General features: G+C 42.6%; 1 protein-coding gene across 5 annotated transcripts; it reads right to left on the bottom strand.

Annotated features, from left to right (window-relative positions):
* Positions 1–16,385: 16,385 nt before the first annotated feature.
* ST6GAL2 (ST6 beta-galactoside alpha-2,6-sialyltransferase 2) lies at positions 16,386–90,138 on the bottom strand. Of its 5 annotated transcripts, XM_084751920.1 has the most exons (7): positions 89,565–89,908; positions 50,148–51,140; positions 42,127–42,224; positions 38,679–38,780; positions 36,286–36,460; positions 20,907–21,210; positions 16,386–16,480 (listed from the first exon to the last, which is right to left on the bottom strand). In XM_084751920.1, exons 2-6 carry the CDS (start codon positions 51,070–51,072, stop codon positions 20,939–20,941), a joined length of 1,572 nt encoding a protein of 523 aa, XP_084608046.1. In that variant the 5' UTR covers positions 51,073–51,140; positions 89,565–89,908; the 3' UTR covers positions 16,386–16,480; positions 20,907–20,938. The 5 variants fall into 5 exon arrangements, with proteins under 5 accessions (XP_084608046.1, XP_084608043.1, XP_084608042.1 ...); XM_084751917.1 differs by lacking the exons at positions 16,386–16,480; positions 89,565–89,908 and adding an exon at positions 89,964–90,138 and having other exon boundaries at positions 16,486–21,210; XM_084751916.1 differs by lacking the exon at positions 16,386–16,480 and having other exon boundaries at positions 16,486–21,210.
* Between the last annotated feature and the right edge of the window lie 40,576 nt (positions 90,139–130,714).

The following is a 130,714-nucleotide window of genomic DNA, read 5'->3' as shown; positions in this document are numbered from 1 at the left end:
ATTTGATAACCTTAGCTTAATTCCAGGAATTCTTTTTTTTTTTCTTTTTTCCCAAGACAGGGTTTCTCTGGTAGCCTTGGCTGTCCTAGACTCCCTTTGTAGACGCCAGGTTGGCGTCGAACTCACAGGGATCTATCTACTTTGCCTCCCAAGGAGAACTCACTCCCATGCTGTCCTTGGGACACACATACATACATACACAAATATGAGAAACAAAGAAGTCTAGCACAATTACTAATTGCTTGAGGTTTTCTTCTCTTTCGGGTCATTAACCTGCAACTTATGAAAATTTCACCAGAAGACGCAGACTACAGCTTAACACAAAACTCTAGTGTCTTCTATTTTCATCTTATCAGAGCACAGATCTCAGGAAGTAGGTCATTTAATAAGAAAGATGGATGAGGTGTTTAATGAGATATATTATTCAATAAGCTGAAATCATAACGAGGAGAGTATGCAACAAAATCACAATAGAATCTGCATATTCGCTTTGGACTCTAAAACAAACATTTTAGACCATTTTCCTTGGCTCATGTACCATTTGAAATATTCTAATCTTCCATGAGCCATTAGCTTGCCTCCAGACAACCCCAGAAAATTCCCCCATTCACAACCAAGAGAAGCACATTAAAAACCAAAAAAGTACCAGAAAAGTCTTCCTTTACAAACCTTGATTCTGAGCCGGGCATGGTGGCGCACGCCTTTAATCCCAGCACTGGGGAGGCAGAGGCAAGCGGATGGCTGTGAGTTTGAGACCAGCCTGGTCTACAAAGTGAGTCCAGGACAGCCAAGGCTACACAGAAAACCCCTGTCTTGAAAAAACAACCAACCAACCAACCAACCGACCAACCAACCAACCAAAAAACCGAACCTTGATTCTGAGGGGACTGTGTTAGGGTTTCAGCAGAGATCCAGTGCGGACCAGTCGTCTTCAGGGGCCCACTTGTGGCACATGGTACCCAGCTGTCTTCGCTTAGGTCACATGATTATCTGCATTCACTAACCTGTATACTAATCTGGGAAAAGGATGGGGAGCTTTTGCTTTTTGGAATTCAACCATAAGAAGGGTGAGTGGATATGTTTTCCCAAATTACTACCGCAAAAGTGGAGGCACATGCGGCTGGAGTGTCCCTTCCTACATAAAACCCGCTCAGGTGTAGTAAGGGTTCACACTTTGTTTTCCAAACACCAAGTATATTGGTCGGCCTGTATTTGTTTGCCTCCTCAGTATAATCCACATCCCTAAGAGTCAGGCACGGTGCTCTCAGGGTCCTTTAGAGACAGGGGCTATCATGTTGCAAAGGACATGTTGCTGCACTATTTATGGTGGAAAGTAGAAGGGCAAAGTGGGAGAAGTCGGGGTCAGCCTCTCCTCCCATAAATGAATGCCCCCCACGTCCCCATCCATGGTGGCATAAATCTCTTCCCTCTGCCTACATGGCCTGGCCATTGCCCATATTATTGCATTGGAAATTTTGTTTCTAGCACATGCTTTTATGCCACACATTCAAACCACCAAAAATGTGTGTTCTTGAGAAACTAGCTCATATACGAAAATCATTGAGAAAGTGATGCGAGTATGGGATGTCTCCAGGTTCCTTATAAAGGCTCTTAGTGCTATTAACTTTACTCTTGGCACTGCTTTCGCTGTTGTTTTTGAATTATCAGTATGGCCTAACAATTGTTTATTATCAGTATTATCATTATGCCTGGCTGGGAATCAATCAAGACACAGACACTTGTTATACTTTAAAATAGCCTGGGGCAGGACAGATACCAATCCTGTAAACTCCTTCCATAGTGGTATCCCATACCTGTCCCAATCCCATGCCATCTGCTTCTAATGATGTCTATCAAGCTACCTCCTATCCATAATTCCAAATACTTGCTAATATTCTTCATCTTGGGCCAGATCTTCCATCCATGCTGGCCATGTGCTTTTCTTCCACCTAACCTGTTGGCTCTGTTTATTAACAATTAAACTTTATTATACAACCCAACTAGCACACACAAGAAGGAAAAAAAAGGTTAAAGGGACAGAAGAGTGAACCTCCGGTATCCGTTCCACAGGACGGGTCCTTAGGTGTTTCTCCGTCCAGCGTGCTGGTCCGGCAGCTCGCTCCTCTCCACGCACTCTCCTCCTCTCAACCTGTTGTTTTTCTTCTCACCACCTTCCCAGTCACATGCAAAGGGCGGTCTCCTTCTCCCTTCGAGGGTCAATTAGGAAAACAATAGCCACGGTGGGGTTCCCAGGTAGGCTTCCTGAATTCCAAGCCCAGGAAGGCTCCAGTCTCTCACAAGGTATTCATGGTGTGCCCCAAGGGTAAAGCCCGCCAAGATTGCTTTCACCTGTGACAAAGCTTAATCTTTCCCACATAACCCATGGCAGCTTTCTTCTCTTCCCCTCTTCGGGTCTCCCTCCTTCTCCTTCCCAGGATTCTCTCTGTCTAAACTTGGGAACCTTAGCCACACCTATCTCCTCTGCTCTGCCCAGGTGTGTGGCCTTTTATTGGTCAAAAGGTGGGTAAACAGAGGCAGCAAGCAGTAATTAGCATCAAAATACATCAGAACATCCTCCAAAAGTTCACCTCAGAGACATGCAGAATATGGCATTTAAAAATGTTTTTTATTATTTTAAAGATTCACTGACAATGAGACAGGTAAACTCCTGGAATCAAAGAGGATGATGAGCATCGTAGAACCTCCTCATAGAGATAGCTTCCTATGTGGCAAACCAGCCACTGGACAAAATGTCCTTGTTTCACAACAAGAATTAAATGTTTACTAAGTTTCGATGCTTTACTTGAACACATACTATTTTTAAATCTTGTAAATTGGCTCCTGGGCTGTTGGCAAATGATTTATTTTTCCTTTGTGTATTTATATAGAGTGGCTATGCTTTATTTCTATAAACTATAAATGGTGAAATCAAATTTACATATTTACAATTTAACTTCTAATTCTCAATAGCACTCAAACTCCTTAAGACAATCCTTTCTTCAGTATAAGGTAAAAGAAACAATTAAAAACTCACCTTGCAGCTCCATCAGGACTCTGGAATCTGTTTAGACAGAAAGGAGAGGTATTGGGGGGTTTAGAGAAAAAAGGAAGAAAAGAATGGAACTATATCTTAAGTAAATAAAAATTTGAAAAACCTTCACTCATGATTTGGATTCAAAATAAAATTAATACCAATATAATAATAATAATAATAATAATAATAATAATAATAATAATAAAATAGATTTTGCCAGAACTTAAAGCTACGAAACTAGATTCTGGATGTTATCATACAGTTATACCATTGTTTAATTCACAGCTATACTTGCAACGCCACTATTTAGAACACTTAAGTAGAATTGTTAAGTGAATGTCCAACATCTGTACTTGTTAAGTAGACTCGGAGTAAATGGAAACAGAAAGTTAACTTAAAAGATCATTAAAAGATATAGTAAAGGTGTAAGTTATAACTGGACTCAAGACAGAGGTGGGTTGATGTGGAGAAGGTTGTATCTGGGTGTGACACAGCTAACTAGCTTTGAAACTGTCTACTTTGTGCCAGAGGCCCAAAGTGTGCACAGGGCCAGCTGAACTCGAGAGAACCAAGAGTGATGGGCTCGTAACAAATGAGAGCGTGGTGTAGGTCAGTAAGGTTTGCTAGCATAGTGTAGGGATGGCTCATGGATCCAAACTTGCTGTAGGTGGGTGTGGCAGGTACAGTCAGTGCTTCATGATCTTTATGTCCATTCGTTCTGATACAGCTCTGGTTTTCTTCTGGTATGAAAAGGAGCCTGACTCTCCAGTCTTCCTCTTACAATAGAGATTGGGGCTGAGTAGCTATGGGGAAGGGATAAGTATGTCAACGTTTGCCTCAGGAGTGCCCAGGGCAAGGGTAGCAGTGTAGTGACTTTCCCCTCAGATTAATCTTCTTTTCTGCAGTGGGAAATCCTGCTGAGGAATTCTGACAGGCCGAGCCAATCTACCGATTTGCCAGTTGCGCAGGTCTTCTGGGAGAAAAGCACAACAGAATTCCTAGTACCTTCACGATTGGGAAAATGTGAATGGCTTCTCTAAACTGTCTTGTCTCTTCATTTAGCTGATCACCAAGGCAGACTTTATTTTCTCTTTACAATAAGCTCTAAGATGCCTTGAATGCGGCTAGGCTGCTAGTCAAGTGTGCGTTTCCATGGGAAGGAATTGGGAGTCTCTGTGCCACACAAAACAAAGTGTGCGCCATGTCAGTGAGGAGGTCACTGTAAGTTAACCAGCATGCGAAGCAGCAGTGCAGTATTTGAAGGTCAACTCAGGTTGCTTAAGAATATATAGAGTAAATTCTAGACCAACTAAAAATAAAAATATAAAAATAACAGTTAAAATCAACTGAAAGAACACAGTGAGGATCCTTTATAAGAAAAAAAAAAGATAAATGGTCCAATGTTCTTAGTTGGTATACATTTCATAACTGCAAACAAGATCCCAATGATTTTTAGTAATTTTTTCCTATTTTTTTATTACAAAATTTATTATAAATATACACATAGGCACTAAGTCCTCATTTGAATACAAAACTTGTCTTTGTAACGATCAGTTAGCAAATCATAGTGAGGCCAGGCTGGCCTTAAACTCACAGAGATCCACCTGCCTCTGCCTCCCTGAGTGCTGGGGTTACAGGTGCCTGGCTAGTGCCTACATCTTAATAACAAAGCATAATCTCTTTGTGTCAATCATTGGAGATCCATCTGATTAAAGAAAACTGCTGCTGTAATATTTTCCTGTATTAATTTAGAAAGAATAGTGTTTTCTCTCTACAAATACACCCAACTAATTTCATGTATCCACAACCTTAGAAATTCTATTTTATCATAGTTTGGCAAGAGGAGGAAAGACATATGGTCTGAATAACTCCAGGCTTCCCCTGTCCACAAGGGCTAGCAGCAAAACCACGGAGGGTTGGAGAGGCAGAGCTGGGAGTCCCACAGCCTTCTAGACAGATCTAGGGAATGGAGCTAATTGCCTAGATTAAAAATGAAGGTTGCTATGGTGTCTCTTGGACCAAAGTCTAAATACACAGCTACAGGGTTAAAAGCACGCTAAAAAGAATGAGGCCTAGAGCTGTGGCTGAAAGGAAACCCGCCATGGCAGTGGGCTCTTGAAACTCTCCTGGCTTTGTTTTATTTGTTGTCATGGAACTGTTTGCAATGTGTCCAGTTGTCATCATGGTTTTTTTTGTTCTCTCTAGGAAAGTTCAAGTAGAAATGGCATGTGCTGCCATCTACTGCCTGTATCCTTACCTCCTTATACACTTCCATCATGCCCTTCTCAAATTGCAGGGCGTGAGAAGGCTTCACTGCCACGTAATCCCGTAACCATGGTGCTTCAACATAGGCCTAAAAGCAGTGGGCCTCACTCACCAGAAACTGAGACCTCTGAAACCACAGACTCAACACAACCCTTAGTCCTTTTAAGTTGTGTCTCAGGCATGCTGCCCCAGTGGCAACAGCACATTCACTGGTGCAGGCCTGTTTCCTCACTCACAGGTAGAACCTTAATTTTGTGTCTTCACATGATGGAAGCCACGAGTTATCTTTCCTGTTTCTCTTTTGTGTCTTGTTCTTGTCTTTCTTGGGTCAGTTCCACCCATCAGTGTGGCGCCCGCGCCACCGCAGTACCGAATCGAGGGCAAGGGACTGTGGATTTAACTCATGCATGCACACGCACACGCACACAAGAACCCAGTGGGTCCTTCGTGCTAAGACAGCAGCAGCCGCAGCAGCGGTTTATTCTTCTTCTCTCCAGAGTTCCAAAGAGCCTTCTTATAGGCAGCAAAACAGGAATCCTCCTCCCAGGTGAAATCCCTCAAGAGGTGATCGCACACAGGAGGAAAAGTCTCGAGGAAGGGAGGGGCGTGTTCTCAGAGCAGTAAACACGACTAGCTAACCAAGATAAACACAGACGTGGAAGCTGCCAGAAACAGGACATGAAACAGCAAGACAGGCAGGCAGCCCAGTCCGGCCTGGGTCCTACACATCAGGCCTTCTCCTCCATGGACTAGTTACTCCAAAGGCCCTCCCTTCTAATATAGCTAGAGGAAGAACTGAAATTTCAATTTATAAATTGAGAGAGTGACAAAAAATTAAAACCACAACAGGCATTTAATAGATCTCTTTGTAGGGGCTGAGTGTTAACTTTCCTGGGACAAAGATCTTTTAAAATGTGATTTAAAGTACAGAGAAAGAAAATTCATAATTACTGAGTATACAACTGTTCGGATAAGTCTCTTAAAATGGGAGTGCTAAGGGTCACAAGCAATACAGATTTTGGGATTCTGTCACTAGAGGCTCAATTCGTGTGGTCTACAAATGGCAAATTAGTAGTTCTCTCAAGAGTTCTGTACCTGTCAATATTGTGAGAAGGGCCAAGTGTCTGGAAGGCCACAGTACACAATGCTGGTGAGTACTAGTCAAAATCTACCTTGTGTGTGTGTGTGTGTGCCCTGTGTATGGACTGTCAAAATCTCCTCTGTGTTGGATCAGGTCAGTGAAATTTCCAACTGGATCACTGCTCCCAGGTGTTTCTTATTTAGACATCCTATTTATAGTTTCAGAGACTCTGAAGCTGTGTATGGTGTGATGCTCAGCGTATGTGAAGACTTACTTGGCTCATCTTAGGTCATACTTATGAATCTCCTCTCCCTACCATGTGGAACTTGCTTTGGCTTCATTCAGACATCCAGCCAAGAATATTAGTCTGGACAGCTTTACTCCCAATCACTAACTTCTTATTTCCAGGTTCACCCAGCTTTCTCCAAATTTATTCCTCCTTTGGAAAATTAATTATTTCTAGATCTTGCTTCCTTAGGCCCTCACTAAGTAGCTAGATTGTATCATGTTTTCTTCTGTAGGTGGAGCTTCCAAGCATTTTCATTACTGTGTGCTACGTGGCCTGGTCTCCTACAGCGTCCCAACCCAGGTGCTTGAGAGCTATAGGTATAATCACGTACTTTTGTTTTCCAGCCCCAAACTCACCTACGCAGCCTCTGTTGTTTTAATTGAAAATTCCAGGTCGTTCTGTTTTACTGATAAAGACCATAGAAGCCAGATGTGGTGGTGGAAAACCTGCTAGCTCAGAGAGGCAGAGAAAGCACCCAGCTGACTGTCCTACTCAGCTCACATCCCAAAGGAAAAGGTGTTGGTCTGATGTATTTTGATGCTAATTAATAAAAGGCCCTCATGCCTGGGCAGGGCAAGTGAGATGGGAGTGGCTAAGGTTCCGGGGGTGGGGTGGGGGTGGGGGTGGGGGGGTGGGGGGGGTGGGGGGGTGGTGGAGTGGGGGGAGTCAGAGAGAATCTTGGGAAGAAGAGAGAACCCAGGAGAGGAGAGGAGAAGATGGTTGCACCATCATGGGTTAGATGGAAAAGAAGCACATGGCCCGTGTGGATGCAGATTTGGACCAGATGAAGAATATTAGCAAGTATATGGGATTATGGATGGGAGGTAGCTTGATAGAAATTATTAGAAGCAGATGGCATGGGATTGGGGCAGGGATCCCATACCTTCCCCATTATGGGAAGTAGTTTAGAGGATTAATATTGGTCATAGACCTAGGGGAGGGAAATAGGGTGAAAGTGGGAGGGAGGGAGGAAAGGGATGATACAAGTGATGGGATAACAATTGAGGTGTAATCTGAATAAATTAATAAGATTAAAAAAAAATCTGCCCTGCCCCAGGTTAACTAAGGCTATTTTAAAATATAACAGATGTCTGTGTCTTGATTGATTGCTAGTGGGTTAGAAAATACTGAGGTAATAATAATTATAGGCCTGATGATAAACATTATTAGGCCTTATTGGTAATTTAACCACAACAAAAAGGCCCAAAGGGCTCACTAGCTCAGCTGACAGCCCAGGAGGAAAAGGCCAAAAAACTCAAGGACAAAGGCTTGCTAGCTCAAAGCCCCCAAAACCAAAGGCCAAGGAGCTAAGGAGCTCCAGCTAAAAATCCCAAGACCCTAAGAGATAAAGCATCTAAACCCCTTCTACTTCTACATCGTGTCTTAAATACACCTCAACTCAAAGTCCCTCCTACTCTTTACTCCCTTTGAGGTGGTTTGTTGCTCAGCCTCTTGAACTAGGGTTAACTTTACTAAATCCTGTGTGAGCCCTGGACCCTAGCTTAGGTCAGATTAGAGCTCTGTCTAGACATCACTTGTGAGGAAGCTGCCCACCCCATAGAAGCCCAGACAGCTCCACAGAGAAGTGAGAGGAGTCACCCAATAGGTAGCACTGTCTGCTAAAAGTGTGAATGAGACTGGCTTAAACCTGCTGTCCCAGTGCCTCCCAGCAGTTAGGATGCCCAAGAGAAACAAAGCATGTAGATTTCCTAAACAAGCAGCAACACTGTGAGAAAAAGTGCATCACTCCTGTCTTCACCCATGACAGTTTGCTTTGAAACAATAAACAGCCAATAGAGTTGGGAAGTGTAAAGAGAGTGAAAAGCAAATGGCAACACACTGCTCACACCACTTGTTTTGGGCTATATTTTCCTTGGGGTGTTTGTACACATTTTGACAAGGATCACTGAAATATTCTTTTTTTTTTTTTTTAAATGTTCCTTTTTTGGTTTTTTGAGACAGGGTTTCTCTGTGTAGCCTTGACTGTCCTGGACTCGCTTTGTAGACCAGGCTGGCCTTGAACTTGTAATGATTCCACTGCCTCTGCCTCCCTAGTGCTGGGATTAAAGGCATGTACCACCATGCCCAGCACTGAAATGTTCTTAACTCCTTCATTGGAGGCAGTTTAGTCACAGATCTTTTGGAAGTAGGTGTTAAAAATGTAAGGCAGAAGAAAAGAAGAAGTGGTGTTGGGAATATACTGACCGTTGGTGTTTTTGTTTTTCATCTTATGAAAGAGGATTCGTCGGCTTTGTTAGGGAGCCTAGGAAACAAACCATCATCAGACAGCTTCAGTTGCTTTTAAGCGTTAATGAGATGAATGTTCCTGAAGATATGACCAACTAGCATTTGTTAGAATCCCTTTCTATTAATTAATTAGATGTATTAGACTGAAGAGATCAAAACAAAATAGTGACAAGACTGATAATTCATATTCACCAGGTGTCACCCAGTGTTAAATAATTCATCAGCACTGTGTAAATTCATAATAGTAATAACACACTTGGTGGGAATTGTTATTATGCCTCTGTCACCCACAAGGAAAATAAACCTCAGATCTGATCATGCTCAAAGCCATGGACTCTGGCTTTCTACTCAACAGCGTGGTTCCAAGGGCTAACCATGATTGTTTGGCCACTGATGTAGTGATGCTGCTGGCCACAGAATGGGTTGCTGGGGCTATTTTGGCCTCTGACAAAAGCAGCCTAATCTGACAAACAGCAAAAGCGCGCTGTGGATTTTCACCATTGTGCTCCATCACGAGAACATGGAGCTTTCCAGATACCTTTAAATTTTTTGCTTTCTGTGGTCATATTTATTAATTCATCCTTTAGAGATGTGTAGTATAAAGAAGGACCATTCTGATAACTATTATTATTATTTTTTAAAGACTTTAAGTCCCACAGTCATGAGTAATTCAATACGTACATTCATTCAGTCATCTTCGAAGTTGACAAATGATGGGGTTCAGGACCCCTGAGGTCAGAATTATGTGATGTTCAGGTCTTCTATAAGAGGACGTAGCATGTAACCTGGCACAATCTTCCTGTGTGCTTTAAGTTATGTCTCAATTGCTTATAAGATGCCAAGTAATAATTTCCCATAGGATAGTATTTAGGAAATAAGAAAAAAAGTTGGCAAGTTTTTCAATATAGACCCCAATTTTAAAATATACTTTTGATCTGTGATTGTCTCATGCATAGTGAACTCATAAACATGGTGGGGTAAATGCACACACACACACACACACACACACACACACACACACACACACACACACACACTTTCCATTTTCCCTTTCATTGAACCTTGTGTCTGACTCTATCCCCCCTTTAGAGCTCCCAGCTTGTCCACCCTTTACTTCTCTGGTTTCTGTGCTTACTCCAGGTTGTATACTCACTTCTAAAGACTTCAAGCGAGGACCCACAAATAAGAGACAGCGTGGAGTCTTTGACCTTCTGGGCTTGGGTTACTTCACTCAGTATAATATTTTCCAGCTCCATGTATTTACCTGCAAATTTTGTGATTTCATTTTACAGGTGAATATGTACCATAGTTTCATTACCCATTCATTAGGTAAAAGACATTTAAGGTTTTTCCACCCCACTTCACACCTTAACAGTAATATATGAGAATTCCAGTTTTTCCCCAACCTTATCAATATCTGGTATGTTTTTCCCCCCCAGTATCTGACTGGGTGTGCTGGCTGGTTTTATGGCAACTCGACACAAGATAGATTTAGCTGAAAGCAGGGAAATTCAACTAAGAAAATATCTCCATTTGATACCAACCACTGTAGGGTCTTTCCTTAATTAGTTATTAGTGTAGAAGGGTTCAAACCATTGTGGGTGGTGGCATCCCTGGGATGGTGGTCCTGGGTTCTGGAAAAGCAGGGTGAGTAAGCCATGGTAAGCAACCCAGTAGGCCACACCCTGCATGGCTTCTGCATTGGCTCCTGCCTGCAGCTTTCTTCCCTGTTTGAGTTCCTCTCCTAATTTCCTTGGATGATGAACAGAGATGTGGAAGCAATCCAAATAAATCCTTTCTTCCCCAACTTGCTTTTCATCCATGGTGTTTCACTCTAGAGAATGAAACCCACACTAAGATAGTAGGTGTAAGGTGGTAGGCATCACACTGTGGTTTTGGTGTCCTACACTAAGTGGTTTAAGGTGGTAGGTATCACACTGTGGTTTTGGTGTCCTACACTAAGTGGTATAAGGTGGTAGGTATCACACTGTGGTTTTGGTGTCCTACACTAAGTGGTGTAAGGTGGTAGGTATCACACTGTGGTTTTGGTGTTCTACAATAAGTGGTGTAAAGTGGTAGGCATCACACTGTGGTTTTGGTGTCCTACACTAAGTGGTGTAAGGTGGTAGGTATCACACTGTGGTTTTGGTGTTCTACACTAAGTGGTGTAAGGTGGTAGGTATCACACTGTGGTTCTGGTGTTCTAAACTAAGTGGTGAAAGGTGGTAGGTATCACACTGTGGTTTTGATGTCCCACACTAAGATAGTGGGTGTAAGGTGTTAGGTATCACACTGTGGTTTTGATGTCTAGTCCCCTGATGATTAAATAATGCTGTGATTTCCCCCATTCATGTTAGTGCATGTTAATTTTATAAAGGATGCTCATCATGACATCTTTACATGCATAAAGTGTGGTTTGGTCATATCCATCTCCTCTCTCTTTCATGCTTCCTTTCCCCCTCCATATCTCTAGTCACCTTTTTACTATGAAGTCCTCTGCCCTAGGTTCCAGTATTCAGGAAAGCATGTGATTCTTCCCTTTGTGGGGTTGATTTATTTTACTTAATATAATGATCTCAGGTTGAAGTTTAGTATTTTTATGGCTAAGTAAATCTCTCCCCCTCTCCTCTCTCTCTTCCTTTCTCCTTCTTCCTCTCCCCTCCACTTTATCTCCTCCCTCTTCCCTTGTCTCTATCCAGTCATCTCTGATGTGCACCTTTGCCAATTCCATAAACTTTCTGTCATGCAAAGCATAGTAATAAAAATTGAAAACGCATGTATCTCTATCATAAGAAGACTTTGATTTTGAGGGTGTTTTCTGAGAGCTGGAAAGTCTGGATCACATGGAACTTTTAATTTTTTGAGGAAGCTCCACAGTAGCTGACTAATATTTACGTAAGAAATCTAATAGTAATGCCCTTTAAAAAATTTATTAAAGAAGTTTATTCAGATTACATCTCAATTGTTATCCTCTCACTTGTATCTTCCCATTTCCCCTCCCTCCCTCCTCCATCCTATTCCCCTACCTAGGTCTGTGACAGAAGGGGACCTTGTCCCCCACTATAAGATAACAGCCTATCAGGCCAATGCCCGGTTTTTACATCTTACATGTAGAATACCTATCTGAAACCTTTTTCCATTTAAATTAGGCTTCTTAACTGTTTATCATTGAGGTGTAAGAGTTCTTTACTTCTACCAAGTGTGTGATCTGTGAATAATTTCCACTTGGTGTCTGTTATTTCACTTTGACGATATCCTTAAAAGCATCTTTTTAATTTTGATAATGATCAGTCTATTCTCTTGCTGTTTTGCTTATGTGATATACATATATATATACATATATACATATATGCACATATATACACATATATATGCACATATATACATATGTGTGTGTGTATGTATATGTATTATTGCAAATAATGAAGATTTCATCCTGTATTTTAAAAAACAAAGTGTTTCATTACTGGTCTACAATCTGTTTTAATAAGTTTTGTGTATAGTGTGAGGAAATAGACACATTTTGGCTTTCTCTTGATTCATTTCTTTTCATCAATGGTAATAAAAACAGAATGTGTGTATACAAATTGAGCAGGTTGTAAACAAATAAAACACACATAAACATACACACATATCTATAAATATACATACACACATATATAATTAAAAGAAGAGCCTATGAATTTGAGAGAGAAAGTGGAAACAGTGCATGGCAGGGACTGGAGGGAGGAAAGGGAATATGTTAAATGATGTAATTATATTATAATCTCAAAATTATTAAAAATGTTTGGGCCAAGGAACCCTAAAAAGAATAAAACTTAAAAATAAAAGGTTCAAGAATACAAAAACACTATGTTTGTGCAGGAGACTGCCTGTGTGTGTTGGAGTGTGTCTATTGCATCCAGCTCCATATGAGACATTCATATAGGAACACACATGGCTGTGAGGTTCATAGTAATGCATGTGAGCAATTTCGTGATGACTGTGGGTATCTCATTTCCCTGCATCCCTTATAAATTTGTATCTTGTTGAACCAAGGGGTGTTATTCTCAGTAGCTTTAGAGTTGTGCAATTGCTGCTACTTGGTTTCATCAAATGCCCACTGGATGGAGCTGCTTCCCAAGAGCTGAGTCAGGTGTAGAAACTGCAGAAAATGGGGCTTTTCAGTGAGCTGCAAGAAGCACAGACATTGTTTTCTGGACCTTTCCAGTGGCTTCATAGCTGTTCGGACCTTTTTGGTGGCTTCTGGTCTTCTTGTTTCTCAGTTTCTGCATTGTGAGGCTGTCCGAATGAGTTCCTAAAATAATTAAACGTCATGCCAAAGACAATCATGGCACTGGAGAGTAAGGAAGGGGACAGGGTGAGACAAAATGGCACAGAGTGTCCTGTTCTTACTGAGAGGGGGCAGTTTTTCTTAAATTGAAAGCCCTTAGTTAATTTTCAAAGATACACGATTTTTGTTTTGGGAAATAGTTACCTGTTTCCCTTCATGCAGGGGATGGAGTTTTATAGGATCTCATGCTTCTATGCCAGAAGTACTTCTGCAGCCTGGAATTCAAATAAAATCATTTGGAGAATGAGACTAAACCCACAGTACATTAGAGATGGAGCCTATATAGCTTAGGTGGATTTTGGTCTAGTGTATGAAGTTGTTTCACCTCCTTGCTCACATCCATCCAGTTTCTTAACAAGCTTCCTTCCAAGGCGGAAGGTTTTCATCCGGGAGGAAACAGTACTACAAATATAATTGGGATGTCTTATGGTTTTAGCTATGTTGTTCCACATGGTTGGGCTTTTAATGGCTGAATGGTAATTACAGTGTGTGTGTGTGTGTGTATACACACATATAGATACCATAATTTCTTCTTCCATATATTTGTTGAACATTTAGATTATTTCCTGGCTATTGTGAATAGTGCTATAGGAGACATACTGGTTTTATGCCCTTTGTCTATAAATCTGACCATATGGCATTCTGGGTTTAATTATTTTAGGAGCTCACATATTGTTTTCCACAATGGCTGCATTAACTTGCCTTTCTGGCAACAGTGTACAGGGCTATTTTTTTTTCCTCACCCTTGCCAGAAGTGATTTCCTTTTCCTAATAGCCTTTGCACATTGATGAGGCTTCATCTCCCTGTACTTTGTATGTGTGTGGTCTCATTCTTACAGAGCTGGGCTGAGTTTCACATGCCTATTGGCCACTGGAATGTCTTTCCTTCCCTTCTAGAATATGCCTATATGTCTATTTCCAATTAAAAAAATTTAACTATTTTTTTTAATTTGTTTTTTTTTTCAGTTTATTCACTTTACATGATGATTGTAGCCCCCTCGCTCATTTCGTCCTGATTCCACACTACACCCTCCTCTAGTCCTCAGAAAGGGGGATCTTCCTCCCTAACATCTGGCCCCAGACTATCAAGTCTCATTAGGACTGCCTGCATCCTCAGTAGCCTGGCAAGGCTGCCGCAGCAGCAGGGGGAAGTAATCAATGCGTGGGCCACAAAGTGCGTGTCAGAGACAGCCTCTGCTCCCTATATAAGGGCACCCACATGGAGACTGAGCTGCCTATTGCTCGCCTACATCTGAGCAGGGGCTCCAGGTCATCTCCACACGGGGACTCAAAGCTCAGACCAAGAATGAGACAAAGAAGTGGATCACCAAAGAAAAAAAGGGAATGTCCTATACAACATGGAACGCCCTGCTGACAGTTCCCATTTAGAGACTTCCAATCCTTATTGGCAAATGTGTGTGCTCAAGTGTACGCAACTGTAGGTCAGATTTGGCTATCAGGTAAAGCCTATATCCAGGAGGCTCGCCTCACCCCTCTCTAGGTGAATAGGGCTGTTGTTTTATCACCAGGGACAATGAACATTCTGGGTCTACATATGGGTTTGTTCTGGAAAGCAAAGCAGGTATGATACTGCCAGGACCATCATCAGTGGCAGTTCTGCTTCATAGTGGTGATCGAATACTTCGTCACCTACTGCTGGCTCTCCCTGTACTGAGCTCAGGTGTGCCGTGGACTCCACCAGCCTGGAATCTTCAGGTTGCTCCAGAGCCCCATGGCTCTCCCTTCCAGGCTTTACTCTCTTCACAAGCATGTGACTGGAAAGTGGGTTAGTTTAATCCCTTGGTTACTGTGTTTTCCTCTATCTTTGGGGTAATAAGTTCTGTGAGGGCAGAGGTACTGCATTTTCCATTGTCACTGATTTCTGCCATGCGTTGTCTTTTCTGGTCTGGGAAAGTTTCTAAACTGGAACCTCAACTTTCAAGTTACCTGACTTTGTTTCCTGAGTGCATTAGAGGATGTTCAGTTAGAACAGAGGGAAAGAGCCTTGGTGTGTCATCCAGTGGTGGCCTCCTGTCAGCTGCATATGGAGTTATTTTTTTTCACTGGGCTATGGCAGCGAGAGGCCAGCTGCTTATAATCAGAGTAAGATGTGCACTTTCCTGGTACATGTACTTCAGTTCCACGACAGAGCTCTGGGGATTCAGTAGACTGGAAAAGTCTGATTACCCATACGTTTCACAGCACAGCTTCTCCCGATATACAAAGTATATTGGCAGAATGCTAGGGATATGTTCTCAGAAACACATCATTAGGCAGTTTCCTCATTGTCTGAACACCAGTATTTACTTAAACAAACCTGGGAAGTACAGCCCTCTACCCAGTGTCTAAATGGCATATAGGATTGAACACCTGGTCTTTCCATTGGTTGAAAGGTCGTTGTGTAGAATTAGTAGAGTCCCTTTTAAAACATATTATATCTTTGGTTTGCTGGGCAGCGGGACTATCAAGGATTAGGACAGCAGCTCAGGGAGGGGCTGCTTTAAAAGATTGGTACCACAGTTCTCAGCACACACTTTAGGCATGTAGCAGCAGCTTTCTGGCCCAGTCCTACTCTTCCCAGCACAGAGGCCAGTTTTAAATATCTGGAAGAAAACCATCATTTTATCATTTTGCACCATGACCAGGGGTGCAAAGAGAAGGGTCTTCACTGAGTCATCACAATGGCCCCAAGTGACCTAGGCTTCCTCAGCTCCTCAGCTCTCCACATGTGCCTTTACAAACCCTGATACCTGCTCTGATTGGAGGATTCTCTCACATTCTAGTCAAAAAGCTACAAATGACCCAGAATGACCTTTCAGGATGTAATCAGTGGATTTCCCCCTTTTCTATGGCAGGTGTAAAGACCAAGGCTACTTTGACATTATGGTAGGTGTTACTTAAAGCCCCATAGGTAAGAAGAATAATAAAATTAATCAAAAGACAATATCATGACACATTAGTCTAAAACACTTGCTTTCTACTTGATTTTTTTCACCCCTGCCATTTTTCTGCTTGTGACAATTAACCAGGAAGAAACTGTGATCTAAATGTGAGCTGCCTCTGATTTCTGGCCAACCTGCATTCTTGGGCACTCTCTGCAGGCCTGTGGTCACTGACGTTTCTCCTCCCGCTGCAGGGTCTGTGCCCCAGTGTTTTCACTGTCTCCAGAAGGACAGCATGGCTGCTCAGTCATGTGCATGTGCAATGTTTCAGATTAAAGCAGAGACACTTCTAGATAAATGAAAACATGTTTATTTACAATTCTGTACACTGTGTACACATAAAAATATACAAAACCAAAATACAAAATATCCAAGTGTTAAAATGTGTACAAATACTTTTAAAATGTGCTTCTTGGAAAACCTCAAGTCATTAACTAGTTTAAAGAGAACACATTTTGCTGTAAAAATTATCATACCAAAAAATTCCCAAAGCCTTTAAAAAAGTTCACTGGCTTCCAGCGCAGAGACTCCACAAGTATTTGTCTAGAGCAAAACAGGGTGTGTGTTGTAAACTTAGGTTTTAATGCTACCGTTGCACTTGTTTTATTGAAGTCTGTTTTCCAGGGAATCAACAAATGCTCCTTCTCTTAATCTTGAAAAGACCGTGGACGATCAACAAACTCTTCAGAACTGAGAGCTCTATTGGGCTTTTGACTGATTATGGCACCAGGGTAATGGTTCTGAGAATGGTGGCTTTCAACGTGTAAGTCATTTGTTCATGTGGCCAAGACATGTAGGTTATGAGTGTGGGTGCTGGGGGAAGAACACTGGTTGATTATTAGCAGAAGGATATAAAATATTTGCTTCCTTCTCTTAAAACATCATTATTAGTGTTTTAATAACCAAAATAAAATTTATTGTAAAGCTTTCATCATAAAGATGAATGAAAAAGATAATACAAAAATCAACCATGTACGTAGATAAGTATATATACATATACACATACACAATTATATAACTATCTACAGTCATACTTTTATGCTAAGAATAAGAACTCTATCAGCAGCCTTAATTCGTTAAAGTCACTACCCTAATCCTGTAGAGAATATGATAAGTTTCTTTGCTTATGGAAGGTTTCATTCATTTAACAAACAAGAACTAGAAATTGCATTTTTATTTTCTTGAGCCGCTAGAGAAATGTTGCTCACTCACCAAGTATCTAAACAGAGCCCTAGTGACAGAAGTGTGGAAAAAAAATCTCACAATGGAAACATCCAGATATAAAAAGCGTGCTGAAATGCAGGCATACTTTACCTAACTTACTCATGTCTAAACAGAGCTGCCTTGGTCAGTCATGTAGCCACGGGGTAGCATTCGACTACCAGAAAGTCAAACCGAAATGAACAGTGTGATGTAACAGGTAACAGCTTGTAAAATGTAACCAAGTCACTGATGCACACCAAAGTCTTTTTTTTTTTTTAAATTATATCGTAACTCATGGGAGTCTGATTTCACTTGATGCACCCTAACAGTCTCCTATTAAGCCAAAAGATATGAGTATGGTCAGCTGGCAACATAGGCTGAACTCTATTCCAGCAGATATACTAGCTCATAAACATGGCAGAGTAAACCAGGCCCTTTGACATCCATTTCTGAAAACACGAATGAGCACCATAGCACTGCTTTTATTCAGAAAGTCCAGGTTGACTGGCTGAGGGACCAAGAGGTTAAGATACAAGCAAAGAGCCATTCCTAAAGCAAAGCACCATGAACTCAGAGACCAGGTAGACAAACAGAGACACAGCAAATCACATGTACTCTAGCCATTTAACTTGCCCATTAAGGCAAATCTTAGATGCTTGCATGCGACTTTTATTTGATCACCACTTGTCCTTTCAGAGTCTGACATAGAAATAGCTCCGTGAGGATGTAGGCGTGGCCAGCCACATGGGCCCAGCCCTGTTATTCCATAGAGGTATCTGTGGTTGAGCATTTTCATTATACATACATTATCTCTTGCCTCATATGAGCAATTAGAGACACAGAGAGAATCTGGAAGTGGCTGAATTTTCATTCGTGGCCTACACTACTATCTTTGTAATGGGGAAACCACCACTACCACCACCACCACCACCAACAACAACAACAAGAAACAGTGATTTTTCTTACAACACAAAGGAATTTGACATCTCTCAGTCCTACGGGTGGAGCAAGCAGCACTTGGTGGCTTTGGGTGGCACTATGAGGTTCTAACCAGAGTCCCTTCACAGAAGAAGCCAGAGAGTTCTAGAAGAGTTCTGGACAGAGAGAAAGGAGGTGTGGGGAGGTGGATGGCTAATGTTGCTATTTCACAGATTCATTAGTGTTAATAAATATGGTGTGGAAGCGTTTAATCAATGTCTGGCAAAATCCTGCCATTTGGGACTCATTTAACAAACACAAGAAGCGGCCATCATTTTAGCCACCACCGTGTGACATTTGCAAGAGGCTGAGCTATTTAAACTTTTTAAATACACGAGTGCCTAGTATTAATATGTTCACCACATTTTCTGAATGCTTAACAGACTCTGATTCCTAAGAATCTTTAGGGCCATAATGAATTCAAAGAATTAATTAAGTTTCCTTTCTGTTCTGCAGTCTCCTTTTAACCTCTGTAAAACTGAGAGCAGCCTTTTAAAAGGACATGTGGGACAACAGAACCTTTGAAGTGTTTTGTGGCCTTCTGAACTTGAATATTTACACTGATCTCAATAAGCTATTCTACACACCAAATTCTCATGCCACCGAAGAGGATTGTCTAGGATAGTAAGTGTGCCTGTAAATACTCCTGTAAGTGAGTCCCCTTCAAGACTATAAAAGGAAACTAGATGGCTGTGAGCACTTACAACGGCAAAGCCTAGGGGATCTAGAACCCTCCAAGGACTCCTGGAGACAATACTCCCACATCAGCGCTGTGTCCTCTAGAGGAACAGAGGTGATTAGACATGTCAATGTGGTGGACAAGGCCAGGCTTTCATGAGATGACATGGTTGGATCAGGCTGAGCGGAAGGACCATACTCAGTCGTGGAGGCCCAGAATGGGCTCTCAGCAGATGCTGTCATCTACTTAAACTATAACCTTTTACATCTGTTTCAGTGTTTAAAATCTAAAGGCTGACTCTTCTCCCTTTACTGCAGTTTCTCTCACTGGGGGCATCTGCAGTCCCGCTTCGGCCCTGCCAGGGGGAACAGCTAAACAGACGCTGGTGAGCTCAGAGATCCATGCTTTCTCAGGAAGTAACCTTTAGAGCATTCTGGAACAAACTCGTCATGAAACATGTCTTTCCCCACAAAATTTTGATAGTCACACATTTTGCGGTGTGTGTGTGTGTGTGTGTCTGTGTGTGCAATTAAATAAGCTGTTATTGTCAATTTCAAACAGCCTTAACTGTACCACTGAGAGCTGCTTTGATTTGATATTGAAATAACAGCCTAGCCTGTTTAATTACACAGTGTTCACTGTGTTCACAGAAAACAACCAAACAACAACAACAACAACAACAACAACACACACACACACACACACACACACACGTATTAGTGACAAAAGCCTCATTTCAAAATGTGAATACAGCCATACACTGGGAAGAACACTTTTTCCTGCCTGTGCATCTGTCACACATATATTCACTTTGTTAAACAAAACAAAACAAAACAAAAAACACCATTCTGTGGCTGTGTCACATTCTTGACATAAAATATATCAGCAAAAACAAGGGCGGATTCCTACATGTTTGTGAACAGATCTGGGGAACACTCAGAGGACACGAGGGTCAAGCTTCTAAGAGTTGAGAAAAGCCCACAGGAATTTCATATAGAACTGACAGGGAGGGGTACATCCCATGCACCTCACAGTGGGGGCTTCAAAGCCATTCTTCGTACTTTAGAAGGAGCAAGGGCGCAGACCTGCAAGAATACAGTAACTACTCTGCATGTGAGAGCTATGTGAGAGCTCCAGGTGGAAGAGCCAGGGCAGTGACACCTGACAATCATAACCCTGTGGGCGCCACCTGTACTGCCACCTGTGTCATGCCACCTGCTGCTGGCCGGGTACAGGGTGCTGCAGGGAGACAAAGGAGGTGTTCTTGGCTGCCAGCAGATGTTTGGTTTGGCTTCTTGGATTGCTCTGTATTGATGAGTTGTAGTTTGCTACGTGTGGCCTGGTTCTCCGTCATGATACACAGAAAGCACCGGGAAGCAAAGCTGCAAAGCGGTGGTTGAAAATCACGTGCCATATACGGAGACATTTTAAATGCATCTGAGTGAGAATTCAGACGTTCATCCTAGAATCCAAGCTTCCTAGTGATGAATGCATGAACTTGCTAGCTACAGGACTTCAACTTGGCTATTTCTAGATAGAAACCGTATCATCAGTAGTATCTTCCAAACTTGTGGTCGGAACCAACCGTGGTAAAACAGTGTCCCTGTTGTAGAGGTTAACATGTTTAGAGGTATCGTGCCCACGAGTACACATCTGTTTTCTTTCTATGTGTCCTGTTTTTGCTTCTTTCGCGGGTGGTTTGAAAGTTCCATTTCCATATTCATAGCAGTAATAGTTACCCAATGGCTTAGACTAGGAAGAATTCTCATGGCCACTAAGTTGCAATTGAAGACAACACACTGTCTAAATCTATATTCAAGTATTCTTGTGTGACTTTGAGGACAACAGTAGTTACCTTATTGCACATCAGTTCCCAAGAGTTCCGTTTCATGCGTGCGTGTTGTTGGGGCTGATCACTGGGCACCGCAGGGCCCGGAAGCCTGGCAGGACCACTTTGCCCTTATGATGCAAATCTGCCTGGGTGCCTGTGTTGAGGCGTTGCACCAGGAGCTTTTCATAGAGCAGCGGGTGGTAGGCCCCCAGGGTGCAGGCTGCATCGTAGTACAGCTCGTGGTAGTGGCAGAGCTCGGTCTGCCTGACAGATGGGATGTATTCATACACGTGCACTTCCCTGCACATGGACATCATGATGAGGATTCCTGACAAGGAAGGAAATGAAAATACAGTGAGCAACTCCAAGAAGGAGGGAAAAGGAGGAAGCTTTCTTTCTTTTTTTTTCTTTCTTTCTTTTTTTTTTTTTTGGTCCTAGAATTGTGGCGAGATGACTGTGTTGAGGTAGACATACTTTACATTTATAGTGTTTCAACTTCCATTATGCAGAGTGGCTAATGGGGGAATGAATATATAAATATATAATACTGCACATATCCATTCACTTGCTCAGTTATGACTGTGGACTTCAAACTGCCATAGAAAGAGAAAAGTGAGTGTAAAGGGAATCTTGCTCCAGTGTTTGACTTATAATGGCCACTGTACTCTCTTGTGCTACAGTTAACAAATGTATCCCCTAGGGACTGTTATGTCCTGAAGGAATAAATGTTATAAAAATGTAAAGATGAAAGCTTATTGTAAGTTGAATACAAATCATCCTTCAGACAGTTCTAAAATGGAATCTATAGGAATTAGATGCATATTTAAAGATTATAATACAAATTGTGTTTTACAGTCATACGTGATGGGATACACTTAGAGCCAGGGCTACTTGTGAGCAGGGGGATAGCTTGAGCCCTGGATTTCAAGACAAATTCATACAATACAGGAGTACAGTGAAGAAGAACCCAGGCTGGGTTACAACAATGATGAATAAGTTATAAATCTCACGAGGGGTATCAGTATTGAAATTCTTTTCAATTTTAAGTGTTTCCAGTGGGCAGCTACAAAAATCATTAAGCGATAATGCTCTTCATTCAGGCTAGTTTTTCTTTTCTTTCCTTAATTTTTTTTTTTAAATTTCTGTACTATTATCATTAAGTTTTTGAGGCAGGGCCTCAGTATGTAGCCCAAGTTGACTTTGAACTTGAGATCCTCCTGCCTCAGCTGATGAAATGCTGGGATTAAAAGTATGTGGATCTAAGTCTCGTTAACTTGAAACTGAAAGTGATACCCTTACTTACTATGAACAAAATATAAAGTCATGTTGTTTCTCTCATATCTAACTTGTTCTTCAGAGGACTATCATATTTTCCAAAAAAAATTAATCAAACTTCGATCACAGAAATAGAAAGCCAAGGCTAGAAGTATGGAATGTTCACCTAGCATATGGAAAGCTTGAATTTGACACCAGCACCGGAAAATAAACCTCATCCCAAATTCTGTATGTGTGCTGCTGAGGAGAGGAGTGAAGGCATCTCCTTTTCCCAAGAGGGATCTAGAAGATGAAGCAGAACTAGTTTCCTGGTAGGCAAGATGCAGAGGGGGAAGGAAAAGGGTGCTGCTCCAGAGACTCCCGTGACACTCTGTGCCGAGAATGCTATGGCATGGCAGGGTACTGTGGTACCTAACCCAGAGAATCCATGAAGAGAAGTTGCTCTCTAGAGTGATGCCAAATCTCCGCAACCACCACTGCACACACACCAGCCAGATGTCATCCCTGCCCTAGGCCATCCTCAAGTAACTGGTGCGCCAATGTAAGGCCAATGGAGAATGAGGAGTTGGCACTTGGTACATGACCTTTGGGCACCTACATGACCTTTGGGCACCTATCCACCAGAGCACGCAACAAACATCACACTAGTCTCTCCCTTTTTGTGGCAGTCACGGTTCTGGGAACCTGTGTTCTCCTTGGGTAAAATCACCAATAAAGGGTTATCTTCTTTGAATCTGAAGTGCCTCTTCCGGGACCATGCCTTGAATGCCTGTTCCACTGCCCGTGCTGCTCCTTTGGGAGTCCGTGGAATCTGTATGATGTGGAGCTTCCCTGGCAGAGGGAGGTCAGTAGGGACAGGTCTTTATTATAATCAGTCCCTGGTTGGGTGCCGGCTCTGTTTCAGAGTCTATGGCCACATGAAGAGCCAACAACACATCTGTGTCACCACAAACGTCATGATGCCCACTATGCCTTTTCCACTGTGATGGATGGAACCCCCGATGAGACGGTGAGGCAGAATAAATTCTTCTTCCCTCGTTTCTGTCCATTGCTACAGTGGCACAGTAGGAACCACTGCAGGCACTGGTACAGTGGGTGAGAAAGCTGTCCACCCACAGAGAATTAAATTCTTTGTTCCTCGTCAAATGGGCACCTCTCTGGTCTGTCTGACCTGTGCAGGTGAATTCTTCCTGGCTCCCAAGTCTACGGAGCTGGCATGGTGTCAGCTTTCTAGTACAGCTGTGATTTTTACCTCTGCATCACTTACTTTCCACTTGCTACCCGTGCATGCAGATGCTGTGCTAGAATTGTCTTCTCATCAGTGATTAACCCCCAACCAGCACCTCATATGCTAAGGTTCCCTATTTATGGATTTAACTAGAAATATTCAGAAACAAAAAACCAAGTCTATGTTGAACATAGACAGACCTATTGTCTTATCATTTCTACAGGAAACAGCATAAGGGTCATTTATATAGCATTTCTACTATGTTAGTAGTTATAAGATACTATATACGATGAAAAAAATATGTGGAGAAGTACAGATTTTGTGCACATAATATACCATTTTATATCCAGGACTGGAGTTCCTATGTTTCGGTGTCGGTGGTACCCTGTAAACTCTTCCACAGATATAAGGGACACTCTTATTGTGGCTTCAAAAAGTTTCACTCATAGGAAGGCACCTTATAAACCATCCTAGAGGGCTGGAGAGATGGCTCAGAGGTTAAGAGCACTGCATGTTCTTCCAAGAGGTCCTGAGTTTGGTTCCACCACATGGTGGCTCATAACCATCTATAATGAGATCTGGTGCCCTCTTTTGGTCTGCAGGAGTTACATGCAGGCAAGACACTATATACATAATAAATAAATCAATCTTAAAAAAGAACCATCATAGAGTTGCCACTCTATGGATAGTTTAAATTTGAGAGAGAGAGAGAGAGAGAGAGAGAGAGAGAGAGAGAGAGAGAGAGAGAGCCTCTCTCTCTCTCTCTCTCTCTCTCTCTCTCTCTCTCTCTCTCTCTGTGTGTGTGTAGGTTTGCACACATGAGTCCAGGTGCTTGCAGAGGCTAGAGGTATTGACTTCTCTGGAGCTGGAGTTATAGATAGTTGTGAGCCTCCAGATGTGAGAGATAGGAATCAAAGTTGGGTCCTCTGGATGAGCAGTAGATGTTCTTAACCACAGTGCCATCTCTTCAGCCCCGTATCTTTTGTTCTTAAACGGGATAGCTTCTTTTCCAAAATACAATGAGGATAGATTAATACAGATGTGATGCTGAGCCTGTGTCAGATTGTACACTAATCTAGCTGGAGTAGCAGATACTTCTGGCACAGTGGCCTGCTGATGCTTTAAGGTTCAAACTAGTCTAAGATATCAATCTTTGAAAAAAAAAATGGTCATGAAGGGTATCTGAGCTCTCCTGGTTAAAGAAAGGGAGACACTCTGTGTGTTGGCAGCTAGGCTAGAATCAAACAGATATCCCACCCAAGTAGGATTTTCTGTAGGCATTCCTGCTGTTGTTTCGGTCAGGAGGCAATTAGACTACTTTTGCTAGAGAATATTCTGGAGAAAACTTGATTCTTATTGCAAGTTGGCTGCTACATTTTAATTCCTACCTATATTAAACACGGAGTATATATTTTGTTCTAAACATAAGTAAAAATTATGCTTTCAATACAGTAAGTTGTACAGTTTTAGCATTTTCTTACATAAATTCTTCATATCTTAAGAATCTTAAATTAGATTTATTTATTTATTTAGTTTTTTAAAGACAAGTTTCTCTGTGTGTGTAGCCCTGGCTGTCCTGACCCTCTTTGTAGACCAGGCTGTCTTCAGACTCACACCAATAATACATAAGACATTTGATCACGTGAGGGTGTTGGGGAACATGTTTTTTTTTCTACATATGCTCACTGTATACAGAAATATAGAATGTAACCACATTATGATTATTTTGTACTGCTCAAAAGATTTTACTTGGATATATAAGCAGTGGGAGAAAACATAAAATTGTTGGCACTCACTTTGGCGTTAGCTCCATCCACCAAATGTACATATGTATATGTGTGTATATGTACATATGTATATGTGTGTATATGTTCAGTTGTTGGAGCTTATTGGAACTTTCTCGTTGGATCTTGACTTGCTTCATCCATCCAGTCTGTGTACGTGGATGTATGATTCTTTTACCCCTTCTTTCTTTCTTTCTTTTCTTTTCTTTTACAGCCTGGAGCCCCACCCCCAGCCCCTGCCCAGTACAATCAGTTCCAGCCTAGAGAATCCATCTTTGTACCCTTAGAAAAAGTAATACTTAATGGCAAAAAAAAAATCAGCTTAAGTCACTTTTAATTAACACTTGTCCATGTGACTCATTAGGAGTTTTTGAGTACGCCCAGCAGAACAAGGGAGGGTCTGAATGGGTGGTGAAGGTGAAAAGGCATGGAGTGTCACACTGAGACGTGCCAGGCTAGTGGAAACTGTGCATCTGTTTTGTGAGTCTTTCCATTCATTTGATCATGAAAGGGACCACTTAATAGGTATATTTCTGGTTTCCTCAAGAGATCAAGTGACTTTTAAAGTGAATTTATAGAATATATCTGTAATTAAAAGGTGTTGGAATCATGAACTTATGTAATAAGAGAATAATTTAAGATGTATCTACCACATCAAAGAATATAACAAATGCAATAATACTTGAAAGCCAACTTTTAAAGCTCATTTATATGATGTCATTTGATTAATTATTTATAGACAAATGCAAAAACTTATGATACAGTTTATGCCATCATAAATATGGACTTAATTGGCTTGTTTTTTCCATCAACGTTCTCGGTTTAAACACTCTATTGGAAAATTGGATCCTAAAGTGCAAAATAAAATGAAAAGAGGAAGTTATAACTTATTGTGAAGCATGTAATTCTTGTTTATATAATAAAAGCCTGAAATTTTAGTGTTTGCTTTTGTGAATTTTAGAAGTACTACAATATTATCAGTAGACGTTGCCTTTGGAAAAAATGGATGGAGTGTCAGTGATTTATATATTTAAAAAACTGGCAGTAGGACTTTACAATCCAGTTCAGTGTCTGGTGTGTTAGACTGCTGGTTATAAGTTACCTCCTAAGATCAAGGAGGCTGGCCTTTCCTGCATTGCCTGGGCACTTATGTACACCATCAGCAGTGAGCCAGGCTTTATGACTCTCACTGAGTTCATCTACTCTCTATAGAACTAGGTAACCTCATGTGGGCAAAATAGATGCTGTAGGAGCCCAAGAAAAGCGTTCTCTATTCAGATAGACAGCCTGCAGCAGAATTAATGACTTCACTGCATCAGGTTTTAAGATGCACTCACTAGTATCTAACTAGGGACGAAAGCGAGAAATGCTAACACATTAAAAAACTGTCCAAAGGAATGGGTCATCCTTTTGGGTCATCTAAATGGTCCTGCTGCACCTGCTTAATAATGTTGTGTAGCCAAACAGATGTTAAAGGCTCCTTATTGCTTCTATGGGGAGTCAGCACTCACACTATCTCTCCAGAGTACCCTCTAGTGTATCCTGTGGATAGATGCAGACTTTGATCAAAAACGCAACTAGGTGACTGCTGAAAAGGCATATGTATGCTCACCACGGTGACCTAACCATAAGTCTTGTGACATATGGAAATAGCTTACAGGAAAAAAAATGTATGCCACACATAGAATAAATTTGTAATATGCATTAGTGCATGATTAGAGCAATGGCTCATTGACATAATTGCTCCATGGTATCAAGCACTCTGAAAGGATAAAAATATTCAACAATAAAAAACAGATATAAAAAGTAGGGATATACTCTCATATAGAAGAAAAGGGTCCCATGGGCAGGCAAATGAGTCAGAGCAGGCAACCCTTGCTCCCACTGTTAGGAGTTCAACCAGAACCCCAAGCCAAAGAACCACAGCATGTGTACAGAGGGCCTGGACCAGACCAAGGTAGGCTCCGTGGTTGCTGCTTCAGTCTCTGTGAGCCCTTCTGAGCGCTGCTCAGCTGGTACTCCGGGCCACGGTTTCCTGGTGTCCGCAACACCTCTGGTTCCTATGATCCTTCCTCTGCCTTGCCTGGTCTCATTGCATCTCCTTATGCTGACTTTGGTTTGTATCGCTGGAAGCCCTGCTCTTTTCTGGAGTTCCAGAAACAGGAACAGTACATTGGGGTTGGAGGGGCCAGGCTTGGAAGAGGGAAGAGATGGGAGGCTGCAGTCAGGACGTGTTGTTTGAGATAACAACAACAACAACAACGACAACAACAACAAAAATGACAACAACAACAACAACAACAACAGCATGTAACTAACTCTATGGCTTTTGGGACATCAAAGGAAATGAAAGGCTGCTTCTATCTTGACTAGGCCTTTAACCAGGGAGCAGCCTGATTCTGGTTGGGAGTATGGTGTTACTTCACTTTGAATAAATTGTTAGATGAGGCACAGCAGAATTATAGCTTAGAATTAACTACTATTAAGTGGTTACAGTTCTTAGGCACATAAAACCTTTAAAAAGACTTCGTTTTGTGAATACAAAAAAAAAAAAAAAAAAAAAAGGGGTTTAGAGATAGTAAGTTAGATCCCTGATTTTATTCTGGCCTCGGCAGAACTCAAGATATTAAGCACAAAGTGACCCAGGAGGAGGGGAGCAGCCTGCGAGAGATGTACATTACACTGGAGGATGAAGAGTCCAGAAGCTGAGAGATCTATGTCCCACCCACTCATCCTCCCAGCACGTGTTGAATGTGTGCTGGGCCCATGGGAGCCCACTTCACTTCGGGGAGCATCTGTCACACTACAGCCTGGGTGTTGCAGAGACATAGATTTAAAACCAGGAAAGTGGTGCAAGGAAAGGTGAAGAACATCATTTGGTACTCTTTAAATGTTTAAACATTTAGCTAATACTGTTATTTACACTGTTTTATAGACTCTAAAAGGTTATAGGAGATCCTTTAAGATAAGAAAAGAGCTGCTTACACCCGTAACTTCAGCATTCAGGATTCTGAATCAGGAGAATCTCCATGTTTGAGGTCATCCTGGACCAAATATCAAGTCCTTGACCCCAAACTGTTGCCAAGCAAAGCTAAGGAAGCTAGTAAGCACTATTTTATTAAAGGTGTGGTGAAAGTGTTGGGATTATATCTATTCGAGAACAAATAATATCTTGAGGCTTCTTTTGACTTACATACTCATAAAACGGGTTTTTGAAAGAAAGTGTTTTGAGATCGGTGAGATGATTTAGCGGATATAGCACCTGGCATGAAGGTCAATTAGATTAATTTCTAGGACAGGCATGCTGGAAGGACAGAACCAACGCAGCAAACTGTCCTTTGACCTGCACATGTGTGGTGTGAAATATGCATGTGCACACACACACACACACACACACACACACACACACATACACACACACACACACACTTTTTAAAAAGTTAAATTTTTTTTGCTTGTTTTTAAGTAATGACCATGTATGTCATCAACTCAAAATAGATCCAGAATTATTTATAAATGTTTTGAAATGTAATTTTCAGCTATTAATATGTAATTCAAGTTAATTTTACTGTTTAAATGCAATAAATATTCATATTTTAAATAATGACCCTTTAAAATATTTTGACATGCAGGCTTCCTAATTTGTAACATGGATCTGATGTTTAAAATGCAGAAAACACGATCTTAAAGTATGCATGCAGAATTTTAGAGAACTAACATAGATATAAAAAGTTTAATAAGTATCTTACTAATATTAGTGAGTGTTATAAAAGTATAATTTAACACATTTAATATGAATATGTGTTTACACTAATCATTATAATTCTTTACACATGTCCTCTAGTTCATTTATTATTATTTAAATATTTATTATTTTTATTTATATGTAGGTTTGTTTGCCTGTGTGAATTTATTTGCACTGCATGCATGCAGGAACCTATGGAGGCCAGAAAAGAGCATTAGATAGCCTGGAAGTGGATTACAGATGGTTGTGTGCTGTCATGAGGGTTGTGAGAATGGAGCCCAGTTCCTCTGAGTAACAGGCACTCCCAGCTGTTGAGCCATCTCTCCAGTTCCCTAATTATTATTTTAAAAGAATAATAAGTCATCAGCTTGAATACATTCTATGTACATTAACTAAGAGAGACAGTTTCCCAACACTGAGGTGTAGAGGAGAGACTGTCGAGTGCTTCCTTAAGTAATTAAAGAAGCCCCGTTTCTTTCCGACAATACTCCATGTGCTCCAACGTGATTCTACTGGAGAAGCTGATTATGCTATGATGTAGATTCTAAAGCACGGAGGAAAATGCTTAATCCCTTGCTGGGATCTAGTCCCAGTGTTGTCACGGCTCTGGGCCCACGAGGCAGCCTACACCTGAGCACATCTTCCAGACATCCCTTCCCTCCAGCACTTTGCTGCTGTTGAATTACCTGGCTCCTGCTGTGTAAACCAACCTGATAGACTCCCGTCTGTAATGTACATACATTATACTGCATCTCTGTTCTTCTTGTGGATCCTGATTATACACGTTATACACATATTTTAGAGACACATAAGACAACATGTAGGGAAGCAAATGAGAGATTAGGGGAAAGAAGGAGACAAGACATAGACAAGAACCGGGGGACGAATTGGTGGGGGATGGGGCGTGGAGCAAGAGGTAGGACTGTGATCAAAACACAACAGACTTCAAGGAAACCCTTTGTACGAGGAACGTGTACCAAAGCAAACTTAGTCAAATATGAGGCTGTTCGTGTTTCAATGTTCTTTTTTCATTTATGAGTTAAAGAAAGAGAACACCTGGCCACAAATGCAGTCAACATCTTGTATGGCCAGAGTGTAAGATTTAACGCTACACCACTTCAAAAGGTAAAGTACACGTTATATTTTGTAAAATCTTGTATTATTTAAAGTAAACGTGGGCGGATCAGAGCCCAGGGGGGTCTGCTCAAATTATTGCACTGACCAAGAACATCAAACCCCTACTCTGATCTGGTCAGGACATTCTCCACAGTTATGTGGAGAGCGGGGACTGACTCTGACATGAACTCTGGTGCCCCATATTTGACTACCACCTCTGGGAGGGGAGGCCTGAGGGCACTCAAAGAAAGAATAAGCAGGATACCAAGATGAGACTTGATAGCCTATGACCATATAGTGGGGGAGGAGGTCCCCCTTGGTCATAGACCTAGGGGAGGGGAATAGGGTAGAAGTGGGAGGGAGGGAGGAATGGGCAGATACAAGTGATGGGATAACAATTGAGTTGTAATCTGAATAAATTAATAAAATAAAATAAAAAATAAAGTAAACGTAGATAAAGCAATTACTCCACCTGTGTCTAAACACAGCCATAATTAAGTGATAATTGGGAGGGCAAGTGTCAATCCTGCTTTCTCTCAAAGTAGCTAAGCATCATCTTGTTGATACACCTATCAATATGGAACCTACCGAATGGGTTTTTCTTTTTTTACATATACATTTATATTATTACACATATATACAATAAACTACCTACAGCAAGAAGAACTATGAAACAATCAGGAATTATATAAATGTTACATTCATAGTGTTTTGGCTATTTGCATTTGGCAGCCTTGTAGAAAACATCTTTCCTATCTTGGTGTGTCTAAAATTCTGAATGTAAATCGATATCGATCATATCTCATCTTTACCAACTTAAAACATCTATCTAGACCTAAAAACATCTTAACCCCTAAACAACTAAGATTAATTGTAAAACTAAACCATCTGGTCTTCAACCACATCAGGGATGGAATAAATTAATTACCTGAGTAGACAGGAAGTGCAGGTTAGCAGCTTCCAAAATGAGAAAACGACAGAGAGTTTTCTGCCTGAACAGTCACCCAAAACTCAAGTTGGAGCATCATCTTCAGCCCCCGACTAGGTTTTTACAGTTCCCTGTAACTTCGATTCCTTCTATGAGGCTGAGAATTGGGATCTGAATACCCCAGAACCAGCAAACCAGCGCCCTTTGAGACTATAAGAAATAGAGATTCCAACCTCCTCAACAATCTTTGGCTTGAAAGGCTGCACAGCTAGCCTCCAAACTGGCTCTTACTGGTTCTTGCCTCCCAGTCATGCCTCTGCCCCCCCCCCCCTCACAGCAAGGATGCTGGACTTTTGTAGCAGAAAGAATGCAGCCAGTCTGACAGCCTGTTAGAGATAGGTGATTGCAAGATCTGGGGAATCATCCAGCCAATGTCTCCGTATTACCGACTTCCACAAGGTCTGATTGTTCTTTTCAGTTGCTGAGCTTTGCTTTTGCAGAAATGTATTACTAATACAGGGAAGTGACGTGACACGCACTAAACTTTGAGAGCCTGTGAGCAAAAATTTGTTCGTTCTCCACATACTCTAATTTCTCAGTATCTGGGGGGAACTGGACCCAGGGTCCAGTGCAGATATCCAAAATTGAAGGTGTTTAAGCCACTTGTAAGATGCTATAATATCCCACATTCCTTTGCAAGACTTCCAGTGCACTTAACGTATCTCTAGATGGCTTTTAACACCTAAAACAATATATATGTTTTATAAATAGTTGTTTGGGGGAATAATGGCAAGGGAAAAAGGACTGTACATATTCAGAAAAAAGTTTAATTAAAAAATACTTTCTGTTAGTGGCTATGTGAATCATGGATGTGGAACCTAGATGCATGGAGGACATCCCCATTGTGTAACATAAGTACCAGCCCACGGATAAGAACATGATCATGAACAAGAGGCGCTCCATAGTTCTGGAAGCAACCTGCTCCTTCCCTTCATTTCCTCCTCAGGTTGTAGTTATGGTCTTCTCTGCACACTGACCTAAGCAACAGTGTTCCCTACCTCACTGTACTGCACGTGCCAGGAAGATAGTCTCCTTGGTTTTCTCACCACCATAGATCTCGGACTTGTGCTCAGAGCACAGGAAGTGCTCAGTATCAGATGCTATCACTGATTAATATGGCTTCCTCCCATGTGATGGATTCAAATCCCAGAACAGGCCTCTCAATGGGACCAGCAGCACTTTATTTTGGGGTTCAGAGGAATCTCCTTGAGAAGCTAACCCTCACTGTATTCATTTCTGTACAAAGAGCTTTTGATGCCCCCCCCCCCACTTCGTGTGTGTGCAAACTCCTGAGCATGTATAAGAAAATGCATGCTGTTTGTTTAATGAGCAATTACTCGTGAAACTACTCTGCACATATGGAAGGTGGGGATTCCCACTGCTTCACCCAGCAGAGTAACGGACAAGAGTGTAGTGCAAGGTGACGAAGGCCCTGCTTTAGGCTCCCTCTGGATGAGGAACCTCCTTGCTGACCAGCTCCCAGGCACAGTGATGAGTGCATCCTGAAACATTCTAACCCACTTTCCCTTTCTGAAATGGGTTTCTGCAGGAGCTAATGTTAGGGATTAGAGCACTTAAAGCTAAACGATGCTGATTAACCGAATCAACACTTCAGCAGGACTTTAGAACGGGGAAAGGGCATTTGGAGCATAGTTTGTTGTTGTTTTGGTTTGGTTTGGCTTTTCGAGACAGGGTTTTTCTGTGTAGCCTTGGCTGTCCTGAACTTGCTTTGTAGACCAGGCTGGCCTTGAACTCACAGGGATCCACCTGCCTCTCCCTCTCCAAGTGCTGGGATTACAGGTGTCTGTCAGTCACTACACCTGACTTGGAGCACACTTTTGATCACAGCAACAAAACAATGATAATGAGAACAACAACAACAACAACAACAACAACAGAAAACTCCACCTTGCTGATTTTACAGAGAGTCCTCATGGGAGACTGAGATGTGGGTGACGTCATCCTACAGCTAGTTGAGAACACTGAATAACTGAACAGATCAACTCCTGTCTCTCCAGGTCAAAGAGGAAGTAAGAAGACTACAGCAGTTTGGAGGTGCCCAGAGGGCACTACTAAAGGTTACCAAGGTGCTGCCACTGCTCATAGTGGTGAGGGTCTCCCAACCTTCAATGTGATGGGGCTCAGAGGCAGAAAGTGGGTCCAATGAAGCAGATGTCTTCTATTTCAGCTTGACCTCTACCCACACGGCACAGAGCACCTCAGGGAACCTAGTGTTTTCTTACCAACTTGCTGCATTTCACCTTCTTTTCACTGGTGGAACTTAGCAGTGCTCTGTGACAATAAATACACTCCCTATGAGTGATGTCTGATTTGGCAGTCACTAAGAGGATGCCACAACTGAGCATGAGAAATAGTAAGCCTCAGGAACATGTAATTTGCTATATAATTATAATTAGTTGAAATTTAGTCATCTGGCTGACAGGTGCTACACCAGACAAGAAAGTGCTAAAAAAAAAAAAAGTTGCAGGCTGCCCAGCTACTTCACCTACTTTACCTTTAAAAAGGCTTTATTACTGTCTCATTTGGGGATACTAAGGACCAAGGAATTAAGCAACTTTTAGTCAAATGCCTACAAGTTGCAGAGAAGAACAAAAACCTAGGCACTGCCAGGCTACTTTGTTGCAATAGCAATGAACTGTAGTTCATTTCCTGCACAAGGAGATGCAAAAGACAGCACTGAGCCTTTGAGAACTCCACATCCACAGTGAAAAGCCCTGGAGAGCTGGCCCATACGCCTGAGCGCCTCTTCAACGCTCTGGGAATTACCTTCACTGGCTATAACCATTTGTCTGAAGCTCCACAAGTGGGAACCCCTCTCATTTTGCTTTAAAAATTCTTGCCTTGATAAAATACGGTGATGAGATAAAAAATAGACTTTATTAAACTTGAGCCATGTCCTCTCATGCTGTCTAATCACTATTCTAAACATTTACTTTTTGCTGAAAACTGAACTACATTTTCTTTTCTAAATCAACAGGACTTTAGGAAACTGCAAAAGATGAAGAACTGGGTATTTTAAGGAGGATCCAAGATGGCGGCACTGATCACACACTGTGACTCATCAGCCAGACAGTAGTGACTGCTCAGTGACTGAAGGAACAGACTGACAGCTCCAAAACACAAGTGCTTGTGTTTCCCAGGTGAGAGGGAGCACACAGTGTGGAACACAAGTGGGTCCGGCCTCAGGCCACCTGGCTAATCCACAGAAAAGTCCACAGTCTGGAACACAAGGAAATCTTGAAATTTGTAGGCAAATGGATGGAACTAGAAATGATCATCCTGAGTGAGGTAACTCAGAAAACATGCATGGCACATACTCACTTATAAGTAGATATTATCTCAACATAGATGTCCTCTGTCAGACTCCACCCAGTGGGGGACTCAGACAGATGCTGGGACTTGTAACTAGATTCTTGGTAGCGCGCTTAGAGAGTTGTATGGAAGAGTGTGGGGATGGAAGGACCCTGAGGGGTCAAGAGTCCCACAGGGAGACAATCAAGGCTGGCAGATGTGGACCCAAGGGGCCCTGCATAAACTGATGTACCCGTCAAGGACAATGCATGCAGAGAACCTGGATCCCTGTTCTGACATAGCCGATGGACAGCTTATTCTCCATGTTTTTTTGGGGGGGGGGGGCGGTGCTGGAGAGCAGGGACTGCCTCTGATATGAACTCTGGTGCCCAAGATTTGATCACTTCCCCTTGGTGGGGAGGCCCTGCAGGCATACAGAGGAAATGGATTCAGGCTATCTTGATGAGACCTGTGGTCAGACAGTGGGGGAAGAGGGTCCCCCTTGTTGGAGGTCTAGGGGAGGGAAGAGGGCAGAAGAAGAAAGGGGGATGGGATCCAGAGATGTGAGCCAGGGGATAACAATTGGGATGTAATGTGAATAAAAGAGAATAAATAAAAATGAAAAAAGAAAAAAAGAGAATTGGGTATTTCAAATGAAACTTTAAAAAAAAAAAAAATTTATTTATTATGTATACAGTGCTCTGCCTGCATGTACACGTACAGGCCAGAAGAGGGCATCAGATCCTATCACAGATGGTTGTGAGCCACCATGTGGTTGCTGGGAATTGAACTCATGACCTTTGGAAGAGCAGCCAGTGCTCTAAACCTCTGAGCCATCTCTGTAGCCCCTCAAATGAAACTTTCAAAGGCATTGCTTTAAAAGTAGCCACACTAAGATTGTCTTGGGAGATTATGTAAAATAGTTCATACCATTATGATGTAAGCCTTTTAAAAGCTGCAGGCTTCACTTGAGGCTACTGTGTCCTTAATTCAAATGAAGCCAGTGTTGTCTCTACAAATCTCCCTTCTATTGGTGGAGACCCTCCGTGCAGCCCAAGGAATACTGGAAACTTACTGAACATAGGGTGGCAAAAAATTCAATACCTTTGGTCAGTTACAGCCTCTCATATTCCCCCAGGGGACTGAAGATATGCCTTCCTGTGCTGTATATGGGTAATATCAAAGATGGGGAATGAAAAGCCTCAACATATATTAAGAAATGGGGGAAAAAAATCACAAACTTTGAGTTCAAAGTCTGGCTGAAAAATCACGATGCAAGCCACATAAGATGGATTATCAACTATAACAAGCCACTGCTGGCCTGGAGCTAGCACACCCTCTCATAGAGGCAGTGCAGTGAAACGCTACAGCTAGCCTCACCACTGTCCTGTTGTGCATGAGCAACCACGTAACGTCATGTACCCCTTCGGTTTGCTGCCCGGGTCACTAGCAGTGGCGCTGGCACAAACACTTCCATGTGCCTCCCATCAAGGGCTGAGCAGCACATGTGCAGGTCCTCATGTCTAGGCCTAAAGGCTCCTGTCTTTTGAGACAGGCTCTCCCCAGCCTGTTTGGGCTGCTGCTTGAGGACTCTATCTTGGTGCCACCTGTGAGAGGGAGCGTCCAGGTGCTGCATGGTTTGTAATCCCAGCAGGCTCTGCCCTTAGCCATCTCATCCAAAGGACTAGACATGAAAGTGCAGTTATGCCACCAGTGCCTCGTGGGACACGATAACTGCCCAGGTTGGGCCAGTTCTGACCCCACCAGTCATAAATGAAAAGAGGAGGATCCTGTATAAGGGTTGGAAATTTTTGGAATGCTTTGTCCTATAACTGAACAGTGTCCCTTTTATTGGTTTTAATATCTCAAAACTACCTGCTAATGGTTCTTTCCGCATGCAATGAGTCCCCACCCTGCTTGCCCACCCTCCCGTTCCAACTGTTAGATACACCTACCAATGAAACCAGAAGATGGTGGGTTGGGCTGAATCTTCTCCCTCGTGTTTTCCTGGATAATATCCCAAAGCTGCCATATGAATTTGGGGTGAAGGATATAAAATGGCTGAGTTGGGTATCTCCGGCGATGCTGGATATATGGAGTGAAGAGGTTGTAATCTGGCTTCTTATACCACTAGAACAAAACAAAAACAACCCAGATTGAGTACAGAAGGAGACAGTGCTGCATGAATTCAGGGGGGAGGGGAACTTAGAGGAATGGGGCCAGCCGGCATGGAGCTGGAGGGAGCAGATCCACTCACCTGGGGAAGTACAAAGAGAGATCACAGTTCCGGTCCTCAGAGGAACGATGCTTAATTCTGATAGTATAATTATGTAATTTCACATGCCCTTTCCTCCCTCCCACTGATGATTTATTTATGGTAAAGTGAGCCCTGGGGCTTGATAAGAAGTGGCAGGCATTTTCTGCAAAGGTCAGAAAGTAAGCACCTGAGAGGTCTGGGAAGGGGTCTGCCATGAACACAGCATGGCAGCATGGAAAGAGCGGCGGCAGTGAATGCCAGCGGGCTCACTGATCTACCACAGCTTATGAAGAGAACTGTGGTCAGATCTGGCTCATACTGCAGTAAGCTGCTCTCCTGGTACTCAAGCAGTGTTTTGGAAGCAGATTTTCCTGAGGTTTACACAACAGTGGCGGAAAGTACACCGTCATCATGTAGTCTAAGAGGAGGGAGGGATGCACAACTTACAGGGTGGATTGACATGAGGTGGTGAAAACGTCTCCTTCTTCATAGAATGGTAGATATAAATGTATTAATAAGCACCAGAATGTGGCGATGCATTTATTGAACACAGTACATATGTGTATTGTATAAAATATATGTGTCTTGTATAAAAAGCCCATAACACTGGTTTGAAACAAGAGTCCTCAAAAAATGTAGCCATGGCCATGATGATGTGAGATTTGCACAGGATGTAGGAAGAGCCTTAGCTCACTAGGCTCTGTGTCTTTAAATAGACAGCACAGGAATACAACAGGTACGAATTAAGATGCCAAGCAACACTGGCTGATGAATGTGGTCTGTTGCTTTAAAAAGGCAGAGAATGTCTAGATTGGTTCCTTCTTAATAAGCTAAGTCTTAGAGATACATGGCAAAGAAGCAAGAAAAATGAAATCCAAGAAAAAAAAATTCAAGTATCTTCTAGCCTCTTGCCTATCATTATAAAAGCCACCAAAAGGCCACAAGGTAGGACAACTCTGACCTAGGCTTGGATGCTTCCAACAGATGAAGAAACAAGATGAACAACCTCAGTGCTCAGTCAGTTAAAACCATGTGAGGAAGATGGCAGAATTGAAATCTGGGCACTTCAAGTTGAGAAGAAAGCTAGAAATATCCAGCCTTCATTGATGTTTGATGCTTAGTCTAGGGGTCGTAAGAGAATTGGGTTTGGCATTTAAACTTGGTGAGGCTGTGTTCTCCCATTCTGGAAATGGAGATTTGACAGGCAGATTAAAAAAAAAAATAATGGGCAAGTGATTCTAATTTACACCACTGATCAACAACAACAACAACAACAACAACAACAACAACAACACACACACACACACACACACACACACACACACACACACCCTCCAAATCAACCAACAAAAAGAAAACACTAATATTAATGTCAAGCAAATGTCCAGCCTGAAGTTCAAGATTGACAGTGACATGTGTGCTCCTCTTCAGAGCCAGGTCTGTCTTGAGGAACTGTAAAAATGGTTGACCCCTGGAGGAACAAAGACCTGTCACTTATATTATCTTAAGAAGTCTGTATGCTCCCTGGTTTTGGTAAACAAAATCAGGGACACTCTCAGTCAAACAACAGCATCTGAAAGTAGGGTGATCATAATCCACTTTCCCAAGCCCTGTTTAAGAGGAGCTTTTCAAAGGAAGTTGTATCCAACATGGCTAGTTTCTTGCTTAAGAAGGTAACAATTTCCCATGAAGTTAAAAAGAAACAGAACTTGCTTGTATATGATGGTTATTCCAAAAAATTTAACACATTCAGAAATGTCTGATTGGAATTATCATCAAGAAAATCAGAGACACGTCATTTCTGTTTATATATCTGTTGCCAACCACACCTAGTTTGTTTCCAGAGGCTTTATTGTCATCCTATCATTTTGGGCCAACTTCCAGTTTGGTCATTCTGACTTTTTGTGTAACAAAAACTTTCTGAGCTTTTACATAGAGTACTTTCTCTTTTCCTCAGAGAAAAAGCATCTTATCAGAAGGTGGCTATGTTACTATACGTTGTATCAGAAAGGTGCAAAATACACATGTGATTTGGTGCCTGTCACTGACCTGTTCTTGTGGGTAATTACAGCGCATCCAGAAAACACTTACCAGGTTAAGATTAGCAGAATAAGGAGCTGGGTCCCAGGCCACCAGGATAACATCTTTATATAAAGAACTGTCAATGAAGTGATGGCTGGGGTTGGCCAGAATCTGTAAGCACACCAGAAAAAAGGAAGTTCTTTATGACTAGTGTTTGCTTCTTCAATGTATGTTTTTAGAGCAAGTCACAGTTAAAAACAGAAACAATAGCAAGGCCCATGTTTTATATTTTCCTTTGTGAGAGGGAGAAAGGCTGTTATCACATGACGAAGCACTTAAAGTATGTCTAAAGAAATTGAAAAACAAACAAACAAACAAACAAACAAAAGGAACCTCACAAAGTCGCCCATTTAGTAATGCATCAAATCTAGACTTCCGGACATCTTCCCTTGAAAGATGAATCTCCCCCAGCTAATTCAGACTCCTGGCCTTCTCGTTACCTTGGTGACGTGAGATGGCTACAAGTGAGGAACGGCTAGAATTGAATTAGGGGTCCTTCTGCCCAAGTCCTATCTGATTCCAGATGGAACCATGAATTTCACCTGCCATCCATCCATCTTAAAAAAAAAAACTATCAAGCATAGACATTAAAAGACCAAATATTGACAAATGGGATCTCACGAAACTGTAAAGCTCTGTACAACAAGCGACACCGTCACTTGAGTGAAGCGGCAGCCCCAAAGAATGGAAAAATCTTTACCAGTTATACATCGGACAGAGGGTTGGTGTCTAGACCATACAAAGAACTCAACAAACTAAACACCATGAAAATGAACCATCCAATCAAAACTCAGGGCACAGACCTAAACAGAGGTCCCAAAAGAAGAAACACAAACGGCTGAGAACATTTCTAAAAATGTTCAACATCCTTAGCTATAAGAGAAAATGCAAGTTAAAATTATCTTGAGATTTCATCTTATCCTGGTCAAGATTGCTAAAATGGAATTTTTCAAAGACATCAAATGTGGGTACGGGTGTGGGCAGATGGAAATTCTTACCAGGTGTTGAAGACATTGCAAATGGGTACAGCCACTATGAATATCAGTGTGGAGATTCCACAGCAGGATAGATACAGATCTACAAGATTAGCCATGGTCATTGCTGCTATATTCACAAAAGCCAGGAGAAGGAAACAACCTACATGCCCATCAAATGATAAATGAATAATGAAAATAAACTACACACATACAGTGGTTTATTATTCAGTTTAGCTCTGCAGACCCTAAAACATTAGAAATAATAGCCACTGCACTTGGTTGCCCTCTAGAACCTGGCGGTAAGACTCTGCTGCTGAAGACATTGTATACCTCAGTCCTAAGTCATGGAGAACTCAACCTAGACCTGATTGGAGGTTTCATCCACACCGAGTAGCCTTCATAGTGTTCTATGGTGCTATGCATGCTACTGAAGGTAAAAAGCTACCATCTAGATGTTAACCCTGAAAGCGATAGTAATGGCTGATCTAGCAGGATGTGCCTACTAGTGCAATACTGGCGTGGAAGTTATGGGAATAACAAACCACTTTCTCCCTGGATTTTAGGTCTCTCCATCAAATGGAATTCCTGCCTGGGACAATTAACAGGGTCATGGCCTTACGGTAGGTAGGCTTTAGGGGAGAGCCTGCCGCTCTTCTGCTAAATAGCATCAGTCTGACTTCTAATGATTTGCTGTTACACCCACAGATTCGTAGATCTCCTAATCCTGATCAGAGAAGCTGCTTTCTGCAATAGATGGTGATTAGCACAGTGAACTACAGCTGGCCAACAGGCATAGACTACAAGACCTCAGAATGCCCATCACTAAGTGGGATATATATCACATCACACCTCATCTCCCCTGTGTTCAGGGACCACTGTGGAAGAAGGGGTGGAAAAGAGTGTAAGAGCCAGACGCAGCGGACGGCTGCATCCAAGCAGTGTTTTCCAGGTATAACAGCACAAGACCTGCACAAGATGAAGCCAGGCAACATTCCGGCTTAGGGAAGGGTGGTAGACAGGAGGTCCCACCCGTAGCTAACGAGCTAGTACAAATTGATGGTTTTTGGAGAGAGAGCCAGTTTTTTTTTTTTCAAGGATGTAGCTTCCAAGAGGCTACCATGTCCTTGTGCATAGAGGTCGCACTAAGTGGACATTGAGGTTTATAAAACAAGCAAACAAACAGAAAAAACAAAAGATAATGCGTGAAATTGAGAAGAAATAGTGGCGCAGGTGATCAAAGTGAAGATCAAACGGGCACTCATATTAATCACAAACAATGATTTTTATTTATGTGTATAGCTTTTCATTATCACAGGTCAGTGGATCTCAGCCTTCCTACTGTGGTGATCCTCTAATGCAGATCTTTAGTGCACTTCACCACAAGGAAAGAATTGGAGGGGGAGGAATAAGAGGGTGGATATGATCTAAACACGTTTCATGCACGTATAAAATTCCCAATCAATTAAAAAATTTCAGCATTATGAGGATGCATTTTTTCCCATCCTGTTTCTGAAATAAGGATGAATCTTACAGGGCACATGTATTTTAAATTTGGCAGGGTTTGTTACTTTCTGAGAAATTACTAAATGAAATATGGGTCTTACTGCCAGTGACATCTATGAATTAAGAAAATATGGTTGTTGTTTTGACTTTGCTGCGGGCTGCCTGGTGCAGTGAACAGTGCCGAGTGTTAATAGCTTGGTCTGCAAGCTGCTCACCAGAAATCACTTATCTCACTTTTCTACATATTTTTTGGAAATTAGAAATTGTGGCTTCTTCTGAGAACATTTTTTTTCATAAATTTGAAAGTAGTTCTTATTAAGAACAGGGAAAGAGGAGGTATTTCCGTTTCCCAGTAAAGCAACTTCTTTTCATTCTCCAAGTGTCCAGTCCACGAGCTGGCGTTTTAAAGCTATCCCTGCAAGCTCGCGTGCTTCCTGCGCTGCTCCTCCTCAGCACCGCCTTCCTTATCGCTGTGATTTCTCCTGTAACAGATAGCACTTCTGCAGTGCATAACCTGAACCATGATAATCCATGACAGCAGCTCTCAACCTCTGCCTCTAAAAAGATGTTCACGTTATGATTCCTGACAATAGCAAAATTGCAGTTTATGAAGCAGCAGTGAAAATGACTTTATGGTTGTGTATGTGTGTGTGTGGGGGGGTCACCCCTACATGAGGAACTGTATTAACAGATTGCTGCATTAGCAAGGTTGAGAATCACTACTTTATGATAATGAAAAGATATACAAATTATCATTTCTTTATGCTAAGTCTAAGTTCCCACTTGATCTCATTCATCTCTTCCTATTCAAATTACATCTAAGTCCACTCTCCTTGCATTGTTCATTAATTCTTCATAATTACAAACTCCGTAGAAATAACAGGGTACCATGGTTATGGTAACCATGCTTCTGTTCACTTATCCGTTCAATGATTTTCCTACAAAATGTGCCAGTGAAAACACTCCATCCATCTTACCTGAGAGTTAATGATGCGCACTGTGGTTTTATTTCCGACATCTTTCTCATAGCCACGTGTAGGGGCAGAGTTAAATCTCAAAACTGCATCATGAGAATCTAAGGGCACACAAGTGACATTTTTTTTCTCTGTGAAATCACATAATCTAGGAAAAAAAGCATTAAAACAAATCTTGCAATATCTGAAACTTAGAAACCACTAGTAAAGTTAATATACATATTCTTAGATTTCTACATAATTTGATGTCGATTTAGGATGACAGCTTGGCTAGGGAGACTAATATGGAAACTTGAGAGTCCCATAGCACTAGGGCACACCAGTCAATACCAGCTTTCAGATCCAGGTGGCCCCAAGTTATAACGCTTAGTTATAATTTTCTTTTTCTATGTACATTCTATGATGCTCACCACTGGCAATGTCACCTATTGATACATTTTTTTGGGATGAGTCCCCCTTTTCCTTGATGAAGAACTAAGTGTGTGTGTAGACCTATCCACACACATACACAAAATCAATTTATCATAGGAGACTCTATATTGCCTAACATATTTCCTACATGGCTCTTAAGCAAAAATGTTGGAAAATTCCTAGACTTCCAGGAATCTAAGCTTTGTGGAAATAATGCAAAACCCTTGGGGACTTTCAGGCAACTTTACCACATGGGTGAAGCATTGCTTTGTATTTTTTGCAGTGACTATCTTTATATTTTAGTGTATGTCTAAAATTTTGATCTATAAAAATTATACTATACAGAGCAGTAATTTTATATTTTATATAAAATTTACGTCTTGCTACTAGAGCTTGTTAAACCACACACATGCAGATACCTACATGCATATGCATGCATGCGTGCACACACACATACACACAGAAAGAAACAGAGAGAGAGAGAGAGAGAGAGAGAGAGAGAGAGAGAGAGAGACAGAGAGATTTTTTTTAAAAAAATAGGACTTTATAAGATCTTCCAGAAAACCATGAATATTACTTGATAGTTTACCCATACTTGGTATGTTCTAGTTTGTTAAGAACTGGTTGCATTGTGGCATCTGAAAAGCATATCAGTGAGAGTTTTTGTTTGTTTTGTTTTGTTTTACAGTACTCTTGGTTCAAATAAACTGCTGACAACCCATCTTTAGTGTAAAGAGAGAAGCAGAGTTCTTTTGGCAGTCTAGTGTCTGTGCCCCTCATTCAGGCTATCTTCCTGATAGAAAGCAACATATTTGTGGCTGAAATTTTAAGCCTTCCAAAATCATTTTTCTTATAATTTTTTTCAGATTACATCTCAATTGTTATCCCCTCACTTGTGTCTTCCTGTTCTACACTCTCTCCCTTTTCCCCTCCATGAGACCTCTGACTGAAGGGGACCTCCTCCCCCACCATATGACCACTGCCTACCAGGTCTATCAGGTCTCATCTGAGCAGCCTGCATCCCCTTCCTCTGTGTGCCACTGGGCCTCCCCTCCAAGGGGAAGTGATCAAACCGGGGGCACCAGAGTTCACGTCAGAGGCAGTCTCTGCTCTCCCCACAACCGCAGAGAACGAGCTGTCCATTGGCTACCTCTGAACAGGGGTCTAGGTTTACTGCACGCACTGCCCTTGGTTGGTACAACAGTCTGTGCAGGCCCTCAAAGGCCCAGAAAGACATGCATGGTATATATGGTCTTTTAAGTGGATATTAGCCCAACATAAATGTCCTCTGAGGAACTCCGCCCAACAGGGGACCGGGACAGATGCTGGGACTTCCTGCTGGCTTCCAGGTGAGAGTAGTGTGGAAGAGTAGGGGGCATGGAAGGACCCAGAGGGCTCAGGTGCCCTACAAGGAGACCACCAAGGCCATCAGATCTGGATCCAAAATCATTTTTCTAAGAAGTTAAAATGAATGGGCATAAATCCCAAAATCCAACTAGCTTGCCATTTATTTATGTTTATGAATGTTCTGTCTGCACGTATGCCTGCAGGCCAGAAGAGGGCATCAAGTCCCATTGTATATGGCTGTGAGCCACCATGTGGTTGCTGGGAATTCAACTCAGGGCCTCAGGAAGAGACGCCAGGACTGGTATCTGCTGAGCCATCTCTCCAGCCCCTGTAGCTTGCCACTTTAAAATGTATTCTGTCTCCCTCTTAAAATGGGTCTTTTCCCATGCAACATTTTGCAATATTTTTCCATGTTGATTTGAAAACTCTCAGGACACAGGTTGGGCAATGATTTAAATACTGTGGGCAATGATTCTAAATATTTCACTATAAATTATCCACAAACCACACTGGTTAATATACCATGGATCTCATCAGTTTTTAAGTGTGGGAAGCTTACCCCTTCATGGTTGGAAGCTTTTTTTTTTTTTTTTTAAATCATCACAACAAGTACTGTCAGTTATCTTTCTAAGAGTGACAGTCTCATTTAATTCTTTTCTCAGAAGCAATCTGCCAAGCATCCAGGTCTGAATAATTAAAGTCGGTCTATCAGTCACTTTATTTTTCAAATAAAAACTGTATTTTATGGCCTGAGTGGTTAGTTCATCCTCCCAACTCCATCCCACAGGGTTTTCCCATTGTTCAGCGGTAAGCGCAGTGTCTTCTGCTTCTTCTTGTCACACAGGACAGGCCAAACACCTGCGCTCAAAAGGCCGAGACTTCCTGAAACAACTCATTTTGACCACAGCATCACAGGCCCTCCCAACAAACATGGCACTCTTCCATTTTCGTCACACTTAGTGGTAAAAAAACAGTGGTGACTAGTGTTACGGGCACACCCCTCTCCACGTGAGTGATGAGAAGCCAGCAGTTTTATCTTGCACTGCTTTTTTTTTTTTTAACCACCAATATAAATGTCAAAATTGAAAAGGAAAAGATTCTGGGATATAAAGAAGAGCTGATTTTTTTTTTCCTTCTAGAACCTGGAAAGAGTCGTAGAAACTAAATGAATCACAGACTTGAAGTGGTGATACAGGCCAATGCACACTCAAGACATCAAGAGGGAAGAGGAGACGCCAAGCAGTCGACCGCCTACTAGTGGCTCAGAAGGATTTGGGAACAAGTGTGATACCAACTTCCTAACCACAGTTCTCCTGGGAAGCCACGCTGCCCAAAGCCATGGTGTCACGGTCTGATGAACACAGCCAGTGTATTAAGCAATGGATATATTTCAAGTAAATGGGTTGTAACTCCAAATTAATCAAATCACCCTCGTAATCCTCCAGGCACTTAAATGCCTATGGCTCTAGCTCAGCGGCTCTCACCTTCCCTGGTGCTGTGGTCCTTTAATACAGTTCCTCTTGTTGTGATGACCCCCGACCCCAACCATAAAATGATTTTCATTGCTACTTCATATCTATAATTTTGCTACAGTTATGAATTGTAATGTAAATATCTGTATTTTCTGATGGCCTTAAGTGACCCCGTGACAGGTTGATAACTGCTGAGTTAGATGGGCTGGCACTCAGCTCCTTACGATGTCACAGGGGCAGAAGACAATGAATTCCTTGGAGAGAGGGTTGGTCTCAAGAGTCATGAGGTCACTTGTGCAGATGAGGCAGTGCGCTAGAGTCTGCTGAAGGGTGGAAGCTGTCAAGGAACACAAGCAGAGGACAACGAGCTGAAACCGTCTGTCCTGGCCATACACACTCGGTAAACACACACCTGACTGCGTGGTAATGCGTCTTCAGGAGCTAAGCCATTCATTCACATGGGGAGGAAACACACGGTGAATGAAGCCAAGCGTCCCTCCCCAAGAAGGCATTTCTGAATCAGAGTACAGCTGTGCTAACTTTACACAAAAGCACATCAAAGAGCAGCGGGGCATGTCAGGAGTCCTGGCACCAAGTCTCCAGCTGGCCTTGACTCAGGCCTCGCATCCCCTACTTGCCCTCCTGACTCATGCTGATCAGAAAATAAACAGTAAACAGTCACAGCACGCAGTCTCCAGACAGCAGCCAAAGGCCTGCAAGCACAGGACAAAGCCGTGAGTTATCTCTGTCAATTCCCATTGTATCTCCCTCTCCTCGCTGGCTTGTCCATGGCTATTGACTTCTCTCTTGCCCCCAAACCCTGGCTCCCACGTCATTTCTCCAAAATAAAACATCCACCGTTACGTTTTCGTGCCTCAGACATCACTGCTGTCAGTTCTTAGAGAACCAAACTACAGAATCCACGCTCTGCCCATGGGACTCAAGATGCCTGTATCCTGTCTTTAAAAAATATATGGAAATATATGTACCATTTTTGTGATGCTGACTTTATAACAGTTAAAACACACTAAAATAAGACTTTATCTACAGTAAACAATCTCGGCTGGCAACACTACTGCAATTGGTAAAGGAAGTCTGATTTTGTAAGCGACAGACTGTCCACGCACTGCTCTTCTCTCTTCCTAGCCAGCTCCTTTCCTGCCCCTGAGCTCAAGAAAGCATTGCTAACCTCATGCCCTGTGCTGGACCTTTGGCTTGGACCAGCTTCTGCAGAGCAATCTATGCCGACCCCCCCTCTCTGCCCACCCATAAGAAGTGCATAGGTCAGGGCTCTGCCGTCGCTTCTATCCTGTGTGTCTACACATCTTTCTGCATTTCTCCTATTCACAATATAACCGAGCTGTCTATTCATGGTCTGGACTCTCCCCCAGGATGGCCTAGAATGTGAACTTGGTGTCTGTCGCTTACTCTTCTTTGTGCTTAGCATGGGATATGATGAAGAAGTTATGATCGGCAAGTATCTAATCGTGGTTGAGTGGCCATATATGAACTGCCTTCTTGGCTTTTTAAATGTAATGATACTGAACTTGCCTGATCCAGAAATTGCTTTGCATTCCACCCACTTATCCCCCCTGCCTCCTACCTCTATTCCCCACCTACGTGACAATATTCAGTTGTCTGATAACACAAACCCTGGTCTTCCCCGTCAGGACCGTGGTGTCTTTTCACAGCAGGTTTTCATTTTTGTGGTGTGCTTCCTTCACAGCCCCGCCAAGAATGACCAGCACGCTGTTGCCATTTGTTGTAGGGTGACAAGAGACTGTCTCATAACTCCAGGAAAGAATGTTCCACATTTCCAAAATGGCTCAGGTTACACACTCAAAGTAAAGGTGTTTACAATCACTATACTTTTCTAACCCCAAGCAATTGTTCCATAGGACTTAGTCTAATGGAATGGAGCCGCAACAAAAAGGACTTAGTGCCCGTAAAACAAACACCTTAGGGAGCCAAAAAGGCAGCCAGAAAACACTTAGCTGGGCCTCCCTCTGGAAAAATGAAGCAGGTGACCTTCCCTACCTGGGAAGCTCTTTCTGGCAGAGCTAAGGGTGGGCTATGCCGTAGGACTGCCTTGGGAACACTTTAAAGTTTTTGCCATGGCAACTTTTGGCAACTCTTTTGATCTTTACTTGGCCAATCCAGAGGGAGCAATCTGAGGTTCACTGAAGTATGCCCCAACACTCCAAGACTCCGAGGGGCATGAAGAAACCTACTGCATGAGACTTTTTCCCCCCTCTGAGAGCCATTAACAACCATGCGGGTTTATGATGGCAACTTCAGGTAAGCAGGAAGGAGAGAGGCAAGCCGTAGCCACGTACAGCACTGGTTCTACCATCTCGGCTCACAAAAGTGGACAGCTCTTTGTTTATACAAACTGAGCAATACTGTGGCTCTGAGACTTAAAAACACTAGGTATAAAATCTGAACGTAGATAAAATAAGACAGAACAAGCCACCCAAAGTAACAAATAAACCGCCAAATCCTAAATTAAGCCTGTTCTTCATTTGTAACTTTACAGTTTTAGTCATTAAGCCTGGCAGCTGAAATTAAACTTGGATACTAGAAACTAACAAATATTTAACAGTGGCCTTTCATGTTCCCCAGACACATGGCTCTCAGTGACTTTCACATCCTCTTCCGACTTTGGATTGAGGTTAAAAGGCTTTAGTCATGATCACTTATGAATGAATAAAGGACAAGAGAATCCTGTTTGGTATGCCAGAGCCATTCAAACATTATATATTTACGACACAGAGGTGTTTAAACCTAAACAAAACCAGAAGTTACTGCCTGCTTCAAAGCCTAATACTTAAATCCCCCTCCTGCATTTTAACATTGGTCCTGAGAATGGGAAAGAGCTGTGGTGTTCATTCACCCTGGGGCCCTCTAAACCACTGCTCTTTCTTAATAAATTGCAAGCCGCTCTGCTCTGGGTTTTGCTACAAGCTTATGTGACACATGGACAGCGTTATTATGAGCCTGATATAATGTTAGCATGGAGACACAGGGACCTCACACGAGAAGCACAGATTTGTAGCCTTGGATTCTTAACTTAAAAAACAACCCCCCCCCCAAAAAAAAACCCCAAAAAACCATTCAGCCTCATTCCCTAGAAACAGAAGAACTGAGGTTTGGGTTTCTGAGTGTGACTTTCCAAATTGTCTGCAGGACACCATCACTCTTCAAGGACAAAGAACTAAAGGATTCGCTTAGAAGAACACAAAAACATACATTGCTTCTCTGTTATGGGGAAGTAATGCCCCCCTCCCCACCCCCCACCCCCCCACCCCCCCCCCGAATGTCACTTCCAGACTAGTGACTTAGGACCTACAACCATCTGTTTTGCATTCGGACTTGAAGCTGAGGCTATGCTTTAGCCACATTTGCAGTCTATGCTCAATTTTTTTTTTTAAAAACCAGTTGGGAGAGAAATACACGCTTGTGAAATGAATGAGTAAGGATGAGGGCCAAACTGCTCGCTTATGGACAGAGGGGTCCTAGAGCAAGGGGTCTAAAGTTTCCAGTCAGAGAAGAGATAGGGAAGGGGCAGGGCAGAACAGTAGATACCTTCTCTGACAAGGAAGGGCGAGGAGAGGAACGCTGTCCACCAAACCCTGAGACTTCCCTCAGTGAGCCATGTCAGCCCCTCTGTAGCACACTATAGACTGCGGGGTGGCAAATATACTTTATTCTATGCCCTTCAACCAAGAGACACTGGACCTGATAACCTACTTAAAGACAGCAGAAAGCTGTGGCCATTTACACTGTGTGTCCAACTCGGCTCTGCTATGAGGCCTGGGTGTGTCACTGGGAAGGACTTTTTTTTTCAAAGCAGATGACTCTCCATGTTGTTCTGGGCCTCGTCCAGTCAGCTGAAGGCCATAAGAATATACAGAGAGGTATACCAAGGAGCTCTGCGTCAATAATGCAGCATAGATGGGCAGAGGAGAAGAACAGAGGACCAAAGCTTAGTTCCCAGAACCCATAAGGCCGCTCACAACCTCAACTAATCCAAGGTCAAGGAGATCTAGTCTCCTCTTCTGGCTCCTACTGACTCCAGGCATACACACCACACACTCACACATACACAGGCAAGATGTTCATTTGCATAATATAATAATAAACCTTTAGAGAAAAAAAATTTTTTTAAAGAATGCATTAAAACTGTCTATGTTCCCAACCTGTTAGTTTGTCCTACAGATTTGAGATTTGCAAGCTCAGCCAAGTCCTTTAAAAATCTTTCCCTCCTTCTCCGTACACTCTTGACCCACAGAGATAGTAAAATACCAATGCTCTCCAAATACATGAGGGTTTGAGGACAGCACGTCAGGGTAGACAGCAATCTCAGTATGGTCATGTTGCTCACTCTCTTGGAAAAGGTCCCTACAGTGCACACGGGCTATGACCCAAACAAAGGTTGGGTTGAGGGAACAGTCCAGGACTAGAGCTAACCTTTGACTGGAACCCGTTTTCAGCAGCAGCCTAGCTGGCCTCAGAGCCCCTAGATGTGGGTTTAGTCCGTGAGACTTTCAATACATCACTGTCGTTCTCTGTATGGGTGGCACTCCTGAAATCAACCTCCAGCATCCCTGACCTTCTCTTCCTCCTCCACATTGCTACCAGATGCCCCTGCTATCTGTTCCTGTCCGCTTACTCGCATAGACCATGGTTCCTATGACGGAAGAAGTTTGCCCAGCATCCAGGGCAGACACCCAGCCTCGAACTAAAAACTCGTACAAAGAATTCAGAAAGAGGCGCCAGCCCCACCAGACCCACCGATTTCCTCCCCCAAGGAGGAGTTCAGGATGGCACCGGCGGACATGACTACTGCACAGCTGCGCAGGCCACGTGGGTGCAGCTGGCTCAGAGGCACCCCAGGTACTAGAGGCCGCCAGCCCAGGGCCGAGAAGGGCGCCTCTTTGCCGTCCAGCGTGCGCACGCGCACCCGCCTACGCAGCTCGCACAACAGCTCCGGTCCAGAACGCCGCGCCTCCCGCCGTCCACGGAAGCGCACGCCATGCTTGTTGAAGGACATGTAGTAGCGCATGGCCTTCTGCAGGCGCGGATTCAGCATCTTAGAGGACACGGCCCCTTTCCAGAGCCGATATAGGAAGGCTCTGGACATGGAGGCTGACAGCATGTCGCTATCATAGGCCTCCTCTGGCATGTTGCTTAGCCTTGCGTGGCGCAGCTTCTCCCGTTTGTGCTGGGCGGGTCCTGCCCGCCGCGATGTCTCCCCAGCAGAGGAAAGCCCCAGTGTGCCCTGTGGGTGGTGGTGCCATCCCGGTTGACCCGCAACAAAAAAGTAGCCGTCGTCCTCTGGGTAGAAAGCACTTTGCGATTTCCTCCGGACCTGGGAGGAAAAAAACTCTTCCCCATTGTCAAAGCCATCTTGGGTCTGGTCCCATTTCTGTGGATCCCCAGGCCCGCTGTGGAAGGAGCTGGCACGGTGACCGCCCAGCAGCACGTTGCTTGCCTCCAAACTTCTGGACAAGGAGGGCTCCTGCAAAGCGCCCATGATGGCCCGCTGCTTGCCTTGCACAGGCAGGAGCCCACGGCTCTCCAGGAACGAAAAGGAGCTGGGCACAGGTGCGGCAGGATTGCTGTTGGTGAAGTAGATAAAAATCGCCAAAAAGAGGAGCCCCCAAACAAAGATTCCAAAGAGCATTCGTTGTCGCCATTGCTTCAAGTGTGGTTTCATTGCAGCCCTCTGGGGCCGGCCAGCACTTCACCTTGGGGTTCGAAAGCACTTGGGAAGGTGCGCAGAACCTGAAAAAGACGGGAGGCCCAGTTAGCATGGGGAAAATCTGCTTAGACACTGTCGGGTCAGCATTTAATAAAAAAGTGAAGGGTTGAAAGGGGCATCAGAAAAACAGAATAGACAGCACCGCTGGATTCTCTTCTCTACCTTTCACTCTTGACTTCTGAAAGAAAAAGGGTCATGCCATCTCCGTAGAATCTTGAGAGAGAGAGAGAGAGAGAGAGAGAGAGAGAGAGAGAGAGAGAGAGAGAGAGAGAGAGAGAGAGAGAGAGAGAGAGAGATCTTTCCCAAGGGATTCTCGACACGTTTGCTGCTCTAGCCAGAGTACTCTCGCACGGGTCTCTCACTGTACCTTCCCTCTGACTCTAACAGAATTCTAGTTGGGCGAGGCAAAGTTGTGGAATAAAGCATAGTTTGCTTGCTCCCATTTGCTGACAGTGCATCTAAGTCTCGTCTCATATATTTTACGGGCATCAGTGGTAGGCGTTTCTATATTCTTCATGAACTACCTGGACCAGCCAGAAGCCTCCCACCGTTAGTACAGAGTCAAGCAATGCTCGGTGACTGTGGCTGCAGGTAAGCACTGCAGGGCTCAGGCTGACTTCAACGCCCTCAAGACTGCCTTCCCCTTCTGCAGCCAAGACTGAACCACCATGGCCCCACAGTAAACCTGGAGGGAATACGAGCAGTTAGCTGGCTGTGTTCCAGGCCCTGGGCACTCGTCCTGAGTTATCCCTTTTGGTATTTTGAGCTCTGAGTAAGAAGACAGAAAGCACTATTATATCCATTTCCAAACGGAGAAGCAGGCCAGAGAGGCAAACCAACCTGCTCAAAACCAGGAAGAGCAAGCAGTGTTAGGTACAAACCTATCCTGATTCTAGGGCTCACTGAGCTTTGAGACCATCTGCTCATACCAAGAAAAGTTGTATTTTCTAGATTTAGCTTATTTAGCTGTCTATGGCAAAAGATCATTTTCACCCAGACTGCCACTCAGAGTGATACTTCTCTGTTTCCCTCTGTACCAGAATGTCACGACCAAGCCAATTACTGTCAAACGTCTAAGTGCTTACTCTTTCTGTGTCCACACATCCTACCTACTGGCAAGTGATAACGGACAGTTTCCTACAGTGCAGTCTGGGGCCATGAGTTGAGTGTCATGTTCTACGTTACTTTACTAACCTGTCCACTAAGGACACAGTCCATCACTGTTTCACGTTATAATGTCCAACAAAAAGGTCTAGGAGCCCTTCCTAGTATTTTGAGCATCCAGTGGAAATCATAATGTTACCCTTAGTAACAATTATCCCATTTCCAGTAAAACTGTGGGCATTGCGATATCATCCCATCACTTACTACCTAGAGTTGGTGCTGACTGTACAGTTGGGGTCCATATCCATAAGCATTTCCTCACTTTGGATGCCTGCTTCAGGTGGGGTCACCAGGCCATGCTTTTCTGATGGTTCAGCTATCAAGCAGAGATTCCCCACAACACCCCTTAGGCTTGATAATTTGCTAGAATGACTAACAAAACCAAGCATAGTGGTATAGTTAATTATTTTAATTTTATGTACACATTACCCACAAGGTGATAAATGGAAGGATATCGCCTCTGGGGTATGAAAGCCTCACAAGTCAGAGAGTCTGACTGAGCCTCTGCACCAGCGTTTGATTGATGTGTTATGTGGGTATGCCCGAGTTGATTGCGGCCACTAGAGTAAACTCGATCCACAGCTCTCCTTTCCTTCTTAGAGCCTATCCCCAAGGTCCAAATGGGAAATTTCACATTGTCAGCCTGCCTGAAGCCCCCGACCTAAAGCTGTGCCGGGGCCTGTAATAACGAGCAGAGTGCTATCACAAGGAATGTGAGTATTTAAAAAGGCTCCTTCACTGTTCACCTCACCTCACTGCTGAAGGGGCGAATTTGAAAGCCTGCCTGCCTGCCTCTGACTAGGAATGGTTTCACTGCTCTGAGCAGCAGTTTGGGTGGGTAACAAAAAGGAAGATAATAAGCTCATTTTACCATTAGCCTGTGAGAACATTTTTTATAACCTAAAGATAAAGGTGAGGTGTGTAAAGAGCCAAGGGAATAAAATTAAAAAAAAAAAAAAAAAGCAAAAAAATAACCCAAGCCAGGTTTGAGCTGCTAGGAAGAAACCAGACACGTCTGTCCCCAAGGGTCATGCCTCCCATGACGCGTGAACTCACATTGCCTTTTACTTTAGTGGCTGCAGGAAGCTGAAGAAAGCCAAGTCTGAACGTGAACCTGCTGAGCTACACAGAATGATTCCCAAGATCAGAACCTGGCTTCATTACATTAAAAAAAAATCCCCTCCTTCCTTGAAAAGGAGAAGAAAGACTTTTCTGTCAAAGGAAATAACAGTTGGCATAGTAGGGAGGTAAAATAATGAGAAGATGACTGGGGACACTTGGAAGAGAAGACCCTGCCTGGTAGCCAGGGCCCTGTGGCCCTTTGTTCTTTCCTGCCTCATGTGCTAAGCAGTAGAACACTGAAGAATTCCCACCGACTTCAGAGCTCCACAAGAGGATTAAGAATCCTAAGGCAAAGACCAGCAGTTCCCCATGAGGTAAGATGCACAAACCTCCTGACACACAGCAATTATGACAAGGTTTTCTGCCTCCACTCCTGACGAGGCTTCAAATGTTAATAAGTCAAGCAGTCTCTGCTGCAACTGTGGTGGCTGCAAACTTTCTGTTACTAATTAAGAGGCCATTCTCCAAAATGACTCATCTGAAAGCACTGGCAGATCCTCCACTAGCAAAACACACAGAATTCCTTCAGTTTCGCCCTGGTTTTCGTCAGACACACTTTATAACAGATCTAGGTCATGAAGGTAAGTCCACGCATGCATCCCTCTTCTGTGTGGAAGGGAAGCTTTTGTTATGCCACAGAAAGCCTCCTTTCCCTCTACCAGCACATCTGACATATTATAATGACATCACTTAAGCAGAGTCATCTGTTACACTCACTGTTGTATGTCATCATTAGCTGGTGTTAACATAAATGGCATCACAAGTGGACGAGAGGCCCCTCAGGCAAATCATCTGTCCCCAGATGCCAGTGGAAGGAAACCACTCCCTAATCAGACCTTCACATGTATATTGTCAATGAGGGTCCAATGACTGGACTGTCAGGTCCCTGCCACGTTCCTCCTGGGAACGGCTGTGGCAAGATTAACAGCATCCTGGACCAGTGTGGCTTTCTCTCCCTATGACAGCAGCTCTCAGTTGTTACCTAACAGCAGGAAGGTTTGATTCCCAGCAGACTTTCTCTGTTACTGGCATTATCTCTGTTCTCTTTCCACCCTTTCTTCCACTTCTGTTTCTTGTCTAAGCAAACCTCCAGGAAAATTCTATTTTTGCATGGAGAACCTATCCATAACCCCTAGGAATTATTCTGATTGCTTTGCCCATCTAGAAAGCTCGTTGGGTTTCCTTAGCAAAGATATGGACCCCACCCCCACCCCCCAAAAGAGTCCAGTTGTCTGAGGATGGTTATACGGAGGAGTGCTTACGTTATCCTTCAAAGTGTTCTGAAAGAAACCACAGTTTCTCAAAGTCGCAACTCATCACATGTTGCTAGATGAAATAACAAAGATTTAACATGTGAGCTGTGGAGAGACACCTGTAGCTTAATGGCCTTCAGGATCCTTTTCCTTAAAATGATCTCTTGTTATAGCTGAGAGGGCACCCTGCACACAGCAGAGAGATACAGTGTTCCAGCTAGAAGGCCCCCACAGCCTCACAGGGCCCTTTACAAATGACATTTTTCCCTTCCTTCACTTTTGTAAACTGAAGAATTTCTTCACTTCTATAAGCATAAGAAAGTCTCTAGACTGCCAAGTACAGAAGCCTAAGAGTCCCAGATTTTTTTTAAAGCCATATTCAGAATAACAGAAAGTAAAAGTCAGCCAGGTCACGAGAGTATTTTGATGATAGGCCAGTGGCCCCTTTCTAAGGAGCACATCAGATCTTTTTCTTAGGAAGGGAAGTGTCCCCCCCCCCCCCCCCCCCCCGATAGATAGACCTCTTCTCTGTGACAGGGTGGGGGTAAGGGTGAGTCCAGATGCATGTGGAAATACAGGCTTCCTATGTCAGGAAGAAATGATAGTCTCCAAGGACCTCATTCTAAAAGGTGTGAGCTTTCATAGTGGATGCCAGGGCAATCATTAGTGGTCAACTACTGGGACAAGCTACAGTGGAGATGACAGTGAGCCTCCTGTAGGTGGCAGCAACATCTTACTCAGTCTTGAAAACTCAAGAAACGTGGGATGGCCTAAGGGGCATTCTTAATCTGTATCTCTCAAACGCTTGGTTGGAACTAGCAAAATACACCAAACGGAGGAAATCCTGTGCTTTGGAATTGCGTCCGCAGGCTCGTAGCTGTGCGTCTCAGCCCATGATGAAAGTCTGGGCAGCTCCAGGGATATAGAAAGTTAGGTTGTCAGATGATTAGGCCATTTGCATGTCTAGGCTGCTACGTGGTTACATCATATAGGCTAAGCTGGACCTATAAGGCCATACTGTGCAGTTATTGAGTGGCTACGTCATGGTATACAGTAGGTTTCTGTGTGGTTAGGTTGTCGAATGGTTGGGCTGTGGTATGTGGAAGCTGCTATGCAGTTAAGATGCTGGCTGCCTAGATTTTGGCCTGTGTAGGCTACTGCATGGCACTGTGAGCGCGTACCTACAACATCTCATTTAAATTCCTCATGTTAATATGATACACAACAAAATATTCAGTAAACATCCTCTCATCCCATATGAACCTGAATCTCCAGAGAGCTCTCTGTTAATATGTTATCACAAAACTCTTCTCCAATTTACCTGGAAGCCTTGAAAAAAAAAATTCCTGTGTGTTATGCAGGTACCAACTTTATCTTTTTTGGTTTTGTTTTTTGTTTTTGTTTTGGTTGGTCTGGTTTTTCCAGACAGAGTTTCTCTGTGAAGGCTTGGCTGTCTTGGACTCAAACTCACAGCAATCTGCCTGCCTTTGCCTTCCTTAGTGCTGAGTTTTGTGTGTGTGGGTTTGTTTGTTTTTTTATTTTTTGTTTTGTTTTTGCCCCTGTTATAAACTACTGTTCCTGCCTTCTGATCATCTCCTTAAATTTACCAGCCCTATGTGATCTCTAAACATTCCATCTCAAAAGTACAGTTTTATTTGCTGCAGCTAACTTGTTCCTAGTGAGGTTACAGAAACTATGCCTCTGCATGAGTCGTCTTCAGTGGAGATGGTTCAGTGTTGGGATCTCACCCCTACAGGGACTTCACCATGGCATAGTGTGCTGCTGGACAGCATTTCCAGAGAGTTCCACACATTGAGGCTGGTGACCCCAAACAGTGACTGAAGCAAGACAACACAGCTCACTGCTTTACCACACAGTTCCACGGCGCTCTCTCTCTCTCTCTCTCTCTCTCTCTCTCTCTCTCTTTCTCTCTCTCTCTCTTTCTCTCTCTCTCTCTCTCTCTCCCTTTCCTTCCCCACTTCTCCCTCTTTACTATCGCCCCCCTTCTCTCTGCACTAAGACAAACCTGGAGTTCTTCAGAGGAGAGAAGGCCTAGAGTTGGACACTGATGATCGGTGTGGAAGAAGGGTGATGGCTCCAAGCCTTCAAACACCTTGGCTTGTTTCTGCATGAGGATGTGTACAGAGGACAGACAGCACAAGGATAGTAAAAGCGAGAGGGGATAACCATTGAGATGTAATATAAATAAATTAATAAAATAAAATTAAAAAAGGATAGTAAAAGCTTTGGATTAGCAGGGGTGGGGTGAGGAGGGGTGGGAGTGGGTGAGGGGTAAGGGGGAGAGGGTGGGAACTCTTACGAGATGGTGGCAGATAGTTTTAGGTCAGTTAATTTCTACAGTACAGTGTTTGTACTGAAAAGTGCGGGAAGATGGGAAGTGGCCCTAAAGGCAGATTTACATATGTGAGTCTCCCAGCTTTTGGTGGGGCAGAGGCAGGGGAAGGGAAAAATGATTCCAGAAGGCAAATGATCGATTCCACTAGTTGTAAGAAGACAACTCAAGCTGCCTAGTGCGAGGGTCTGCTGGCTTCCTAAAATAGCATTCAGCCTTTGGCCACAGTGGCTCTTTGTTTTATAAGCATTAGCATTAAAATATTTACAGTTTTTACGACTAATGTGCCAAGGCTTGTAACTGGAGCTGTCAATTCGATTCAGCATGGATATTTAACAGGCCAGCAGATATGAAATTGCAGGCTAGCCTTTAAGACTTGAAAGCTTTAAGCGGGCTCTTAAAATGGAAACAGGCTTGGAGGTCAAACACAAAGGAGGCTCTTAAAGGAGAGTTCTATACAAGCATAGGCTACCATTTCTTGAGAAAAGCAATGTAGGTTGCTCCTAATCGTAGCCCAAGAGGTACTTAGATTATCACCACAGGCTGGCAGCGCATATGCATGAGATGGTAAGGCTGGGAAGCCAGCACCAACATCCCCGACCTTGGCATCGGGTGGACAGAGCAATACAAATGACTGCAGCTGGCGGTGTGGTTCAACTGGCAGAATGTTTTCTCAGTGTGTGCAAAGGCTTGGATTTAGTTAGTAAAACACGAAATCACATGTGGTGGCTCACACCTGTCATTCCACTACTTGGGAGGAGTTGCCATGAGAATCCTAAGTCCAAGATCATCTTTCCTTGTCTACTTAGTGAGATCAAAGCCATCCTGGACTATATTATACCCTATCTCCAAACAAAAAACAAAAAACAAAAAATATCAGCAAGAGCAAAGATAACCTGGGGTTGACTAGAAATCTCTCTGTGGTCAGAAGACTGTTGCTTTATAACAGAACACTCCACTCTTAGGTTTTGTGCCAAACCTGAATCCATGACTATACCTCACCAGCATTGCCTTGTGAAGTGGATGGATGACGTGACATGTCCAGCACAGGTTTCATATTTGTACAAATGGAAAGAGTGGCATTAAAAGTTTGGGTTCTGCTGTTTTTGAGTTTGGGTCCCATGTGTTCACTGGAGCATTTGCTACTACGCATTCCCTAAGTCGAGGCATCCGTGGTTAGACAAACACCAACACTTGACTACAGCTTATAAGCCCTGACTAAGCGCTCCCTGAATAAAAGCCTGTCTCGGCTGCTTCAGTCATGAATGTGAACCTGGCCTAGAAGGGCTGATAAGTATCTCCTAATAGAGCCAGTGTGCAAATTAGCTTATTACAGTTCACTCTGCTCTAAGTCAACACACAGGTATTAAGCTGAAGGGAAAGGTGCATGCATGCCACATGGCGCTTTGCCCTTGAAGAACTGACTTTGTAGCAAAAGCAGGAACAGGAAGGAGTCTACGCCGTCAAAGCCCTAAATCTGTTTAGGCCAGAAAATGAGGCTACTTACAAGAACAAAAGAAATGGGGGGGGGGGTGGCTTGGGGGAACTTACAGAAGAGTTCAGAGGCATCATGTGACATTTGCTTCTCTCTCTCTGAAAGAGGGATTGTGTGTAAAGATCTAGAAGAAAGGTGAAAAATAGCAGAAAGGCTAAATGTCTTGGTGCTGTCTCCATGAGCAAGTACCCAATATGACCAGCGAGGGTGTCAGAGGTCAGAATGGCCCCTTAATGTGACAATGTAAAGCACATCATATGACTCTACAGACTAAATGCCACTGAGGGGAACAAAGACACCTAAATGGGCAAGAGGAAAGGTAGCATGTGCATCCTGCAGAAACATTTAAGGATCTGAAATAGAGAAATATTGTCATTAAATCTGGGTACATACACTCTTTTATCAACATCTGTTTCCTCACATATAAAGTAGTTAATAATTTTAAATAATAACAATCATAAAAGTTGTAAAAAATAAGACATAGGTGTCACTAGTTGCAATTACATTCATGTATCTGTTTACAAAGCACTTTATGTAACAATTCCTGGTAAAAGAGTAACACAAAATGTGTATTTTACACTAGGTTCCAGATTTAGTCAAAACTTTAATGAGACAGTGTTATCAGTCAAGAAGAGAGAAACTGTGTAACTATACTGGTTTATGAAAGTAAAGAAAGGACAGCTAGATGACTCAGTGGCTAAAGGTGCCACTGAGGCTGCTGATCTGAATTTGAACCTTTGGGCCAACAACACAGAAAGAGATAACTGAGCCCACCAAACTGTCCTTACACACACACACACACACACACACACACACACACACACACACACACGAGTCCTCACATGAAAATATGCATTAATTTTTTTTTTTTGTAAATGAAGAACACAGGGGATTACACTGGAACAAGCAATAGGTCCTCAGCTCTCAAATCCACATGAACTCGGCTGAGATTCTGTGCCTTTAGCTTCATTTTCATATACACAATGAGGAGAGTCCAAGCCCCATAAAGCTACAGTTGTTTACTTTCACATTATCTTTTTGTATTTTCCCGTAATAATTATTTATATTTATGAGGCATAGCAAGATACTTCAACACACTGTGCATCTAACAGATAATGGTAATTACAACTGTTATCTCTTCATAGTCACGCTAATATTCTAACACACCAGTGTACACAGTACTGCTGCTGCTGAATTTCCTAAAGCAGTTGATGTTTAAGTGTGTGTGTGTGGGGGATTGTTACTTACTTGACTATTTCTACATTTTTCCCTTGAAAATTTTTTAGACATTATTCTACTCTCACAGGAGTGTTGGCACTGGTACCCTGAGCATCTCTTTAGAATAAGAAAATGACAACTCAATCCTATAATCTGATCCACCTTGAACATTGTGAATAGATACATCAAAAGAATAAGGGTGTCTTAAAATAAGATAGATAGATAGATAAAAATTACCTAACCCCAAATGCATAAGCCCCAATGCAAAGATCACAAGAAACATCATAAACTAAGGCAACACAACTTCTCCCAAAATTAACAACTTAATCTGAGTGAATGAATGAAACCCCAGACACAGAATACAAAAGAATGATTATAAATATTTTCAAAGAAATCAAGCAGTACAAAATAAACTCTAGAATGTATTCCAACACAAACAAGCACATAAATTAAATAAAGAATTCAAGAAAGAGATTGAAATAATGAAGGAAAAGTCAACTTGAAGTACTGGAAATGAAAATTTCAATGATCTCAAGTAAAAATGTCCCCAAAATGTCTGAATAGGATAGTTCAGAGGAGGTTTAAATATCAAGCCTTAAACACAGAAAAGGAATTAAAACAATTAGTCAATGATAAACACAAATTAATAAAACATATTAACAAAGCACTGAAGATCTATGGAATATGATGGAAAGACCTTATCTATCCATCATGGGCAGAGACCAGGAAGAGGTACTTCAGGACAAAGGCAGATAAAACAACTTCAAAAACAAATCTTACCAGAAAGTTCCCCAAAATATAGGGAAGATACCCACCCAAGGACAAGAAGCATTTAGAATGATAAGCAGACAAGACCATAAAAGAACACATTATAATTAAAAACATTACATATGCAGTATAATGAAATTTATTTAAATCTACAAGAGAGAAACAAGTGGAAAATAAAGGCAAGCACATCAGAATAAAGGCTGATTTCTCTAAAGGAACTTTAAAACCCAGGAGGACTTATAATCATGAACGAACAGGCTAAAAGAATTAATGACCATCAAACCATCTTTACAGAAGATGCTGTGAAGATTCCCTCAGACTGAAGAGAAAGACGAACACACCTATGAACCTACAGGAAGAATGAAGCAATGATAGAGCAATAAGCAAGCAAATGAGGAATAATAAGGCACCAAACATTACAGATAATAAGTGACTTCCATACCCTAGTCTGAGCAAGGGATAAAAGTCCTCCTGACAAAAAGTCAAAAAAGATATATCTGAATTAAATGGCAACAGAGACCAAGTGGATCTAATAGAAATCCACAGGACATTACACACAAACAGTGTGGAACACACTTTCTTCCCAGAACCCTTTGGACTTTCTCTGAAATTGTTCAAAAAATATGACACAAACCAAGCCTTAACAAATAAAAATTTTATTTTATCTGACCACAATGAAATGCTAACAGTCAACGCCAAGACTATAGAATAAAAACAAGATCATTGGATACATTAAGAGAGAAATAACCCCAGAGTGGTATAAAGATGAACACAGCATGGAAGAACCTGTGTACTATAATAAAACAAGTCCCCAAAAGAGAGCTCACTGCTCAGATGCCTACACTAAGACCCAGAGAGGTCTCAAATCAATAAATTCATCATGCACACTAGGCTCTCAGAAAATTAAGTCAAATCTCAAAGCAGTTTAGCATAGAAATTAATGTAATGAAACAATAATAACTATAGTAGCAGCAAGAAAATACAAAGCATAAACATGGCATTTTAAAAAGATAAACAAGATTCTAAACCCTTATAAGGCCAAATTAAGAAAGAAAGAAAGAAAAGAAAAGAAACTTAAAACTGAAAGTAGAGTTTCAAAGGAAATCAACACATGAGGGGGGCTGGAAAGATGGCTCAGCAGTTAAGAGCGCTCGCTGGCTGCTCATTATAAGGTCCAGGTTCAATTCCCATCACCCACGACGGGTCATAGGCATCTGTAACTCCAGTTCCAGGCTATCTTCTGTCTTCTTCTGGTCTTCGTGAACATCAGCAACAGATGTGGTACAGCCATAGATGCGGGTAAAGAACCCATACACACAAACATAAAGATTAAAAAACACAAATAAATAAATCTTACTGCAAAACCGTTATATTGGAAAATCTGAAAAAAAAATGGATATAGTTCTAGACTCAAAAGATCTACTATAATTAAGCCAAGATGAGATAAACAATTTAAACAAATTTAAAATAAGCAATAAGATGAAAAAAAAAAAAAAGATAAAAGATTTCCCAACTAAAAGAAATAGAAGCCCAGATGAATTCACTCTTGAATTCTAACAGAATCATAGAAGAAAGTAACATTAGTCCATTTTAAACTACTCTATGAAATATAAAAAGAAGGCATGCTACCAAACTCTTTCTAAGAAGCCAGTATTACCATGATACCCAAATCAAATAAAGATAAAATATACAACACATTTACAACACATAAAAACAAAACAAAACAAAACAAAACCAGGAGCTTACAGAATAGGTTGATAAATTAAGAGCCTGTGGTCATGAGAACATGAATTCAGCACCTGGAACCTGCAGTTAATAAGCCAGACATTGGCCTAACCTTTGACCCACATCATGGGAGCGAGCCAACCCTTGACACTATTGACTATACTCTGCTATGCTCACAGACAGGAACCTAGCACAGCTGTCTTCTAAGAGGCTACATCCAGTAGTGGATCCAAACAGATGCGGAGCCTCACAGTCAAACACCAGGCAAAGCATAGGGAGTCTTGTGGAAAAGGGAGGGCGGGCAGGATAGACAGAAGGACCTGGAGGGGACAGGCGCTCCACAAGGAGACCAACAGAGCCAGCTAACCAGGGCCCAGAGGTGCTTGTGGAGACTGAAGCACCAACCAAGGACCATGTAGCGATAGGGCCTAGGCCTCCTACACAGATACAACAGATGGGCAGCTCAGGCTTCAGATGAGTCCCATAGTAAAAGGAACAGGGGCGGTATCTGACATGGATCACTTCCCCCTTGCCTTGGTAGGCTGCAGGGGAGGAAGCTGTGCTCAGTCCTGACGAGCTCTCCTTTTTTAAGGAATAGGAGAGGTGGATGGGGGAGGAGTGAGGGAGGAGAAGAGGGAGGGAGCTATGATCCAGATGTAAAGTGGATAAATAAATAAATTAATTAACAAAACCAAGCGTATTAGTGTGCATTTGTAATCCCATCACTGGGGAGGTGGAGGAAGACAGCAAAGCCCAGGACAGTGAGAAGTCCTATTTCAAAAAGTAATGTGGATGGATCCTGAGAAATGATGACCAAGGTCACTTGTCTGTCTGTCTGTCTCTGTCTCTCTTTGTACACATGCATACATGCATACACACGCGCGCGCGCGCACATACACACACACACACACACACACACACACACACACACACACACACACGACAAATCTCCCTCATGAACATGGATGCACAAATGCTCAATAAAATACTCCAAACTATTCCTGAACACATGAGAAAGCTCATTCACCATGGTCTAGCTAGCCTCTTTTCAGAAAGACAAGGATGGCTCAATACACTCTGTGACCATAGGTAGTAATTTTCAAGTTGACAGGATCTGGAATCACCCAGGAGACAGGCTTCCACAGACATCTGTGAGGGATTATTTAGTTTCTGGTCATGGTTGTAGACAATTACTTTGACTATGTTAATTGCTGTGGGAAGACCCATATTAACCGTGGGCAGGAGAGCCCCCTTAGAGTGGTATAATGAGAGGTTTAAAATGGCAAGAGTGAGTTAATCACTGGCATTCATGATTTTTGGCGTGCATCTTGTAGATACAGCGTGCTCAGGTGCTTCGAGTTCCTACTGCCTTGAATTCTATGACAGGATGGACTACGGTTCAAACTGGGAGCTAAAAGGAACCCTTTCTCTCTTAAGTTGCCTTTATTAAGTTATGTTATCATTCCACCAAGGATGGAAACTAAGCCACATGCAAATCGATAAATGTAATACCTCATACAAATGGGCTCAAGGCTGAAAGGCTCAAAGGCTGAAATTGCTGGAAGCTACATGTCTTCTCAATAGGTGCTGACTTATCTTTTGACAAAATCCAGCATCTCTTCATGACAAAAGAGACTAGGAGAAAAGAAATATATCTCATCAAAATCAAGATTTTATGTGACAAATCTATCGCCAACATTGTACAAAGTGAAGAAAAACTCAAAGCCATTCCTTTACAATCAGGACAATACAGTATTTGAAGTCTTAGCTTAAGCAACAGAGCAGAGGTGTATGAAAGGGATACAAGGCAGAAAGAAGTCAAAGTGCCCTTAGTTGTGGGTGGTACAGGACCATGCACAAGAAACCATGAGGTCTCAACCAGACTCTTACAACTGATAAAAACTTTGAGCAAAGTAACAGACTACAAAATGATGATGCAAAACCAGCAGCCTTCCTGCACGCCAAAGATGAACATCCTGAGAATGAAATTAGGGGAACAATTCCATTTACAACAGACTCAAAAAAATGAAAAATGAAAAATGAAAAAGAGAATAGAAAAATGTTACGACCTCTACTATTCTACTATGAAAACCCAGAAAGAAAGAGATCAAGGAAGACACTAGAAGACGGAAAGGCCTCCTATGCTTGTGCGTTGGAAGAATCAATACTGTGAAAATGATAATCATACCAGAAGCAGTGTAGAAATTCAGTGTACATCCCTCCACCCTCACCATGTTATTCTCCACACAAAGAGAAGTATTCATGGTTCCTACACACATAACAAAAATCTAAAACCGACAGCTAGGCATGCTGTGTGGCAGCAGGTGTACTGTGCACTTATAACGCGAGTATCTTGACTCACAACCACCGGGGACAATGGGGCTTTTCCTGGTGCTCCTGTTTTCCATCCACCTGTCAGTTCTTCCTAAACAAAAATAGTCACCAGCTCATTGAGAACTCATGACCCGGATGTGATATCCTTATCACAGGCTGTGCAGGACTCATTGCTGTTAATATAGGTTGGTCCAGGTATACACGGGGGGAAAAAGCTGCATGACGTGGCTTGTCAGAGAATGGGTGACGTCTGCTTCAGAGTGTTGTTGAACAGTGAAGAGGAAGAAGTCATATTGGGGGAAACACTTTAGTTAGAATATCCCACCAATTGACTCAGCTTTCATTACATGACCCACGGTCAATTATATCACAGGATCCTAGTCAAGTTCTTGTTTCAAATGAAAAGATGACTCGTGTATGCATTTAAGAAAGTCCCAGTGCAAACCCCAGCCAGGTGAAATGTCAGGCAAGTAGAGATGCCAGTGGTTTGCACTGTGCTGCTTGCTATTCAGAGAACGCGCTACTGTGGGATTAGCATTCTTAAAAAATTGGTTTTGAGGATGAGACTTTAAAACCTATTAAAAGAACTTCCATCTTGTGAAGGCACTAATGCCTTGTTTCTAATGATAGGGATCATCCCATAAAAGACACAGGACAAGGCAACCATGTCTTCCTGGGTGGAGAACATGAGAAAGAAGCATGAAACTTATATTAAACCACATGTATGCAATTATTTTGAAATGAAAAAAAAAATCGAGTTGAGTATTTAGTATGTGAAATGGGCCTTTAAAGATACTTTACAATTAGCTTTTAACCTCCTCTGCAATGACCAAGGAAGGGCTGTATAACTTTTCTGAATGGAACAGACAGTGGTGTGGGAAAAGCAGATCTTAATTACACGAGTGTGGTACCATGTAGTCTTCCCTGATTTTTTTTCTACCACATTTCCTCTGTGGCCTTCCTCCATTCACAGGGAAGACTTCCCATCCACAGTAGACAATGTCACAAGGGGACCTGAGTATATTCCTGCTAATTCATGGTCAAGTCTAAAAGACACCTTTCCAGAGATGAGGCAGGAACAAAAATGGCCGAGCCAGTTTTTTCATACTCCACAAGGGGTCAGACTGTTTCCCTGCTTCTGTAAAGGGAGAGTGGGGCCTAGAACAGAAGTGTCAGATGCAGACAAAGGTCTCTAAAGAGCCCCTTGCTTGACTAACTCTCACTCAACAGCTCTACGGGTGCTGTTTTAGTCCCTTCCTCAACACCTCCTGCCCATCCCTCTTCTTGAACATGGCTCTACTCACGCTGCCACATGGTGTCTGCACAGGACCTTCCCTTTGCCCGAGTCCTTCCTTCTCTGGACCAGCCTGGCTGCCTCTTGGTTTTACTGAAGTTGACTTTGCTTTCCCAATCCTCCTGTGTCCTGCCTGCCCAGGTTAAGTGGTTTTGTTTCGATTTTTACATTGACCATGTTGCCTGCCTTTCCTTCGCTAACGGGTGGCAGACTCTCCTGTGAACCACCCAGCCTTAGTGCCTGTGGCAGTTCGCTCAAGAAGGAAATTGGAAAGGGAAGAAGTGGGTAAGACTCGGGGACCTAATTCTAAGCGAACATCCAGGGAAGGCCTCGTGGAGACCGAAATATTTAACCTGGGAAGGAATGGAGGGTGAGACGTTAGATTCTTGAGTGCATTTCAAGTGGGAGAGCCTCAACAGTGAAAAGCTAAGGCAGCTAAGACCCTGGCCAGCATGTATTACAGTGTGGGGAAAGTCCCAGCATGCATTACAGTGTGGGGAAAGTCCCAGCATGCATTACAGTGTGGGGAAAGTCCCAGCATGCATTACAGTGTGGGGAAAGTCCCAGCATGCATTACAGTGTGGGGAAGGTCCCAGGTTATTTAGAATCTTCTTTAGAAGGATCCAGCCACCTGTCACCAAACCCGCAAACACACAGTGAATTGGACTTGCTGGCATCTGAAAGCATACTATCAGTTTTTGGTAATGTCAAGGCTGTCATGACACTCGAGAGGACATACTGACCACAGCAGACAGCAGTGCCCTTTCTGGATCTCAGTAAAGACCATTCTCCACCAGTGATTTTGCTAGAACTCATTTGAAACAATGCGACTAGGACTCTCAGAAAGTCTAACTTGTGACATACAGAACCAGAAAGAGAAGGGGAAATGACAAGGCAGCCACAGCTTTGACCAGCCACATAGATTAGGCTAGGAGAGCTCTGATCTGCTCTTGAGACATTAGAGACAGACGTGAAAGGAAAGCAAAAAGGAGAGGTCGTAGTCATGGCTGAGTAACCAAAGTCTGCGCTTAGAACCCCCCAGGATGACACAAATACAACACAATAAAAGAGAAGGAAGACAGCATGGCTTCTGAAAACCACATAATACGAGACTTTCCTCCATCCAACAGTCGTGCCAACAGGCATCTGCTTTCTCTGCAGCCCACCCTCTCCCTTTGTGGTAAAGCTCTCTGGCCTGTGCACAGACACTGGCCACCCGTCCTGTGAGGAGAAAGCTCATTCACAAATATGTAGAAATGTTAATTTACACACAGAGTGAATTTGGTGACGTACCTACTACAATTCATAATGTTCCAGCAGTTGAAACTTTGAGGGGCAACCCCATACCACAGGTAAAAACTTCTCTCCTTGACTTCTGTGAGTGGCTGTGGTATAAGCAAAAGCACACTAAAACTCTTGCTGAAATTGCCTTCATTCTCTTTATAAGGACCACACAAGACATAAAAGAATTCCATGTTTAAACATGGGTCCCTTCTCCAAGACACCTCACTAGGTGCATTTTAAATAATTCAAGTTCATAGGGTATCAAGTCTCTTCTTGGTAACCTGCTGTCCTTCCTCTGAGTGCCACCAGGTCTCCCCCTCCAGGGGACATGGTCAAAGGTGAGGTACCAGAGTATGTGAGGAGGTAATCCCCCTCAGGAACAGTCATAGGGGAGGGGAATAAGGGGAAAATGGGAGGGAGGAAAGAATGGGAGGATACAAGGGATGGGATAACCATTGAGATGTAACAAGAATAAATTAATAAAGGAGAGAAAAAAAATAAAAAAAATAAAAATTAAATAATTCAAGTTCAAAACCACCTGAAATCTGAAACATGTTTGGTACCAATCACTTCAGGCAAACTTGTACATACCATACATATACCTTGGGCATTTGCTAAATGTCCAGATACCATGTAACATGGTAGGAATTAAACAGATGACATTGAATAGACTTATCTTCCACGGTCATAGGATTAAGGAAGATAACCAGCAACATTGTCTTCCTAACATTTGAGTCACTTGAAAGCATTCCATAAATAAGTGAAACGGCTGATATTTATTATGCCATATTCTAATTAATATATAAATGACACACAATTAATGTATCTGAATCTAATATCCATGTTGAGTATGCTACATTTTTGCAGCAAAAATTATTTATTTACTCAACAAATAAATACCCTTGCAATCCACTTATATTCAGATATAATATTACTAGATATCATTCCATGTGACATACAGCTTAAATAAAATGCTAAATCCACTGCCATACACCCATAAAGCTGGCCCGATTTTTATGTGTTGCCTCTCATTCAATAAAATTTGCTCATTTTATTTCTGCCATTAGAAATATTTAAATAAAAGCTTTTTCTCTTTCCTCTACAAATGTTGCAGCAGCTACTTTATACCAACTTAACATAGCTTTAACTCCACTAAAAATAGACACTCCCTGGATTGCTTTCTGAAAAAGGAAAATGTTTATGATGTCTATGAAAGGAACAGTGACTTCATCCATCAAATTTTACTTAAAATGGCAGACGATTTGGATTTAAAAAAAGATCTGTTTCTACAATTCATTTCTGAACAATGTAAGGTTTTCACTTTTCTTCCAAAGGAATAGTATACCCACCAAATGTTCTGGCTTTTTCAGAATGCAATCTTCAAGTCACGTATGGCTACTGTAGGTTGACACCACAATCTTCAAGTCACGTATGGCCACTGTAGGTGGACACCACATTATGTGCTTTCTAGCTTGATTGCTGCTCTTGTTAGGATGGCAGTTTTAGTCCTAGTTCTTCAGTAAGAGGAAGTAACTGATCTAAATAGTCACAGGGGGGCAGGAGGAGGGGCATGGAGGCTGCTTTCTAACCCAGGCGGATCAAGCATCCCTAGACACAGAGAGCTATGCAAAGAAGAAATGTGACCAAGTGCTGGGCTAACCACATTGCTCAGCTATTTAAATCCGAAGAATTTGACAGGCAAAATGCATCCCTATTGTCCCAGGTCCCAAATAAATGAATTCAAGGGCAGAGCCATGAGTCTGTGCCTTACATGCAAATCAGTGGAGTTATAATCTTTGGAGCGGACCTTACAAAACTCTTTTGTCTTCTAAAAGACATAGAAACATGGAGCAAATTACATAGTTCACCCAGCTCTCTGGACGCAGACAAAATGGAAGCGCAGCTATCTCGGTTCATATTCATTGTCTTATTTATTCTCAGTTTTATTCTGGCACTGAGCGATTGGAAAAAAGAGACGTACTTAAAGGTTCTAGAGCTCCAATCTGCATAAATGAGGCCATGATCCAATGATATTGACTGGATGGGACCATGGATGCTGTTCCACAGCAGTCACGTATCACTTAATGATAAAGATGTGCTCTGAGGAATGTACCAGTTACGCTCAGGATTGTGCAAAAACCTTAGTGTGTACTTACACAAACTGAAACGGCTATGGCTATCCCTAGGAGCTCTAACTAGAAAGCTTACTCTCATATAATGTAATTTCGTGCGAGTGGAAAAAATTTCGAAGTAGGCGACTGCAGCTTATGATCAGCTGCTGTGTGAATTGAAACTAAGGAATTTCAAAAAAAAAAAAAAAAAAAAAAAAAAAAAAAAAAAAAAAAAGAAAGAAACTGCTCATTGTGAGCAGCGAGCAATTATTCCCAAAGAACTCCCAGTTATTTGGCAAGCACAGGGAAGGGAGTTGAAAGCACCCTGTTTCTGAGGCTGGTCCTGAAGCAGATCGCCATGTGATGACATCCTCACAGCATCTTGGCAGTAGCCACTGTGAGGCTGTGTGCACCCAAGAAAAGCATGCTTGTAAAAGACTCGGAAGCCAGTGTCTGGCGTTGGCTAATGGGGAGACCTGCTGCTACTTAACTAACCCGTGCCACAGAAGACGAGTTCTCCATAAGGCCTGTCCTAGATACCCGGTGTCACTCTATTAGAGAACTGACCTTCTCCCTCCCAGAAGGTATAAGTGACAGATCAGTTATTAACGTTTACCCTAGTGGCTAGCTTTTCATGTATTCATCCATCCATCCATCCGTCCATTTATTTTCAAAAAGATAACAAAATAAAATATAAAATAGATGAAAGACATCATAAGTTTGCATGTCATCCTTGTGCAGGGGCAAAAAAAAAAAGAGTTTTTTTTTCAGTTCTAAACTAAGAAAAATAATTAACTGCTTGCAACTTTTTATAGCAACTGTGGTGATCCATACAGACTGGGTGTAAAGGCAAGAGGAGTTGGGAAGATCGTTACCGGTGAGGGCGTGTCCTATCTTCTCATGTGGATTTCAGGGAAGCTGAAAAACAGAATTTCCCAATGTATGGTGCCTGCTGTGGCTGTGACTCTCTACACAGGTGTGTTTAAAAGGCACCTTCCTAGGCTCTATCCAAGCCTCACAGGACTGGGAGAATGGCCCAGGAGCTACCTTAGAAAATCTTCACACCGAACTGGGTGTGGTGGCGCATGCCCTTAATCCCAGCACTGAGGAGGCAGAGACAGGTGGATCATTGTGAGTTCAAGGCCAGCCTGGTCTACAAAGAAAGTCCAGGACAGACAAGGCTGTACAGAGAAACCCTGTCTTCAAACAAACAAACAAACAAACAAAAAAGCAGTCTTCACACTGGAGTACATACCTGAGAGAAATCCAGAGGAAGCTGCATTCCAGGTGTGCTGCGGCGGTTTGGCACGGTGGGAAGAGTCCCACACAGACAGAGTTCAACATACTGACTGAAATTAACAAACTACCCACAGATGCTGGACTGACCACAATTGTGAACTCCCAGCGCCTGTACCAAAACCAGCCTCTCCCTTCAATCCCGGGGACCACACAGGATGACGGGCACATACTTACAGGCTTGTACATGCTCTGTTTTCCTAAGACCTTTCCTGGCCTTCCTAGATCCCCTCCTATGCTCACACCACCTCACAAGTGGTGAGACTAGATTAGTGATAAAGCACTTGTCCGGCACATGTGTGGTCATGGGTCCCATCTCCTGTATCACACAATGACAACGCTAAATATATTCATACTCCCACTGACTAAAACAAAGATAATGAACATTTGAGTCAAGAATACTTGTATTTGTTTTGTCATTTTCATTTACTAAGTTTATCAATGTGGGAAGATTACTAGACCACAGAACAGCTTCTCCAACAGGGAGTAGTGTAGTCTCAGACAGTTTTGCTCATCTGGAAGAGGAATTTATTTATTTATTTATTTATTTATTTATTTATTTATTTATTTATTGTTTTTCAAGACATGGTTTCTTTGTGTGGTCTTGGCAGTTCTGGAATCACTTTGTAGACCAGGCTAGCCTTGAACTCACATGGATCCACCTGCCTCTGCCTCCTGAGTGCTAGGATTAAAGGCGTGTGCCACAACACCCGGCTATTGGAAGAGGATTTTAATCAGACAAAAGGCAATTGAAGTTTCACAAAGACCAAGGCTCAAGGAATGACCATTCCATCCTCTTTTTCCTTTTTCACACTCTCGGATGGCTTCTGTAATGGCCACAGTAGCCATAACTTGTAATGAATTTTCCAAAGGAATTTATTATTCCAACTCTGCAGGCTTGCTGATGTTTTACAGCAGACTCTCAGTGAGACAGAGTGGGGGGTGGGGAAGACACCTTGATGGCTAGCATTTGTCCATCTTTGTTTATTCCTCCTCAGATAACTTCAAACTAGCAGTGTGATATCACTGAGCAGAAAAGAGAAAAGATCTATACAAATTCATTGCTGCAGGCAGCACGTTTCAGGCACACAAGAAACAACACTGTCTAGGAATATATGAGATGCAATCAGGGCTGGTACGCTGGGCTTGTCATCTGTGCGGTCACCTAGGGCCATAGGCTTGGAAGGCTCACACTAGCCTTCCTGCTTCTGTCTGAAATTTTTGTTCAGCGGATGCAGTGAATTGGGAGAGAAAGGAGCAAAGCACATAAGCAGAGTGGACACTAGCAATGTGTGAATTGTGTCACCACCCGGCACTGCCCCCCTCCTTCACTATCAGCATCCTTGATCTCCCTGGAGCACAGGATAGGGCCAGCCATAGTGTATGGAGCTCAGCAAGGCTGAACAAGGACACAAGGTAGTCAGGCTGCCTTGTGGAAAGTGGGAATCCAACTGCCAAAGAGCCCCATACCTACCTACCAGAACCATGTGCTGCTTCCAAAGTGAAAGGAAACATCCGCACTTTAGGAAATCCAACCAACCCGGGACCCCTCCTTTCCTTTCTCATTTCTTTTTCTCAGTCAACTGCTTGTGCTAAAAAAGCCCAGCATAAACATAGTGTTTTACCTTCCTTTCAGGGAATTTATTTCCTGCTTTAAAAAAAAAAATCATTTAAATGTTGACCAGCATTCCACAGACAGTCCTTGTAAAGGGCTGGAGTCCCAAGCGGACTGACGCTATAGAATCACTCTGCACTGGTACAAGGCAGAATCCAGCTTCCCACAACAGGTCCCTCAGCGTCCAAGTCTTCCACCACTGTTCCAAGATTGGGATTCATCTGGACACCTGAAGACCGACAGCTCATTCTTTTACCTGCTCTGATTTTCTGTGTATCTTTCAGCTGAGCTTTTGTCTTCCACCTCGAAGTCTCTCCCTGACTCAGTGACCTCAATGACCTCTCTGAACAGAGGCTGTACTTCCTTGCAGGCCTGATCTTTTAGAGCGTTGTACAAACAGGAAAGAGGGGCCAGGAATGTGCCCTTGGCTGCTAAGAGGCGTTGAGTTTCAAAGGGCTGTTTGCAGTGAGGACCAGATGTGCACTGGAGGTAAAGGATTATTAAAACTATGCACTGGAGTTCCAGGAGAAAGTGAAACGGAGGATTTCTACCACAAAGCTTTGCTTCTCTTCCTCGCTCAAAAGCACCGCCTGGCTTTTAAGTTATATCAACGGCAAGTACCTTCACAGCACAAGGCATTATCCAAAGAGTTAATGTGGAGCCAAAATGCCATGTGGCTTAACAGAGGCTGTTGAAACAATATGGGCTGGAGCGCACTCAACTCCATCTCCTTTGCCTATTTTGCTAGGCTCCAAATGGGAGCCAGGATGCTGAGCTTGTGTCGTTCTGGGAAGGTATTCTGGCTAGCCCCTCAAAACACTGTCATAAAAGAGTCTTAAGTGACAGAGCTAAACCTGAAGCTTAGAATGCACTTTATTTTCTATTTTGTTTTCATTTACTTGAAAGGAAAAAAGAAAAGGAGGAAGAAGAGGAGAAGGAGGAGAAGAAAGAGGAGCAACAAAAACAACAAAATGGAAGTAGAGGGTCTTTCACAGATTTCCTCAGTGCCCTGGGATTTGAGTCGGAACCTGCCGAAGTGAAGCTCACTTCTCCTCCGTGGCTGTCGTCCGGGGAGAACTCAGCGACACTGGTTTATAATGAAGTCTCATTCTGGCCTCAGCTACACTGAAAATAAACTGTTCATATGTCATAAACTAAGTAACTATGCGCAGGTCCCGAAGCAACAGTAACCACATGTTGGCCGAGCCTCCTGGGAATGGCTGTCATCATGGAAGTACTTCTGTGGTGGACTGGAGAAAGACGAGAGACCAGCAAGAAATTCTAAGCGAGGGAGAAGAGTGACCTCAGACCTCTTGGGGACGCCCAATATAAGATGACACCATCCACGCACCCACCGAGAGTTGACTGAACAGCCACCTTATCTCTGCTCTTGGGATGGGGATCACCAGCCTTCAGATGTGCTTTCTTGCTCCCAAATACATTACTTATGCCTGGAGAGTATGAATAAGTGGACAATTCAAAGAATCAAGGCAAAGCTACTCGTTAAGTGCGCTACTCATTGGAATGAATTTCTTTCTTCTGTACTTTCTACTTGCTTACTCTTAAGTTTAAAGACTATAAGGGCTAGAGAGAGATGCCTTAGCAGGTGAGAGCACTGTCTGCTTCGGCACTGGACCTAGGTGTGGCTCCCAGCATCCACATGGCAGCTCCAAACTATCTGTAACTCTGTTTGCAGAAGATCTGGTGCTTTCTACTGACCTTCAGAGGCACCAGGCGTAGATGTGGCAAAAACACTAACGCACATAAAAGAGCGTACATTTTAAGGAGCCCACTGTTAACTAGGATGTATTTTCTTTTATCCCAGTTGTTTTGGCTAAGTTTCTGTTGCTCTGATCAAAACACCATAGCTAAAAGCAGATTGGGAGGAAAGGCCTGATTTCAGCTTACATTTTATAGGCTTGCCATGGAGGGAAGTCAGGCAGGAACTCAAAGCAGAAACCTAGAGGTAAGTTTCTGAGCCGAAGCAGAGGCCAGGGAGGGATGTTGCTACTGGCTGGCTTCTCCTGGATTGTTCGGTTTGCTTTTCTTACACAGCCCAGGATCTACTGCCCAGGGGTTAGTACAGCTCATAATGGGCCGGGCTTTCCCGTACCAATCATTAATCAAGAAAAGTCCCCACAGACGTGCCTACAGAACAAATGTGATGAAAGCACATCCTCAGTTGAGGTTTCCACTACTCAGATCACCCCAGCTTGTATCTTGTTGGAAAAACAAAACAAAACAAAACAAAACAAAAATGCCAATCAGCACACCCTTTATATCCCTGAGAGGCCCAGGATAGCTACTGAGAGCTAGCTAGACAAACTCCCAGGATTGACAGGCTTTAAAAGGAGGCATGTTGCAGGGAATTTGGAGGTGCTAACATCCAAGAGCCAGGAGCAAGGCTAGGAGGGCAGGAAGGAGCTGAAGAGCCCCTGGAGTCCCCAGTGATGGTTTTAAAAGTGCCTACCCCCTTCTACTATCTAGGCTCTTCAAAGCTACCAGGTAAGCCTTTCCAGAACATCAAAGAGCCTGGGGGAAAAGAGAGCTCTCTCACTTGCTTTTAGACCTCTCTCAGTAACTCCTCAAATAGCTAAGCTCTTTGCTTGACCCAGCAGAGACCCAGCTAAGGTTTAAACTCAGTCAGCAGCCAGAAGGCTTCTGACGCGCTCTATCATACCTGCTCAGGTAAAGGCTTCTTCCAGTCTGGAAGAAGGAAGGATTAGACCACCCTGGCCTGGAAGTTCCTCACCTCAGAGCTGGGGCAGGCAGGCTTTTATTTATGAAGAATGTAAGGAGGCCGGCCTCAGTGGAAGCACCTTTCCACTCTACCTGGTGTGACTGAAGGACACATGAACTGCCGTGGCTTTTGGGAACGCCTCTCCAGAAGTGGCAAGAGGTGCCAGGCCAGGTCTACACAGCTGTCACCTGGGAGTCCTTGCACTTTGCCCAGGATTGAGGACACAGCCACCTGTGCGCGGGCGCGTGCGCAGACACACACACACACACACACACACACACACACACACACACACACACACACACACGAGTCATCAAAGACTAACTATCACATTACACATCACCCTAAGCTTCCAAAGAAAAGTTTTTTATTTCCCCCAAATAAAGGCTATTATTGTGGTGTGTGAAATTGTGGAATTAATGGTTAATAGTAAATTTACCAAACGGAGCCCAAAATGCTATAATTTCCAATTACTACAGATGATTATGAGCATAAACAATGGCAGGGCTTCTTGTTAATCAACTCACTTTGCCAGTTTTCTAGGAAGCCCCACATTATGTTCATTTTCACTGCCTGAGGACTGTAATGCAGTTGAAAAACAAAAAACCATAAACAAAACAAAACAAAAAACTAAAAAGAAAATCTAGCAAAAAATGGGTCAACACCCACCAACCTGTCAGTATAGATGTCAAGACCAGTCATCCCCCCCCCCCATGTCTGGCATAATTTTGAAGGCACTGTTAGTGTCTTTGTGCATAGCTTTCCGATAGTGTTCTGGGCTTCATGGGCTGGCGTTAGTGCAGGATGAGGCTTTCTTGGCTGGCACCAGTATTGCAGAACAAAAGTATAAGACTTCTCCAACCACATCCTGTTATCAAATCCTTGTTAAGGACAACAACATAATTAAAAGTACACAGAAACCAGCTGGCGATGCAAGCTCTATTAAGCTGGCATAGCATGACTCAGAAGGAAAATGAAAAGGGCTTGGGCTGTGCAGTGATCTAAGATTATTACAAAACATGAAGTAATTTTTCCAGAGTTTCACATTTCACACATTACTGTGAATAACAGCAACACAGAGGTGCTCTGGGACTTACCCAGGATCCTTATAATAGAGTTGTTTTCCTTAACTTAAAAGCATCATTTTCTTGGTGAGTAAATTCAGGTCCAGCTGAGTTCTGTCTTATGCCATGAAGACAGGGCACAGCTCAGGTGTTGGCAGGGCCATCAGACAGCAACACTGGCAGCCCTGTGACAGCCTGCAGGATAACGGTTAATAGCTAGCCCACAAAAGCCATTAACACCCACTTAGCATGATTATCAATGCCAGCAGAGTGATTTTCCGCAGTATGATGAGTCCACCTCAGTTCTCCTCCTCGGCACTCCTAGCCAGTCCTAGCATCTAGCCCATCATCAGTGGACAGTGAAACAGAACACAAATGCTCCATGCACTTTGACTTGTCTCAGCTTCCATCTGTGCAATTTAGTAAATGCATCATTTTCCACTCACAGCCATTCAGTGTCTCTGACTCCCAGCACTGGTAACACTGAGAGCAGCTAACACAGGCCTTTGAATTTAGTCACATGCCTCAGGCACACTCCCAGTTTCAACTTGACCTTTTGGGAGACAACACAATTAGAAAAGCCAAAATAAAACTACACAGATCCTGGGAAGAAGGATCCAGAGTGCTTGAGACTCAGTGATGTAGGAGTCCACGAAGATACCTGAAGACGCACAGTGAGTCCCTGGCAAATTCTGGCAAGCCATGCTGCTGTACAGTGACCCCTGTTAGTACACACTGGCCCCCTGACTCAGTCCCTTATCAAGGTATCTGGCTCCCTCAACCAAAGAATGGATAAAGAAACTCTGGTACATTTACACAATGGAATACTACTCAGCTATGAAAAACAAGGACATCTTGAATTTTGCAGGCAAATGGATGGAACTAGAAAAGATCATCCTGAGTGAGGTAACCCAGACCCAGAAAGACACGCATAGTATATACTCACTTATAGTGGATATTAGCCCACCACGGATATGCTCTGAGAGACTCCTCCCAGTAGGGGATCGGGACAGATCCTGGGACTCTCTGCTGGACTGAGAGTTGCATGGAAGAGTTGGGGGATGGAAGGAACCGGAGGGGTCAGGCCCTCCATAAGGAGACCATCAAGCCTGGTGGATCTGGACCCAGGGGGACCCGCTCAATCTGACGCACCAACCAAGGACATTGCAAGCAGAGAACCTAGACACCCCCCACTGTTCAGATGTAGCCTACGGATATCTAATTCTCCATGTGGGGGATGGGGAGCGGGGAGCGCCTCTGACACTAAATCTGGTGCCTGTGATTTGATCACTGCTCCTTGGAGGGGCGGCCTTGCGGGCACACAGAGGAAGGGAAGGCATGCTACCCTAAACTGATGAAACCTGATAGGCTGCGGTCAGATGGTGGGGGAGCAGGACAGATCCTGGGACTTGCTGCTGGACTCTGGGCAGAACACTGAAAGTGGTATGAAAGAATGCGGTATGTGTGGGGGGGGAATGGAAGGACACAGAGGGTTCGGGAGCCCCACAAGAAGACCATCAGGGTGGGCGGATGTGGACCCAGGGGGCCCTGCACAAACTGTTGCACCAACCACGGACAATGCATGAGTTAAAACTAGACCCCCTGTTCAGATCTAGCCAATGGACACCTCATTCTCCATAGTTGTGAGGAGTACAGGAACTGCCTCTGACATGAACTCTGGTGCCCCCCACATTTGATCACTTCCGCTTGGTGGGGAAGCCTGATGGGCACACAGAGGAAAGGGAAGCAGGCTATGCAGATAGGACCTGATAGGCTGTGGTCATATGATGGGGGAGGAGGTCCCCTTCTGTCAGAGGTCTAGGGGAGGGGAACAGGGCAGAAGAGGGAGGGAGGGTGGGAACGGGAAGATAAGAGTGAGGGGATAACAATCGGGATGTAATGTGAATAAATTATTAAAAAAAAAAAAAAGATTCCTGACCTGACTTGAGCTTAGACTGAACCTGAAGGGTCAAAGCCCTGCATATATAAAATTCTTCAGGGACTTGAAAGTAAATTTTCCATATTCTAATAGCAATGCATGGATGGTACTTGGGCAGGCAGAATTAAATATGCAGTCTAATATCAAAACACTGCTGAGCTCATTTGCGCTAATGCTGCCTTATTATCTTTTGTCAGGTGCTGGTACAGTCCTAATTGTTAGGATTTAATAGAGAACTTATGAATCCTCGGCGACGAGCCTTTATAAATCCTTTACAGACAGAGCCTGCCCAATTTATGTTCTAAGTATTTACCAGTTTCTCATGCCCTTCTGTTCTGAATGGGCTGCTAAAGAAAGAAAATCATTCAACCTTATTTGCAATGACTATAGAAATAAATGCGCATTTCGGGTTTTTCTTTGGGTTTCACACAATTGTCACCGAATTTTAAGGTTAAGTGGTTTAATGCTGATTCCACAATACAGCTAATAAATATGTTTCTTTAAATTATTCATAGAAACCCTCAAGCACAAGACAACATATATTCAAAAGATCCACCTGGTCTTGGGCCTATTATTTTTACTCTATTCTTTTTTTTTTTAATTTAATGTTTTAATTTATGTGTGTTGGTGTGAGGGTGTCAGATCTTGGAGTTACAGACAGTTGTGAGCTACCATGTAGGTGCTGGGAATTGAACCCGGGTCCTTTGGAAGAGCAGGCAGTGCTCTTAACCACCAAGCCATCTCTCCAGCCCCCTTTACTCTGTTCTAAGAGGGGAGATATCTCCAAGGGGATCTGACTTGAAGTAAAGGGTATATCTTGCCCACTCCCCTCACATTTAAGGAGTGGACAGTCCTTATTTCAGTATTCTAGGATTTTAAAAAGCTAACCATTCAATAAAAGTCAGGAAGCACCCACCATTTGAGTACCATGCACACCATGAGTTATGGAGCTTGAACACAGATTCTTACTTATTGACAAGAAAGGGGGAGAGGGAAGAAAAGGCCCTTGTAAGAAGACAGTGGTAAATGCATCCACAGAAAGCAGAAAAGAGGCTGGGCGTGGTGGCGCACGCCTTTAATCCCCGCACTCAGGAGGCAGAGGCAGGCGGATCTCTGTGAGTTTGAGGCCAGCCTGGTTCACAAAGCAACTCCAGGACAGCCAAGGCTACACAGAGAAACTGTGTCTCGAAAAACCTAAAAAAAAAAAAAAAAAAGAAAGAAAAAAAGAAAGCAGAAAGACTGTTAACTAACTCCTCCCGCCTGTCCCTGTCTGTCTCTGTCTGTCTGTCTCCCCCACCCCCCACGTGTGTGTGTGTGTGTGTGTGTGTGTGTGTGTGTGTGTGTGTGTGTGTGACGACCTATTTAAAAGGAGAAAAAATAGCCTGGGAGCAGAATGAGCTAGAAGGAGAGCAGAAGAGAGGAGTCCGAGACCTGGCCCTGCATGCCATGGTGAATGGCTGGGACATCTAAGGAAGACAGCAAAGTCGAATAGTAAGACGGCCAGAACAGAAAATAGATAGATATAAAAGGGAAGGGAAAAGAATATAAAACAAAGGAGCCAAATGTTTAAATGTACATGTATCAGCATTCCCCACTGTGCCCCATTAACATGAAGAAATAAAAAACAGATGGACAAACATCCTTAAAAGGCTGAAGACAAGGCCGGAGAGATGGCTTAGAGGGTAAGAGCACTGGCTCTTCTTCCAAAGGTCCTGAGTTCAATTCCCAGCAACCACATAGTAGCTCATAAACAGCTACAATGAGATCTGGTGCCCTCCTCTGGACTGCTGGCTCACGTGCAGGCTGAACAGTGCGTAATAAGTAAATAAATAAATCTTTAAAATAAAATAAAAGCCAATGGACAGGACATTCTCCACAATTGAATGGAGAGTGGGGTCTGACTTTCACACGAACTCTGGTGCCCCAAATTTGACCACGTCCCTGGATGGGGAGGCCCAGTGGCACTCAGAGGAAGGACAGCAGGTTACCAAGAAGAGACTTGATACCCTATGAGCATATACAGCGGGAGGAGGTCCCCCTCAGGAACAGTCATAGGGGAGGGGAGTAAGGAGAAAATGGGAGGGAGGAAGGAATGGGAGGATATAAGGGATGGGATAACAATTGAGATGTAATATGAATAAATTAATAAAATATATAAAAAATAAAAGAAAAAGAAAAAGACTAGAGAGAGGCAAAATAGATTAACCTCTGTAAACAAGGGGCCATTTCTACTTGATATTTTCCTTAAAGGATGTAAGAACCTTGAAACCGAGGCCCAAGAAATAGTCACTCTCCAAAACCCATAAATATCACTGCCTAGAAGAGGAAAGGGGCTTGACAATCCCAGGGGACACAATAACATATTTCCAAACCCTTAAATAGCTCTTGCTCCAGGGCAGGCTGTGGAGACGCTAGCTTTGCTGGGAGCAGGTAGCAGACACAGCTTCATCTCAGGAGGCAGCCATAGAACCTCCCTGCATGTAGGCTTTTCTGCCACAGGTGCAGCTCTACATGGAGCATCTGCAGCTGCCTTTGGATGTAAGCCAGGGCATATAAGCTTTAGTGGAATCCCGAATTCATACAGCATAATCTGACTACAGCTAACTTTTATTAAGCAACCTGCCAGTATCCTTATCAGTTAAATTACATTTGCTTTTTGGGTGTTCCATGATCTTCTAGTTCTCTCTCTCTCTCTCTCTCTCTCTCTCTCTCTCTCTCTCTCTCTCTCTCTCTGTGTGTGTGTGTGTGTGAGCGCACACACACACACACACACGCGCGCGCGCGCGCGCGCGCGTGAACGCATGCCTGAGAGTATACATGTGCACTACATGTGAGTAAGTGCCTAACAAGGCCAGAAGAGCGTTACATGGGACCGCTTGGGGCTGGGGTTAAGGTGGTTGGGAGCCTTGCAATGTGACTACTGGTAACCAAACTCAGGTCACTTGCAAGAGCTCTTTACCACTGAGGCATCTCTCCAGCTTCACAGGCCTTCTCTTGTTTTTTCCATCTTTACTAAGTCTTAAGACACCTTTCCACCTTTGAGGGGGGAAAAAACTGCCTTTAAACGTCCAGCTTCAGTAAAGAAGATAGGTAGGTCTCTAAAATTGCTCCTCACACTCTTGTACAAGCTAGGAAGCTAATGTCATGGAAGAGTCTGGAATAGGTTGTTAGAATCTTCATTTATTTCCACACTGCACGACAAGACCTCTCTGAAAAGATAAAAGTGCCAAAGAATCAGTCTGACTTGACTCCCTCATGCCACACTATTTTCTACCACATCTAAGAAGCAAAAATCCCTCCCATAACTATCTGTGCATCAATATCCATTAGCCAGTATTAAGTTATGCCAGGTTTACAATTCATATGTGATAAATTCAGTCGGAAATAGAAATTTCACTAGTTGTTTTTGTTCTGTACTTTGTCTTCATGATGAAGCTTTTAAAAAATATATTTTATTAATTTATTCATATTACATCTCAATTGTTATCCCATCCCTTGTATCCTCCTTCCCTCCCTCCCTCCCTCCCTCCCTCCCTCCCTCCCTCCCTCCCATTTTCACCCTATTTCCCTCCCCTATGACTGACTGAGGGGGACCTCCTCCCCCTGTATGTGCTCATAGGGTATCAAGTCTCTTCTTGGTAGCCTGCTATCCTTCCTCTGAGTGCCACCAGGCCTCCCCATCCAGGGAACGTAGTCAAATATGGGGCACCAGAGTTCGTGTGAAAGTCAGATCCCACTCTCCACTTAATTGTGAAGAATGTCCTGTCCATTGGCTAGATCTGGGTAGGGGTTTGAAGTTTATTGCACGAATTGTCCTTGGCTGGTGATATTGGGACTTTAGGTGAGAGAAGCATGGGAGAATGGGGAAATAGAAGGATCCAGAGGGTCCTAGAAACCTACAAGAAGAACATTATGATGGGTGGATCTCGGCCCAGGGGTCCTGCTCAAACCATGACAAAGCTTTTAGGACTCTTTAAAACTTATTTCTGAGCCATGGCTGCAGCCAACAAAAAGAAAGACCCTATGGTGTTTACCCAATGACAAAACTAAGCCCTTGTGATAGAAACAACAATTCTAAAGTTGTTATCACTCACTGAAAAGAGTCCACATGAAAAACTACAGAAATGTTCAACTTTTTAATGCATAAGCAATATTTTTGTTCCTATTTAACTTTGCATTAATCCTAAAAGAAAACATGATAAATTGTTGACCATTTTGATTAAGCCTGATGTAAGCAGGAAGGAAACAAGGACTTTGTGGATGGTGAAATCTATTTCTCTATGTTTTCTAAAAACATATCCCATTCATGAACAGTCACTAAGTGGTGTATAAACGGTCACTAAAGTCCAGCACAGGTAACATTGGCAAAATATTTAATAGTTTTCCATGTAGCAGCACTGACAAAGACCAGACAGTTTAACAGGCCTGCTATAGCCATGGGTTCTAGATAGACAGATGCAGCCAGTGATGAATAAAAAAGTATCCCTCCCCCTCCCCCAGCAAAAGTTGCATATATATTGAACACAGATTTTTTTCTTGTCCTTATTTTCTAAAATATTCATTTTAACTATCTTTATTAGGTACTTGTCACCTAGAGATGATTTAAAGGATACCTGTATAATGTATGCAGATTTTTGCAAATATTATGCTGTTATAGAAAGGATATAAGCATACCTACCAAGGTCATAGATCCTACAACAAGACTTGTGTTTAGATACTTTATTGCAATTGCCAATCCTTGTGTACTTGCAATACTAAAAAAAAAAAAAAAAAAAAAAAAAAAAGTAAAGAAAACAACTCAAAATGTGTATGAATTTTCTTTTTTTAAAAAAAGATTTGTTTATTTATTATGTATACAGTGCTCTGCCTGCATGTACACCTGCACACCATAAGAGGGCACCAGATCTCATCACAGATTGTTGTGAGACACCATGTCGTTCCTGGGAATTGAACTCAGGACCTTTGGAAGAGCAGCCAGCGCTCTTAACCTCTGAGCCATCTCCCCAGCCCTGTGTATGAGTTTTCTTAAGTGTGGATGCATGCCCGCCTCTCATCCTATACATAACTTGAAGTATTATTTGGGAGGGAAGACAACCTGGGTTCATAGGAAATATGGATCCTAAAGGGCAGATTAATTGGGGTAGGTATACTATCTAGCTTGGCAAGGAAGAATCTTACCAATGACTTTTGAAAAAGATCCTGCCGTCTAGACGAAACAGAAACCTGGCACCTTCTCGTAGCATGACAGAGCCAGCGTCTAGGAGTGACTCCTTAAGCACCACAAGCTAATTCCAAGACTACCATGTAAGCCACTCAGAAGGTGACTCCCAGGATAAATTTATAAGTTTCAATATCATACACTCACCTGTCATAATCAACATCTGCCCTGCTAAGTACCAAGTAGATTCCGTCCAGATGACTAAATCCATACAGGGAGAATTATGGGTAAAGTAAGTTGGTCCGGCCAATACTCTAAGCACACCACCACACACCTGATTAGGCTCAGCCAGCTCTGCACACCATCTAGAAACAACACAGGGTTCTTTTAACGGCTCCATAAGAGGGATATTATGTAATGTGCGCTACATCTTCTCTTCTGAATACAGTAGAGTATGATACATTTCAACTCTGTGATGCAAAGAGGAGGATGAGGACATACATATGAGAACGCTGTGTTTATCTTCTGGAAGCTCTCACGTTATGCTGAGGGCAAATACAGATACCTGTTTCCTATAGGATTAAATCAGGTTTTGAAACTCCCTCACCTCAAATGGTTAATAAAATATTTAATTGAACGGTATCCAAACTGCTATTATGATGTATGAACTACGGGCTGAGACAGTGGTTCTCATCCTGTGGGTCATGACCCATTTGGGGTCAAATGACCATTGCACAGAGCTTGCCTACGACATTAGAAAGCACAGATATTTACATTGTGATTCATAACAGCAGCAAACTTAAGAGTTACAAAGTAGCAAAGAAAATAATGTTATGGTTGGGTACCACCACGACATGAGGAACTGTATAAAAGTGTCACAGGATCAGGAAGGTTGAGAACCACTGCTCTAAGACCATCTGGTTACTCAGGCGCATCATATCAAATGGCAGTGCAGTCACTACACACATCCCTCTCACTTACTTCAGTCTTCTCTAGATTATCCATACGTTATGCTGAGTGGTTTATGAACGATGCCGAGGAAAGGTCAGTATGTGTTCAGCATAGACACAGTTTTGTGAAATTATTTCCAAATAGACTGTTGTTGGTCAAATTGTTTGTGTAGGATCCACAGACGCAGGGGGCCAACCATATTAAACTGGGCAAATTAGTCAATGAGTTCAAGCCTCCTCTCTACTAATTTTCTACATGCAAAGCAGAATAACTCTGAATTATACTGTGAGTCAAGTTAGGGGTTTTCCTTTGGAAAAAAATGGAAATTATATACCCACACATAACAACATACATATTGCAGATAGACAGAGCTAAAAATATCTATATTTCATGCTTACCCATTTGCCATTTACTCATAAACTGGTGTACTCAAAAAATTCCATTTGAGAATTAGGAAGTGCAGTATTTAAAAAAAACAAAAGTCTTAGGCTTACTGTTTAAAACCTTTAATCTGCTCCTACCTCCAGCCAGGTGGAAGGCACTGTGACTCAGGACAACTTCAAACAGCATTTTGTTCCCTGGGAGAGAGGCTGAGTCATCTACAATATTTGACCAAGTTCATGTTGGTCTGAAATAAGTGGCTCAGCCTATCTCTTAGAAAAACGGTGTACACAGAACAGTGGTCCAGCTCTCAGTCTGAGGTCAGTGTAGTAAATGCCCTGCCCAGGGCCTTTCCAGAGTTAGTCTTCTCAGTCAAAAGCACTTTGCAAAACCACCAAAGGCCCTGTGAAGATGCTGCCTGCTATAAGGAATACCCACAGGACTCATCCCACAAATAAACACACACACAAATTAACACATACATCTCCACACATGTCCTGCTCATAAGAAACTGAAGGTTCCTACACATCTGGGTATCTTCCTAGACATCCCATGCAATTTAGAGCACTTCACTCTGTCAGGGTTAATTTATGTAAGGAAAGGAATGTTCTCTCAGTAAGAAGGGCCAAATTCTAGTAGTGAGTTTGTTACTTAGCCCAGGTTGCTTCGGATTGCAAGTATTTACCACCACGTGCAGCATCACATGGAGACGTTGATAAGATGAGTTTCTTTTTGGAAATTTAAAACAGTTTGCACAGTTAGCGCCCTCCTCAATAGCAATAATGAATTCATGCATTTAATCATGTACTATAGACACCTCTTACACTTGATCAAACCAACCTCAACAAATTCCATGTTAACTAAGTTTTCACCCACAGTCATACGCTACGATTCATAAAAATCATTAACACCATGAGTTCAAGAAAGCTGTTTGTCAGACTGATTTCTGAATAATAAAGTAATTGGATTACATGAGAGGTTTACCTTCCCAGAGCTTAATTTGAAGTCAAGTCATCAGAAACCACAACAAGACTCTCCACTTGAAAAATCTGTATAATTCAAACAGGCAAAACCAATGGTTTGAAATTTAATAAAGCATTTTTCTCTCAGGCCCAAACTAGAAGCAGCAGTGAACAGAACTGAATGTGTGACATATGAAGTTATGAAAACAGAGCCTAATAATCACGGCTGCAGGCTCTGCTGCAGCGAACCCTCTGGTGCTTTAGCCAATATACTTGTGAACACCCTCTCTCCACTACCTGAGAACTCATAGGAGATGCATAATTTTCTCCACTCTCAACACAATCTTTGCCTAAAAATTTCACTCAGTATGGTCTCCTTTCCTGTCAGGCAAAGTTTCCCTTTAATATTGCTTGTCTGGACTCTCAAAATGCCATAGCCCACTTAATACCTTTAGCTCAGCCCGGTGCTGTGGCTCACACCTGTCATCCCAGCTCTCGGGTAGGCAGAGGCAAGCAAATCCGGGACAGCCAAGGCTACACAGAGCAACCCTGTCTCAAACAAACAAAATAAGTTCTATCTCAAAACTTTCTTTGTGCTTGCAGGGTCTCTGAGGCCCCTGCCTTCTCCTTCACCCTGTGCATCCGCCCCACCCGGCAGTTCTAGCCAGACATAGGAGATGATAATCCACCATCTCAGCCATCTCTGGTCAGACATAAGGATGACAGCAGTCATGGTCTTTTGTGATCTTCTTAGAGCAGAGCTCAGCCCAGCAGCATAGGCTTTGGGCAAATTCCCCAGCTCTGTCAACACATTTCACTTTTCTGAGGTTCCGTCTTCTCACTGTTAAAATACAGCAAGAATTCTCCTCCCCCCCTCCCCTCCCCCCATCGGTGGCTAAAGTGTACTCAGTCTATGCAAAGCAAATGGCAGGGTGTGGCACACAATACCTGCAAATTGGTTGCTATTATTATTCCTTGGATCGCTACCTTCTCCAGGGGCAGCCAAGAAAATCAACTTTAAGCACACCAGAACATTAAATTACCGAGCTTAAGAATCCAGCACCAGAAGTCAATTGGGAGTAGATTTGATCTGCTTGATCACTTTGTTCTTCAAGAAAGCCCATTGCAGATTTGTAAACTCAGTCTTCACACTCTCCCATGTCTCCAGGGACAAACTGTGTCTAGCACTTGGAATTCTTTCCTCAAGAGGAACACAGGGGACAGCAGGAGGCAGAACAGGCTTACAAAAATTGTGTAGAGACAGCATGCTTGCAAGTGGGAGCAAACCCCCAGGGGTCATTTCCTCTCACAAAGCCATTCTTCCTCTCCATATCAGGAGGCTTGTTTTGGGGAGCAGTGTCCCACAGTGGCTGACATTGCTGAGACCCAGCTTTTACCAAGTGGCCAGCTTAGGATGGATGGCAGTGCTGGATCAGATCACCAGGTCCTGTAAAGCCTAACGGTGGCCTAGTCCCCATTTTAATGCATTCCACGTGCAGACTAGGTAAGTCCCAGGGACATTTCCTACACCGCCGCTGTTCCCTAGTCACTCAAAGGGCTTCCGGGAATTTCAGATCGTAACAAACTTCAGATTTGATAAGAGACCTACTAACCCCATCTCTCCCAAATGAGGCAATCTTTGAGCTGAACGTGTGCTAACCTTTACAAACAAATCTTTCCAAAATGGTACAGTGGTGGGCTTTCAGAGAAAGAGAGAGAGAGAGAGAGAGAGAGAGAGAGAGAGAGAGAGAGAGAGAGAGAGAGAAGCTTTATTAAACTGAATGTTTATCTGCTAACAGTAGCTGGTCATTATCCATAGCCTATTTAGCCCTTGGCACTCTCATCAACAGTCAGTGCTAAAAACATTGAAAATGTCTGTGTTAATATCCATCCACCTGTTCTTGCCTGGTTCCAAAATTAGTGTCTGATTCCATGAAATTGTTTCTCCTATAATTATATATGCTTCTCATCTTTGGTGAATAATGAGTTTCTGGCCTTCAGGCTTAAAGATTAGACCAGAACAGGCAGTGACCACAAAGGAACTCTTGTTTTGCTTAGACACTTAAGGAAGTTGAGTTGAACACTAATTTAAGCAATTAAAATTTAAGGTCGTACTCCAGAATATTCCAAAGGAGGAAAAGTACACTTGATTGGGATTAGTGTGTATAATACGGTATACTCAGAGAGGAATCTATGGGTAAGGGAAGACTTCCTACTATCATGCATGATAGTTTTTATTCAGAGTACCAGAAATGAGGCAGCAGACCTGCGGATTAGTTAATTTCCCAGGGGATACATGTTCCCAAGTTTCTCTGAGGTTTATTTATCTAAGCAGGAGCTGCTTCAGCCCAGGAACAAGTGTGCCAGCACTTATCAAAAACCGGCTAGGTATATCCCATACTAGAGGACAAGAGTCCAGTTAGAATATAAGCAAGAGATCTGCTCAGCAAGGGGAACCGGCTCTGAAGACGAAGAAGAAAAAAACCAAAACGGCATAGAGGCGAAGACATGCATACATACACGATTTCTTTGCAACCTCAACTCTACCTGATCGGTCCTGATGGCTAGCTTGGATGCACTCAGAAACATGAAGGTGTTCCCTCCTAGTTTTCACTGTCAGAAGTAGGCGCAGATGACTGTTCCTTTCTAATAATATAGCACTCACACGTTTTTCAGATATCAACATAGCTCAGCCTGACTCTTCCAGATGTGTGTTGTCATCCTTACCTTTGCTTTTTTAAATTGTGCACACCACCAGCACCCTTAACTGTGGGAGATCGGAGCCGTAAAAGGAGAGGGTCAAGAATCTCTCAAAGGATTCAGCTCAAAACTCAGGCAGCGTCATCTTCACCAAACAAACAAACAACAACAACAACAAAAAAAACGGATGCACCATGCTCCAGTTTCTATCAGTCCCGGGCGAGAGGCAGATAGAGAACCTCTCTCTGCATGCCCCAGCAGCCTCCTGACTTATTTGTAAAACTCAGAACCCAATAATCTATTATTGTTTTGTTCACTTCAGTTACAATACTCAACCACCACTGCTGACACTTATTCCAACACATTAGAACAAAATGGGGGGGGGGGGCGAGGGGAATCGGCTGTCAATTCCCTTAAAATAGTGACGGAGAAATTGGCTAAAGGACCACACATTGCTTTTCCCTCAAAAAGAATTGTTACCCCAAATCTGCCATCCAACACTCACAAAGATTGAAAAGGTAATTCTTGTTAGAATTCTGGTTTTTTTTTCTTTTTCTTTTTTGCTCGTTTTGGGTTGTTTTGTTTTAATGTTCAGAAAGCATAGTGTTTAAGTCAGCCGAGGAGCCTCCTGACCCAGAAAGGCAGTCCACAGGAGCACCACTGTATGCTCCTACATACCAGGATGCTCAGTAGTCCAGGAGACAATGGTCTCCATCAAATATGACCTATTTCTTGTCAGAATTTCAGAAGGACCTCCAAATGTACCTTCAAAGTTTACCAAAACCCAGATGCACATAACTCCCCACCCTACAGTGCTTTGCAAGTTATGCCCCAAGAAACACAGACGGAGAAGCTGGGAGGCAATCACAAAAGTCTCATTTAAAATTCCTGGAAAGCATAGTTTTCCCCAACGCACTATTCAGCTCTCTTTGGAAAACCTAATTTGCGTCGAACCATGAGTTTAACTTCACTGGTCTCACAGCACCAGTACCATCAAGTCCAAAGGAGATGGATGTCACATTCCGTATTAAAAAGAATTCATCACATAATCACTCTACACGGAGTGGGGAGGGGGGGGTATTAAACAACCCAAATGCGGAGTTTTGGCCAGCCAAGTGCGTAAGAATTAACACTGATTTAAGGAGGCTTCCGAAGAAAAAAAGTCAGTAGGATGCTCTCTAAGCTGTAAGAGTGCTAATTTGCATTAAGATGGGTCTGGGAATTTGATAAAAATCTCCACTTCCTTTCACAACCAAATCAAATCCAATCAAAACAACGCACAGTTTCTGGTCCTCAGAGTTAACTGTGTCCACCTGTGACCCAAGTGCAAGACCTCCTTCGGCTCACCGTCTTTGGAGTGTCCTGCTTCTCCCTCACACAGCGCTGGTTCCTGGTAGCTGAGCTCCTCCAACTCTGTGTAGCTCAGTGCACCCGCCAAGGTGATTCCAGCAGGACACAACGGGTGGCAGAACCCCCACCCCACCCCACCCCACCCGCAGACCCGTGCGCTAATCACTCACCTTGTCCTCTCGCCTGTGCTCGGCGCCGAAGTAGGATTCGTCCGTGTCACATTTTATTCCTCGGCAGCCACGCGGCGGGAGGGCGGGCGGGCCCGCGCACCACGCGCTCCTACTCTCACACGGATGCCCTGGGAAGCTCGGCCCGGGTAAGGGCTCATGCGACCCCGCGCTGGCGTGGTCCCCTCCCCGGCAACGCGCTACACGTCGCCGCCGGCTGCAGCTCGGGCTCCCAGCCAGTGAGTGGCTGCGCTCAGCCCCGCGCCGCGCGCCTCATTGTTCCAGTGCGCGCGGCTGTGGCACTGCTGCGGTGGCCCTGTGGGCTGGCGAACCGAGGCTGCCCCGCCCCGGAGCCCCGCACACCCCCGCCCCTCCAGGTTCTAGTCTTCTGCCCGAGCTCACCTAGCAGCTAGGCGCCTGGAAGTTGCTCGGCCTCCAGCGCGCGCTCCGGCCCGAAGCTTGTGCCCCGGCCAGCGCAGGCGGGGACGCTCTGGCTACGCAGAGCCTGCTTCTCGCACAACGATTGCAGACTCCGCTGCGTGGGGCGGCGCGGCTGCCTAAAAAGGCGTGCTAATCCCAGCCGCCGCCTCCACCGGCTGAGCGGCTCCTGTTTGGCCTCTGCTCCCCGGTACCTGGCACCCGGGGGGCGTGAGGGTCCTAGTGGTGGCCTCAGGAATGCCACTGGCCGCAGTAATAGTCAGGGCGGTCTGGGGGAGGGTGGGTGGGGGGCTGGCCCAGAGGAAGTGAAGCTTTGTGCGCTGGCCTGGACCACACAGCCCTCTGCCGAACGAAAGTCAGGCTACCTGCAAGCCAGACAACATCCTGGCCCGGCTGGGTGGGGCGTGAGGAGCACAGCATCCTCTGGGGCACTGGTTCCCTTTGTTCAGGCTCCAGCCGGCTCATGCCGCCTGCATCCTTATTCTGGCAGCCGAGAGGCACCTGACTGTGCAGGGATGGATTTGGGAATTGGCCTTCTTAGGAGCTCCCCCACTTGGCCGCCTCTACCGGTCGGTCCAACCCTGGAAAAGGTGGCCAACTTCTCGCCTCTGAGACTCCCGGGGCTGTCTGCGGAGTGTAGAGGTGACCAAGAGAGGTGCTGTGGGAAGCGGAGATCTGGTGTTTCTGTGTGGAATGCCCTTTTGTCACTGCGGCCCTTTTTTTCCCCAAAGGGCTGCCACAGCTGTTCGGGTTGCCGGCAAACATGCTTTTCTGATTTTGTCCCCTTGGATATGGGTGTTCCCTACTAGTTCCCTTGCGGAGTTACAAAAGGGTGAGCAAGACTCAGTTGCTGACTGTACCAGGTCTACTGTTGTGTGGGACTGCAGTCACTCACACCAATCCACTCCTGCCTGGCTCTGGGGGTCCTTGCAGGGATGAGTATTTCGGAGACAAATTCTTCACTGAACATACTGTTCTAAAGTGTATCCCGTCGAGGTGTTGTTGTTTTCTTTTAGACTTTTTAACAAGTCGTCCTATGCCCTACTATGTATGAGAGATTAGGCCCCACGCTAGACGAGCAAAACTGAACCCAGAAGTTCACAGAGACAGTCAGCAACCACAGGAAATAAACTAAAACCCACAGATAAAAATGCGCTGTGTGTGGTCAACTGTAGCTGGAAGATGCTTTTCTCAGGTTGCCCCAGTTTTAGTATATGTCTCTGACACTTGGAATTTCTAAGAACTGCCTGAAGGAATGATGTGTCACTCATTAATAACGGCATCTTACATATGTGAAATACTAATAGCATGGCTAATTCTATGCTCTGCTCCTCCCCTCCAGTCACCACAGTAGACACTGCAGGGCAATGGGGTGATGTAAACTGTGCATCTAGACTTTGTCTTCTGTATAATGGGAAAAGGTGTAAATACCATTTAGGTATGCTGTGTAATGTGCTAAAAGTGTCTTCTCTAGTCCTTAAACTTAACAACAAATCCATTCAAGCAATAAAAACGATAGTGGCATTGTTAAAATATTTCACTACAACATTAAAAAAAATCAATTTATAACATTTCTTTCTTTTTTCTTTTTTGTTTTTATTTTGAGACGGGGTTTCTCTGGGTAGCCTTGCCTATCCTGGACTCCCTTTGTAGACCAGGCTGGCCTCGAAATCACAGCGATCCGCCTGCCTCTGCCTCCCAAGTGCTGGGATTAAAGACGTGCACCATCATGCTGTTTTATAACATTTCTTATAGACTGGGGATATATATTACCCCCATCTTGCTGTTTTTACAAAAATGCTGCCAAAGCTCTATGACTATCTTTAAAACAACAACAACAACAACAACCACCACCACCAACAACAACAAAACAAGTGTTCCAAGAATTTTGTGCCTGTAGAAAATTTACCCAGCTTAAGACAAATACGCATGTTACTGCCATTGACATTTAAGTGGGCTTCGTTTATTATTTATGGTCCATGTAGAAAATGAAGGGGGCCTACCTGGCAGTCTGTTGCTTCCCCAGTAAATCATAAAGGCAGTTTGTATGCAGATGGCTGTCTATCATGCTGGGTTCTGTCACAGTGAAATCGCAAGTAAACTATTTTCCTATGCTTTAGTTGATCTGCTCAGAGGAACCCCAGACATGAATAGACCGATTTCCCTCCCCACATTGGTCTACTGCTGGCTCTAATAAAATTTTTTAAAAAATTAAATGAAAAATAAAAAAATTAAAAGCCTGGAAGCATTTTAAAATCCATTTTCTGTATATGCTCATAGTAACTTGCATTTCTACTCCCTGTTAAAGTCAGGGGCTTCCTCCGTCATCCTTGTCATAACCCATGACTTAGCCCATGCTGCTGTTGGGCTCTTGAAAGTACAGTTCAGTACCAGCTGGATTTGTACGATACATCTTAAGTATGTGTGTGGTTCCTTCACCAATAGCATCTTATCATTAACTTCTAGAGTGGAACCAAGAGAAGCAGAGAAATAATGACAAAGACAGATATTAAGGGTCTGTTCTACCTCACCGGTCAAGAACTCCTCAAGAGGAGCCCCATTCCTGGCGCTGGACTTTTTACTTACTTGTTGGTGGTGTCTCGTAGGGGTGCTGCTGCCCATAGAGGATAACTCCATTTAAACTCCTTTTGGATGTGTGTCTGTTGAAATCACAGGACAAGTTTGCAGTAGTGTTTATTTTTTTAATGATGTCAGTAGTGTTAATGATCCTTCCCACATTCCCTCCTCTATACCACCCGCCCCCCCCCACCCCATTTAACCCCTCCTGTTCCTCTATGCTGATTTCCCTCTTTTATATCAATATGTTTCTTCTTCTTCTCCTCCTCCTCCTTCTCCTCCTCCTCCTCCTCCTCCTTCTTCTTTCCATTGTTGAGTACCGTCTCCCAAATCTCAGGACCCTTTACTAATATTCTGACTCCTGTAGATAACCCAAATGAAGCACACACATCTACAGATTTAAAGCGAACATCCACACATGAGAAACGTACGCAACGTCTGTGTTCCGGGTCTGTGCTACCTCACCCAGGATGATTTGTGAGCTCCATCCATTTGCCAGTGAACTTGTAACCTCATTTTTCTTAACAGCTGAATAATATTCTATTATATAATCGTACCACGTTTTAATTATCCATCTCTAGGCTGTTTATACTTTCTGGCTGTTATGAATAGAGCAATGATCTACAAGTCTCTTGAATATGCCCAAGAGGGGTGTAACAAGATCATGTGGCAGATCTATTAGTAGTTTCTTGATGAAGCACCACACTTATTTCTTTAGTGCTTGTACCAGGTTGTACTCCCACCAGTACTGATCAAATGCTTCCTTTTTTTTTTTTTTCATATTCACATCAGCATCTGTTACCAATTTTTTTTTTAATTTTAGCCATTCTGGATAAATAAGATGAAATCTAAAAGCAATTTGAATTTGCAGTTCTCTGATAGATAATAATGTTGAATAATTAAAGAACTATTTCTCAGCCATTTGCCTTTTTCATCTATTGAAGGCTCTCAGTTTCATGCACCATTTTTTTTAAAAAAATTGGGTTGTTTGTTTCTTGGTGTTTAGTCTTTTAGTTCTTTGATTGTTCTAGATAGTGTTTGTAAATAGTATAGTTGGGAGCCACTTTTTTCCACTCTTTAGGGTGCTGTCTCTCTGGAGAGATGGTATCTTTTGCTGACCGGACACATTGTGGTTTCATTTGGTCCCATTTTTCAGTTGTTTATATTAATGACTGCACTATCGAGTTCTGTTCACAAAGTCCTTTTTGTGTGTGTGTGTGTGCTGACTAGTTCAAGCAGTTTTCTTTCCTATTTTCTCTTCTCTCAGACTCAGGGTATCTGGTCTGATATTGAGGCCCTTGATCCCTGTGGTGTTGAAATTTGTGAGGATAAAAGATAAGGATCATGCTTCATTCTTCTACATGTAGCATCTTGTTTGACGAGTACCACTTGGGGATGCTGCTTTCTTTACAATGTGAATTTTAAGACTCTTTGTTAAAAACCAGGTGGCTGTGCGAGGTTAGGCTTAGATGTGGGTCCTTAATTCTATTCACTGACCAGTGTGTCAGATTTGGGGTTTTTTTTGCCACTACAGTGCTGTTGTTTGTTTGTTTGTTTTTCTGTAGCTCTATAGTAGAACTTGGAATCTGAGATGATGATGATGATACTTCCAGCAGCTTTTTCTTGTTTGGGATTGTTTCCCTCCTTCTGGTTTTTGTCTTTCATTTGAATTTTAAGATGATAGCTTCAATTTCTGTGAAGAATTGCGTTGGGATTTTGATGGGAATTACATTGAATCATTAGATTGATTTTGGTAAGGTAGCCATTTTCACAATGTTAATTCTACCAAGCCATGAACATGGGAGGTCTTTTCATTTTTGAGCACTTTGATAAACTTCTTTCCTCAGTGTGTGAGCCACCAGAAAGAAAGGAAGAGAGAGAGAAAGAGAGAAAGAGAGAAAGAGAGAAAGAGGAATAAAAAGAAATAAATAAAGAAAAAAAGAGGTAAAACCACCTAAAGTGAAATCATACCCTAGTACTGGAAACATAGCCAACCAGGGGCAATTGAAATTATGAATCTTAGAGGTAAATCTAAAACTACTACTTTACTAAACCAGCACAATCCCTAACTGCATTCTACCAACAGATAAATATAGTTCTAAACCCCTCACCAAAGGACAAGACCATTGCAGAAAACTACAACCTACCAAAATGTAGATAACAAAAGACCATATGGTACACAGCCCCAGCTATGTACCATACACAACTCCTACACTCGAGACTCGGGAATCATTGCAGAACAGGCGGGCAGCAAGGCTGTGGGAGCTGGAGGCACAAAAAGTTTGCTGTGAAATAACCTCTTCCAGAAATATCAGAGAAGCTACCCCCATGAAGTCTCACAAAAATGGCTACATATACAAGGCTTGAACAAAACAACAAAATCTTATGCAGCCTCAATCTTAGACAAGGACTGACAGGCAACTAAGAAACTCTGAGAGCAAGAGAAACATTCTTTCCCAAGGAAGAACCCAAAATTGATTATCCAATTACAATAGTCCTGAAATTGTATATATACAAGTAACATGGAAGAAGAAAAAAGATTTTTTTTCTTGCATCAGACATAAGACAGATGCCATCTGCAACATCAGTTGTGGGAGAGATGCCACAGAGATGCAATTGGTGGCCTGTAAGCTTGGCAGCATCCGGTCAGCTCTTGTGTTGAAGAAGGTAGCCCCCCCCCCCCCCCGAATTGTGCAGTCACAACTCAGCCTCAGCAAGGAGCATCAGCAGACAGGCACGAAGAAACACATCAGCAGGGAAGAGCCAGACCCTTCTGCAGCTCCGAGGATAGCAGATGGGGCTGGAAACGGGAAGATGTGACTTGCCTCTGACCTTGACCCTCAGGCGTTACTCTCTGAGCTCCAACAACCCAATTAGTAGTTTGGACGAGGGTTTCTAATCATTTTGCAGGAGAAGCTGAGCTCTGGTACCAGCACTCTCAAAGTCTCGCCATCTCATACTTCATGTAAACCTTCCCATCAGTTGTCTCACTGGATTTCTAAAATTCTGAAAAATGGAGAGAAGTTGTGAAGGATTGGGGACCAGGATAGGCTGCAGGGCCAAATAGAGATGGCCTGTCACTTATTGATTGCATGGTAACAAAAGTGGTAGCTACATGCTAAAAATGCAAGCCTTGTGGTTTCTTATGTTTGGACCACCTCTCTATTTAGAGTTTTGATCCTTGATCCTTGAACTGTTGGAAGTAAGTTGTATGTATCATGTCCCTTTGCCCAAAAGACTTTATTTAGTATTTAAGAGTAGAATAAATGAAAGGAGATATATAATCGCCATATCTATGAATCTCACTGTAATAATCCAATACCTAATGAGTGATGTTCAGACATTCCATTCCTCAAACGCTCATCACAGGGGATGTTCTAGATTTCCCTGTGTTTTTATTCTCTCCCATGTAGGATTTTCCCCTCAGAATATTAAAACATTCAAATCATTTTTCTATGTGACTCCCAGTTTGAAGCCTGTTTCCCCAGTTTATACTCAGATGTATATAATGCCCTTGTTTTCTTTTACTCTTGGGCCAGAAACACCACAGAGAAACATTTCCTCTCAGCAAATCTTGAAAGGCTGTGTACTTATTTCCCCAAATACTGGAAATATTAACTTCCTTACTTGGTGAATATCTGCTCTTACCACAATGGAGTGCTGTTCACTCCTTCCTAGTTAAGTGGTACTTCATGTGGGTTGACTTTGAAGTTGCCAACTCTCAAACTTTGGTTACTTTTCAAATCTACCTGCTTATGGGTATTTCTTCACCCACATGTTGTAACTGGCTTTTCCCCTAGGACAAATAAAAGGGTTTCTTCTGCTTCGTTCATAACATGTCTAGGGCAGAAATGTTTTTGTCTTCAGTGAAAGGCCTCAGCATAAAAAGTAAGTTTCCCCAGTTCACATATCCTCTTAATACAAGAAACTCGGACAAGACGGCTAACTCTGAATCAATTTTCCCATTTGTAAAGTGAGAATAATTATGCCATACCTTAGGGCTGTTCAGCAGATTTAATAAAATGATGTAAAGTCTCTACTCCAGTCAGCGTATTGTAACCTCCAATAAACTGAGCTCATAGTAGAGGGTGGGAGTAAGCCCAGCCTGCAAACATACAAGTACAGCGAGAGGGTGAGAGGGATGCATGCTGGTGATGTGTCCCGGCACGAGGGACAAATCGAACCAGGGTCCACCTGAAAGAGGGAGTGGGTATTGAAAGTAGGGTACAGAGATGCAAGAAATAATGAGTCAAGTCTGGAAATTTCTATAAGACTTTATATAGCAAGGTCAACAGGATCCTAGTCTAATCCCACTCGCCCCACCCCTCAGGCAAGAATACAATAGTCTGAATCGATCCCTGTAAGAACTTTCTATTTCTCTGAGGAACTCCCTGTAAGAACTTCCTTAATCTTCTGGGTGGTTCCCAGTTGGGACTTCCCTACTTCTTTCAAAGGTAAATAGTCCAAGGATAGCCTAGAACACAAGACCTCCTCTGGCAAAGGTCGAAGTGTGGGATTTCTGACATGGCAGAATTTGGCACAGGGCCTCACGTGCTGGGACTTGCTTTAGAGCAAGGAAGGCTTTGTTCCTATCCCACTCCAGCAACTGCTTGTCAGGTGTCAGTACTGTAGCTGTTTCAGGGGTACCATCTGGAAATGCAGAAGGGAAGGCCGGTTCGGCACTTTCTCTCACTTCCATTCATTTGGTCCAGGTAAGGGACAGACCCATCGGCAGTTACACAGGATGCTCATTTCTAGCCATCACCCTGCAGCCTTCTGGCCACCAGGCTGTCACCAGCTCCCGCCTGAAGTCTCCCCTTCTTCCACTCTGAAGCTCCCCCACCTATATATCAGTTTTAAGCCTCTGCAAGACACCAAGGGTGGCTCTAGACTTGAGTTGTTCTTTGTTCAATGGTTTTTGAGGATTTCCACAAACAGAAGTGATACTAATTAGAAAAAGAAGAGAAATTCAACTCAAGTCTATCTTGATATCCGAAGACCAGTGGAGACATTCCCATTTGAAAAATTATCTTAAGAGAATGAACACTCTATATGTGCTGCTCCTTTGATTACTTTCTCAAAGGCCTCTCTTTAGTGAGCAAGCGTTGTAATTAATTAAAACCCACCTTGACTGCTGGTTAATTTTCCCTTGATTAGCCCAGCATTTTCTCATCCATCTCTCACAAAACACTAATCATTCTGAGTTGAAGTGGCCTGTTCTGACACACCTGATTACTGTGGCGCTGAAAACACCATGCCATTTCAGAAGTCTAAATCCTACAGCAATTTAAATTTTGTTCAGTCACTGATAGAAATGATACAAAATAGCTTTCATTACAGAAACTAATGGATAATAATGACACTAATTTAAGACTTCAGAGGCATAAACACAAAGTGGAAACTTTGGACCAATTCTTTAAAAAGCTACATACTCTTAAAAGAGAAGCACCAAGTTGCCTGACAACGTGTCTTTTCAGCTCAAGCTGTTCTCCTCTGCCTGTGTTTTCTAGTGGTCTTAGGCGATGCCTGTGAAAAGAGTCATGACTCATAGGTTAAGAAACACTACCCCAAGCTGTGGCTCAACCCCCACAGGCCCTCAGCGTCCTCTCAGGAAGGGTCCCAGAAGGCACCAGTGTTATTCTCACAGCACAGCAAACTCTCTATTTGTGGCTTCACATCCTGAAGTTGCAGTTACTGTAGTCATTCTTAAGTCAGAAAACACTAATGGAATGGTTGCAGAAATAAGTAATTCTTAACTCGACTGCAGGGTATTACTGTAATTGTCATATATATATATATATATATATATATATATATATATATATATATATATTTTTAGTTATCGTTAGTCTTTCCCTGTGACTAGTTCATAATTTAAGCTTTACCATGGGCATTCATGGCTGGGAATAAAGTGAATATATAGGGTTTGGTACCATGTGTGGTTGTAGCGATCTACTTAGTACCTTGGAGCAGAGTCTATGTAGGTAAAGGGTGCAGTGATAAAACTGCATGGTATTTAGTGTTTTCTTTCTTTCTTTTCATGAGTGCGCCATAGAAGTTTCAGGATGCTTTCTGAAACATGATCTTCTAGCACAGTGGCTGCAAAAGCAGCCATTAAGGTCTACCCAGGTCTGCTTGTCTGGATCACACAATGACCTCTCCCCAAGCCACACACCTGAACACATGTGCCTATTTGGAACCTTAAAACTCCTTGAGATTTAACTGGGATCAAAATCTTTGCCCAACTCGCTGATCCCATAAGAAGTCCTATGGGACGGTGTTGTAGTCCTGAGGGACGGTGGACTGTAACTGTTTCTCTGTCTACTCATCTTAGAAACACTGCCGGGCATGCTTAGCATGAGGCAATGTGCTTGATTTTAAGAGGTTTGAATGAAAAAAAAGATCTGATAAAAAGCATGGAAGTGACAAATTTGGGCCCTTAGCACTCCAAGAGGAGCAGGACAAGAGGGTAGCCATTAGGACTACCCATGGGTTAGCACTGAACAGAACAGAAAATCAGGCATGGACACCAGTGGTGTTTAACAGAGGCATGGCTAAGGAGTAGCTGTCTCCTTTTTAGCTAACCGGCATAAAAGGGCATTATAGTTGAATCATGGAAGCTTGGCTGACTTCATTGCTTCCACTAAGGTATATGAACTGGGGCACCAATATCTGAAGAAAAAGCACAATCTTTTCTCTAAAACACCCATCATATCCTTCATGTCTTAGATTTACACGATTAAGATAAAATGTTTCCTCTTTCTACATTTTGTATGAGGTTATATTCTTACAGCGAAATAACTGTCTCTCCCTATCTCCTTATTAATTAATTAATTAATTAATTAATCCTATCTCCTTATTAATTGTCCTTCCATTCTCCATGATGACCAGATTGGTCACCTAAAAATAATACTGTCCAAACATGATCTAGTTATGCGTTTCTATGCATAGCTATACCTCCATCTCTGTGGAGAGCTCTGGGCCTGGAGACACGGTGGCAGTGACAGGTGTGAGAGAGGGCAGAAGTTGACAGCTGGAACTGGTCCTACCCAGGGTGGTCAGCGAGGTGGAGTGCAGTAGACCCTGCTCATGAACACACCACCCATCCATAGGATCGCCTTGGCTCTGGGACAGTGATGGAGGCCTAGATGAGGAACGGTTCACTTTCTGGATTGGACCTCCTTGAAGGACCACTGTGGCCTGTGATGCTGCTGAGGGCTGTGTGTAGTTCAATGGTCCTGATGTAGTTGTGGCCCATGTTAAGATGTCCATAGTCTGTGAGGCAGCCAGAAGACCTGCTGTTGTCCTTGGGCCACGGCTGCCACAGGGGGCCGTTTTGAGGTGAGTGGCCTGCACTACCACCTGAGGCCATGTTGATGTCTACGCTCTGGGATGCCTCCAAGACCCTTTTGTGGGTCTATGGTTGTACTGCAGCTGGGGCTTTCCTTTCAACATTAGAAGTGAAGTTACCCGTTATACCCAAAGCATGTTGGGTGCCCCCTGTAGGCTTTAACCTTTTTAAAACCTACTTTATTTGGGGTTCTTTAATGCTTACACCTCCCTTCCAACTCACCTATCCTAGATAGGTGAGAAAGAGGGTTTATGGGAACATGAGAAGTAGGCCTTTTTGAATTCAGATCCTGGGAGTAATTCCCCTGGCAAAGTCAGCAGGATTTCAGTAGACCAGCAGTTTATCTGAAGTGCTGCTGGAACCTGGAACAGCAGCCAGAACCCGGAGCCCTGCAACATTCTCTCTGGAGCAGTTCTCTTTAGGAGCATCTTGAAATGGAGTGATGAACAGCCAAACAGTACCAAGAACCCTGCCCTGGAAAGCCCCAGCATCCTGTTTTGGGCTCATATCTCTATCTCCTCTTAGAGTCGACTAGGATGTGTTTCAGCTGGCAAAAACCAAGCCCTCACATGAGGTGGTTTGACCTCCAAGTGGATAAACATCATCTGTTCTTTTTTTTTTTTTTTTTGGTTTTTTTTTCGACACAGGGTTTCTCTGTGTTAGCCTTGGCTATCCTGGACTTGCTTTGTAGACCAGGCTGGCCTCGAACTCACATCGATCTACCTGCCTCTGCCTCCCGAGTGCTGGGATTAAAGGCGTGCGCCACCACGCCCGGCTCCACATCATCTGTTCTTATACAAGTCTGTTCCCCATTGTACACTTGGGATCAAAACAGAAACATGCTTACATCCACTACCAGGGGCTCTCTTCCTGGTGTGTGCTGCGACCAAACACCCTGAGGAAGCCCATGATATGAGCTCCAGCTGACTAAAGAGGAAGGACGGTACTTTGGCAGTGATATCCATGACAGAAGTTGAAGAATTGAAGAAGAGAGGCATGGAAGGCTTTTGTGATAGCAGGCTAAAAGGAAGCTATCAAAGTGAACTCTTAAAAATTGTGATAAGGATGCTGACTCATAGTGCTCCGCAATAGACGGCTTCTGGCAGGGGTGAAGGCAGCAGAGAAGAGCTCAGTTTTCTTTAGGGGACAGGACACTGAGAGTGTCACCATGCTCCAGTACGTATATAAACAACACAAACTGAACTTTTTAGTTTTAAATTTTATTGGGGGTTGGGGAAGGTCTCAAGGGCTGGGGGGGGGGTGAGGGAAGGGGAGGGGCAGGAGAGGGGCAGGAGAGGGGCAGGCGTGAGAGAAGACTGTGAAGTTGACTGTGATCAGGGTTTACGAGGTGAAAATTTCAAAGGATCAAAAAACATTATTTTGAAGAAAAAAAACCCCTCTCTTTTACCTTTAAAATAAAACTTAAGTACTTCAAAAGAGTGCCTGTATTGGCCAGTTTTTGGCAACTTGGCACAAACTGAAGTATCTGGGAAGAGAGAATCTTAGTTTAGGAACTGTCTCCAAAGTGGCCCATGGACACACCTGTGGGGGCATTTTCTTAATTTCTCAATGTTGCAGAAGGCATTAGCTCACTGGGTGGTGCCACGCTGAGGCAGCTGGTACTCGGTTGTATAAGAGTGTCTCTAAGCGAGCCGGAGGACTAGAGAGCTACTAAGCAGCGTTCCTCCACGGTCTGCGTCAGTCACTGCCTGCAGGTTGCTTCATGACTTCCACGTCTCCATGATGGACTGTAGCCTGTAAGCCAAATATGTCATTTCCTCCTCAAGTTGATTTTGGTCATAGCATTTTTATCATAGCGCTATGAAGGCATTTAGAAGAGTGCCATGGCTTGGAAGGGATCACCAAAAGCCAAGGTAGACTAGGCATGATTGGCCAAAATCACCTACAGCGGCAGTTCTCCACCTTCCTAATGCTGTGTCCTTCTAATACCGTGTCTCATGTGGTGATTCCCCAACCAAAAATATCATTTTGTTGCTGCTTCATAACTGTAATTTTCCTACTGTTATGAATTATAATATAAATATCTGTTATGCAGGAGATTTGCTATGTGATTCCTGTGGGGGTCTTGACCCACAGGCTAAGACCCACTGATCTGTAGCACAGATACGGGGTGAGGAAGTATTTAGGAGGTGGATCCTAGTGGGAAGTGGTGGGTGGCTGCTCTTGAAGAAGGTACTGTGACCCCACAGTCCTTTCTTTTTCTGCTTTAAGTCTGCAACCAAATAAGAATGTTTCCTGTGCTATATGCTCTTTTGTATTGAAGTCTTCACTTGCTACTGTCTCAAAAGTCATGGGGCCAGCAAGAAGAGACTTGATACCCTATGAGCATATACAGGGGGAGGAGGTCCTCCTCAGTCACAGTCACAGGGGAGGGGAGTAAGGGGAAAATGGGAGGGAGGAATGGGAAGATACAAGGGATGGGATAACAGTTGAGATGTAATATGAGTAAATTAATAATAATAATAATAATAATAAAGGCAAACAGTTGACTGAAGCCACTTAACTAATAGCCAGCATGAATCTTTCTGATTATGGGTTGATTTGTCTTAGGTATTTGTTACAGTCACAAACAAACTAAAAACAAAACCCAAAACCCAAAATGAGCTACCACAAAGTGGTCCCAAAAGTTCCCCTGCTACTTCAAAAGTTCTTTTCAGTCACGTTTTCGCCATTTCTCAAAAATACACATTTTGTTTTTCTGTACTGGGAAAAAATGGTCACATTAGTGATCCAGCCACAGTTTGTTCTTTTCAGCCCCATGGATTGCAGAGGAGCCACACCTGTCAGGGCTAGCTCAGTGAGCTGTTGTGAGGCACTTCACAGTCCTGAGGGAAACAAAAACTACCTGGCCTGTCCCTGGGCTTCTGTAGCTTGACAGCCTCAACATTATACAGTACAGTATTTTTATTGGTAATGACATGTCTGGAGATTGTGTTTTCAGGATTTATCACAGTGAAACATGATGTGAAAAATCTAAGTAAACTAGAAATCAATCTGCTGATGGCCAACAAGAATGAGATCTGAAAAGTTAAATACATGTTTTCTTTTTAATACATAGATGTTACTAAGTGACTGGTTACCTAAGGATGAAATGAAAAAAAAATATGGCTCCTTTGAATGTATTTCCACTGCCTTTGAAATGGCTATAGTGGGTTCCCACTATTTCAGGTGGTTGTATTCTAGAAAGTCCCTGGGAATTTTGAGTTCCCAAATACTGAGCTGTACAAGCATGTTTCCCATGAGATATCCTTGCTTGACCTGAGTTTTAGAGAGAGCTATCTTATTTAGCACATGGTAGGTTCATTTAAATTGAGAAGGTCTCCGCCAACAACGCTATAGCTTATGCTTAGATAAAGCCTATTTAACACAGGGGCTTTAACCCAAAAAGCACACTGCAGCCTCTCTGTGCTTAGCAGTACAGTGTGTGTAATGTAACAGACCGGTGGAAAATCACCCCATCCCTGGTCTGCCTCTGAGCTCCTAGACTGGGATTAAAGGCTCGACCCTGTGACTCAGTTTAAAGGCCACACAATGTTTTGGAGACAAAGGCCACACAACATTTCCATCAGCCCTGTTCTTTTCTGATAGCACGGTCCACGCTCCACTGCACATGCTCCAGAGAGCCCACAAAAGCCTTCCCCTCAACCCAACCCTCTGCTATCTCTCTTCCCATTTTGAAGCACACACCATTCTGTGCTTCTCTCGGGTAAATCTCCTGTGTGAGCTTTGCTGTGTGGTGTGACTTTGCGGGAGTCCTTGGCTATTGACTGCCAACATGTCCCTGCTTCAGAAAAACCTATACAATGTGCTTACATGTCATATTTTTTCAATGTGGCAACCTCAAGCATAAGCAGCAGCGAGAGAGGTCTGACACCAAGGAAAGTACTGAGGACATTTGTTCACAGTTTGAGAGCTTCAGTGGGGTATCAGAGCATCTCCCTTTAAAACGCATTCTTCTGTGCTGCAGCCCCTCTAAGCACCATCTGCTTCTACATCAGTGAAGAGCCTGCAGGTACTCACTGCAGTTTCAGGATCCCTCTTGTTGTTGCCTCAGTGCTACAAAGCTGATATATAGCCAATCCATAACTTTCATTATTGACTTCTTTCTTCTTAAACTATGTTGTTGTTGTTATGGAAACAAAATATCTATTGGTCTATCTATTCCTTTTACTTGCGTTTGGCATGTGTGATGTCTCCCACACGCTCATAGATGTGAACATTTTTGTTTGTTTGTTTGTTTTGAGATAGGGTCTCTCTCTGTGTAGCCTTGGTTGTCCTGGACTCACTTTGTAGACCAGGCTGGATTCGAACTCATAGCGATCCATCTGCCTCTGCCTCCCGAGTGCTGGGATTAAAGGCGTGCACCACCACTGCCCGGCATAAACACTTAATAAGTATTAAATTGTGATATTTGGGGGAAGGCTGTGGAACCTTTAGGAGCTGGGTCTTATCTGCGGGAAGCAGAGTTTTTGAGGAGATGTTTCAGAGGTTTTTCGCTCAGCTCCGATTTCCGCCACAGTCTCTCTGAGCTTCTTGACACGCTGGCACGTAATAGACCATGATCACCCATCAAGCCCCAGTTATCGCTGCTCCCAGCCGCTTCCGCTACCGTGTCTTCTCCTCCATTGCAGACTGCATCCCCATTAAACCAAAATCCCAGATAAATTCTCCCTAGAGTAGCACTTTGTTAGGTATTTGGTCATAGCAATGAGAACCGTAATACACCTGGAATAGGAAATTTTTTTTTTTAATGTATGTACTAAAGTTCACGGTCATTGTTAAGAGTGAAAGCCATTCACAGACCGAGAAAAGAGACTGGCGCTATTTACAGATCAACAAATAACACATATCAGCCCTGTGAAAAACAAGAAGGCTGAATGAAGGCCTCATGAAACAGGACACGAAATGAACAATTCCTGGAATATTTTCTGTTTTGTGATCAGTGCTGCTACATTAGCTGGTTTTATTTAGTTTTAAGAGTATTTACACATCTTGTATGTTTTTTTTTTGTACAGTTAGAGCAGTTTGTGTTTCCTCCTCTGGAGGGTCTTGGGGCTTGTGCTCTCAGGCGTAGGAACCTCACTGAGATGATCACCAAGTAAGTCAGGGAGAGATCTCTAAATCAACTGACATATGAATTGTAAATCAGAAACAGAAGAAAACTATAAAACCAGACAGCACAATACATTTAAAAGATCCTTAGCCATACATTTTGAATCTGCATGGCTAAATGTCTGAGGAAGAGTTCACATTTACACGCAGAAGTTATCAGTGACCCCCACAAATAAGAACATGAATGAACCAAGGTAATCCACACAGGGGCTGGAGATGAAAATTACAGACACGGGGATGAGAGTTGCCCAAATGAATGAGGAAATTGGTAATGTTCACGAAAAAGCCAGTGACATGGAAAGAAAATTCAGCAAGGAATTTGGGATAAAAAAATTTACAAGTGTTAAAAATGAGTGTTCAGTTAATCAAATAATAGACGCGAATAAACACATCTATACACTGCCAGGCTGAAGTCTGTCAAAGACTAAGGTTGAGATTGGGGAAAGCTCAACTCAAACATAAAGTACTCAACTCAAAAATAAAGAAAACACTAAGAGTGCCTGTAATTTCTAAGAACAAGGAGTCGATCAGACTACCGAGAGCCAGTCTGAGACAAGCTGAACTACCTTGAAAAAGTCTTAGTCTGGCTGAGACATGGGAAAGCTGGAGATCAGGAACTCTGCCTAGAGCAAGTGGAGACCAGCCACTGCACCCAAGAAGATGCTTAGAAGATGAACTGAAACACCCGGACAGGACGCCGTCCAACCTGTTAAGCAGTGTGCTCTGGGTTTCTCACATTTATGAACTGTCATCTGGGTTGGGGTGGCCTTCAGTGATCCATCTGTCCTTGACGCATTTCGATTCCTGCAAATAACCACTCACTCATGGTCCTGTAAACCATTGGTTCGCCAAGTTGGACCGTGGTGATATTTGTATTTTGGTCTATTGTCAGTTCCCTCTATGCAGTGACTAGTCATTTCATTACATCTCCCCAAGAATAGTGTCAAATAACACAAGGCAAAAGCAATAAATTTGTAGGAATTATTAAGTATCTCCCAATAATAAACTTAAATATAAATGACTTTAACTCACCAACAAAAATGTGTACAAGTTGACTAAGTTAGCCTGGGATACACGAGATTCTGTCTCAAACAAGGACAGCAACAAATCCAATATCTCAAGTAAATAATCTAATGGTGCAATTCAGGGTCTTAGAAACATAACAGAAAAAAAAAACCTTCAAAGCAATAGATGGCAAGAATAATAAAGGTTGATATAGAAATTGATGAAATAGGAACAGAAAAAGCAATATGTAGAATCAAAGAAAAATTTTTTGGGGGGACTGAAAAACCCTGCCCGATTTAACAAAAATAAGAGAGTACTGAATTCATAACGATTAGAGATAAAAACAGTAACTTTTACAACAGGGTCCAGTGAAATTCAGAGGATCTAAATGAATAATCAACACATATCTGAAAGGTAAAGGTATTGGTTAATCTTCAGCCATTAGAGATTTGCAAATTAAATTTTGCTGGAGATTCCTCTTCACCTGAGTTGGAATGCACATCTTGAAGATAGCAAGAAACAAATGCTGGCTGGGATGTGGGAAAGGCTGAATCCCGGAACGGCTAGCAGGAGTATGAAGAGAGAAAGGCCCTGTGGACATTAGTGTGTAGGTTCCTGAAATTTAAAAGTGGAACTTCAGTACGATCTAGCTGTGCCCTAGTCCCAAGGACTCTACGTTAGCACATCACAGATAGCTGCACGCTTATGTCATTGTTGTGTTACTCATATTGGCCAATTTATTGAAGCAGCATAGATGCCAGCCAACAGGGAGATGGGGAGGTGGTAGTGCATAGTCATAATGGAGTTTCATTCACGTGTAAAAAAATAATGAAGTCATGAAGTTTGCAGGATATTTTTTGTAGAATTGGAAGTCTTATGTTAAATGAAATAAGTCAGACTCAGCAGACAAATTTCACTTTTTAGGCAACATTTAGATTTAAGATCACACACACACACACACACACACACACACACACACACACACACACACACACACGATATGTAAAAGGCACCATGAGTACAACAAAAAAAGCCTAAAGAGGGGAGAGGATAATGGAATATATGTGATATTAAATCAAAGGTGGTGACTATTTGTAAGAATAAGAGCCTGCCAATATGTGTGGGGGCAGAGTGGGAGACTATGAATGTGAGGAAAGTACAGTGATATATATATATATATATATATATCTCAATTGAGATGCTACAGTGAAACCAATTTTTTTTGTTTTTCAATTGAAAATGAAAAGATCACACATGAGTGTTTAACTTTATAATTAGAAAAATACAAATGATCTCTATAATTAGTTTGTATGATGGAGTAACTAAAAATTTTTAAGGACTGATAACACCAATAATTAAAAAAGAAAAAATTTAACAGTATCATTGTTATTATCCTAAATTAAATGCATTGTGCAGAACTTCAAACATAAAGCATAAATAGCAAACTAGTAATACACTCACTCATTTTTATTTAGTTTATTTTAACTGCATGTGTATGCATGTGTCTATATGTAGGAATTCACATGTGAGTGCAGGTGCCTGCAGAAGCCAGAAGAGGCGTCAGATCCCTGAGGCTGAGGTTGCAGGAAGAGGTGAGGTGCCTGATGGAGTTGTGGGGACTAAATCTGGGTCCTCTGCAGGAGCAGCAAATGGTCATAATGGTTGGGTCATCTCTCCAGCACCATGTTTTATCAATTTATAGCTTGCATTTACATTTGTTTTGGGTGAGGTATGAGGTTAAAGCTGAGGGCATTTTTAAAAATCATTTAAAAAAATTATGACATTTGTATGAATTTTGCCTATACATACACATCTGTGCACCACAATTGCCTGAACTGGAGATAGAACAAGTTGTGAAGCACCATGTGGGTGCTGGGCATCAATCCCAGGCCTCTGGAAGAAACGTCGGCATATTTTGTATTTCTTTTCCAACCCTAGCATTATATAGTATTGACCACTCCTGCTATCTATGTCTTATGATGGGTTGGTCCTTCGCACTCAATTAAGAAGCGATAACTCTGTTGCATGCTTTTCAGTCACTTCCCCCAGGCAAGGCTGCCTTGCCAGGCCACCCTGGAGGCGGATATGCTCAGTCCTGATGCAACATGATGTGCTAGAAATGGTAGGTGGGGGGGGGCTCCCCTTTTCTGAGGGGTAAGGGAAGGGTATAGGGGGAAGAGGAGGGAGGGTGTGACTGGGTGGAGAGAGAAGGGGCTAGGATTGGGATGTAAAGTGAATAAATAAGTAAATAAATAAATAAATAAATAAAATAGAAGTGATAACTCCTACTTTGTTCTTCAATTTCATAAAAAAAAAATTGAGTTATATCATGAAGTTTCTTTGTCTTTTCACATAACATTTCAGAATCTTGTATAAGATTCTGCAAAGATTATTCCTGGGAACGGATAGGCTTTTTAAATTCATATCACCCTAAAAGGAGTTAACATTTTTTACTACATTATTTCAATCTGCGAAAGTGCATGATTTCACTAGATATTTACAGCTTCTTAAGCTGTTATCCTCGGCATTTTGTGATTTTCAACATGTGACTCTATACGGGCGATGCTAGGTTTATTCCTAGGACTTTCCTTTTTTAAATATGGGCTTTAGCGTATTCCTTGTAATCATATAGAAACAGAACAAATTTCTGCATGCTAATTTTGCATCTTACAGCCTTACTGAACTTACATATTTTCGGAATGTTGATGGATACTTTTGGGATTTTTAATGTTGATCATCATGACAGTGGTAAATGTCGGCAGTATTTTCTATTTCCTCATAACCTGTTAAATCTCTTCGCTGCAGCTACAACTTTCAGTACAAAGTATAATTGCTGTGGCCACAACAGACCAAGATGCTTTGCTTCTAAGGTTAAGACAAAACATTCAGGTTTCTCACAATTAAGTGTAACATCAACAGTGTGTCTTTAAAATGGTATTTATCCACTACAGTTGATGCCTCTGGGAATTTCATGCCTGGTACTGTAATCCTGGTGGAAGTTCATGGCTACGAAGGCCAGAGGGCCTAGGGTAGAACTGCTAATAGTATGTTACCAACCAGCCATGCTGCCAAAGTGCCTCCTAAGTATTTATGTTACTATACCTGGCCACAGCAGCTTCTTTCTGCGGTTGACAGCAGAATGTGGAAGTGCGTAGTGGCCAGAATGCTGTGACAGGTGACTAAGCGCTCATATGGAAGCTACAGTGTGTCACAGTGCTCCCTGCAGCACACCCTTTTGTCAACGCTTCGTTGCTTGCAGACGTTCACTGTAATGGCATGTTGGTACGAGGGCTTTGGCTTCTGCTGCTCTGTCAGTCCTGGAGTATCACTGGGACGCCTTCCAGATGTCATGTTGTTGCCCTGTGTGATGGAGACCCTGTAGCTTTGGATCTGTAGGACTGGCCTCTTTCTGCACGCCAGCAGTTCATCGGTAGGTGTTGGAGTGAGGAGACGAGTAGTAGAGAGCCAGTTCTGTACAGCCCTCTGACATCAACATGTCCCTGGGTGGCCTCTTTCATGGTAACAGATCCCTGCTGCAGGGCAAGGCCCCAGACATGGCCCCGTGTGGCATCATAGGCTACTCATACCAGGCTGTTCCTCACCCCTTGAAGTCTCCAGTGCTGCTTCTCTTCCTTGTGCCCACATCCTTCTGTTTCTCTTTCTCTTCCAGTTCTCCATCACTTACTTGGTTCTCTCTCTTTTTTTTTTTTGTTTGTTTGTTTGTTTGTATTTCAAAGTCAAGTTTAACTTATTTGGCTAATTACTTTAACATATTTTCTACTAAAATGCATCCTCAAATACATTTATTAGGTAGCTTTTCATACTACAGTTCTGAGATACTGAATCAGGCTTAGTATGTGAGCATCAAACCAATCAGGATTTCTCTCATTCTGTCACTTGGTTCTCTTAGCTGTGCCCAGGGTCTCTGAGTGTCAAGGGGCATCTCAGGAGCAGTCTCAACAGTGCTGTGTCCTGATTGTGAATTATGGAACAGGGTCATCTTGGGCATAGTCTGTACCACCTGCCCTGCTCCCCAGCCTGCAAGGTGCCTGACTGGTGGTTATCCCAGACTAGCTCCCTATCCAGGCCCATGGCACTAATCTAGTGATTATCTCAGGCTCACTCCTTGCCTGGACTGCCTGAGTGGCCCCATGTGATGGTCCTCCATCCTGGGATCACTCCCACTGAGGCCATAGGTCCCAGGTGGATGTCTAGTCTAGGGCTTGCTCCTGGGGCTTGGAGACATCAGGGCCTGTGCAGCACCAGACAGGTGGTCATCTCAGGCTCGCTTCTTACATTTTTATTTTCAGGAAATGTTAGGTTATTATGTTCATAGATCAGAACGCTGTACTTAGAAATAGCCTCTCAGAGAAAGAATAGGAAGGCTACCAAGATGAGATTTGATAGGCTGTGACCATATGGTGGGGGAGGAGGTCCTCTTCTGTCACAGACCTAGGGAGGGGTAGAGGGTGTAAGAGGGAGGGAGGGAGGAATGGGAGGAGACAAGCAAGGGGATAACAACTGAGATGTAATCTGAATAAATTGATTAAAAAACTCATAAAAAACCCCCCAAAAACAAAAAAGTATTTCAAGCAAGTGAGCCTGGGAAACAGCTGGTGTTGCTACCTCAATATCTGACAAAATAGACTTCAAAGCAAAATTAATTAGAAGAGATAAACAAAGATGCTTCATTCTGACCAAAAAAACCCAACCAACCAACCAACCAACCAACCAACCAACCAAGAAGCCATTACAATCCTAAATGTATATGCACCACTTCTGGTGCATCCAATTTCATAAGAAGCCAACAACTGGACTTCAAGACAGGGATTAACCCTGCCTCGGTATCAGTAGGGGTTTTCAATACCCCGCTTTCTCCAAAAGGCAGATCATCTACATGCAAACTAAACAAAGACATCAGAATTAAATGGCATCATACATCAAACGGACCAAACAGATACCTACAGAATCTGTGCTCTTTCTGAATTTTAACATAGAAGCGTAGAGCTATGAATTTCCCTCTTTGGACTGCTTTCAATGCGTCTCAGAGGTGTTGGTGTGTTGTGCTTTCATTTTCATTTCTATCTGGGATTTTTAAAAATTTTCTTCTTGACTTTTCCTTTGACCTATTCATCATTCAGTAATGTGTTATTTGATCTTGACTGTCTTAGTTAGGGTTTTGATTGCTGCAATGAAACAGCATGACCAGAAAGCAAGTCGGGGAGGAAACGGGCTATTCAGTTTATACTTCCACGTCACAGTTCATCATCAAAAGAAGTCAGGACAGGAGCTCAAGCCAGGCTGAAACCTGGAGGCAGGAGCTGGGGCAGAGGCCACTGAGGAGTGATGCCTGGTGGCTTGCTCCCTCTGGCTAGCCCACCCTGCTTGTCACCAGCCCAGGGATGAGATCACTCGCCATGCGCTAGGGTTCCCCCACCAATCAGTAATTAAGAAAATGTTCCATAGGCTTGCCTACAACTAATCTTACAGAAACATCTTCATAACTGAGATTCCATTCGCTCAGATGACTTCAGCTTGTGTCAGGCTGACATAAAATTATCCAGCAGAATGAGTTTATGTGATTTCTAGAGATTCTTTTGTGGTTGATTTCGAGCTTGATTGCATTGTGGGCAGATAGGATACATGCAGTTATTTTAAATTTCCCGTATTCGTTTAGATTGGTTTTGTGTCCCAGGATATAGTCTGTTTTTGAAAAACTTCCATGGCCTGTTGAGTAGAATGTATATTCTTTCAGGACGTGCTTGTTTTGCCTCACAGTCTGAGGGTATAGGCCATCGAGGTGGGGGAAGCCATTGTGGAAGAAGTGTGAAACAACTGGTCATATTGACTTCACACTCAAGAAGCAGAGAGGGCACAATGCTAGAGTGTTCTGTTCACTTGCTCCTTTTTTATCCAGCCCAAGACTGCCATGGAATGGTGATGTTCACCCTTAGAGTGGGCCATTGCACCTCACTTAACGCAACCTAGACTGCATCTCTGTATTGGTGTCAAATGTTGAGTGGGAGGAAGAAAATACAGTTTTAAAATAAGCACCGCACAAAGAGAAACCTTCAAATATCTGTATCACAAATTATGAACCAAGGTAAAAGTGTCTGTGCTGTTAACATCCCACCCCTAGCTGAGGAGCTATCGACATTCTTTTGGTGCTGGGAGAGTTAGTTGGTTTTCCTCAATAGTGTAAAACCTGGTGTTATCTACCACACTCCGGGCCAGAATTCATGCTCAGTAGGTGAGTGAGGAGGGTGGCCATGAAGTCGAGTGGGTGGGTAGTGATGGGGGGGTGGGGGAATTGGGGAAGGGGAATGGATAGGATTAAAACATTGTATGAAATTCTCAAAGACTTAATAAAAACACTTAAAAAAACATAGCCCCTCTCCTCTCTGCCACTTACTGGCACACGTGCGACACAACACCCACATGCAATGCTTCTGCCAGTTGAACTATTTTTCTTCTGTTTGTTCTGTGTCATCAATTCTTGATTGCCTCTGAGAAATCACTTTCTTATTATTGTTCGGAAGTTTGACTGTAAGGTATCCTAGTATAAATGTTTTGTGATTTAAGGCCATTGCTTCCATCTTTAAGTTTGTGATTTGGTGCCAAATTTCATCCATTTAAAAAATGATTTCTCCTTTGTATTCATTTTAGACTTTCTGATTCTGATGCTATGAACATGAGAGATTTTTCTGGAATCCCACATGTCCCTAAGGTTCTCTGAATTTGCAATTCAATTTTGGCTTTTGATATTTCGATTGGCAATTTATATTGTTTGATCTTCAAGTTCATTATTTTTTTGAAAATTTGTTGCATTATAAAAATCTGATTTAAAAAGAAAATTACAATTTATGATTATAATTATAAATATAAATTATATAACATATAATAAGGTATTATCAAAAGATATAAAATATATACTTACAAATTATAATCTCAATGTTAAAACTTGAACACATTTTGATATTTAATAAAAATGTTGAATGGCTCTTTGTTTCAAGTACATTTTTTATATTTTATTGAAAAAGTTTTTTCACATAATATATTCTGATACTTTTTCCTTCTCCCAATTCCTCCCAGATCCTTTCAACTTACACACACACACACACACACACACACACACACACCATAAAATCACTAAGCTGAAAGCCATATTATACAACTGAATGACCAATAAGGCAAAAAAAATATGCTCAAACAAAGCAATACAAGACAAAAAGTCTACAAAATATGCCATTGAATTCGTTTTGTTTTTATCATCTACTGTTGGGCATGGGGCATATTCTGAAGCATGACCAATATGCCCAGTGAGGCTCCATTGGAGAAAGGCTGATTTTCCCTTTGAAAATGTGTATAAATTACAGATAATTTCTTGGTTAGGGGTAGAAGCCGTGTTCACTTAAATGGGAAGAAACTCAAAGAAATTCCACTAAAATCAGAAACAAGACAAGTGTATCTATTCTCTCCATATCTAATTTAGTAAAGTACTTGAAGTATTTACTAGAACAATAAGACAACTGAAGAAGATCAAAGGGATACAAATAGGAAGGGGAAAGTCAAAGTATTTTTATTTTGAAATGATCTGATTTTATGAATGAAAGTCCCCAAAACTCTACCAGGAAACTTTTACAACTAATCAACACTTCAATAAGTGAGTAGTATGAAAAATCAACACACAAAGGTCAGTAGCCTTCATACATACAAATAATTATTTCTTCATATCTCTACATTCAACTGTTGATTGTGTCAATGAACTTTTTGTTTTGAGTGGCATTTTATGTTCATTTAGATCCAAACTTATCAATTGTATCATCACTTTATATTATTGGTTTCTCTTTGGCAAATTGCTTTTAAACAATATCTATGCACAAATTCAGCACTACAGAAGATACAAGAATAAAAGTCCCAACCCAAGGGGGTTAATTATACCCCAGAAAATAAATAAATCTACTCCAGCAAAACCAAATGAAGAGAAGCACACAAATATACAACAACAACAACCACACAAACATCAAAGTACGGTAATTAACAATTATTGGTCACTAATTTCTCTCAACATCAATGGACTCAACTCTATAATAAAAAGACTCAGGCTAACAGAATGGATGCAAAAACAGCAACTTCTGCTGTATACAAGAAACACACCACAGCAACAAAGATAGATATTATCTCAGAGTAATGGCTGGAAAAGGGTTTCCCAAGCAAACTAATTCAAAAAGCACCCTGGAGTAGCTTTATTATAATATATAATAAAATAGACATTCAACTAAAGTTAATCAAAAGGGACGGGGAAAGACACTTCATACTCATCAATAGAAAAGGCCACCAAGATGACATCTTAATTTGGAGCACCTATGCTGCAAATACCAGAGCAACCATACTTATAAAAGAAATATTACTAAAGCTTAAATCACACACAGATCCCACACGTGAGTAGTGGGAGAGTTCAACACCCAACTCTCACAAATGGGTGGGTAATCTAGAAGAAACTAAACAGAGAAACAATGAAACCTACTGATGTTATGAATCAAATGGACCTAACAAATATTTACAGAACTTTTCACTCAAGCACAAGAGAATATACCTTCGTCTTAGCCCCTTATGGAACCTTATCCAAAATTGATCATATACTCAGTCACAAAGCAAGCCTCAACCAATATAAGAAAATTGGAATAACTTCTTGTATTTTATCAGATAACCATGGATTAAAGCTGGACTTCAACAACAGAAACAACAGAAACTCTACATATCCATGGATGCTGAACAACTATCTACTCATTGACCACTGGGTCAGGGAAGAAATATAGAAATTAAACACATCCTAAAATTCAGTGAAAATGAAGGTACAACAAACTGAAGCTTATGGGACACAATGAAAGCAGCATTAAGAGGAAAGTTCATAGCATTAAGTGTCTTCATAAAGGAAATTGGAAAGGTTATATACTAGCAACTTAATAGCACACCCAAGAACTCTAGAACAACAACAACAACAACAACAACAACAACAACAACAACAACAAGAAAACACACCTGTGGGAGTAGATGGCAGGAAATAATCAAATTCAGGCTGAAAGCAACAAATCAGAAACCAAAGAGAAGAGCACAAAGAATCAGCAAAGCCAAGAGCTGGTTCTTTGAGAAAATCAACAAGATAGACAAACCCTTAGTCAAACTAATTAAAAGGCAGAGAGATAGTATCCAAATTTACAACACCGGAAATGGAAAGGGGGACATAACAATAGACACTGAAAAAATCTTACTTCAAAAATTTGTAACCACAAAACTGGAAAATCTAAATGAAATGGATGATTTTTAGATAGACTTCACTTACTTAAGTTAAATCAAGATTAGGTAAACAATCTAAATAGTCTTATAACTCCTAAGGAAATAGAAGCTGTCATTAAAAGTCTACAAACCAAAAATTCTAGTTACAGATGGTTTCAGCACAGAATTCTACCAGACTTTCAAAGAAGAGCTAATACCAATATTCCTCAAACTATTCCACAAATTTGAAACAAAAGAAACAATACCAAACTCATTCTATGAGGCCATATCCATAGCTAAACCACACAAAGGCTCAACAAAGAAAAAGAATTTTAGACCAATTTCTTCTATGAACATTGATGCAAAAATATTCAATAAAATGCTGCAAACTGAATCCATGAACACATCAAAATCATGATGCACCATGACCAAGTAGGATTCATCCCAGGAATGCGGGAGTGGTTCAATATATAAAAATCCATCATTGTAATAACCATATGCAGAAACTGAAAGCAAAACAAAACTAAACAAAACAAAACATCGGGTGTGGTGGTACATACCTGTAATCCTAGCATTCAGGGAGGCAGAGTTTAGTGGAGGTCTGTGAGCTTGAGGCTAGCCTGGTCTACAAAATGAGTTCAGGACAACCAAGATTATACAGAGAAATACTGTCTCAGAGAGAGAGAGAGAGAGAGAGAGAGAGAGAGAGAGAGAGAGAGAGAGAAAAGAAGAAGAAGAAGAAGAAGAAAAGAAGAAGAAGAAGAAGAGGAGGAGGAAATAAATAAATAAATAAATAAGCAAGCCACAATGGAATACCACTCAGCTATTAAAAAATGAGGAAATCATGAAACTTGCAGGCAAATGGATGTAACCAGAAAATATCATCCTAATGAGGTCACCCAGACCCAAAAAAGACACACATGGTATGTACTCACTTATAAGTGGACATTAGCCATATAGTACAGGATAGCAATACTGCAATTCACAGACCCAAAGAAGATAAGTAACAAGAAGGGCCCAAAGCAAGATACTTGAGTATCAGAATCTCAGAAGGGGAAATAGAAGAGACAGTGGAAGTGACTGAAAAGATGGAACAGGCTAGGAGAGGGACTTCCAAGAGAAATAAGGGTGAGGATGAGACATGGAGAAAGTTGGGGGCAGGAAGATAAAGGGCTTGCAGATAGAAGAGAAACCACGGGCTGGGGTATCATTGAGACAAGCTAGAGCACTATGATGGGGAGGTCTCCTGGGAGGATATGGGGTGACTCTAGCTGAGACCCCTAGTATTAGGGGTCACGGAGACTGAAGAGGCCACCCTGTAACTAGACAGGACTCCTAGTGGAGGGAGGAGAATAACAACCGCCCCACACACCTGCCTACAAGACTCGCAGGAATAAAGATAAAACAGAGATTGAGGGAATGGCCAGTGACTGGCCTAACCTGAGACCCCCCCACCCCCCATGGTTGAGAGCCAATCCCTGTAACTATTAATGACACTCTAGTGGGCTTGCAGAATGGAGCCTAGATCATCCACTCAACAATGGATAGAAACAGATGCTGGGGCTCACAGCCAAACATTGGGTGGAGTGTAGAGAATATCGTGGCAGAGTGAGGGGAAGGATGGAAGGATCCAGGGGTGACAAGAGCTCTACAAGAAGGTCAACAGAGACAACTAACCTGGGCCCAGGTCAGCTTGTTGATATTGACGCACAAATCAAGGACCATGCATGACCTTGACGTAGGCCCCTACACATATGTACCCAACGGGCAGTTTTGTCTTTATGTGGGCTTCTCTGGCTTGAACTTCATTACATGCCTTTCTATCACTTCCCCAAGGAGGGACCATAGAGGATGAGTTCTGTCCTGATGCAACTTGATGTGCTTTGGTGGGTTTGTATGGAGGGTTCCTTTTTTCTGAGGAGTAAGGGAGAAGGATAAGGAGAAGAGCATGGGAGGATGGGACTAGGAAGAGAAGAGCGAGGGATTATGATTGGAATGTACAGTGAATGACTAAATAAATAAATAAAAACCATCATCCACCATGACCAAGCAGGTTTAATCCCAGGGATGGGGGCATGACTCAATATATAAAACTCCATCAATTTAATCCATCATATAACTGAAAGAAAGAAAAAACACATTATAATCTCATTAGATTCTGGAAAAGTCTTTGACAATATTCAACATCCCTTTATGTTAAAAGTCCTCGAGAGATCAAGGATACAAGGCACATACCTAAGCACAATAAAAGCAATATACAACAAGCCTATAGCTGACATAAAATTCAGTGGCAATACCACTAAAATCAGAGACAAAACAAGGCTGTCCACTCTCACCACATCTCTTCAATATAGTACTTGAAGTACTAGCTAGAACAATAAGACAAGTAAAGGAGATCAAAGGGATACAAATGGGAAAGGAAAAATTCAAAGTATTGTTATTTGAAGATGATATGATAGTATACATAAATGACCCCCAAATTTCTACCAGAGAATTCTTACAGCTGTTAACACATTCATCAATGGTGCTGGATACAAAATTAACCCCCCCAAAAATCAGTATCCCTTTTTTATAAAAAGGATAAATGTTCTGAGAAAGAAATTAGGGAAGTAACACCCTTCATAATACCCACAGTAATATAAAATATCTTGGGGGTAACTATAACCAAGCAAGTCAGAGACTTGTATGACAAGAACTTTAAGTTTCTGAAGAAAGAAATTGAAGAAGATATAAGATGATGGAAAGATCTCCAATGCTCATGGATCAATAAAATTAAAGTAGTAAAAATGGCCCTCTTACTAAAAAGCAATCTACAGATTCAATGCAATTTCCATCAATTCTTTAGAGATATTGAACAAAACAATTCTCAACTTCATACAGAAAACAACAACAACAAAACCCCAGAATAAGTAAACAATCTTTAATAATAATAATAAATAATAAATAATAACAACAACAACATCTGGAGGTATCAGCATGCCTGATTTCAAACTGCACTACAGAGCAGTAGTAATAAAAACACTGTGTGGTTTGGCGTAGAAACAGACTGGTTGATCAATATGATAGAATTGAAGACCCAGAAATAAACCCACACACCTATGGTCACTTGATTTTTGACAAAGAAGCCAAAACCATGCAAGAGGAAAAAAAGAGAATCTTCAACAAATGGCAATGATTTCACTGGAGGTGAAATTTAGAAGAATGCAATTAGATCAATATTAATCAACCTGCACAAAACTTAAGTCCAGGTGAATCAATGATCTTCACATAAAGCAGATATACTAAATCTAATAGGAACAAAAATGGGAAATAGCCTTGAATTCATTGGCACAGAATACATCTTCCTGAACAGAACACCAACAGCTCAGGCACTGATATCAACAATTAATAACTGGAACCTCATGAAATGGAAAGGCTTCTGTAAGGCAAAGGACAGTGTCAAAAGAACAAAACAGCAGCCTACAGATTGGGGAAATATCTTCATCAACCCTCCATCTGACAGAGGGCACATATCCAAATTATATAAATAAATCCAGAAACTAAACACCAACAAACCAAATAATCCAATTAGAAATGAGGTACAAAGCTAAACAGAGAAATTTCAGCAGAAGAGTCTTAAATGGCCCAGAAACATGGAAAGAAATTGTCAAAGTCCTTAGTCATCAGGGAAATGCGAACCAAAATGACCCCAAGATGATCCCATCACACAGCCATCAGGATGGCTAACTCAAGTCACAACACATGCTGGTGACGATGTAGAGAAAGGGGAACACTCCTCCATTGCTGATGGGAGTGCAAACTTTATGGCCAGTACAGAAATAAATCTGATGGTTTCTCAGAAAATTGAAATTAGTTCTGCCTCAAGACCCATCTATACCACTCCTGGGCATATACCTTAAAGATGCTTTGCCATACAACAAGGACATTTGCTCAACTATGTTCATAGTAGCTTTATTTGTAATAGCCAGAAACTGAAGACAAGCCATGTGTATCTCAAGTGAAGAATGGATAAAGAAAATGTGATACCTTTTAACAATGGGGTAGTACTCAGCTATTAAGAACAAAGACACCATCCAGTTTGCAGGCAAATGGATGGAACTAGAAATGATCATCCTGAGTGAGGTAACCCAACCCCAAAAGACACGCATGGTACAAACTCATTTATAATTGGATATTAGCCATAACGTATAGGATTACCATGCTACAATCCATAGACTCAAAGAAGGTAAGTTACAAGGAGTGCTCAAGGGAGGATGCTTAATTCTCACTCAGGAGGGTAAATAAAATAGACATTGGAGGTGGATGGAGGGAGGGACTGGGTAAGAGAGTGAACAGGGAGATCATTAGGAGGAGAGAGAGAGAGAGAGAGAGAGAGCGCACTAGATGAGAGAATGGAAATCTAGTGGGGGGCATCTCTGGGACTTCCCAGGAAAGGTCCCAGGAAGTTTGTGGAGGTTACCCTATCTGAGACTCCTAGCAACAGAGCATAGAGAGCCTGAAGTGTTCCTCATCTGTTGCTAGGCAGGACTTCCAGTGGAGGGATGAGGATACCAGTCCACCCAAAAAACCTTCGACCAAAATTTTTCCTCCCCTATAAAAGAAGTGCATGGCAAAGATGGAGCAAAAATTGAGGCAATGGCCAACCAAAGACTGGCCCTACTTGAGACCCATACCATGGGAGACAAGCAATCCCTGACACTATTAATGTTACTCTACTACGCTTGTAGACAGGAGCCTAGCATAACTCCTCTGAGAGTCTTTACCCAGAAGCTGATAGAAACAGATGCAGAGCCAAACCACAGTCAAACCTTAGCCAGAGCTCAGGAAGTCCTATGTAAGAGTTGATGGGATGATTGAGGGAGCCAGAGGGATCAAGGCCTCTACAAGAAGACCTACAGAGTCAACTAACCTGGGCCCATGGGGGCTCAGAGAGACTGAACTACCAACCAAAGAGTATGCACACACTGGTCCTAGGACTCCTCAACATGTGTAGCAGATGTGTCATATGGATCCCCCAACACCTGGAACAGGGTCCTTCTCTGACTCTGATGCCTCCCTTTGGATCTCATTTCCCTAGCTGGGCTGCCTTGTCTGGCGTCAGTGAGAGAGGATGTGCCTAGTTCTGCGGCGACTCAATGTGCCAGGGTGGACCTTATGGTTATAGACAGCATCTCCCATTTCTCTGAGGAGGAGAGGGAAGAATTGGGGGGGAGGGGGAGTGGGGGAGGGGTGTGTGAGGAAGGGACTGGAGGGAGAGAAGGGGGGAGCTGCAATCAGGATGTAAAGCGAATAAATGTATACATTTTAGAAAATGATCTACCTAGAAATAATTTTAGGTTAACAACTACATAATGAGCCAGGACAGAAAAATCTGTATCTAAACCATATGTTTGTCATATCTGATCATTTTTTTTTTTTTGAGAGGACAATCTAGTGGTCTGACAGAACAAGCCTTTGGATATACAAAGTAGTCCTTTAAGCACAAAGTCTCTGGTTACAAGGAACTGTGCCCAATGCTTTGGTTTGATTGCCCCAGAAGCAGACTTTGAAACAAGTATGTGCTTTTGTTAGAGCCGATAACACAATCACAAAGAAGATTAGCATAATAGAAAGGCTCTGAGTTGTCTCTGAAGGAGAGCAGTGGGAAGCCGTGGCTATCCTCTGCAGGCTAGGGATTTGAACGATACGAGCTATTAAGGCATTAGCTCCTATATGCTTCTGTTCAAGGGCTGCCAGTGCTGAGAGAACGGCAGTCACCAGAAAATGTCCTCAGGCAAAGAGATGAAATCATGCCATTTACGATTTAGCCAGATGTGTGTGCCGATGGCCAGCCCGAGGTAGTTGCAAATAATAGCAAAAGCAGCAGTAGTGTCACTAGCCAAGTTCCTAGCTGGAAAGCACCTAAAATGCTTCATGATCACATTTTGGCACTCCAAATAAAATAGTTGCATGAAAATGTGCCTACTTTAGTTGCCCCCCTCCCCCATTGGCCCCCTTATGACTCTGGTTTCTCTAAGTTTTGCAAAGAACACATGTTCAGAGGAATGCTTCTCTCCCTCTGCCTTGCTTTTACACGCCCGTCAAACTTTCTAGACTGTTTGATTGTCATCAAGAACACCACTTAGTGCTCTCCAGAAACCTCATGGACCATTATTTTAAAATGTCATTGTAAAATGTGTGCTGGGATGCCAGCAAGTGCTGTTCCCACCTTAGGCTGACCTGAATTCTAAGAGGAAAATGATAATACAACAAGCCAAACACTTAAGAATGACTAGCTATTATGGGCTGGGAAGGGAATGTCACCTCAGGTTTCCTCTACCCCCGCAAACATTTTACCTACAGCTATTCTGGCACCAGTTCACTTCCGTGTTCAGTTCAGGAGAAGCAGAATTTAAATATATTATTAGCGTGAAAGCAGCATGTGTGAATTAACGCCGCGGACCTGGACTCCCAGTGCACACGAGTCAGAGAATTCCTCCCAGAGGCTTTGGGTGGTTTGGAGGGAAACCATTTGACACCAGATCTCCAGCTACCATAAGCTCAGAAATAACGCTGAACTACTAGAGTAGAGCATTGTGTGAATAAATTGAAAGTAGAATTGTTTAATTTATTTTATCTGTAGCCACAAAGGACACTTTTCTTGCTTGGAACTTCATGATGATTAAAGCATGGTGGTTTCGTTTATATTCCTTACTGCAGGCCTTAAGAAATGTGTAAAAATATGCAGAAGACAATTTAAATGCAGGGGGAAGACTGTGCCTCTCAGTTCCTGAAGGACAATAGCAATTTCAGACTTCATGTATGTTTTCTCTTGGCTTAAGATGTGAGATTATAGAAGTAGACAATGCAAGTCCTTTTAAATGTCCCAAGATGCTAAATCTCAAAATATGCTCAGGGTTAGAACCATCCAACCTATATAAAAGTCTACAACTCATTTGAAGAGAAAGACTCCCCGTTATTCTCCCTCAGTCACCTCTAGTGGCAGTCAAAAATGGCCTTGCTTTCAACATATGAATTAGAATTCAAAGTTTGTGAAACCAGGCCAGGACTCCTCCAAAACCTGCATTAGCTTGAAAGAAAATGGGTTTGGGATGTGAAGGAGAGAAACCTGTTCTTTAGGATCCCAAGTGTGGGATCGGAACGTTCTCTTGAGAAAACAGGTGATATTAATTCTCTAGAAGAGCAACCACCTCATGCAGAAGCTTAATTGCTGCCTTCTGGAAAGATCCCGTGAACAGACTCTGGGAAGAGATATATAAATGATCCCAGAACTGGCGGCCGGGCGGGTTTGGAGATTTGGGATAGATTTGGCTGTTCATCGCTGCTCTTCAAGATGCTCCTAGAGAAAACCGCTTGTGGGAAGGCTTCAGAGCTCCGGCTCCTGCTGAGGCTCTGAGGTCCCCCCACCCCATTCCAGTGGAAGAAATCCTGCGGCTCCCGACCGGAGAATCGTTCCTTGGGACTGATATCCTTAAGGTTTTGTTGTTGTGTCAATTAATCTTCATTTCCTACTGTTTTGGTTAATCAGGTTATAATTGACGTAGGCTCGGTCAATAAGTTGTTAATAAAATATTTTGGTTAAGAAAATTGAGTCTACAGGGATGAGCACTAGGCATTTTGTTGATTTAGTGTTAGACAAAAAAAATTAATATATGTACGAAACTGGTCCTGGGTACCTACCTCCTATGGCCAAAGTTTTGAATTCACAGGAAGTAACAATGTTTAACATAACATTTGCGTTGTTTTGCTGCAGCTGTTACAGCAAATTATTTCAGATTTGGTGGACTGACTTAACAACTGGAGGGGTTCACAATAAACAGGCCATAATCATGGGCTAATGTCTGACTTCAAAGGGTGCTTCATTTATCTCAGGGTCCTGTGGCTTTTATGCTTGTAAACATTGTGTCTTTGAACGAATATGGAAGCATTGTCTGAATGTCTCAGGAGTAAATGGGCCTCAAATGCTTTAAGAAGTAGGGAAGGAAAATAAAAAGTGGCAGACATGGGAGTTAGCTCAGTGGCAGTGTGCTTGTTCTGAATGCCCTGGATGCCATAGCTAACACCAACACAAAACAAAACGTATGTTTCCTTTTAAATATTTGTGCAGTGTATATGCTATGATTGTCGGTGCTTACCTCTATTATAACTATCCATTCCCGTGCCCTTCAACTACGGAGGAATCTGAAGGAGGACAGGATGGTGTACTAATGATCTTCAGCATGAGCATGAGCAACTGGAATTCACCACCTTTGTTATTTGCTTAACGGCCATGAAGCAGACCTTTCTGTGAAGCAGAAATTCTCTCTACTGGCTGACATACTAGACCTGGATGGCTTCTGAGCTCCTGGAGTGTGGCTAATATGACTCTGAAATTATATTTTAGCTTTATTTATTTTGATCAATTCAATTTTTAATTAGCATCATACCAAAGAGGAAAAACGTTTGACGAACAATAAAACCAATGAGAAAAACAGTTTACTCTTAAACTGTGGAGTAGAGATAATGTAATTTTGTGTGTGTGTGTGTGTGTGTGTGTGTGTGTGTGTGTGTGTGTGTACAGTCACCCCCCCCACAGTTCATGTGTGGGGGTCAAAGAGGAGACAGAGTCTTTTTGTTGTTTTGCCACTGTTCTTCTCCCGTGACCCCTCCCTCTCATTTCTATGTACAAGCCCTGGAATTGGGACACACAGAGCAATGTGTCTCATTTTTAATTTGGGTCCTGAAGATTCAAACTTTAGTTCCGTGCTTATGCAGTAAGAACATTTACCTCCTGAACCATCTCTCTAGCCCTGTATGACGTAAATGTTCTCTTAATTACAAAGCAGTCACTGTGGCCTTCCCCGTTTTTTCCTTTCTTACTAGCTGCACTTTGATTTACACTCTGGAAGCCCTGTGCCTCCAGGGAGGCTAGGCTTTTTTCTAGATAAAAGCCATTTTAATTGATTGGTAAGTTCTTTTACTGACATCGGAAGATAATTTGTTGGGAGACTAGGCATTTCTAATGGTCAAATCACCCCGGGCCAGTGAAGGCAGTATCTATGGACAGGGCTCAGGCATCAGCGTTTACTAAACCCCTCCAGAACACTGGCCAACTTTATGTTTTAGCTTCTATGATGATTTAACATGAAACCAACATTTTATTCAGTCAACTACAAGGAAAGCGTATAGATTACCCTACACAGTGTGAGTGGGCCTCATCTCATCATTTGAAGGCATGAACAGAAAAAAAAGATTCATCCCCTATAAGCAAGAAGAAATGCCGCTCAAGTTAAACCTTTTCTGGATAAAAGGTGTAAAGTCATGCTACAGATTTTGGGTTTACTAGCCTACACAAGCACAGGAGATGTCAATTAATAATAAATCACCTTAATAGATATGCATCATACATATATGTGTGTGTAAATATATATGTGTGTGTCACAAATAATATACACATATATTACATATATTAAAGAAGAAAGAAAAGGTGTATGTTTGTATAAATGCACACATATATAATACACACATACATACATAAAATATATAGGTTCTATAGCTTCTGTTTCTCTGAAGATTCTTGACTCATGACATCATGATAGCATGGACAGTTCTAGAAGAAAGGTATTTTAACTGTAAATCTTCAAAACCTGCTTGGGAATGGGCTTCATGAGCTGTTTGGATTGCATCATGCCAATGATTCTGTTCTCAGTGGTAAGGAGAGACCTGATAGTTCATCTGTCAGGGGAGATGTACAAAACATCTGCATTGAGTGGTTCCAATAACCCAGTGAAGTGCAAGGAACGGGTGACCACCTATATGGTGTTTTCAAACATATTAGGAAACATAATAAATAATAAAATAAAATAAATTTGGGTGCTTGTTTCTGATGCTGCTGGACAGAGTGATGCTAGAAAAAGATAAGTTTGGGAATTCAGCTCCACAGGTGAAGCACCAGGTACATGTTCCCAAGACTTATGTATTCTGCGAACACTGGTGTCTGTGAACACCACAGGTTTGAAATGGCAAAAAAGCATATGCAGATTTGTGAACTACAACACACCATGAACTTCCAGTCTCAAAGCGTGTGTGTTGCAGTGGAAGTGAAGGCACACTGATTGAGAAACAAGCAGGTGCTATTAGGTAAATCGAGACGGAGACCAGACAAGTGGGTGAACTCTACTGGATGTGAGGACACTGTGCTCCTAAGTTCAGAAGAGTTTTCTCTGGCTGATGAAGCAGCTTCCCCTATAAGGGAAGCAGCCTCCCCATGCCCGGAAGTCTCTACTCTACCCCAGGCACTGCAACACACCCTCCTCACAGTATAACTGCCTTCCAAGCCTTGTGAGATGGGGACACTAACAAACTATAGTGATGTCTCCACCGGGCAGTTTTTATGCAAGACAGGCTTTATTCCTTTCATCACTCAGACCCATCAAACTGCCTGAGTCTACCACATGACTTCCAAACCCAGGAGGTCTTTATTGGCTAAGAGAAAAGTATAATCACAAGATCTGCTGAAGTCCTAATGAAGTAGCTGTGTTTGACACAGACAGAAGCCTGGGAATACACAAGGGACGATAGCAAGAGTGTGGGATAATGGCAGGGGAAATGTAACGTCCGAGCAGGTAGACTGGATTAGTAGGCGGCTCACTGGTTATAGCTTTGCATGCAGTATTTCAGCTCAGGGGTTCATTAATGGCTGTAATAGTTTGTTAGGTTCGTTGCTGAGACATGGGTCAAAGATGGCCCAAGTGGCTACCTGGAATTACAGTCTGTGTTGACTGGATGGAGGAGGGCTTCAAAGGCTGAAGCTGGAATGCTACGGATCGTCACAGCTTGCTCACTTGAGAGGATCCAGAAGACGTACCCTTCATGACTGTTAGAAAGGAGCTTGTGTGGCAGACCCAGAGTCCCCACAGACCTCTGTGACTACTCTTCCCCCTAGATAGGTCTTCCAGTGGGGAGCTGCAGGCGCTGAACTGGGAGACATTAGCTCAGGGCTCTTTATTGTGGTTGTGGGAAAGGATGTAGAACATCCTTGGTTATAGTCAGGAAAGGCTGAAGTGAGGCCCCATTGTTTCTTCATGTGGAGATTATGTGTAAACACATGAAAACGGGCGCCAAACTGACAGGGTGAATTTGTGGTGGAGAGAGTGCTGTCAATGAGGACTTTATTTGCATAGAACTAATACTAAAATCTGTGAATGTAGAAAGAACAAATTGCCCTCTGTAATGTCAACTAGCTTCAAGCAGTCACCTGAAAGTTTACATAGAACAAACGGACAGGTATCCCTAAGCCAGAAGGAATTTCCCATCCATCGCCTGTAGGCAGGACATGAGCGACTCTTCTCTGTTTCTAAGATGCTGGATATTTTAGACTCTGCTGCCTCCTTGATCTTATGAAGCAATCACTTATAATGAATCTTCACACATTTCATGTTTCCCTTTTTAAATCTGTGTGTATTTAGGATATCTTTACATAACAAATGATTTCAAGGTTGGAAGGAGTTTGAAAATCAATAGTTGAAACAAATTACGGCAACTGTGTTTAGTACCAGAGATTTTTTTTATAGGAATGCAGATGTGCTTTTGTTTATTTCTATAACACTCACTCATAAGAAATGATGGAATGACTGTAAGTGTATAATTCAAAGGTCTAAGACTACAGAAAGCATAAGAAAATCCAGATGGTCTTAAGGTAAGTGACAGCATGAGCCACAACACCAAAAGCATGATCTATAAGAGAAAAAGTCAGAAGAGGATGAACGTTGTTTATTAAAAAAAACTTGGCTCTGTGAAAAACACTATGAAGATGTTCAAAGAAATGCTAAAATACAGCAACGAGAAAACAAAAGGCCCAATTAAAAAGGTTGTCTAACATCTGAAGAGAGTTTGTCACTGATGATAGTAGCAGGAGAGATGCATATTTAGATGCCAAAGTATGGCCTCTTAAAAGATGTCTTCTCCATTCTTAAGAAATGGTACAAAAGGAGGGGCATACATCAACGGCTGACTGCACGCTTTTCATGTATGAAGCCCTGGGCTCTCACGTTACAATGTCTTGCTGGATAAAAGTACTTGCAGGTAATGATTATTCGAGATTCCCAGGATCCACATGGTGGAAGGAGGGACCCAACTCCTGTAAGTTGCCTTCTGATTTCCACGTACACCCATGCATGATGCACCTGCACACACAACACACACACACACACACACACAGAGAGAGAGAGAGAGAGAGAGAGAGAGAGAGAGAGAGAGAGAGAGAAAAGACACAGAGAGGCAAAGAGAAAGATACACGCAATTATAATAAAGAAATGAGAGCAATTAAGTACAAAGACGTGTCATCCCCCTGGATCTTGATGTTGCTGTGTGAAGACGCAATGCTAAGATTCACTTCAGTCTTCTTGCAGCCATGAGTGGACAAGCCTGAGCATAAAAACTAACCAAATTAGCAAAAACCCACAGGAAGGAACATGAGTTCTTGGGAAAGTTTTTTTTTTTTATTATCACTTTTACTAAATTGTCAAGTTGCCTGGCTTGTGGATTGCTCACTATGTGACATAATCAAGCTATTTATTGTTTAAGCCACACAGAAAAGCATTCTGACTCAGCTTGTCTGTAATTGCTGGTGCCACTCAGGCTTTACGCAGGTCAGTTAGAAGCACAGTAATCACATGATGAAGACTCAGATGCCTGGGTGGGATGGCGTTGGGTCTCACCTCTCCCAGATCAGCCTGACTTATTTGCAGGTGGGGGAGGATGGCGGTTTTCTTCATATTTGATGACTATAATTAGCAGTCTTTACTTTGCTGTAGCTGCCTTCCTCAGGTGGTGATGGTGAGGTAGAAAAACCTTTCTTCTCCAAGTGAACAAAGCCACATAAATTATAGGTTTCATATTCGTATGCTATGTAAACTCCTGAGGGTGGTATAAACAGTCAAAAGCCATTTTCACTTTGTGTAAATCTGAAAAGGACAGGGCAACACAATAAATTGTGGTTTTTATTCAACATATAAAATCCAACCTTATGCTCAGAGAAAAAAATCTGTATTACTATATTAGGGGATAAATATACACACTGTAAATATTCGAGAATTACCTGTTAACACCTACAGTATTTGAATTGAACGTACCATGGCGGTCCATGCTTGTAATATGAGCATAAAGGAGGCTCAGCTGGGAACAATTAAGGTGTGAGGAAGCCTGAGCTTCAAGTGAAATAGTGTTTCAAAATACCTGTTTTTTTTCTTTTCTCTTCTTGCTTTTCCTGTGCCATCTTCAATTTAATGAGTTGTGCTAACAATTGAGAAGTGATATCTGTATGAGAAGAGAAATTAGTGAGAGAGAATGGTAGAAAGCATCCAGAGCTATCGCACCAAAGGTTTATGGATATAAAGAACCCATGAAAAGAAAGCTAAGAGATCAGTGTCTAGAAATAAAAAGTCAACAGGCTCTGTCTAATGAGATACAGAGAGACATTCTCAAGAGGGCTTAATTTTAGCTGGCTATTTTTCAATATTTCATCTTATTGGCCACTGGAAGAGTGATGTTGTATCTCTATTATTATTGGAACATAAAGTTTATCTTCATCTCTGTCCCTGAATACATTAAACAGTGATGACAGATGCAGGCAGTTAAAGAGAGAGTAGGAAATGGCAGATGTAAATATGTACTCCGTGGACAGTATAGCAGCTTTAAGTTGAATCAGTGATTTTTGTTGTTGTTGTTATACAGTAGTAATGTTAAAGTAGAGATAACAGAACAGAGACATTAGAGGAGGGGACAATACATCCAAGGGGACATTAATGACTTCATCTCTAGATGGCTAAGAACAGCGGCCTGGTATCAAGGAGGCCTAAGCTTGAGATTTGTTACTATCTTTGCTTTCTTTCTTAATCAGTTTCAATTTATACTCTATCCTTTGTAGTGGCTTTAGGTTTACAGAATAATTGGGCAAAAAGGACAAACATACTCAATGCCCCTCTTCCCCCACCACGGATTCTCCTTTTATTGACCTTGTTCATTAGCATAGCACATTTATTATATTTGATAAATAAATATGGACATTGTCTTATTAACTAAAGTGCATAATAAAATAGTCTCACACTTATTGGTTTATAGTCTATAGATTTTTGTCAAATACAAATTGTCATAAGTTACCATGGCAAGTCATTACACAGTCATTTCACTACCTACATATTCTAAGTTTCTGGAAACTGGGGAACGCTTGCCTCAAACTAATAATAAAACTTGAAGTTGCCTCCATAAAACTTTTGGGAGAGAAGAGATTTTTTTCCTAGCTCAAGGAGAGTAACTATATCTAACTCCAAAATGGAGAGGTTTGAGGGGGGCGAGGTTTGCAGAACGGCTTGGACCCTTGCTTCCAGGTACAGCTGTCAAGGGACAGTCTCTTGACTTCCCTCATCTGAAGGTTTTCAGAGTAAGAATTGAGACGATCAAATGTGCCATCTTGGGTGGAGCATTGATTACCACAGGGCTCCGTGTTATTTTTTTTTCACAAGTGTCATTTCAATGGATGACTCCTTCCTTCCTTCCTTCCTTCCTTCCTTCCTTTCTTTTTCCCTTTCTTCATCTTTTTCCTTTTTCTTTCTTCCTCCCTCCCTTTCTTTCTTACATTCATTTTTCTATTTGTTACAAAGTTTGCTAGTTGATTTTTCTGTAAAGAAGAACATAAAACCTAGACTCAGAAAACCTGAATCTAGTTCCAGTTCATTGACTTGTTATCTGTGTGCTCATGGGTCATGAGGCTGCTTAGTTTGGTGTTGTGTTGAAGAGAAAGCTGGAGTAAAAAAATCAAAGGATTTGCGGGAGGAGGAGGCTGGAGAGATTAAGAGCACTGCCTGCTCTTCCAAAGGTCCTGAGTTCAATTCCCAGCAACTACATGGTGGCTTACAACCATCTATAATGAGATCTAGTGCCCTTTTCTGGTGTACATGCAGGCAAAACACTGTGTATCTATGGTAAATAAATAAAATCTTTTTTTAAAAAATCAAAGGATGGAATCCTACTCTTGGTCCTATTTCCTAGTTACAGGAATGAGAGCAAATTTAGATTCCCAGGACTGCATTGCAACCACTGCTTTCTCTCATTCAGACATATGTGTACATGCTGGGGCTATGGAGGTTGATGGATATGGATATGTGTCTATGAGCTGTCAAGACAATGGCTCCTAGAAAAACACAAAGAAAGAGATCACAGAGCTGACAAGATAGCCAGATGGTTAAGGTACTTGCCACCGAACCTGCCAACCGGACTATCTAAATTCAATCCTCCCCAAGATCTACATGGTGAAATGAGAGTCCAGCAAGCTGCCCTCTGACCTTGACCTGGTCTTATGGGATACACTCCCTTGTATACATTAAAAAGAAAAGAA

The sequence above is a fragment of the Acomys minous genome (assembly GCF_964271855.1).
Source record: "Acomys minous genome assembly, chromosome: 13".
Classification (NCBI taxonomy): domain Eukaryota; kingdom Metazoa; phylum Chordata; class Mammalia; order Rodentia; family Muridae; genus Acomys; species Acomys minous.
This window is presented reverse-complemented; position numbering and strand designations above follow the sequence as displayed.

What these genes read in the sequence shown, in the direction of transcription:
- ST6GAL2 (XM_084751917.1), bottom strand. Translation starts at nt 51,072, where the DNA reads ATGAAACCACACTTGAAGCAATGGCGACAACGAATGCTCTTTGGAATC. An exon ending in ATTCTGCTAATCTTAACCTG is followed by an intron (nt 36,461 to 38,678) that starts GTAAGTGTTTTC and finishes GTTTTGTTCTAG; the next exon opens with TGGTATAAGAAGCCAGATTA. An exon ending in ACCATCTTCTGGTTTCATTG is followed by an intron (nt 21,211 to 36,285) that starts GTAGGTGTATCT and finishes CTTCCTTGTCAG; the next exon opens with GAATCCTCATCATGATGTCC.